The sequence below is a fragment of the Enoplosus armatus genome, chromosome 23 (genome assembly GCF_043641665.1).
Source record: "Enoplosus armatus isolate fEnoArm2 chromosome 23, fEnoArm2.hap1, whole genome shotgun sequence".
In the NCBI taxonomy this organism is placed as follows: domain Eukaryota; kingdom Metazoa; phylum Chordata; class Actinopteri; order Centrarchiformes; family Enoplosidae; genus Enoplosus; species Enoplosus armatus.
The window spans coordinates 15,484,475-15,620,456 of NC_092202.1; the positions used below are offsets into that span (position 1 = coordinate 15,484,475).

Below are 135,982 nucleotides of genomic sequence, written 5' to 3' on the forward strand. Positions count from 1 at the left end.
GTTAGAACTGACAAGATGGTTTGCTTTTGGTCAATAGTGTAAATTTGCGTGTTACCATACCATTGAAATGAATTCCTTTGGCCCTGAGATTTCAATTTTTCAAACGCTGGTATGTCCAGACCGTGGAAGGAAAGGAGTCACAGGACAGGAGACCCCATACAACTGTTTTCACGGGATGAGGAGTACTTCTCATGACGTGATTGAAGTGAAAATCTGAAGAGTGCCCCTTCTAAGAGGGAGTGAATCAGCTGGGGAGAGTGGTACCATACCATCCAGCACTGATACGTTGTTTAGGTTTGGATTAGGGAGTGCATGTTGTACTACCACAAGTCTTTAGACCTGTCAGTAGATAAAAAACCCTCCTGACATGTGAGGTTAAATCAAGGTGAGGTCGGTGGTCTTTGCCATCTGGCTGGGATCTAAATCCAGTAGCCAACATCACGGGAAATAGGACGGCTTCTCTGGATGCATCTTGTTGACTTTATTGTATAGCGACTGTAACGTGAAGCCCTGCCAAAACAGGAAAAGGATCAACTGCAAACAGGGACAGGACCCTCCGAGTGCTCCAGGCAGCTTAACATTAGGACCTTTCCCAGCACTCCCTCCTCCCATCTGCAGCCTCCCCACTGGGACTCACATCAGTCAGTGGGCCATCCAAATCTTTAACAGGACAGATTACTGAGGCCTTTGTTCCGTTACACTCAGAGTAAATATCAGTGACCTGCAGTCATTTAGTGTGACACAATGCTGGACGGGGTGTTATCTGCTAAAATGTGATCCACTCTCAGCTCTGGCATGCAGCTGGACTTTGGTTTGCTCCACATCTCATTGCTCACAAGGCTGCGTGATAAGTAGCCTGTAGGTGCTCGTGTAGACTAGTAGGGAAGCTGCTGCTCAACATTTTCATTCATCTGACTGATTCAGACCCAAGAGCATTTGTGAGGTCCAACAGGGATCAGGTCGGGCACACAGTCGGCGTCCCAGTTCATCCCAGAGGTGTCGGATGGGGGTTGCGGTCAGTTGAAACAGGCAAGGGGTCAAAAGTTATATACATAAAAGTTGTACGAATGCTGTCGTCTAAAATATCACATATCAGATGTCCCTTCACTGGAACTGAGACGAAACTATGAAAAACAAGCCCAGACCAAAAGTGCACTGCAGTGGCAATGTACAATATGACTGCTGTGTCCGCAAGTAAATACACATGATTACGTCACGGCGTTAGCTGGAGGCAAAACACGAATCACCCCGAAAATGTCATCTTGCGGTGTTGCTGGGTGCCAGAATCGAAGGACTCATGGCTCCAAATTGAAGTTTTATCCCGTACGAGCTATAAGACGAAAGGATTGGACCGAGGCGATCGTCAAATATGGTCGTGTTTGTAGCTCCCACTTCGTGTCACGTAAGGTTAAATGAAGTGTTGTCTGTTGTAGGCATGGATAACGTCATGTGTCTAAAGGTTTGCCACGCCCACCTCATCAGAAATTGAACTCTGAGGAAGAGGTGATTTCTCTCGTTACGCTAACACTTTTAGCACATTAGCTAACTTAGTTGTGCGGCCAGAGACAAATCTCATCTGTTAAATCTTTGCATTTCAAGTCTTGTAGGCCTACATGCCCATTCAGGACGTAGTTACAGGCATCTAAAGAGTTTCTTTTTACTACACATGCTTGGTTTCTCTATCAGGTAGGTGTAACACCAAAATGTCAAAACTTGCTAGCTAGCATTAGCTAACGTGTTAAGGGAATTATTCTGCCTCCACCTAAGCTCCAGCCACACAAAAAACATCATAATGTTTACTAGACAGAAGAAAAGGGGTCTATACTTCCCACCAGTATAGTTTACCTTCCTTTCAATTGATCAATTCGGATCACAGTTTAAACTGTGACATGAAGTAATCCTGATCACAAGGTTACAGCACAGAGAATAGTAATAGAACAGAATAGCAATAACTAGGTGTAACGTGAAAGAGGTCACTCATAGACTAGCCGATGAACATAGTGGAGCCTTAAAGAGCTAGCTTTCTCAGGAGTTGGTGGAGGCCAAAACGGAGCTAAAAGGAGAGTGAATATTATTGGACTTACATTCGTCATCCATATGTCAGATGACTTGTTGCACTGCCCCCAAGTGGCCAAAGAAATCCACTGGCATTTGTAATCATCCATTGCTGTGTCCTGACCATACAGCACAAATCATACTTTGGCTGACATTGTACCTACCAGTGGTCGCAAGAGGTCATTCGAAGCACAAGGTATTGCTGTCAGGTGAAACCACATCCTCTGAAATGTCACCTTTTCAGGAAAAAAAAACAGACCATGTGATCAGCTGGACCACCACTGATTTTACAACTTTTTGTTAATGAAATATGTAATCCTGCAATTTAAGTTTTTAAAGTTTTAGTTAAAAACCAGTACATGCCACCACTCCCGATGAGGTCTGAGATGAAGGGGGGTTGTGACCATTTGGAATCCTGTTTTTTTTTTGTTTTTTTTGCACTCGGCTCCTCGAACATGATCTTTCCGGCACCCTAAACACAAGTATTGTTCATGGGGACAAGCTACGACATGTTCCCCAACGCAGAGGCTGATTATAAGGTGCCTTTTTCTGTCCAAGGTGCTTTCTGTGTGAGGTCTGGGGTAGGTGTCCCAGACAAGTGTTGAAGGAATGTGGCGGGATGGCATCCGAAGCCTGTTTTCAAATGCAAAAACACACATCCTCAGTGGGGTCTAGGGGTGAGGTGAGATGAAACTTTATTGATCCCTGAGGAGAAAGGAGAAATCGGGTATAAGGAGCCAAGAGCAAAACAGAATGAGAACAGGCTGTTCATTGCAAAAGAAGGGGAGCAATTGAAGGCACCCTTAGGTTCTATTAAAGAACGTTTTAAAGATGGTTTTACAGGATGTTTGTCCCCCCTGCTGCTTTTAATAATTATGGTAACTCCAGCGGAGTGGTGGAAAGACCCGTGTTGGGGGGTGACTATATATATATATATATATATATATATATATATATATAAATAAAGGTCAAAGCTCACTGAGAAACATCATGCCATTACAAGAGAAAGCCTGTTTAGCCTCAGGGAAAGGCCAACATTTGTTCGTAATGAACATATTTCCTGTCGGGCCGAAAACACAGAGCAAGTCACAGAGTTTGCAAACAGAGATCTGGAACACGCCTGAAGCTGGTTTGAAACTCTCATTATTGCTGCTCCCTGTCACATAATTACACAAACCGTGTGAACCGCAACGGTACGCTGCGATTGTTGTCATAAATCAGCGTTGCCTGCATGTGAGGGTGTTCTTTTATTGGTGCTCACTCATGCTCCCGCCTGTACACTGAGCAGTTTTGCCTAATTGTCTTGTTACTTGTAATGTGTCAATGTTGCGTTCACAGCTTGAGCTTGCCCCCGAGTGGCCAAAAAAAAATCAATTTGTGCCGCTTTAACGAAATGATGGCTCACCCATAGACCTGGTCTCTCACTATCACTGTCCACTTCCACACTTCATGCAGTCGCCACGTGTTCACTTGTCGCTACAGAAACTACATTTGGTTCTTTCAAAGCTCAGCTGCTGTTTTTTTTTTTCGCTAACACGTTAGCGTGGCCGATAAAACGACGAATGCAGCTTTAATTGCTTCGAAATACAATCTTTCTCATTCCCTGAAATGTTGGTGGTGTTTTTGGTTTGGTTTTGTTGCTTTGTGAAATGTGTTTTGCACCCCTGGGCCACCTAACAGGTTATATGCCTTACAGACTGAAACTTGTTTAATATCTTTGCAGCTCCTGACTGATCATGTCAAGAGGGAGACGGGACCCTTGGTTTACTGAAGACTCCCACTGAAGCGTGTTTCGGAAAGCGATGCTGCTTTTGTTTGGAGTCAGTCCTTGAAGACCCTCCAGGATCGCCGGCTTAAGGACTGACAGCGATGGGGTCACAGGGTCAAACGTTGGTCTGGACCCTGCTTCCGGTGCTTCTGCTGGGAATGACCTGTCCGTCACACGGTTCCCTTGTCAAAGTCAATAAGGATTTAAAGGTGAAACGGGGTCAGTCGGCCTACCTCCAGGACGGCGACCTGCAGTTCCATATTCCCCGTCGGAAGGATGCATGCAAGGTGGAGGTGGTGTTAAATGAGCCCATAACTCAACGTGTGGGAACACTCATGCCTCAGGTAATGGAAAAATGAAACCCCCCACCCCGTGTGTTCCAGGCAATTTCCCATGTGTAGTAAAACCAAGAAGGCATGCATTACGCTCCCGTAGCACTTTGACAGTTCACATGTAGGAGACCATGTAATATGTTATTAGTGTACTTTCTATTATGTTACTACCAAATGCAAGTGGCCCTCAAGATCTGATCATGTTTTACTTCCAAGATGTGGGGAAATATATATATATACAATATATATACTTTTTTTTGCATTGCAGTGAATGGTTTGCAGATAGTTTCAACATAACTTTTCTTCTGTATAAAATATTTTGTGGTACTTCAACTAAGCTGTGCATGACTGTATTTTGCACGAGACAGGGTTGAAATGGAGGTCCGAGGTTTCTGTAAATCCTTGATCTGCGGTTTACTGCAAACTCTGGGATGATACGTTCAAATACGACATGGTAGTAATTCCACACACCAGGGTTTAGGTTAGGTCAAGGCAAAGTGTGAAAAGCCTTGTTAAGGACCTTTATGGTCTGCCCTACATCCTACACACACCTGGCCTGGAGACATATTTCCAACCCAGTCCTCAGTCGAGAGAAGAGAGGTAATTTTTGGGGGAAGAGAAGGTGGAGGGACCGCTCTATACTTCTTCCTTTGTTTTCCAGGCAGACAGGCCGTCTCCCCTCTAATGATGCTGTGCTGACAGATACAGTCATCTGTTCAATGTCCAAAATGAGTCACTTTTTATGCATAAAAGTAGAAAAGTACTGATTTGGATTCAACTTTGCCAGTAGTAGCCCCCACAGGGTGAGTTGGTGTATCAATACAACAGTTTCTCTGCAATTACTACCAAATTACATAGCTCTACAAATGTATTTAAAATGATTAGGATTACTTTAGTTCCCTGTTTGGTATGTATTAGCTCCTTGGCAGATAACCATGTGGGTGTAGTTTAAATCTGATTTTAAATCTTAAATCTGGTTTTCAACCTGTTAGCATGTGGTTTCTTCACGCCAATGTGGATTAACCAAAAAACCTCAATGTGGCTTCCAGTCTGAACATAGTGGAAACGGCTATCACAAACACACTGCATGCTAAAGCGCTCAAGCAAGACTATATAACTTTTGAAAGAAGAGATAACAGATAATTAATTATGAATTAATTCATAATTAATTATAATGAAAGTACCCTTGCACATCCTTCCTTGGTCTGGTATGACAAGTAGCTAATAGTGGCTAAAGTTAGCTACACCTGGTACTAGACAAGTATTAATACTTGTGCTAATGTTACGGTCACCAGTATTGTGTAATGTTCAGCAAAAGCTACAGTCTTGTTTAAGTTAGCTAAGCAATACCCATGTAGTTCCAAACACTGTAGTCCTGACTGATTAAATTTGCTAATTAACATTTCTACCTTTATTTGTTCAGGTATTTGATTGCCACTATCTGGCTGATGAGGTAAAGTACGTCCATAACGGCTGTCCGTTGTTAAAGGAGGACACCGTCAAGCTTCGACTGTACAGGTACAACACCTGGATACCCTTTAAAACGGGAAACACGACTATTCTCTTTCTTTCCTGTTCTTGCTGGCATGGCAGCACGGTCACCTTATGTTGTTTCGACCAGGTTCACAGAGACAGAGACGCACATGGAGGTGTTTTCTCTCCACGTGGACATCATGGAACCTGAATGCAGCATCATAAAGCTGGGTCCCAAATCCCTGGAGGTTCCTGAATTTTACGGCCTCTCTGATGCTGTGGATGGCAATGTGGTGTCCTTCCACTATGAGAGGAGGTCCAGCCTGGAGTGTACCATCCATTTGAGTAGCCATGACACCCACCTGCCAGCCCACGGCCAGCTGGTCACCGGAGAGCCAGAGAAAGCGACGAAGAGAGGCGACGAGCCAGAGAGCTTCATTCACCTACGCCAGCAGCTAGGTAACCTAACGTAACACACTGTGGTAGACTGGGTTGAAGTCTTTAAGTGTCTCAGTCATCAAGTGCAGACAAGTTTACTGTTCTATAGTTTTAGAAAAGACAAACAGTCTTCTTTCTTTCTATACAGAAAAAATACAGTTAGATTTTCATTTTTCTGGTTCGGGTCATGTTGAATATTCATCTTGAATGACAGCCTGCTGTCAAGCCAGATTCCTACGTGTTTGCATGATTTTAACAGGACACACAAGGACACAGGTAGTTGTAGAGAAGACTATGCATGTGGTCGTACCTGCATTTAAAACAAGTCTCTCAGTAAGAAGTGCATAACTGGAAAGCATCAAAAGCAGATGTAAGATGAGTAAGAGCTTTTTCTCTGAGTGGAATCAGTGGCATACAAAATTGTGTCATCAGCAAAAAAAAAGAAGAAAAATACTGATTAGGCAGACTCATGTTAATTATGTATAATGTGAGTGGTAATGGGCCAAGAATAGACCCCTGTGGCACCCCATTACTGATGAAAAAAAGAAGTTTCCTCCCTGTAAGGTGAGCGTGGAACCCGTTGAGTGAGACATTATCTAGATGTCACGCTCAATAGGTAAAAACCTAAACACAGAAAGTGATGTTAGATTTGTGTAATCTCTCTATGGTTGTGTAATTATTCAGATAATAAGGCCAGAGCGATGTGTAAATCTGAGGACTGCCTGAAGGGTCTGAAGCTAGTGAAGTTCACCAAAATTCCCTGCGATGACTTCCTGGTGATGGGGCTGAGGTACCAGCACATAGACCCTCCATCCCCAGACGTAGACTACATCGCAATCAGACTGGACCTCAAGGACACCAGGAGTGGCAGCATATATCAGGTATCAGAATCAGAATCAGAAATATTTTATTGAAATTATACAAATTATACAAATTTGGTTGTTACAATTTTGTATTACTTTTGTTCCTTACTACTTGTACCAGCACCATCATTTTACAAGAGTGTATGTCAGCCATGGTACTAATTAGGATTATAGCAATATATTGGCCTGTTGTTGAGTATTTTGCTCACAGTCCCCTAATTTGCTAAAGAAATTATGCAAAATTGACAAAAAATTGGACATTCTGTTTGAGGTATTGGTTGCTGTGCTTTCTTTGTACAGTCTGAACAGGCCTGGATTCCAGTGCAGATAACTGGTGCAATGCCCAACCAGCCTCCCAAACCGTCCTTCATGTCCATGTTTATCCTGGAAGTGGACCAGTTTATCCTCACGCCGCTCTCAACTGCCACACTAGACGCTGAAGATGAGGAAACTCCCAAACAGCTTTTGGTGTTCAACATCACCAAACCCCCCATGGATGGCTTCATCACCCATCTGTCTGATCACACTCGCCCGATCTCCTCCTTTACATGGCTCGATCTCAATGACATGCTCATTGGGTATCAACCTCCGAACTCCTCGCATACCCAACGCAGGAATTACGAGGTACTTCCCTTTTGTTATACTTCGTGTAGTATATAAAACAAAAAGTTTGGTGTTGTCAGTGGTTTCTGAAAATCTTTGTAATCTTTCCACACAGGTGGAATTTGAGGTTCATGATTTTTTCTTTGAGAAGAGCCCATCAATGACTGTTCATATGTCCGTAAGGAATGCAGACACGAATGCACCCAGAGTGTCCTGGAACATGGGTATGCTCGCATGGTCAAATTGCAAAGCTTTTTCAAAGGCATGGGAGCAATTCATTAATTATAGCTAATTGTTTTGGTTTTAAGACAGTTTCAGTGTTACCACTCTTCAGCAAGAAAGCTTTGAGACCGAAACAGTATACTGAGCTACGCAGTTTTTCTATAAACAATTTGTCTTCTAGGTCTCAGTCTGTTAGAGGGTCAGTCCCGTCCAATAATTTGGGAGCAGCTCCAGATTGTGGACAACGACAACCTGAATGCTGTTCGTATCATCACTGTGGACGGCCTGCAGCATGGACGGCTCACCGTCAGAGGTACAGACCTGGGCAGACAAAATTACATCTTGTACATCTTCTACCCGGTTACCTCTGTAGAACAAACCATTTTCAAGTCATGGTAAAAAATCTGTCTATCCTGCAGACACGTTACCATTACCAAACCATACCATTATGAGCTGGTGCATCATCAGGCAGGGTACCTTTGGCTGTTCCAAAATCAAACCCTAAGACAGCAGTGACTACGGCTGAACAATTTTTCACTCTAATGGTCCGGTCGCACCAACGTTTAAAACAGCAACATTTCAGAGCAAAAGCAGCCCAAAGCAGCACATTGAGTTGAACTAACCAGTGGGTCCCAACCTTATTAGCTTGTGCGATGTCTACTCACAACCCTTTGTTGCATGATATGTCAATGAGTTGTGAGTAGTTCAACCAAAGAGTGATGTTCCCTTTGCAGATTGCGTCATTTGAATAGTGTAGAAGTAAAACTATCCAGTATTTTACATTGAAAAAGCAAAGATTAGAGAAAAGTCTAAAAAAAAAAAAGAAAAAAAAGAATTTATATTGCATATGTATTTTTGGCTGCCTTCTGATTTATCTGTTATGGTAAATGAAATGGTAAATGATCTCACTTATATAGCGCCTTTCAACCTTCACGGTTCCCAAAGCGCTTTACAGCTAAGTCTCATTCACCCATTCACTCACACATTCACACACCAATGGCGACCGAGCTGCCATGCCATGCCATGCCATGCCGCCTTAGGCCATGGTGGCCTAAGGAGCCCCGTTGGCTCCTTTGGGGTTTGGGAACCTGTTCTTAACAAACAAGTCTGGATCCACTGAGAGGATTGGTGTAGGCTCTGGCTCAGCCTCTACAATGTTTCATATTGGATACCAGTGGGCCAGATCTGGCGGAAAATTTCCTAAAATGCAAAACAGGAAGAAGCCGCCCTAAGGCTTATGGGAAAGGCTTATGTGGTCTTAATTTTGAGAATGTAACTATACCACTGGTATGAGGTACAGGCTACCAATCATCCTCACCAAAGGTATCACATTTACTTGAATTTGTCAGTAATATAATATTGATGTAAAATCCAGGTGGAAAGGGCTTCATGTTCACTGTCAGTGACATCAAAGCGGGCGTGGTTCACTATCACCACGATGACAGCGACTCCACTAAAGACTTCATCATCTTCCGCATCACTGACGGCCACCACCAGACCCGACACAAGTTCCCCATCAAGGTCCTGCCAAAGGACGACAGCCCCCCATTCCTCATCACCAACATGCTGCTGGAGGTGTCTGAGGGCCAGATGGCCTTACTGAGAGGCTCCACGCTCCAAGCTTCAGACATGGACTCCAGCGACGACTACATCCTCTTTAACATCACCCGCCCCCCGCAGGCAGGAGAGGTCGTGAAAATCCCAGGGACGGGGCTCACAGGTCAGATGAATGGACATATATTTATTTTATCCTGCCGGAACTTTTGTTGTCTTTGTTTTTAACCAAATCATGTCATGTTTCTGTTGGCTTTAATCCAGGTTATCCTGTCAGCCACTTTCTGCAGAAAGACCTGTCTCAGTCCATGGTTTACTATCGACACCTTGGAAACGAGGTGTTTGATGACTCCTTTGAGGTGGTGCTGTCGGATTTCCATGACCCCCCCAACCTGTCAGAGCCTCAAGTGGGTAACAGTAACACATATTTAAAATAACATTCAGTGAGTCGATTAGGAATGAGGGAACAACATTTCAATTGTCTAAAGCATACGTTTACAGTAATTGGCTGTTCAACACAGGTTACATCAACTCCAAATAGAAGCTATTCTCGGCTTAATGCTGAAAAATATAAAGCCACACGGTTTGCATTTGGGGTGTGCTAAGATTTGCTAATTGACACTAAACAGGAGGTATGGCTGAGGCTGACAGGAATGTCATCAGCCAGTCAAGTATATTTCCCTAAAACAAAACTGTGAACTTCAAAGGATCACAAAAGTCATTTAGATTCATCTTCTGGGGACTTTGAATGTCAGTAACACATTTCACGGCAATCCATCCAATAGTTATTGCTGAGATATTAAATTATCAACCAAAGTGATGGAAGGCCGGTCGAGTGACCAACTGACATCGCCACCCCTTGAGCCACGAAATTGATGAAATTCCATCACAGAATTGTACTTGATATCTGACTCAGTGATCTACAATGGTGTCCTTGTGGCGCAGGTGGTGATGGTGCACATAGAGCCTGTTCCAGACCAACCGCCCAAAGAGTTTCCTGGTTCCAGCCGGTGTCTTGTGATCAAGGAAACAGAAGTTGTCCATATAACACGGCAGCAGCTTCACTTTGTGGACCAGGAGTCCCCGGACAGTGAGCTTACATATACGGTTACCACTCCGCCTTTCTACAATGGTCCTCACAGGTTAGTATGTCCTCACTTCAGAAAACACACTGGACACCAAACAGAGGAAAAACATTCTGTCTGACTCGTGTGCTGTTGTCCTCATGAGCAGCAGTCCAGATGCAGGGAGGCTGTTCCTAGTCGACAGCATACCCAAATTCACCAAAGACTCCAATGCACCAGTGCTGAGGCTCTTCACACAGGTAATTATTTTAGGAATACATTAAAGGGTACATGCAGTGATACTATCGTATCCAAAATGCATCAATTCTTTCTTGTTTGTTTGTTTCCAGCATGCAGTGAATTTCATGAAAGTAGCCTACATGCCTCCAGTCATGGACATCGGCCCTTACCCCCAGTACATCCAGTTCGTTCTCTCTGTAACCAACCACCTGGGCAAAACAGTCACTGGGATCTGCTTTAACATCACTGTGGTGCCAGTGAACAACCAGCCACCACAGGTGGAAAAGAAAATTCTATCATTTTCGTCTCATTTCTTGCGTGTGGACAATATGTGGATGTATAGAAAAAAAAAAGGTGTGGGTATGCTCTGTTTCAGGTGATTACCTTCCCTCTGACTGTAGATGAGGGAGGGGAGTGCTGGCTCGGCCCTGAACACTTGCTGCTGTCAGACGTGGACTCCATGGAAGAGGCCCTGCAGGTGGAGCTTCAGAGGGAACCACGGCATGGCGCTCTGCAACTAGGAGGCCTTCCGCTGAAACCAGGCCGCGCTTTCACTGTTCAAGACCTGAAAGGCCTTAAAGTTAGGTCAGACATCCTGCTTCATTCGTTTCTTCATTTCATGGGATTCACGCCTAAATCATACTTGATACTAAATATGGACGGGGGGAAATAATGGAGTTATGAACATTAACATTACATACATGGAAATACCTTTATAATGCAATTCAATGCAGCACCACATTGCTACAGCCTAAACAAAAAGCATAGAATTGAATATTCTCCCCTCTGACACAGTCAACAAGACGCTAAGCTTTACAAAGGGCTGATGGGTCACATTAGACAGTTGTATCTAATCAACTGGTAACTCAGCATAAAGTACATCTGGGGACAGATGTGGTGGATTTGGCTCAAAGCTGCACTGAGTGATTTTTAACCACTAGAGGGCAGAAACAACCTTGATATTCCATCAAGTTATCAAGTTATTATGGCTAATGTGTTAACAATCAGCTGTCCACTTAGACATCCAGCGGATTCGGAGCAACATGAGCATCTGGGGTCCTTTTTCCAGGACCAGACTCATGTTTATGTCCAGTATCAGTAGCTTTTTTTGCTTTTTAGCCTCTTTTAGCTCATCGCGTTGGTTGCAGGGCTTGCGACTTTTCTGTTTGGTTCGCTCTCACCGCTCTCATCAACCTTGTTTCCAGCAGCAACAGCAGGCAGCTGTTGACAACGAACAAGCTCTGATAAACTTGCTGCCCAGCCCAATAAACCAGGTGGAAAAGCCCAGTATCAGTTTATCACTGTGTGTTCCTACAAACACTGAGCACATAGATAAGCATGATTCTTACCGATAGAACAGATTCTTTTATGTTACTTCTCTGACTTATTTGAATGTTAAAAGTTTTGTTTCGTCAAATCTTAATTTTGTCTGTCATTTTTCAATCAGGTACAGTCACGACAACTCAGAAACTGTCGAGGACCACATTGAATTCAGCGCAACAGATGGCACCAACTCTGTCAGCTTTGTCCTGCAAGTGAAGGTAACAATGGGGGCTCCTATAGAAATGGGCAACCTTACCGGCTTCACGCTCTTGGTCCTTCTTTGCAGTCAGAAAAATGGAACTAAAAACTGAACCTTTAATGGTTTTAAAGAAGTCACTTGTACGTCATCTCCAGGTGATGCCCGTCAATGACGAGGTCCCAGTGCTGGCTGCTGGTTTGAAATCGGTACTCGGCTGTGCAGAGGGACGGGAAATAGTCATCACAGCTGAGTACATCTACGCTACTGACACAGACAGCGACAACAGCAGCCTGGCTTTCCTGATCGCCCGGCAGCCGTATCACGGTGTGGTGCTCCGGAACGGCGTCATCGTCGACCGCTTCGTCCAGGCGGACATCACCGCGGGGAGCGTCAGCTACAAACACACGGGTGGGTAGCAGGAGAGTGGGTTGTTTAAAAGCCCTAACTCAAACCCTAACTCCTTTCTCTTTATATCAGAGCTTTGTTGCTCCATTCTTTGCACTACCATTGTATGATTGAGCTCATTCATTCATACTCATTATATATTATATTATATGTATTCTCATCAGAGATACAGCACGGTACAGCTGGGACTGTCTTCTAAAAGTGCTTCATGTGATTGTGGTTTCAGGACTGGAGATTGGACTCACTCCTCGCCACGACACCATCACCTTTGTTATTTCCGACGGGGAGACAGAAAACTCTGCAGCTCCATGCTGCGGCGAGGGAAACCCCGCCAGGACCAGAGGCGATGCCCAGCTGCGGGACAGTCTTCCTGTGTACGATCTCCAGATCGCAGTGTTTCCAGTCGACAACCAACCACCGTCACTGACAACAGGTGAGCCATTTTCTAACTCAGTCACACGGTTGGAGCCCAAATACCCTTGACCCTCCCGGTACCCGTCAGACCTCTTCCACCCCTATACCCCGTATACCAATGAACCTACCCCCTCACATCCGCCAGCGGACTTTTGGAGACAGAGCATTCAGTTTTTTCAATTACTGTGAAAGTTGTTATATGTTCAATCACTTTATTACTAAAGGAAGTCCAGTGTTTTCACATGATCTGTCCTTTTTTTTTGGTTTGTTTGTAGGAGACATGTTTGTGGTGGATGAAGGTGGGACCGCTCCCATAACTGCGTCTCATTTGAAGGCCTCTGACGAGGACACCGCCCAGGACAAACTGGTGGTCAATCTGATTTCTCCGCCCCAGTTTGGCTACATTGAAAATGTCCTGCCCAGTCCTGGCTTTGAGAAGAGCAACACGGGCATAAGCATAGGTACTGGAAGCGTTATGATATACAGTATATTGTCATCAGATGGGGGAAAACACAGATTTTCATTTGCTCTTTTTGTCCTAACCTTCCCCCAGCTTCCTTTTCATACAAAGACATCATGGACGGTCACGTGAACTACGTACAGTCCAGACACCAGAGGATGGAGCCCACGGCAGACCAGTTCATGGTCTGCGTATCAGACGGGAAACACAGCTCTGCCCACGTCCCCTTCTACGTCATCATCAACCCGACAAACGATGAGATCCCAGAGTTTGTGGCTCGCAACATCACAGTAAGTTTATAATGGTCAAGACGTTCCCATCGTACTTTGCTCACAAGATACGGTCCAATATTCACCGGTGGCCCTTCTGTGTACGAGGTGCAAGAGGGAGAGACGAAGCGGCTGGACTCGTCGGTTTTACATGCGACGGACCTGGACGTCCCCGAGGACGTCCTGCTCTTCAGTGTGGTCAAGGCCCCGCAGCACGGCAGCATCCTCGACCACGGCAGTGAAAAGCCAGTCCACAAGAGACGGGAGGCCAGTCCCCAATCCCCGGTGGTCGCCTTTACAACGACAGATCTTACAAATGGTACTTTTTACACGTCAGCGTCACTTTTTTTTTTTGTTGTCATTTCACTCATAGGACGGACATGGATGACCAAGGAGTATCAGTTTTAATGCTGCCTTCAGGTCCTATGGGAAAGATGGCATTTTAGTCTCACCTCAGCCCTCAGACATGAATGGAAAATTACATATTTATACAGCCTGGGTTGTATTTGTTCAATCTCGTTGGAATGACCGTTATAAATCTCCAAACTCAAACTAGCAAAATGATCAGTTGCAATACAGTTTTACTTGACATCACCTCCAGTCCAAACCCCCCCCCCCCCCCCCGTTAGACCCCGCTGCTGTGTGCAAAAACAACTTCCACAGCGAGGACACCATGTCTCTCTCTCTCTCTCCTCCGACGCCAAAAAAATGTCAATATTCAGATGCTGTATTCAAAATGAAGCACTAACAGCACGTACTAGTGTCCCCAGCATTGTTTCAGCTGCTCCCTGACAGCCACATATCGGCCATTTAAGAAAAAAAGAAAAAATCTATATCATATTCACTAGAATCGCTTTCCCACAATGATCCATATCATGCGTATCCAAAATGATTTACTGTGTGTGAACACTTTAAATATCTCCAACCAAAACCTCACCGTCCACAACAGTCTTGACACCACATATTATATGAACTCATGGACATGAACTTTTCCTGTGCATACAGAATTTTACAGTGAGTGATCAGTCATCAAAATGGGCTTAACGGCAAGGAAATCCACAACGTGAATCCTAACTGACTGGCAATGTCTGCTGGGGAAAAGACAATACAGAAAAGACGAGAGAATTTGTCCTTTAAGTCAAAGTTGATTGTGTGTTGAGTTGTGATGACTTGTGACAAATCCCAATTTTCCATAAGTCCCCTGATTCTGATGTCACCAACAAGGAAATACTGACACGTGCCTTCCATTTGAATCATCAATCAGCCTTTGTAGAATAATATAAATTCACTATTTACATCTTTCCATGGGTCAAATACACGTGCATCATCATCGGTGGTTTTCAGGTATGGATCTGTTGTACGTGCACGACGACTCCGAGAATATGGAGGATAGTTTTACCATCCAGGTGAGCGACGGCAGGCACCGGCTCCACAGGCAGGTGACGGTCAAAGTGCTGCCAGTCAACGACGAGGAGCCTCGCGTCACCAGGTGAGACCCCTCGCTGCGGTTCCCGTCCAAAAGTGAGTCGCCACGCCGCTGCCGGAAAGTCACTCTTGTCTTCCGTCCTTCAGGAACAACGGACTGCAGGTGGAGCCAGGAGAAGCCAGGCTTATATCCAGTGTTACGCTCTTTGCGCGGGACGGCGACACTCCGTCTTCAGAGGTCACGTACGCGTTCGAGAGTGTTCCTACCCAAGGACTACTTCAGCTCAAGGTTAGTGCAGTGCCGCAAGACTTTAAAGAGATACGCCACATATTTTTGATATTGTGTCCCCCGCCAGTTTGGCTGTGTTAAGTAATGAATCATCCATTTGTACCCAACAGACTGCATTTACACTATACGTTTATACAGTAAATGACAAAGGCTTTATACCTTTATACCAACGCTGCAAGTCCCACCGGCTCTTCAGCCTCTTTTAGTTCATTGTTTTGGTTCCCTGGCCCACAAACGTCACTGCCATCAGCGTGGCATTCTGATGTAGCGGCTGCTGCTATTTTCAAGACATGTGAGAGCTGAGTGGAGATGGCGTCCTCTGTGGGTCTGTTGGGTCTGCATGGAATCTGGTGAGGGTCCAGGCTGGCTGGAGGTGAGGGCCACAGGGCGGTACACGTTGACACTGCAGACCTTTTTGTGGTACCCTTTTTTGGACTCCAAATGAACGCTAATGTTGCTCTGTGCCTGCCGCATGTGATAATATGTCTATGTTTTGCTGCCCTCAAGTGGCCAAAACTATTAATGCGGCATTAAAACAAGGAAATAGGGAAATTTCACTATTTATTCAATTCAGTCCCAATTCCTATTCCCGCTGCTTTATAGTGAGTCGTCACTGTAAACATGGGGGCGATTCTTGGGGGTGTGGTGCTCCTAACTGTGACTGATCCTGTCTCAGGAAGGTCAGGACTGGGTGACACTGACAGCAGGGAGAAACTGCACCCAAGAGATGGTGGATATGAACCTTCTGCGCTACGTGCACACAGGCCTGCACGGTGCTAAAACACAGGACTTCTTTGTCTTCTACTTGTTGGACGGAAAGAATCAATCCCCCCTGCAGCACTTCCACATCTTGGTCAAAGATCTAGAAAAAGGTACTGGAATCCACTCTTAAATTCCTCATTAGACATACCCATGTGACTGCCGGGCCGCACCGTGTGTCCCTGCTCTCTGCACAGTGTCAATTCCAGTTTTTAATGTAACCTTCATACGCTTCCTCCTCCATGATTTTCAGGAAACATCGCCATCTTCGTGAAGCCAGTGAACGTCGGCCGCGGGGACCGCGTGGTTCTCACCACAGGCGCGCTGATGGCCACCGACGGCACAGACAAGCCCGAGGAGCTTCTGTATGTCATCACCAACCCTCCAGCTCACGGACACGTAGAGTACATCAAACATCCCGGACTGGCCATCTCCACCTTCAGCCAGATGGACATAGCGGCCAACCTTGTGGCTTACGTGCATGACAACCGAGCCAGCACACCCACAGAAACCTTTCAGTGAGTCTAGAAGCCATTGTACAACTTTTTCTTAAGGCTACGTTCACACTGCAGTTGAGACTTTATCACTCCCCATCATTTTTTCCTCACGCAAGACAGATTTGATGTTGTTTCGGGTGTAAGAATTCACATTTGTAGCTCAGAATTGGATCCTATGCTAACTACATGGAACGGGGTTTACATGAACATTATTACGTTATTATTACATTATGTAGGTTGTCATGACAAGTATACCTCCCTCCACCTGTCACCCTTAGCACAATGTTGACACAGTGCTAGCTTGGCTGAACTAGCAGTACCTTTTGGTAGCATGTGGTGCAGGACAACAACCTTGACCATGACAACCTGTAACTAACTAGCTAACCATAACCTGTTTTCGTATTTTGCGTAATTTAAAAAGGGCCACCAATTATTATGCAGTTTGGTAGGTGGGTGAAAGACGCGGTTGTGCGACAGACAATAGAATAGAGGCAATGCCGTTAATATTGTTATTGATTTTCTCAAGATACCCGTTTATTTGCCAGAATCTGGCACACTGCGGGGGACCGCACAAGCTGGTTGGTGGCACAAAATGGCGTCCAGTGTCTTGAACCACATCGTGGTTTTTCAGTTTGCACCACTGAGTGCATATAATCCTATATTTTTCTATAATCTGGCCTCATCTTTATAATTTCCCCTGCTGTTTGGCTGTGAGCTGTATCCCCATTTCTGCCAGACACTACGCTTGTGTTTGAAGTAGATGTCTTTGCTGTGGCTGTGGTGCAAACAACCCCTGAAAGTATGTGGAACGAGGATTTAGTACCACCTCCAGACCAGAGCCAAGAACTAAATACGTTTGTTCAGGCAGTCTAACACCCAGTCTGTTGTTTGTGCAGGTTTGTTGTGAGTAATGGCAAGACCAGCCGAAATGGAAGCTTTGAGATTGCAGTGGAAATGGTGGATCGCATCCTGCCGTCTCTGTCCTCCAACAAAGGCCTGTCAGTTCCACAGGGCTCCTCCATGATCCTGGGTCCTGACCGCCTGGCCATGTCTGACCCCGACACTCCACCCAGCACCCTGACCTTTGTCCTCCTCCAGCCTCCACAGTATGGCAGGCTGCTTTTAGGTGGTACCGCGCTAACTGCCAGCTCAAACTTCACCCAGAGAGACATACAGGAGTTGGAGGTAACATATAAGCATGACGGGGGACCATCACAGATTGACCGATTTGCTTTTACTGCCTCTGATAGCACCAATCGGGGCTTCCTGTTGGACGGGCGGTTACATACGGAACCTGTGTACTTCACTATTCAGGTAGGTAACTGAGGGGGCTTGTCAGCTTATCCTCCAATATGGCTGATAGAGGATGTGTTATATACCCTCAATGTTCCAAAGGGGTCTAACAATGTTTCTGCGTGCTGATTAAGATAAGCTTTCTGCTCAGCCAAGTAATATCTTGCATGAAATGATGTGAACAATAGTGACAATTCCATGACTGTTTGACAGGGGCTACCATCTCAAGCCAAGCTAGCCCCCCCCCCATATAATGGCAGGGGAAACACTATATGAGCCAATGGGAAGAGAGTAGGATCCCTTCCTCTAAGCTACAAAAACTGATCAGCTATGTGTGCGGCAGTCACAATATGCATCATTGGCATCTGGAAAACAGATCTAGATAGTAAAAATGTATGTTTATTATATGTCACATCACTTCATAAGTCCAAACGACTTCCTTTTCTATGATATTGATGGTAACCGATCTCTATTTTATTAACAAATAATGTGTCATTTCAGATCAAGCCGTTGGATAAGTCGTCTCCTGAGGTGGTGAAGCTGCTTCCTCTTTGGAAAGCAGAGCTTTTAGGCGATGGGCGACACGGGATCTTCCTGTCATCCCGTGAGCTGAAGGCTCAAGACAGCGATAGCCGAGAGGAAGAGCTGATATTCTGCATCGTTCGCCAGCCCTACTTTGGTTACCTGGAAAACATTACCACAGGTCTGGAAATACATTTTGTTTCCATCCAGATTACAGCATAGTTTCAAATTTTAAAAGCAAGTCTTTCTCTTTGCCCTTGCAGGTGGTTTTGTGCCGCAGCGCTTCTCTCAGAAGGAGCTGAACAAGAGAGCTATTGCCTACATCATTGCCCCAGACAGGGGGTCCCTTTCAGACAGCCTGGAGTTCAGAGTGTCTGATCCTTTAGGGAACACTGGGCCCTCTCATATGTAAGAGGAACATCCTAACACTGATTTTTAATGCCATCTTGAATTAACAGTTGAGTCTTCACTGTGCTTGACCTCGCCTTTGCAGACTTGAATTCAGCTGGTCCACCGTGGAGCTGTCTCAGCCCGAGTACTCTGTGTGTGAGGAGCAGCGGACTCTCTCACTGGACATCATCCGAAAAGGCAACCTGGCAGAGTCTTCATATATCACTGTCAAGGTCCGCGAGTCGTTTGTTATTGGAACAGGAGGAACTGCTCTTAACTCCCTTTACAATCATATTTAACTCACCAGTCACCTGATGCTTGGTCTTTTTCTTAAGGATTCTAAGACCTGTTTCTGTGTCATGTGTCTTTATCGTAGGTAAAGGAGGTGACTGCCACAGCTGGCAAAGATTTTCTCATAAGCCCTTCTTCTCTCATTCAGTTTGATCCAGGTATGTGCTCCTTACTATAGGAAGCTTGCACTGTGCTTTTTGAATCAAAGGGGGGCACGCAAAAGATTGGTTTACCCTGATGATGTCATCAGGGTTATCCTTGGTTTACAAAATGTGTACAAGAATCTACAATCGGGGGGTATGGAGCTTGAAAGGTGTGGGCATATCTCTGGCAGGATCTTATCAAAAGACACAATTGAGCTGCATCATGGGAAGTGTAGGATCCAGTGATTTTTACCTTTTTTTGGAGTGATCATTCTGTCATCAGTGGGCGGAGTTTGCTCAGTTGCCATGGAGATAGTTTTACCACTTGACTGACGTTTGGAATTTTTGTCATGTGATAAAATATGGTTGCATATGTGGGGAGATGATATGATTCATATATGATAACATGTACAGATCAACATGTGGAACCGCACATGACACATCACATTCATGGAGAGGAAGGGAGGGAAGGGAAGGGTCACAAGGTCACACACCAATCAGCTCCTGAAGATCTCTGCTGAGAGGGAGACATTGTGACATCACATGTGACAGCTATGGAGAACACTATGAACAGTGAAACCAGACCACATCAGCAGCCTGTGAGCACCAGACCGAAAACCATTCTCAGCGTCCACTGGGAAGAGGCCAAAGGTCATTGATCAGGAGTCAGTGGACGACCACAGAAAGGTCAAGGAGGACATTCCCATCCACCACCGGAGTCACTCAACTTAATGGAAATACAATAGAAGTTTCCCCTTAAGAAAAGTGTTGCAACTATTGTGGGTGCCACTACAACTACAAAACAACCATAATTATTTTCTGTAATTTAAAGTGTGCTGCAAAATAAGAGGTACAAGAGGTGTTTCTGTCCATGCAGGAGTGTCAAAGAGGAGCTGGCAATCTGAGATCATTCAGGATCACCTTGAGGAGGCCGAGGAGATGTTTGAAGTGCTGTTGGTGTCCCCTGAAGCCACAGTGATCGGCACCATCAACAAGGCTCAAGTCACCATCAGGGGCTCAGGAGGAGGTAAAAAATAGATCCCAGCTGTGTGTTTTTAAGCTCTTATAGAGTACTTTGCAAGTTATTTGCATGTTATTCCAGAGAAAAACATTTAACGTCAAATATAGATTTGGAATTATTTGACTGTATGTAATGTCACCACCACAGTACATATTTGTAACAGCAATGTATATTCTGATTAAAACCTCAACATGACTGTTGAAACTTAAACACGACAGGACAGTGCAGGCCGAACCAGGATCGGGAGGTTCCTGTTCTTGGAGGAAAAGAGATTCGGTCCGACACTTACCCCCAGCACGGATCCATTCAACTAGAGAAATTGCCGCTCGGCACAGACTCGGTAATCTGGACCCGTGGAGACAGCATCTCCAGGCCTGGAGCAGATGTCCCCAAAAAGAAACTCAGAGTTATGGGCAATCCAAAGTCTGTAAGTGCCCGTTGATGAAGATCAGCGCTGGATTTGACTTTATTCAAGCTGACATTTGCCTTTTCCTCAAGGTCTTAAAGCTGTTACTCTGTCTCATGTTTCAGATTGCGCCTTCATCAGTCTTTCACAACGGGACAGACATCGTTTACACAGTAAGCAGCGGCAGTGGCTGACACGAAGCTGACCGAACCTTTTGAAATCAGAAAAGTCTTCATTTCTGTGGTCTCTTTCATTCCAGTATCATGGCCTCATGCAAATGCAAGTAGAGGACGACACCTCCCCATCGAGGAGGGGCAGAAAGGCAAACATCCGTGTGGTTAGCAGGGGAGCGCAGCAGCAGGGGTCAGCAGTGCATACTAAGTTGAAGTCATATCCTCAAGGAAAGATCCCGAAACCTCAAAAAACTGGATTGGCTAAAGGGCATGTGAGTTCAAATGTTACTGGTCCTTTTCTGTTTCTTGGAAAATGTGCTTAAATTTGAGACAGCCATGTCGATTAAGTGCCATTTTGTTTCACTTCAATTCCTTTAGCTTGATATTGTGTTCATGGTTGCCGCTGTCAGAAGGGGTGGGCTATTTTGTTTTGTTCTTGGTTCTTAAATTATATCAACATTTCAATCTTTACCATTGTGGAACGCTTTTTACTATCTAAGGGAAAGGCTTTCACTTTGCCTCTTGCTAGTTCCAGAGTTTCTATGCCCTATTTACAGTGTTGATTATTGTGGAAAAACATATTGCATTCCAGTTGAAACAAACACTAAATGATTTTTCCTATGAATATGTATGGCCAATAGGCTAAAGCTGATAACTCCATACCCAAGCCCTGTGTGCCAGAACTGATGGGACTCCTGCATTTCAACCAGACCACCAATCAGCTCTTTCACTGCAACGGTGTCTCCTGGAAACCCTGGGCACCAACCGATCAGGTATTCCAGCTTCACAACAGAGGGAACCTACTTATGATAAAAGCATGTACTAGCTTCTTTGCGTCATTCTACAAATGATACAGTGTAATTTACTTATATTGCTGTATATGCAGCTGAAAAGTTCGATTAGAGTCAATCATAATACCCACATTTCTTGCTTGAGGTGTAATTTGGTGAGATAGAGAAAGTTCCCTTCACTTCAGCGTTTGCCATTGTGGACCAATAATCTGTAATCAATAACCAAATGATCAATGTTTTGTCATGACTACACTTGAAACTGAAACTACACTTCTGACATCCATAAATTAATGTCAGAGATGCAGTTTTCAAGAGAGTAAAGGGGCTCCTATCATTAGGATCAACAGCTATGTAGAATTGGGTGTCATCTGCATAGCGATAAAACTCAATGCCGTCCTTAAGAATTAAGTGTTATATAAAGACTGAAAATTGGTGGATCTAGGATAGAACATTTTGGAGTGAATTATTCTCTTTCATTGACAAAACATTTCCTCCTGATATACAGATGGTGAGCGCTCAGACGTGTCCTCAGGGCTGGACCTTTTATGGTGGCCACTGTTACACCCTCAGCTCCGAACACAAGGCCACATGGAGCACCGCGAACAGGGCCTGCAGGGAGAGGTACACTTAAGCTCATGCACATTCTGTGACGGGTAAACGGACTCAGAGAGAAACTGAAAAAGAATGCATGCTTCTGATTAGTCGTCTGTCATGTATAAAAACTGATCATCTGAATTGTATGCAGTATGAATTATCCTTTAGAGCACACAGCATTCCCTCGTCTTTTTGGTTTCAGATATAAAGGCACTCTGGCAAGCGTTCTCTCTAAAGTCGACATGGACTGGCTGTGGGACTTCAGTGGAAGAAAACCGTTTTGGATAGGTGGGTTTCTTGGAATCACTTGTTGCAACATCATTTCTTTTAATGATCTTTTCATTGAGAAATAACATGTCCAGTATAGTCAGTCGCATTTCAAGGTTTGTTACTTAGATGGTAGAATGTCATTTCTCGTTTGCAGAGGTTAGGGTGTCCTCGTGGGGAGTGACGAGGTCAGAGCCTAGATGCTAAATATACATATTCTACATTCACATAGTAATCTATTCTATATGAGTCTTATTATCTACCATTAACAATATCTAACTAGGGAACTACCCGTGTTAAAAATGAAAATTTCCCTCTTAACCCTTTTAGATCACATCAACAATTAACCAATAATATCATGATAATATCATCCACCCATCAATCCATCTTTATCAACTTTTAGCGGTAAAGAGCTAAGATTCATTAGTTAGCTAGCTAGCAACAGCATGGTACGTCAGTTATGACACGCCCACTTTTCAACGTCCACATCACATCCCTAGCAACGTCACGTCCTGCCTGCCTCTCCCGTTTCACCTGGAAATACGTCATGATATGGACGTTAGATGCTCTCAAAATGGCGTTTCATTGCGACTTTAATGTTGAGTTTTGGTTTATTTGTGTACTACTCTACACTATTATTCACATTTGGCTTTTTGATAATGAAGATATGTAAGAAGGAATTCGATACATAATAAGTACATAATTTTGTTGTTTTTTTTAACATGCTTTTTGCCCACATGAGAGTTTATAATGTCCAACCCCGTGCCAAACCATGACAATACCTTCTTTACCCTGACTGATGTTTCTCCTGATGTTAAAGGCCTGAATGACAGGGAGGGCCGAGGACGCTGGGAGTGGGCGGGCGGCGAGCCCGTCAGCTACACCAACTGGAGGAAGACGCCCCCCCGGTCCAAAACGAAGGGAGGCAAGAGGTGCGTCTTGGTGTGGAGGAGGGCCAAGTGGCAGATCAGGAGCTGCAAGACGGGTAGAGGTCATCGCTTTGTGTGTTCGGCAAAGACTTGAATTCAACGGCACGTACATGTAACAGCATCGCAGAAGAGCTGCAGGAGGACGGACTGATCCTCAGGACACTTAGACTGCAATAACAGACAACTTTTCCGATAAGGATCAGTGGGAACTTTGCTGGATCTGTTCACATCGTTCACAACGAACCTTGTGACAATTATTGTGTCTAAAAAGTAAACGTCTACACTAAGTTACATCGTTTACACTGCATTTATTCTAATAAGCCACTGAAAGTATTGTTCTATATGTAAAGCTTTAGTGTCTTTTGCTCATTCCAGACAGAACCAAGGCTGGAATAAGCAACCCCCCCCCTCCCCCCAAAACCCCAGATTCACTAGTTGTAAGGCTTTTTGTTATTTTAATTTATATTGTGCTTACATTGTACATATTCCTGTACTCATTTGTTCAGATTACCGCAGCCTAACTGACACACAGTATTCCAGCAGAGCAGTGCTGTTTGCTTTCCTTGTTTTTGAGGGCAGTGGTGGTGTTGGGAGGTGGGTGGGGGCAACAGAAAATTTTTGCCCATCAGGGACCCGCAAAAGGCTAATCCAGCCATGGGCAGAACATCTATTTCCACTTTGCTGAATTGTTCATTTGCCTTTTTCTCTAATCTTTTGTTTCAACGTGTTTTTATGAAGATGTCTTCAAACCTGGTGTTTATGTGGCTCTGTAAAAAGAAATACAAAGTTCAAGGTGAAATCATAGTTTAAATGTGTAAATGAAGCTCTAATTGAATATTTTGTATAATCTTGTTCATTCATTTTTTTTCATTTTCATTTATAGAACTTGTAGAGTTCCATTTAAAAAGGTCTAATTTAATAATTTGTAGAAATGATCCTTTTCACGGATAATCAAGTCAGTATTTACGAGAATTCCTACGGTTTGACTTCAGACGGCAGACTCTGAACTGTGATGCAATCCCTGTGAAAATCCACTCCAAAATAAACTCACATTATAGACGTAATGTTATTTCTCAATCCAATAATATGCCATTGTCTATGACCATCAGTCCGACTGTGAGCGGGTGCGGGAAAACAAGATTTGATTTTTAGATTTCTTCATTGGTCATAAACCCCTGTTGCTGTTGCTCCCTTTTTTGAGAATTCAGCGACACGTCGTTGTTATGTTGTTTAGATCTGGGCCAGTGGGTCCTGCAAACCACAAGGTTAAGGCGGGCGGCAATGTGATTATCCTCATCATGTGATCTACAGCCGGGCTATGAAAGGCAGTCTTTTATATGAGCTTTGAGCACAGTGAGGTTTGCATGCACTGAGAAGACACACCAGATCGTCTTCAGCTCGGTAAGTCCAGCTAAAACTGACCAGATTTGTGTGTGTGTGTGTGTGTGTGTGCTGCATGCACATTTATATTTGAGTGTTTCTCACAATAGCAGGACGACCTGAAATGTGTGCAGTGTTAGATGAGGGCTAGCACGTCATGTGCTGTAAATGATGAACAATGTTACTTTCTTTGCCGAGCTCTTAATGCAAAGAGCAGCCCTTCTTTTCTTTTTTCTTTTTTTTATTTGAATAATCCTAACGTTAACGTTGGTGCCTACTTAAATCCACGATAAGATTTCGAATAAAAGGGGCCTTTGGGTGACATAACACACTCTGGGGCAGTTGAGCTTCATCCCTTTCTTTCTGAGAGCGAGACGAGAAGGTTGATCATTAATCCCCAGCACAGAGCTGGAGTCAGAGGTGTGGTTAGCCTAGCTTAGCATATAGACTGGCCAAAACTTGAAAGAATACACCCGCCAACATGTCTAAAACTCACTAATTAACACGTCGTGTCTCGTTGGGCTTGTCCTTGTGAGGTTTGGCCAGGTCTGGTGACTGCACAGAGAACAAAACATTATGTATAGCAACCCGCTCCGTAGCCAGAGGCGCTACACAGTGCTGGGTGAATGGATACCAGTGTTGATGCATTTCCGTCTATATACAAATTAAACAAATGAGTTCCAGTGTTTTAATTGGTGAGCTTTAGAGGCGTTGGTAGGTGTAATTTTGGCAGAGCCAGGCTAGCTGTTTCCCCCTTGCTTCCAGGGTTCATGCTAAGCTAGGCTAACCGCGTCCCAAATCCAGCTCTGTAGAGATTGATATCTATCTGCTAATCACACTGTCGGAAAGACAAGAAGTAATAATATATATATATATATATATATATATATATATATATATATATTCATTTACTTGCATCTACTCAGTGTTATGTTCTCCAGGCCGTAACATAATGTGGACATTGGTTGCACAAACCCAATCCTTTCATTAGTCTCTATGATGACACATACATTGTTTTAGGATTGCAAGAACATGTGTGGCATAGTTCTGGATCAATCTCTTAAATGTCCACATGCAGCTGATATTGTATGGGACTGCCGGTAGAATAAAATGTCCCGGTGTATAAGATTTTTAGACCCTGTAGGAGTCATTTAGCACGGGGGTTCATCATTTTTCTTAAACGAAGTAATAAATGCCATTGGGTTAGCCTCGTTTAATTTGTCGGTTATATTCGGCTTGTAATAATAGCGTTTGACTCATTCAGCCTCTCATTCATGTCTCCCAACCCTCCGCTGTTCCGTTGCTTCTTCAGGGTTTGATCATGACATAAACGTCCGGCTTCTCTCCGAATCTTCGTCAACACAAGAGGAGAGGAGCTGTGGAGGATACACTACTGAGGGTTTTTTTTTTTTTTTTTTGTCATGGATCACCATACCTCAGGCCAACAGGGTCAACCCAGCCACGCCTCAAGCTTTCAGTGGCTTTCTTTTGCTTACCGGGGCCTGACAGAAATCCCCTATGAAAGCATTCTCATGCAGACGGACACTCTGGAGGTGCTGGACCTCAGTTACAACCTGCTGGATGAGTATCCTTTTCTTGATTGCCAGAAGCTTAAAGTGTTCCTTTGCTTCTGACAAAAATGGTTTGTCTTTTTTGCTGCTTCCTTATTGCCTCACCCAACATAGGTACTGCATAGGTTAGATACAGGTATGCCAATCATTTGCAGAGAAGAATTTTACATTACTGAGTCTTTACAAGACTAAAGCCCAACACACAACCGTTGCGCACATCGCGCAAGAAGCAGGAGTCAAGGTACAGACAATGGGACGTGAATGTGATCACATTAGGAAATATGAAAGGGGCATCTCCCGGTGACACATCTGATTATGTCTTGTGTTGCCTTTAACAGTCTACAGCCTTGCTAGTGGCTCTATTGGTCTCTGCGAGGTTAGCTAAATGCTAACATCGGCATGCTTACATGCTCACAATGACAATGCTAACACGCAGATTTTTAGCGGGCAACGTCTACTGGTCACCGTCTTAGTGTGGCGCGTTAGCATGCTAACATTTGCTAAGTGGCACCAACACAAAGCACAGTTGAGGCTAATGGGAACACCATTAGATTTGCGGGTATAGATTGCTGCAGGAATGAGTCCTAAAACCCGGAAATCAGTTGACATTTTTACACTTCCAGTTCCAGAAGTCAATGTTTTTTTTTTTGGATGGGTTATTGGTTAGATGCCTGAAATAAGTTCTGTGGTTAACACAAGCTGAAGAGCTTTACAGGTTTTGTTCTACGACATAAAATACGTCAGTAGACACCCCACTCGTGTATTTTGAAGCTATTACATGTCTTAAAAAAGGCGGTCGCTAACAAGTGGCTCACACAGAAAGTCATCTACTCACTAGTCCGCCTTTACAGCTTCATTGTGTTTATACTCTATATCCATATGTCTATATATCTATATCGTGGTGTAGTTCGTTTGGAGCCTAACGTTAGCTTTTTACTTCTGGCGATTCTATTTACGCTTCAAAAATCATAAAGGTGGTGTTGATTAGTGAAGATTATCTTGCTGAACAAAACGTGTAAGTGTCATAAGTATTGGCTTTTTGTTCAGGGAACTAGGGTGATGCTAACTCCCGGGTTAGCCTATGAAAAATACGCCGCCCCGGTAGCACTCTATTTGGTCATAAACCAAAAGTATGGGACACATTAAAATGTTAACCTGACGGTGGTGCGAGACGAAAAGGCAGGACGACCGAAGTTATTACAATTCTTCGTGAGTGGAACATGGAGTTCTGTGCAAAATGTCATGGCAATCATCACGGTTATTTTGAAGATATTTCAGTCTGGACTAAAGTGGCGGACCAACTGACAGAGCGACGTCGCCATGCCTGAAGTCACACCGCTAGCATGGCTAAAGACACACGTTTACCTTCATGCGGGAAGATGGGGCCAATGGATAAACCAGGGAACTGATGGATGGGTATTAGGAAAAAATATTAGTAATCCATTGAGGGTGTTGCTGGTTGTGTGCCTTAAGGTGAACACTTACTTAAAGTCATAGTTTATACAATTCTTTTTATCTTCTATATATCTTTTGCAACAACATATTATAGGATACAACACCCTCATGTAGTTAAATATTTAGTCACACACATAAACATTCGTGATGACGTTATAGTGATGTTATATTTCCTCAGTGACTGACAGTCCTGAGCAGTTTGCGTTGCGATGTGTTCTCCTTCATGAAGTCCTTATTGGAACCCGGCTCTGCTGGGTCAGCTGGAGAAGCTCAGCACTCTGATCCTGGACTGCAACAACTACACGTCCCACATCAAGTTCCCCTACATGGCGAGCGTCACCACCGTGTGCATCAACAAGAACAAGATCAACAACCTGCCCGTGTTCGTGGAGGAAATCAGACGGAAGTTCCCGAACATAAAGTGCGAGCCTGGGATTGGTTGTTTTGTTCCGTTTCGTTTTGAGTTCTTGTACATAGCCTTGATGTTCATTCTTGCTGCTTTACGCTTCTGTATCTCATTTCAAATGCAGGATCCTCAGCATGATGAACAACGAGGCGGCACCCAGCTATTTCAATGGGGGTAGTCTGACCCAGTACAAAGACTACAGGTGAGCATCGAGGTCCCTTCCTTTCACCACCTCCTTGTTTTTCATAGAACCACAATAATCCCTCTGTGTATTCTCTGTTTGTGAGGAATAATGTTACAGGCTGTCACTTGACTTTGGTAAAGTCTTTTTTTTACAGGCTGATTTGAGTATTTTTAAACTCCACATATTACATTTTGACTTATTTTACGGCAATAAAAGCGAAACAAAGAAAGAGATACATGCGTAAATAAAGGACTGAGTATTTCAGGCTGTGTGGAGAAGGCTTTTCAAAAGCTTTTGGACCTTCACGTTGGGAAATAATATTCATAGAAAATGGAATTCACTGACTAAAATACATTTAAAAATGAAGTGTTGTTTACTACTACTGCTACTATTGTCGACCTCATTGTTTCTAAAATCCCAGCTACGGCCCGGCTGACATGCAACCTGATCCTTACATTTGGATCATAAGACAATGTTCTATTATTTATTTTATTACCTTATGAAGTCCCAGGGTCAGTTTTGCCGTTTCATTAGCATCATCCACTTGGCTGACCGGGCTGGTTAGTTTGATCATCTGGCCTGTGATTTTAGAATAGAGTCCGTTCTTATGCCAAGTAAACAAACTAATGGACACAGTTTGGTGCGCGCATTAAGAATACATGAAAGGTTTTCAGATGCATCAGGGTACCTTCCAAAATCCTCTCCGACCTCTCAGAGCGCCGCGTTCCCCCCATTGTTTCCTCAGACAGTACGTCATCAGTCAGATCCCGGGTCTGGAGATCCTGGATGACACCGAGGTCCTGGAGAAAGAGAGAGCCCAGGCTAGGAAAACCTACAGGCTGCAGCAGAGCGGCCATGGCAGCAGAAAGAGGAAGGAGGACTCGTCAAAGAAACAGACTCACGCGCAGAAAAAGCCGAACACTGCTATAAGACAATAGGATTTGGTTTTCCCCTTAAATTCAGCCCTTTATGTTACGCTGTGAACGTTATGATAACACTGTGTGTTCTGTATCTGCTTGTTTCAACGTGTTAAATATTCAAATCCAAACACCATGTTTTATATAGCTGCACTATCAAATTAAAAATGGAAATATTCTACATGGCTGTTGCGTCACTTTCTTTGCTATTTGCCTACTGTTGTTTATTCTGATGGCACGAAAGTTTTTTGTTTGTTGACGAATTAGACAATCTTTAATGAAACAGTCAGTATCCCTGCGTGGGGCTGCGGCTGCAGGCTTTGCAAGTGTCGTCTGCGGTGCTACCACTAAGGGGAGGCAAAGACGCGTGCACCAGTAGGCACGATGACCACCCAGAGAAAGTTGGACTGAACAAAACTTCAGTGTAACGGATTTCCAGCTACTGTACGGGTCAGTTTTGAGTTTGTGAAATAATGTTCGGAAATACAGAAAACAGTCGGTTGGACACAACAAGACATTTGATGAACTCACCATGGGTTTTAGGTTAGGATATATGTGTTTCACAGTTTTCTGCACATTAAGCAGCCAATGAAGTCATCACCTCAAATTTGTTTTGGACATTCTCAACATGTTTTCAAATCTGTTCTACACACTCAAAACCTTGAATTAGTCATGCTGGGGGTTTTTTGTTTTTTTTTTCCCCTGACAGATTTACAAACTGTGATATACAACCACAGCCTTTGCAATTATTTCTCACAATTAACATCATATTTACCCTTATTTCACACCAATATGAATGTCCTACTTTCTAAATACTGAAAAGGAATCACTGTATTTCTGTGTATTGTTGCTGCTGGGTGTACTGGGCCTATGTCCTATTTAAAGACTCAACACTCAAAAACAAACAACTACTGGTACTTCTTGGAATTACTCACCACTTGAATCGAGTCAGTATGTCTAATTATTGGCTGACATCATTGGTTCGCGTTGTTTTAGTCTGTCAAAAAAAAACAAAAGACACAATACACATCGTAATACACACTGACCTCCAGCATTTGAGAGTGGTATTTTGACATTAAAACTAATCACTTGCACTCTTTTTCAATGATTTTCCTAAACATTGCAACCATCATTTGCAATCGTCTCTGTGAATCAGCTTCTCTTACACAAGTCTGTAAATGTAAAATAAGAAAGCCCATCGAAAATCTGGAAATATTATTGTAAATGGATCAATACGGAGTTTTATCAGAATCAGAAACACTTTATTGATTCCTGGGGGGGGGGGGGATTGTGCAGTACCGGTGCTCCCATTCAAGAGTTGAAAGGAGCATAAATTGAAAAATAAAAAGTAAAAAATATATACAATAGCAATGTATATACTGTATATGTATGTATTAATTAAGAAATATAGTGTGTATATATATATGTGTGTGTGTGTAGTGTGTATATAGTTTGTGTTCAGTAGATATGTTGAGTGTGATGAGAAGACTGATATCTGTGAGAGCAGTAAAGAACTGCACTAAGGATGTGGTTAGGCTAACGTTAGCTCAGCATATGAAGACTGGGAACATGGGGAAATAACTGGCCTGTCCGTCTGTTCAAAGTTTAAAAATATGCCTGCTCGCTAACTTTGGTTAGAGCAAGGCTAACCCATTTCTCCCTGCTTCCAGTCTTTAAGCTAGGCTAAGCTAGGCTAACTTGGTCCTGATTCTAGGTCTGTACTGAACACGCAGACACGAGGAACGATTCGTTTAAACTCAATGGGTTAGCTGAAGTTTAAACTTCAAACGGTGAGCAAACTGAAGCTAAGCTAGTCCTATTGAAAAGTGTTACTTATTGATAGTTTGGCTCATTATCTTTTTTTGTTTATTCAGAGACCTACGACTCAAACACATATACAAGCATAGAAAAACGTGGCATAACATCTTGATCGTAAACTTCAACCTTGTTCAAAGTAGAGTTTTTTTTGGCAAGTTATTCCAAATACAGCCGAAGCTAGAAGGTAATAGGTCAGCAGTGTTTCTTCAAATGAAATAAATAATCCCCCCTTGAGTTTTGATGTTCTGTGTAGTACGGACCTTGCTGTAGGGGAGGGCTCAGGAGCCCATATCTGGCCATGCAGCCCCCCCCCCCCCCCGGACCTCTGCAGCACATATACCACTCTGTTTACATTAAAAACAAGTAAGGGAGGTGGCAGGGGGGGGACAACCGCTCGCTGTCTGAAAGCACCTTTACTTACCTGACCTTTCGTCCAGAGTATTGGTCAAACTTCAAAAATGCTGGATCACACTTTTCCCACAATGCAACTCTATTACACCCACAGCCCCCCCCCCCCCCCCCCCCCAGTTTGTAACGCAGGTTTTCTGTTATAAATGTTTTGTCTCCAAACCCCAGCTGATCTCAAACTTTAGAAAGCTGCTTCAGAACCATGTAAGGTCTTATACTTATAGCAAGTACATTGAATAAATACTACGTTGACGCTAACGCTATCGCTAAAGTGATCTTTTTGACAAGACATCTGTGCACAAATGTAGATCAGCACTTTCAGTTCTCCAATGTTGTGGTTTCATGTCACCAGCGTTGCGTTTGCTATAACTTCTACCATTTCAGAGGCTATAGCTCATGTGAACAGATGGCTAGGGTATCTTCCACTAACAGGGACTGCAGGTCAAGTGTATTCCCTTCATTTTCCCTGCAGAAAGCAGTTACGGAGCCACTCTAATGTGGCTGCTAGGCTGCATGTGCAAACGCGGTCAGCACTGCCTAAAGCCTCGGGTGGCTGTGGTACAGAACCGTTTCTTGAAACCTCTTGCAGGCCTCTCCGAACTGTTGGCAGCTGTCCCTGCAGCAGTAGCCAAATGGCATTTGTGTGTCACCTGGCAACCTGGCACTCTGGCAGGCCCAATGAAAGTGTTAACTGGCCGAATGTTTGAAAATCCGAAGGACTTCACCGCCCACAAATCCTGTATGTTAATGTCGGCAAAAAAAACCCACGTCTTCTTGGTCTGGGTGACGATGATGGACAAACATCTAGAAAATACTTCTGACTTATTGGAGTTTAGCAAATGCTTTTAGATTTCAATCTGTAGTTTAGACTTTCCACTTCCTGGGTTAAGATTAATGTAATATTACAATAGTTGACGTGATGCTTAATATAACCCATGACTGATTCACATTAGAAGTAGTTTCGGGGACTTGAAGAGTAGTCCTGAGCAGAGAGTCCTTAACCTTAAAGTGTTTGGAGGTTGTTCAGTTTGTCTCAAATGGCTTGTTTCAGACAGAGGGGGGGGGGGGACTGAGGGGCTGCAGAAAGGGCCAGGAGAAGATACATAAGGACTTTTTTGAACTGTGAATCAAGCAAAGCTGCTGAGTCCCAGAATAAAGATATAGAGATGAAATGAGTATCATACGGGACCTTTAAGGGCGGCATGGTGGCGCAGTGGTTAGCACTGTCGCATGGGAGGTAAAGCTGGTTAGAGCGGGTTGGGGGTTCGATCCCCAGCTGCCCCCGTCATGTCGAAGTGTCCTTGAGCAAGACACTGAACCCTAAGTTGCTCCCGATGGAGACCAGCACCTTGCATGGCAGCTCGGTCACCATTGGTGTGTGAATGTGTGAGTGAATGGGTGAATGAGACTTAGCTGTAAAGCGCTTTGGGAACCGTGAAGGTTGAAAGGCGCTATATAAGTGAGACCATTTACCATTTACTTTAAGAAACTTGATGATGAAAACTTTGCTGAACTACATGTACCACAGCGGTGAGGTAAAGCTGGCCCAAAGTCTGTCTTTCTTGTGTAATGCTGGCTGAATTTCCACACATTGTTTCCCTCCCGTTGACAACGGCCAACTTCTCGCCACGCGCTTTGTTCCGTTCGAAGAGCCCTTTTCTACTTTCTGTGCTTTGCAATGCCACAGTGTTTTCATATCAGCCCTCCTCTCTCTACTCTTTGTTATCTTATCTCAGTTCCTTCCTCTGCTGGGGCTCGGGGCCCCCCTGCTTTGGAACTGGATGTTCTTTCTGTGCCCCCCCCAACACACACATACACACACACACACACACACACACACTCTCTCTCTCCCTCTTTAAATGCCTCTCTCTGGGTCTCTACACAGCTCCCAGTGTAAGGAAGTCTTTTACTGTGAAGACAAGTATTTGACAAGTGCAGGAGCACTGGTGTGCCAAACTGGCCAGTTATATGGAGCATGAGGCCCAGCTTAAGGACCTGCAGCAGGTCGAGGCAGGCAGACCTGTGCTATTCCCTTCCATCAGTGCAGCTACGTAGATATCTTGTGGTTTTTAAATCCTCTATTAGTGTATGCAATTTTTTATGGTGAGATCAATATCGTTCCTGATACAGTAAATTTTACAGAAAGTCAGCGGAGAAACTACAAATGCATAAAATAACGAGACAGGAATGTATGTTTTTGGCTAATCCAACACATTAAATAGGTACTTAAAGGTCCCATATTGTAGAAAGTGAGATCTCCATGTCTTGTTGGATTATAAAGCAGGTCTGGGTGCTGTATAAATACTGTGAAAGTATCAAAACGCTCAGTCCACAGAGAAATGAAACACAGCCCGTATTCAGACACTGCACCTTTAAAACGAGCCGTCAGGACTTCCTTAAGGTTCAGATTAATGATGCGTATCGGAGGGGATTTAAAAGTGGGTATACGCAACGCCGATGAAAGGAAAGTAGGTATACGCCGTATATACTTTCCATTATGCTAAGCTAGGCTAACTACATCCTGACTCCAGCTCAACACGCAGACCGATCCTCGATCCTCTCAGCTCACTCTCTGGAAGACGGCGGATTCATTCCTCTCAATGTCTTTCGGCGATTGTGGACAATGGATTTACACGTCCATCACGTCATACAGTCATGTGAGCAGTAGGACTTTCACTCGCGCACATGGCCAGCGGTTTCCAGTAAACTGGCCCGGGCTGTTTTCTGTCAGAATGGCAGCGTGATCATCACTGACTCCAGCCTGATGCCACGTCACAAAGCTGACAAGGGGAGCGTTGGAGTTCAGGTTTACCGCAGCGCCTACCGCAGGCTACCAAGAGCCTGAGCCTGACCTGGTCATCGGTGAGTGTCGTGCTTGTGCTGACTTTCAAAGGACATAATGTATGCTAGATGCTTGATTTGTATGTGTGTGTGTGTGTGTGTGTGTGAAGTGTATTGTCTGCTGTTGAATGGTGGGAAGGAAGCCAGAGTTTCCTTTCCTCCAACAGACAGCCTTTGTCTGGGAACTAGTGTTTTATGGTCCCCAACGAGTGTGTGTGTGTGTGCACTTGTACAGCTATCCTTATGAGAACCAATTTTAGTTCTAAACCTTGCAAGTGAGGACGTTTTGGAAAGTGAGGACATTTTGGCCGGCCCTCACTTTCGGACTTAAAAGGGCAGTTTGAGGGTTCAGACATGGTTTTAAGGTGTGTGTGTATTCATTCACAGGTTTCAGGCATGCTTTTTCCTGCACAGTGACTTTTGGTTCAGTACTCTTCCCAAATTCCAGGTACTAAATACAAGAAACACACACCGCCAGTCATGTCGGGACCGCTGACACACCAAGACTGCTCGTACTCAAAGCACATGCAGTGCTCTTTATGAGCTGGAGTCTGTCTTCACTGTGTGTGTGTGTGTGTGTGTGTGTGTGTGTGTGTGTGTGTGTTTAGTAGCTCAACAAGTGGCAACACTTCTTCAGAGAAATGATCCAGGTCCCATCGGTTTCATGAGGATTTCTCAGTTAAACTTCAAACCAGTATTTCAAGCCATCAACCAAATAGCTGCACATCTGGACCTACTTCTGGGGTCCATCTGTTTCAGATTGCAGCCGCGGCGTGTTGAGCATTTGAACACCGTTTCTGCCTTCTCTGCAAACAGAAGCTGATAACCGATCTATCTTCTGGTGTTTCGTTGTTTTTTAACTTGAGCGAAATCTGGACCGAACTGTGTTCGACAAGCAATCCAAGAGGATTCAGATATGAGTGGATCCGATACTGGACCCGGAACCAACCAAACGCAGTTGTTTGTGTTGTAAAAGATGTCTATGGCTTTTTGAGAAACACTGAAGACCTGATATAAACTCAGTGACTCATCAGCTGAAGCACTTCCTGTTCACTTGGACGTGTTCGGGCCGTGCGGCGTGTTGCTGCAAACACTGCAGGTCTCAGTCCACAAATGCTCATGGCTGGAGGACATGAATGTGTGGAACTGCAGAACATGACGAGTCTGTCTTGTTTACACATGCAGCGGACTAAACTCCTGGATCCTGCACTTCAAAAGAAAAAGCCAGGCTTTTTTTTTTCTTTTTTTTACAATTGTGGTTGGCAGGGCGAAGTGCGGAAGACAGAAGCAACACTGAAAAGTCACGAGAGACACCTGGGAGTCTGAAAGGGGGACCCAAAGAGGCTCCTAAAGAGCTTTTCATGCTTCCTGAAAACAAATATGACGGGTCCTTGAAGGAATCAAACGGTGTAAAGAGTGTGGGAGTGATCCCAGTTGTACTAGAATGTAATCAAGACCTTAACAATGTTCAAACGAGTATAATCTTTCAGCTCAAATGTGTCCGGTGAGTCCGTCATGTAATTCTACCCAGCCATTCGTGTCCATTATGTCATAATAATAATCAACAAAAGACATGTTGTAGCTCTCTCTCCCGGTCTGCTTCGCGCAGAGGTGTGGCCCTGCTTTCTTATCCCTCAGGGGAATCTGGAAAGTGGCCGCTCCACCCATCCGGCCAAAATTACTGGTATAAAGACTCCCCTGACATCTGGCCGCAGCCGTCATGGCTGGAGGGTGAACAGCGAGCTGCTTCACCCGCGGTGTGTGGAGGAGAGGTACCGCAGGTCTTCCCCCCTGGCCGCCGTCAGGCTCTACAATCAGCACTGCTCCCAGTAGACCTGCTCCCAGTAGACCACACACACACACACACACACACACACACACACACAGGAATGGACAATCCACATATCTCCGAATGTAACAAATGGTGCAATACCCACACCTCTCAATGTGCAATACAGTATAATTCCTTTACCTTTATTTCTTTCGTTCTGTGAAATTGTAAATTACAGTTTGTTTGTTTTTTAGTTTTAGTATCTTTTTTATGACGGCCTTTATTGTTTTCATTTATTATATCTTGATTTCCTGCTTATGTCTCTGCTATGTATGCTGCTGTAACAAATGCAAATTTCCCCCGCTGAGGGATTAACAAAGGATTAGTTTATGTTGTGTAAACACATTAAAGGCATATATAAAGTGACATGATATGGAAAACCCATGCTTGCAACGGGGAAATGAAACGAGGAAGCTTCACGCCGATGCTTAAAGCGGTAATTCTCTGTATCATGTCGTTTCCGCTTACTTTGGTCTCTTCACCGGTTAGCTGCTGTTCATCAAACAGCCGACATAGATGTCGTGTCGTCTTTTTGTGAGCTCTTTTTTTTGTTGCCCCAGGACCCCCTAACCGGTCCTGTTTAGATATAGGCAGCGGCCGGGTGGAGCGCCGACTAGCTACAGTGACAGTTAGATAGCCGTTAGCTAGCTAGCTAGCTAGCTTGAACCATAATGTGACATTGCAGTTATGTAGCTGATGACAACGATAACAGAAAGCCATGCAATGGTGGAACAACGGTTCCTGGTGAAGACATATCGATATTACTAAGATATGGGACGTTGTAATACCAATAATACTACTCAATTTGAAGGCATATGTCAGTAAGTGCCTGTAAATATGTAAATTCCTGTGTAAACATGTGTCCTGTGTGCTAATGACAACAATGATGACAAAGGAAGAGAGGGGAAGGCACTTTGTTAAAGCCGGAGACATTCAGAGGAACAGAGGGGGGTGGGGGGGCACTCTAGCTGGATTACTCAACAGGACGGAGTGTGCATTTTAAGCAGACCCCGGGAACTCCGTTATCTTGACGCGGTTTTACTGCTGTCAGTCTTCAATCTTCATCTTTTTTTTTTTTCTTTCTTTTTTAAATATACTCAATGTGCGTGTGAAGACCGCAAAAACAGGGAAATAACAAAACAAAACAAAACAAAAAACGCCGACTAAGCAAAGCGTTGAAGTAGTCCGGCACTCTCCTTTGAAGTGCCCCGAGGCAAGTCCGGAAACGTGCTGAAACCGCCTTCAAAATAAAAGGCTCCGGTTTTCTTGCTTCACCAAAATTCAAATTCGCTTGAGCCGCAATTAAGGACAGTATTTCCCCCCCAAAAAAACATATTCTATTATATATATATTCTATATTAACATTCTGTTACATTTTAACAACTACAATACTTAAACATGCGGGCACACTATACGACTTGCAAATAAAGAGTTTGGCAATAAACCTTCTTTGGCAATTTTTTTAAAATTTTGTATTGCTTTGTATCCATTATTTCCATGAAAAACAAAAAAAAGTTGTCAAAAATGTTTATGTATGTAAATGTAAATGTTTTTTAAATATTATTATTATTATGTATTTATTTATTTTTCAGAATGCACATTAATGGGTAACAAACATTACCATTATATATGTATATATATATTACTGTAGAAATCTCCCCCAAAATGGACCAAAAGTGGGTTCTCACCATTACCATTACATTCAACCGTCAAACTGATCTTTTCACATTATGCCTCATCCGTATATTCAATTTTTTGTTCTGTATATCTAATTCGTTTCCATCATTTGGTTTTTCCTCTTGTTTTTATTTGTAGTTGTTATAGTGTTTTGTTTTTTTTTCTTACATTTCTTACATTTTTTTTTCTTACATTCTGATTCATTACATTTACATTGTTGTAGCCTAATACTGTAGGAAATGTTGTTGTCATTGTTGTCTGCAAAGCAAATGTGAATTCAGTGTAAGAGTCCGGTGAAAGTGACATCCACCACGTCCAATCGGCTAATAGGTAGCGTGACCGCGACATACTGTTACGTCACGACCTCTGAGTTTTATTTTGAAACTCACAACCGGAATCCCGGTATTACGGCGCGCGCAGCTTGACGCAGGTACCTGTCAAACGGTCTCCCGTCCTCCTCAGCGTTCTGCCGAAACGCCGGCTCCAGCCTCAACGGGCTGAAGACTCACGGCGGTGGACCGGCGTTCCCCAGCGGAATACACGTAGTAATTCCCGCTTGTAGAGCGCCATTGTTTTGCGTTGCGTTAAAGGACTGAACACCGGCACACACACTGTTTTTTTTTCTCTCCGGTCCCGGCGGAGGGGAGAGAGAGAGAGGGGGGGGGGGGGTTATTCCTCTCTGCGGCGCCCTGCATTGCAAAGGAATGGGAGCTGGATGAAGTGAAAGCCGGACGCGGATACAGGCGGACGGACCACGAAACAACAGGAGGGATAGATATAGTGCTGAACGCCGGCATGACCCACATACCGCAGAGCTTAACGGCCGGTCTTCAGGACACAGTAGACAGTAACTAACGTCCGGCTCAACCTTGTGACAGGAATAAGTGACCTTCATTTTTATTTGCTGCTGCAGGATTATGCATAACAAGACACCTGAATGTGCATTTGACTGAACAAGGAGAGCCGTCCACGCAGACCACGTCCTATGCAACAACAAAAAAAAAAAGGAGGGGGGAGGGGGGGGGGACAAGATAAACAGCCAGAAAAGTAGTGCGCGCTGGATGTTTTGCGGACCTTTTCGTATGCTCTGGGGTCAAGAGGAAATCAAAAGGGCAAATTAACCAAGCAGGTGACCTGTGGGGGCTTCTGAATACCACACGCACCCCCCCCCCTGCCATTTTCTCTCCGTACACTGTCGGACTGTCATACCAGCTCTGCTTCTTTGGATTAGCGGCACAGCTCACGAGGCCCGCAGTGGAGCCGGGATCAAAGGTCCCCGGGAGGAGCTGGGGCTGAAAGGTATTTTCAAGCCGGAGCAGCCCGCAGATGCCTTATCTGCTCGCAAGCAGGACGTCGCGTGGCGGTGATCACCGATTATGCCGTGGCCGGCAATAAAGTCAACAGCCAGGCAATAAGAACTGAAGTTCTTTGCAGGACAAAGTTAGATCCAAACATATAAAACTGTAAACTGTCGCCACAATGCTTCTGAACTGCGGTCAGCACCTACCTCTTCTGAGGCATACGGATGTGCCGCCCCGGGTCATAGAAAACTTCATCCTGACGGGCTACCGCTTCCCAAACTACAGCCTGCGGGATTGCTTGCTATCAGCATTTAGGCCCACCAATGAAACCGGCAACTTCTGGACCCACTTCCTTCCGGTTTTCATTTTTTCATACTATTTTGTGGAGGTGTTCGGATGGGAAGGCGCTCCACATGGTGACGCCCCGTTCTTCTATCCGTTGTGGAACTACTTTATCGGGGTGTTCTGTCTGCTGATGGCTAGCAGCATGGCCCACCTGCTCAACTCAATGTCTCTGGTGGTTAGAGAAGTCTGCTTCTTTGTGGACTACGGGACTATCAGCTCTTACACGGTGGGCTCATCGTTGGCGTACTACTACTACATCCACCCTCGGGCGGGGATAGTGGAGACAGGAGGCCACAATGGCTCCCATGTGGGTTTGAAACATGAACGTGCAGGGGCTCTTACATCATCCTATGCAATCCCAGAGTTCAGTGTGTTCTTTGAGACCTTCTATATCCCGAGCGCATGTGTCGTTGCAATCATTTGCGTCTTATCTTGCTGCAACACTCGCCAGAGGTGGAGGCGGCATCGATACGTCATCCGAACCTTTGTTTTCCTCCTCCCGTTCCTCATCTCCTCCACGCCGGTCTTCTACCGCCTCCTCACCAGATCGCCTTATTCCACCACCTCCTCCTCCTTTGTTGCTTCCACCTCCACCTCCAGCTTCTTCTATCGCCACTGCCTCTGGCTGCTGGTGTCAGCCATCTTTAACATCAGCAAGTTCCCCGAGCGGCTTGCCCCGGGCCGCTTCGACATCTGGGGGCACAGCCACCAGTGGTTCCACTGTTGCACGTTTTTGTCCATCCTCGACGAACTCCACATGATCAAGGCTGAGGTGAGGGCAATCCTGCTCAGCCCGACTCTGCTGCTGCCCCCTGCCACCCTCTCCCCCCTACCTGGACCGACCATAGCTTCCACCTACGGGGTGATGCTCCTCCTCCAGACCACCATCGTCTCCATCATCGTGTGGTTTTCCTGGCATGCCAACTGCATCTACGGACCCCAGAGAGACCAGCTAGCAAAGGAACACCCCAAGAAACACCTAAAATGTCACTGATCACAAAGACATCTTTTTTTTTTTATATATCATCCCGATTGTAAGGGAAGATTTGCACATGCATACAGAGCCATGCCACAAAGAGAAGCGCACAAGTAAAACAATATTTCCCTTCCGATTTCAAGTCCCTCATATGTTCCAACCCCCTTGAGAGCATTTTTTCAAGCTTTCATAAGGGGAAATTGGGGACAACGGGAGATGAAAGGATTATATTCTGAGCTCACCACGGGGTGGCTGTCTGGTTGAGTGGATATTGAAAGACCTTGCCAGTTCTTTCCCCTGAGCTGCTCCAGCATGTTCCAACAGGATGTCTAAGCAGTGGTGATAACATTTCGGATAATAACTACCTCTAGGGACTGTACACTTGAGGACAGAGGAAAGGTGCTGGCACCCAGGAGAACACATGTTCCATATAACATTTGGGTAATGCGGCTTAAATGTCAGCGTGACCCTTTACAGACGCTCCTGATGTGCTGTCCGTTGTCAAGTAGTTCCTTCTGTTGCACTTCCTCTTAAACGGTATTTCTCTCTGCTATGGTTGCAGTTGGACCCATTGTCTCACATGGAATTAATTCCTTTTTTTTTTTTTTCTCGGACCTTTCTTAACCATACTTTCTCTTCCTCTGACTTGCGTGGATGCTCACACGCAGTCTCACTTCCTTTTAACTTTCCTAGTGACCCTCGCAGGAAGTGCGTTGGCCTTGACGACGCGACAGAAATAGCCGAGCGCTCACGTCAGTAAAGCACTTTCAGGGGGTCGGTCGAACTGGCCCTGTCATTAAGAAGCCATGCTCGCGTTTTTTAACCTCAAAGGACGCCTAACATTTCGGAAGCATATAATGATGTCCCGCTGACATGTTCTGTCGGGTTATTTAAATGTGAAATGTATTCATAGGGAAGTGAATACATCTGCTGTATGTATGGTTTCCATTACACTGATGACTAGATCCCCATAGATTATGTTCACACTGCTTAAAGTGCTCTAGTTCCGATTAAATGTGATGTTAAATCTGATGTTTTCTAATCAGTTATGAAAAGCTTACTGGATTTTTCTGGAGAGCACATGGAAGCGGCACGCGCTGCATCTGCCGGCAGCTCGCGTTTCGTAACGTCTTTAATTCAAAAAGTTTAAAGGCCTGCATCGTGAGCGTAGATTAAAGGAGGGCGGTGAAACCAGAGGCCGCTTCTCACGGAGGCTTTTCGCGCCATGTGACGCACCGCAACCTCATCAGAGCAAAAGCCATGGCTTGGAAAAGTTCGACACGATGGCGATATTATAGTCGTACTACCCCGCCAGGAACTTCCTGGATAGATTTGCACTTGACAGATCGGGTCAGTAGTTCACCTAGCAGTTTGTACCTCTCATGTATTATCATTGCAGTCAAGTCGGAAGAGCTAATACATACCCGAGCAATCTTTGAAAAACCCATAGGGTCATTTAAACAGCCCTTACTGCTGAAGGTATTTCCATAATGACTCTTTCCTCAATGACACATAGCAGAAAGACTTGATGATAGTCAGAAAAGTCCTCACTGAAACATAAACCAAAATACTAAAGACTTGAATATAATGATAGCACATGAGACAAACTGGGGCTAGAATTTACCATGTAGATTAAATGCTAACAGCACCGGAGAAACTGCCATCTCTTTATTCAACTTTGGACTGCATGCAGCAATGTTTAACCGTATCGCTAGCAATTGTTTGCCTTCACAAATGTTAGCTGTCACCCTTTGTCGAAATACCCATGCAGACATCTGCTTTTTTTTGGTCTTTCTTTGCTACCCAGCCCAAACTCGACAGGCCCCCAGTTTTTGTTGCGTAAAGGTTTGGACTCGGGGGCTCGGGTTCGGTTGTTTTGGATCCAGTTTAATTAAGAAATTCTGTTTTTTTTTCTATGACTGTGCCAATTATCTGCGTCCACGCTTGTCACGTGTTTGAAGTTGACCCGCAATGTCCAGAGGGAAAGGGGAAAGAGAGGCAACAGTGGCGCTAATGTGTCGCGTTAGCCTGGTAAGCTAACAGTCAGTAACAGGTCAAATAAAGCCTCTTAGGCCCGTGCAGAACTCTATTGTTGTGCTAATATCCCAACCCGAAAAGAGAATATATTGTCCGACCCATACTTATGTGAATGATTGGCATCATGTCGTTCGCAGCAGCACTCATTTAGTTTGGCAAAACAGCTGTTTTCACTTCACAAGTTTTTACGATTACCACTGTATAAATTCTACTCATATCTGCGCATTTACTTGTGTTTCCGACGTGTTCACTCGCACAAGAGGAAATGTTTCCGAGGCGGGTGCTGAGTTGGTAATTACGCGTGACATTGGAGTGTATATATGAGGACCATATCGAGGGGTTGTGATAATCACGCTGTCAACGGGCACTTTAAAGCTCCTCAAAATGTCCTCTTTAGCGTTGACCCTGCAGTACTGTATTCCGTCGGCACATTTCAGGTTTGGGTCGCGCTATCTGATGAATAGTCCGAGTCGCCAGAGAACGACGTGTTCCAATGTTGAAGCGATGTTTCTACCTCAATAGAGCATTTCTGTCGCGCTGTCTCTGAGAAGAACCATCGTTTGGAACAAATCGCCACCACCCGCCACCCCCCCACATCCTTCTAGACTGTGGATGCCGGACTTGACTCAATGTTAAAGCAGTGTTCAGTATGTGAATGTTAGACTTAAGAGACTGTACTGTATCTCACGAAGTGAAGTACTCAGGGGTGACTGAAAACCAACACTGATACATTATTTACACGTGCATTTAAATGATTAATTGCTAGAGGTGGAGGGTAATCATAGAGTCTGTGTCTGTTAATGCTGAAAAATTGAAAACCCGCCTCCATTATGTTAATCGATGTATCAAATAGCACTAATATGGATGATCTGACTTTTACTGAATAAATTATGAAGAGGACTGGTGTCGTTGTGGCAATTTATTTCTTTATTTGACCGTGTGGAGGCGTATGGCGTGACGTGGCTTTTATGCCATCGCTGTTATTTCCGGCACACTAGCAGCACTGATTGCTGTCCAATCGAGTGAATATCCTGGCAACTGGATGCCGACATTCATGATCCCCAGAGGACCCATCTTGTTTTTGAATTTTCTTCTAGCGCCACCAGCAGGTCGAGCAGTATACCTCTGAGAGCAGTGGCAGACAACAATAGCAATAGTAATTCTTCATATATGTCTACATATCTGTCTCTAATTCCGTCATCCTGATTGTCCATACTGTAATTTTACTATGCGAGCCTCTTCTGTTCACAGGACATTTATTTCCTGTCCGTCCGTCCTTGAGAGGGATTCTTGACCTGAGCTTTCTTCCATTTTTTTTTCCCCGAATCGAGGGTCTAAGGACAGAGGGTATCGTGTAATACATGCACAGAACAGACATTTAAAAAAGAACTCTTGCGCTTGTAGAGAAAGCCAAGCACTGAAACGTGGTGGAACATCACAGTGAGGTTTTGGCAGACCGTATCTGGCCACTACGTCTGGAGACTTTCCGTTTGGGTCAAGAAGTAGCTCCAGCTCTCAACTCGACTGAGCCTGATAATATTGATCGGGAGTCGTGTGGTGGGCGGCAGCCTCTCCGGGCCTACTTCAACTTGCTGGGCTTGGACTTTGAATAATTCAAATGTTTTCAAATGAGCTCATTTGCAAGCACAGCGCTCCCCTCCGCTTTTTTTTTTGGAGCGCTTGTATTTCTGTGAGAGAGTATACGTGCACATGCTGAAGGTGTGTTGGACCTTGGCGGGGGTTCATGTGCAACACGTGCAGCTGGCTTTTTATGTCAACCCCCCCCCCCCCCCCCCCCCCCCCCCCCCCCCCCCCCCCCCCCCCCCCCCCCCCCACACACACACACACACACACACACACACACACACACACACACCCCCCATCCCTCTGTCTCTCTTTACTGTGACATCCTGAGCCACAAACAAAACTGGTGAAACATGAGCCAGAGAGCCGCTCGGCTTGCTGCTGAATCAAGAGTCAAAGATGCACGGCGAAGGCGCCGCCAGGCTGTGTTTTTTATTTAGGAAAGCGTATAAGATGACGCACAAGACATCTACAGTGTTTCCATTCGGTGTTTCCAGCAGTGCGGCCGTGACAGCAGGACACGGAGGTCATTGTGCTCTGGATTTCTTTCTGGGATAGCCCCCCACAGTGGTTGGCTGCAGTACAGGTAATAAGTCCTGCCCCCTCCATGTTAGGCCATGTTAGGGGGTGGGCCAAACTAAAAAAAAACACAAAAAAAGATGGCTTCTGTCATTTTTAGGTAGCTCTTACCATGCTGGTGTTTGTTCAAGTTTGGTTTTAATTAGTAATTTGATGCTATAAAAAAAAAGGGGGTGAAACGTCATGATTAACAGCCGAGAGTGACTGTAGTTTGCTAGCGATTGGGTCGGGCGGGTGTATGGGTGGGACCTCGATACCGTGGCTCCGCCCCCCCGCCAACCATGCACCCGTCCCCGTCTCCTCATACAGCGTCTTAGCCTCACATCTCTCCCTCACAGTCGTCCACCACCGGACTGCACTCAAGTTTTATTTGATTTTAAATGTGACATATAACATAGTGCATATCTCGGTCTATCCTTACCAAGGTTTTTAAACTCTCAAATGTAAGTATCTAAGCTTAAAAAAAATTTAAAAAATCAGTGGTATTTAGACTTTAACGGCGCGAGATAAAACTAACAGGAAATATAATTGAAGTTAATTGAACAGTATATGAATAAATGAAAAATCCATAGACTTAAAAAGCAGTCTGGTGGGGCAACGCTGCATAAAAGACGTGGCGTCTTGGATTTGAATATTTCACTGCAGCTTCAGTAATGTGTTGGATCCACTATATACATATATATTTATATATATATATATATATATATATATATATATATATATATATATATATATATATATATACATATTTATATATATACACACACACACACTGTCATAGCAGAGACTCATTTCATTTAGAACAATTTTGGGAGAAGTTTGAAGGGGAAAACAGGATTCAGTTCACCTCCTGAGGGCTTTCAAACTTTTGGCACCTAATGTTCAGGGTGTAGGCGTTAACTCCGCATATTATCAGCATTTCAGTACAAATCTGCCAGCACTATGTGTGCTCCAGCTGGTAAAGCGAGGACTATAGATAGGAAAACATTCCCACCGACAGTCTGATGGTACATCAGAGATGACGCAGCCATTGTACTGCACATAGAACACTCACTTTCTTCCCCAAAACCTCTGACAAGTCTTTGAAAGTGATCCAGGATCAGCGACAGCAGCGTTCAAACAGCCTGCAAACAGCCTATTTATGGACTTTTAAGAGCTCCTGGGAACTATTTTGAGGCTCTTATTCTCCAGAGTATGAAATTTAAAAAAAGCATTCCGACATGATCTCTAGTCCAGAGCCCTGCAGACTGCAATACACAGCACTGTTGGTCCCTTTCTACAAATGAAATTAAATGCAATTAGCACAGAACCTCAAATTTAAGGATGCCAGAGCAAATGAATGACAGGAAAGCTATTCAAAAAGGAAAGGAATCCCATTTTATTTCTACTTTGATGAACATGGAAAATGTTTTTTTGTCAGTTTTGAGAATCAGAAATAGATAGTAATAATAGAAAGAAGACACAAATACCTTTTTTTTTTTAATTAAGACAATCACAGTTAAGTTAAGGCGGTCAATGGGATGAACTCGACGCGCTGACAAAGGCCGATTTACAATGACGTTTTGGGATTTTTCGGTAGGATAAACAGCTCTTTCTTCGCGGTTAACCTCGACGTGGAAGAATTCCGGTTTGTTACGACATATCTTCTTCTTCTCCTTCCACGTTACTGCCACCCGTTGGAGTCGGTGGAATAGTGTAACTTGTCAAAATGTCACCGCACGTGTTGCACCCGTCATGGCCGTGTGCTGTGCTGATCTCACGCTCTTTGTTTCCTCAGTGCTGATTAAAAGAAGCAGTCTCTGTTCACGAACGGGTTTTTGGGGGGCACGTCTGGATATTAACAATTAAATGCTATCATAGCTGATGAACATAATGCAAAATTATAAGACCCCAATTGTAGTAAACGGGAATAATCCATTGCCTCGTTCAGCTCTGTACTGCCGTCTCTGAAAGACCCCCGCAGAGATCGGGGAGGAATCAAAGGAAAAATAAATACCGGAGGACATCTGGTGAAGCAGACTCTACCTTTAAATCGAGCATCATCTTAACTATATATATATATTTTCACCCCAGGTCTGCTAAGAAATTAAAAGAAGTAGCAGCATTCTCAAAAATGAGAATATTGTGATATCTGTAGGGTTTTCTGGCTGTAAATCTCTCTGTTAAGTGGCTCTTTTGCACCAAACATGGACAACGACAATGAAATTATTTTTGGACGGTATTCTTCAGTCGACCGTTACATGAAGTCACTACGGCGGTGGCCATGTTGGACGTGAGCTGAGAATTAGAAAGAGAGAAAGAGAGAGAGAGGGAGAGAAAAAAAAAAAAAAAGACTTGTGTTGCTCTCTTCCTAAAAGAAAACGTTCAGTTTTCGGACATCTTGCGGATCATGTAGTTGAGGATGCCTCCGTGGTGGAAGTACGCCAGCTCCACGTCGGTGTCGAACCGCATCCGCACTTGGAACGTTTTCCCCGTGTCGAGCTGCGAGGGCAGAAAGAGAGAGAGAGAGAGAGAGGACATCAAGCACCGCGTTAGCTCAGCGATGATCCACGAGACACACGACCGTCCTTAACCGACCTTTACGTCCACCATCATCCTGGGTGCGAGCTGCTCGGGGATGATGACGCTGTAGCGCTCCCGGCCGGTCAGTCCCAGGCTGTCAGCAGTGTCGCCTGGAAGATACTCCAGGGGGATCACTCCCATCCCGACCAGGTTACTGCGGTGGATCCGCTCGTAGCTCTCCGCGATCACCGCCTTAATACCCTGAGCACGGAAACGAAACAAGTTCATGCTTCACCCTCTTAAAAAAAACCTTGTTTTCCACTGTCTCAACTCATCACGTGACCAAAGCTCCACACTGAAGTCACGCCATGACAACTCAGCTATCGCCGTGACAACTATGGAGGATAAGACTTTAATATCACATGGAAGCTGTACCTGTTTCATGATCATCCCGGCCAAAGTATCAAAAGTATGATGAGAAACCAGAATTATTCATCATAATATCACATATTTTCACTTCCCAGCAGTACATAACAATAATTCATGATGATATGATTGATTACGTAAACAATAACATTTTGAAATGTATTGACTTCAGTTGAAGTTTTGGCCAAACTGACACTTCCTACTTCCTGTAGCTGCAGTAGTGACAGTGCTCGCCGCAGACTCAAAGTCCACGTAAGAAAATTTGCACAGCTTCCAGCGGCACAATCCACTTTGAATGTGTGTCTCCCGACAGCCCACACACACACACTCAAAAGCATTTTACAACCAACAGCAGGAAAAAGGCAAGACTGGTATAAATGAAACCTAAACTAAACCTCCTGAGGCTTTTATCGAGGAAACGAAATTCAACAACAGCAACTTTAGCAGAAAGTCTGAGCCACTATTTTGGTCACAGTGTTCGCTAACTTCCGGGTTTTGCCTCCAAAAATACGTCCTCCCTGCAACGCTCTGTATCATTCGCACTATATGAATATGGATTTTCTTTTCCTGGTTACCAAGAAGTGATCCTCACCAGTAGAAAGGGGCCCTTTGCTGCCCAGTCCCTGGAGCTGCCCGAGCCGTACTCCTTCCCCGCTAGAACCAGCAGAGGGACACCGGACTGCTGGTATCTCTCTGCAGCGTCAAACACATCCAGCTGGACGAACAGGGTGAGATATGCAAAGAGTTAGTGTCGTGGTCCGCCCAGCCTTGAGTCAACCAGCACAGCATCTGCTACGCAGTTACAGAGAGGCGCTCGCATGCTGACCGTTTCTCCCGTTGGCAGGTGGATGGTTTGCGGCGCCTGCTTGTTGAGGAACTTGTTAAAGAGGCGGATGTTGGCGAACGTCCCTCTGGCCATGACGGCGTCGTTACCTCGGCGCGAGCCGTACGAGTTGTAGTCACGGGGGGTCAAACTGTCAAAACACAACAACTGTGAAACACAGCTTCTTCTTTTTTTCTCAGTCAGATACATATATGATAAAGGCTGATTCCAGTCACATTCACCTACTATGGGTCTAGTAAAGGGCTAATTACTCCTGGACAGGAAGTAACCTTTTCACTTGTACCGCTGATGTATGTTCTCCTCGGCCAATAAATGCTTCTGGATAATACATCCAGGTCTCCTGAACTAGACGTCAACACTTCCTGCCCAGTGGACTACAAATATCCATTATTACCCAACTTACTGAAGTTAGTGTTTTAATCTAAAATCGGTGTGTGCTGATCTCATGACAGTCTGACAGTAATGGACTGTCACTGCAGTCTCTTAGGTTGCGTTTATATCCGTGTCATAGTTTGAAGACCGACTGCTTGTCGTCTTTTAGTTCCACTCGATGTAGAGAGACTGCTACTGACACTGCTTTTACAGTAAAAGCGGTGAGCTCCCTCACCCTCTGATGCTCAGGTAGCGCGCTGCAGCGCTGTTCCTGGCGATGTTCCCTGCAGGAGAGATGTGGTCTGTGGTGACCGAGTCTCCCAAGTTCAGCAGCACTTGGGCGTCAGTTATGGACTTGGGTGGCTGCAGCTTCATGGTCTGAATTAGAGGCGACATGAGAAGAGTTACAGTCACATCATGGCTAAAAAAAACAATAATATCAGTGTCTCGCCAAAACATGGGTACAACATTGTCTGAAGAATCTTCCAGGTACCAGGAGTAGCAGAAATATTAGAAATAAAGTTTAGTAGTCCTCACTGTGCAAGTTCATTTTAATAAGAAATTTACCTAAAAAAAAACAAAAACGTAAGCATGGATTTTTCTTAATGTATTATTTCCATGAAAATGCAGGACATTGAATATGTCATTTTTAATTGAAAAAAATATATATAATTCCACGTCATTTCTTTTGTTTCTTTTTATTTACAGGGAACCTACTAAAATATGAATTACAAAATGTCTACACTTCCTGGTTCCCTGCAGAAAGGGGTTAATTTGAGAATGAAAATGAGAAATCCCATTTTGTCAGCAGTTTCCACATTTCCAAACATCAAAACTGAGTGACTCTTATTCCATTAGATGATTTCATTTTAATAACGGCAGTCTTGGACTTCCATACATTAGCAGCGGTTGTAATTGTAGTGGCTACGTGAATTCGGGAAGATTGACTCGTATATTTACCAAACCCTCGAAGAACGGTGGTGACTTGATGTAGGTGGATTTGGGGTCCCAGGTGTACAGCTTATCAGAGGGAGCGACCAGAGAGTTCCAGCGTTCATTCACTTTCTGCGACAAGGCGACACAGATCCCAAAAGATTCAGAGGTCAATCGCAAATCTACATGACGCTGCTGGAATGCTTGCCAACAGACTAAAAAACAGTTACACTACCTCAATCTTCTCATAGACTTCTTTGAACATTGATGGGATGACAAACGTTTTCTCCACAGCCTGGATCTCCTCCCGTGTGGGCCAGATATCCCTCAGGAAAATCTCTTTGCCTTCAGAGTTAATGGCTACAAAGGAGATAAGAGGACAAAAAATGTGAAAACTACCTTTGCTTTATGCCTCTGTTTTGGCTGTGACGCTGACACATTATTATTTTTGCATAACGAAAGGATACATCTTGATGTATGGACCCATGTGAAGATCAAGCCAAGCAAGAAGAGGAGCATTTCTATAGTCAAAGGAGGGCTGGTAGACCGGACGTTTGGTGTAGATGGCAGACTAATTCCTATTGTATTGAGAGCCAGCAAAGAGCTTGGGGGGCTGTTGCAATGCAAATCTCAGTGGCACACCAAGTCAAGCAGCTGAGAGAAGAAACCATCGAGGGCCTTAAAGACCATCGACGAAACCTTGCAGCCGGGAAAAAAACTCAAACGCTGGTGTCTACAGTCCGGAATTGCCCTCTCGGTTGTTGTGACCGTATGTGAGCTCCCATCACTCAAGTTGAAAAACTGGAGAGGTCAGTTCCTTCATTAAAAAAAAAGTGGCTGGGACTGCCAAGACCTCTAAGCAGCATCTACTTGCATAACAAAGGGAGCCCTGGAACTGCTTCTCCGAGGGCTGACTGAAGAATTCTGGTGCGCCAAGGCGAGATTTGAGATGAGTCTTTCGGAATCCCAGGACGACGTCATCCAGGCGACTGCACCAACTACTGCAGCAGCAGCAGCAGGCAGGCAGGAAGCGGTGTCCAGCTGAGTCAGCTCAGCAGGCAAAAGCCGCAGTCAAGCATGCTCACATTGCTGGGAAGGCGCAGTATGGACAAGGGGGGCCTCGACACAAGGGTCAAACAGGCCCCTTAACCCTAACCCACATGATGACCCCCCATGAAGCTTCTGCCATCCACCAAAACCCAACCGATCATTTCCCTAAGAACAAAAAAAGACACGCTCTCTGAAAGGACCGAAACGTCTCGGTCCTCGTCTTTGAACTGACGTTCAGACTGCACTGAGTCAGCCTTGTGTTCACAGGCTAACCCTGCAAGCTATCTTTCTGAATGTCACGTTTGTCAAATCACATTATAACAGTGTTGTTTGTGCAAATGCCATTTTTAAAATCCCAAGACACACTGTAGGCCAATCCAACAGCATCCCCTTTGTGAAAACAAAGGAACCTTTAGAGTCCACATTTAGATACTCCAGCGCTCATTTACAGTGATGTCAGCGAACAGGCCCCAGAAATTTTCAATTATGACTTTTGCTTCCAACAATTATGAAAACAAGATAAATCGAGATAGAACGACGACTGTGCCGCATTCCGTTTGGCAACGATGCTCTCCTCCTGTCTTTGGTATGTTTAGTTCAGTTCGAGCCACGATGAGGGAAAGAGAGCAACAGGAAAGGTAAAACCAATTCAGCTGCAACCCGACCGTTGATTGTGAGGTGTGAGATTGGGGTTGTGCTATGCTAGTAGCGGCTAATGTAGCCTGGAGCCTCTAGCCTGCAGCAGAGATGAGCAGCAGGGGGGCTACAGAGGTCTGGGTCGGCTCACTTCTTTCTAACTTCCACACCGGCAGATGGTTTTCATTTTCAAACTCGTAGTCTTCAACTGACGCCGACTCACGTCGACATCACCTGAGGACACCATTATCAGACTTCACGTGGTCCCCTCTAGAGACACTAAAGGCTTTATACAACTTCCCGTTTAAAGCTGTAGACTATCATTTACAGCCATTCTTAAAATGAATGTCGTCTCGCTTTATTCACCGGGTAGAGCCTTGAGCCAGATTTTAAAAACTTCAACCAGCACATTATTAAATGCATAACCGTCGACATAATTGTTGTATTCAATGTGTGACGAGTAATAAAATGGCTACTCACCAATGGGCTCTTTCTCAAAGTCTATCCTCACAGTGCCGGCTATTGCATAGGCGATGACGAGAGGTGGAGAAGCCAGGTAGTTTGCTCTGGTGTTGGGGTGGACTCTCCCTTCAAAGTTTCGGTTTCCTGACAGGACGCCTGCGGCCACCAGATCACCCTGGGGACACAAGTCAATGTCAAATCAAATGATGGAGAGGATGGTAGAAAAACATGGTTTATATTTTGAGATGTATTACTGTTTATCTAGCATGTGAAATGAGGGAGGAGGAAAGTACAAGCAAACACAAATAAAGAGAGAAAAAGTAGGTTCAGTCAGTGCCAACAATATTTCCGCACGAAATGTGAGTGAAAAAGTGGAGAGAAAAAAAGATAAATGAGGAAGAATAAGAGCTAATGAATGCTTGAAGGCGTGAAATGATACAGCAGGGACGTGGAAACAGCCTCTTAGGTACCTGGTTTATGGCCTCCACCACCGGCTCTGGGAGCGGCCCACTGTTGCCTATACAGGTCATGCAACCATAGCCAACAACCTCAAAGCTAACAGGAAAGACAAAATGATTGTTTACAATGTTGCAACATTATCAATATCAATGACCAGAGAACTTACATTACTAACTTCAGTTGACTGTGCCGCGTGGGGGCAGAGAGAAATGGCACAAGCAAAGTAAAAGCGACCACTTCTTAGTGTGCTAGACCTCCTGCTAGAGAAGACATGACCATCATGAGGCCTGGTTATGTCACGCCAGTGTTTAAAAGCAGAGCTGCAAACTCTGTGGTCGGTTCTGTAATGGCGGCCTTGACTGATCAAATTATGAACAATTGACGGCCGTGTCAGCGGTGAGGCCGCTTCAAACTCTCGACTCTCATCGATTCAAGGGTTGCATAATGCCATGCCAAGGGCAAGCCAGCAGGTGTCAGCATTTTCACTGCAAGATAATGAAGCATTTTGCAGCACTACTTCTTCATAGCGATTCAGTGGCTTCAGCTATCTCTTTAATATCTCAGTGTGTATTACGGCAACATTATGTGATGAAGCGCCTTCATTTGTCAGGTATTTAATTCACCGGATTGGACAAAAACAGACAATCCCATCCAGCCGTTTTATAAATAAACAGTGTCTCAACTGAATCTCCTGATAATATATTGCTATTGTGACATAAATGTACTTAAACCAGAGGTTGAAGACTTTGGGCGGGCAAAGTCTTACTGTGCCACGTTACGTAAATTATGCTGTTTGATTGAGGCAATGCGTGATTTGCGAGGCTGACGCTTTAAATTTGGACAATCAATGCATGCTGTAAACCGAGTGGAACATTTTACTGCTGGAAAAATGTACCAGTCGTCATGTCTTTGGTATTTCTGGATGGTTTCTTATTGGCCGACATGTTTGGCAACACCCATGTATGGACCTTTTGTCACATGATAACAGGTGATTGTATATACAAGTATGTATGTGTTACAAACCGTGACAACAGCGCAAACGCCATCTGCTGAGAGGAAGACTTAAGATGAGGAAAAAAAAAAGCTAGTAAGTGGACCTTGACTCAAGTTTTTGTGTGTGTCAATGACGATCCATACATAAAGGACGACTGACCGACTGACTGAATGAGGAATCCGAGTATCTCACCCCAGCTGAGAGAGGTAGTCCATAACACCACTCTCCTTTAGGTAGTAGGTGACCACTCCACTGCCAGGGGACAGGCTGGTCTTTATGTATGGCTTCACGCTCAAGCCACTCTGGATTGCCTTTTTTGCAAGGAGTCCTGGAGGAGGAGCATTTCATCTTTTAATAACTGTGACATTAGTAACATGTCCCCTCAGTCTCCACCCGGACTAGGACAGAAAAAGTCCATTAAGAGAAGTGCTGTGCGCCCACCTGCTCCAAGCATGACAGATGGGTTGCTGGTGTTGGTGCAGCTGGTGATGGCGGCGATGACCACCGAGCCGTGGTTTAACGTATACTCGTTTCCATTAAACTGGAAGGGGACCACGGCGCTGTGACTCTCAGGAGTCACTTGGAAACCCTTGAAACCTTGCTACAAATGTAAAAAAAAAAAAAAAGTCAAACAAGTGAAAGTAACAGCAACTAAGTCATATGCACATGTTAAAGCAAAAGGGCTGGGTATTGTTTGAATTGTTTCGATACTTAAATTAATACAATACTTACTTACCTTGAGAAATATAAACATGACAAAACACTTATTTTACTCCCCCATTTCATTTCAAAAGCAACAAAGAACGAGAGAAGTTTGAAATGTTCAAAGTCAAATATTAAAGCACCCACATAAGTAAAAATGTCTACAATTGGCAATATTTTCATTTAAGTCAGGAAGTAAGCAACGAAGCTGCTGTCTCCACTTCCTCCCACTGTACAAAAACAAAGCTAAAATATCCTCGGATATGGCAGCTGCCATCTTGCGCTGGAGCCAGAGTCTGCGCAGTGGAGCCGCAGCATCGAGGTCCCGCCCATACCCCCGCCCGACCCAATTGCGAGCACACCGCAGTCAATCTCAGCTGTCAATCATGACCTTTCACCCCGTTGTTATAGCATCAAATAACTAATTAAAACCAAACTTATCAGAAAAGGGAACACTTGAACAAACATCAGCGTGATGAGAAATTTTGACATGTGCTTGTTTTTTTAGTTTGGCCCATGTCCCATCCGCTAAAATGGAGGGGGCGGGACTTACGACCTACACTGCGGTGACAAATACAACTTTGGATCCTTGTTTCTTAACAATGTAATGAATGAACATGACGGTGTACCGGTACCTACCTTTGCTCCCAGGCAGGCTTCAAAGTCTTTTTTCATGTCGGACACAGGAACTCTGTCCTGAGGTCTTTTGGGACCGCTGCAGCATGGGACCACTGTAGTCAGATCCAGCTCTACAACCTGAGAGAGAGAGACCAGGATGTACTACTATTACTGGTTCATAGTCATAATTTGGTAATTCATGCTTTTCTGCTTATACATTTATAGTTGAAACTGTCTAATGTTTTAAATAACTCATTTTTATTTTATTTTATTTTTTGTGTTTGGCATCATGTTACAGATTGCTGCTAAAAACAGAAAGAAAGTCTTGACACACCGGTATCCTATTTCACTATCATTATCAGGATGTGTGTCTTGAAACACAGACGCCATTTTACACCGCCTTTTACAAAGCAAGTGTAAAATCAACCGTTCCGAGTGGTTTCTTTTATGTGCTGAACAATCTTAAAAACTGCTAAAAACTGACCTGAGTGAAATCTGGATCCTGAGAGACATCGTTGTAGTCTCTGAACATGGCCACGGCCTTCAGGTACTTCGTGATGTAGGCCAGCTTTTCTGCTTCTCGCCCTGAATACAAAAAAAAAGACAGACAAACATGAATATCATTTCGATCACTTCTCTGATAAATAAGAGAGATGTCTTAGCCCTCTAGACCCCATAGCACCCGCTCTAAATTTCATTATGGCGCCCGGGAGCACCCGTCACTTGAAAACTATTTCCAGAGCGTCAAACCAGGGAAAATATAGTCCTGAGCTTTATATTATAGATACTTCAAGTCGTCATCAATAACCAGAACCGGAAATACACATTGTAACGCTGAGATCAGACTTTTTTTCCCAGCAGATTTCCACCCGGTTTCGACTTGCAAATGTAAAAAACCTAAGCATACCCGTCTTTATAAACTAATGTACGCTGTAAGATTGTGTTGTGAGAGAGATCTGGCCCACCGTGCGTCATGGAAAGCGCCAAAGACCATTGCAAATTCAAGCGTTTTGCTCAAAACCACCTTCGGGACAGCAGGACCTTCCAGGCTCTCACTGCCGGAGACGGACGCTGTTTGTGTTTGTTCTAATAGCATTGCTGTGTGGGCCCAAGTGTGGGACATTTCTCTTTTATTTTGAAAAGCCTAGCGTTATCCAGTGGAGGGTCTGTTTTGTTGAATGTCGACTCAGGACGCAAACGGAGAGAAATGTTGCGGATCACAGGTTTTGTGTGTATGACATATGATAAATTACATAAGTTATAGGAAATAGCTATTTACAAGACTTTCAGTGGTATGTGTTGTTTTACCTGCTGTTTTTTTAAATGTGTTGAATCAAACTCGATCTAAAAAGCTACCCATGCCACATATTTGGCATCAAATTAAGGGGGAAGTTGTGTTTTTTTAATATGAAAACAACTTGTGATTGTCAATTTCATAATGTTTTTGAGATAATGTTGTTGTTGTTGTTGTTGGGATTAAGTAGGAAAATGCTCATTCAAGTCAGTTATTAAACAATGCAAATGAACTCTGTTACTCTTTTCTGCATTTGTGAAATGTTGGTACACTGATAAGGTAGTGCAAGCTGGTTTAAAAAAAAAAAAAAAAAAAAAATGTGGAAAATCAAATCTTGCTCATCGATGGTGTTGGGAGGAAACGCGGGGAGGTGAATCAGTAGCTCGGGGTGTGACAGCCGGAGCCCACCGCCCTCTCTACAGCCTGGCACTCACCGGTCTGCTCAAGGTACTGAATGCTGACTTCGTCCACGGGGAAGAAAGCTGCCGTGGCGCCGTACTCCGGACACATGTTGGCGATGGTGGCTCGGTCGGCGATGGACAGCTGAGCGACGCCCGGGCCAAAGAACTCCACGAACTTCCCCACGACACCCTCCTGCCGGAGGTGCTGAAAGAATAGCGGGAGAGGGACGATGTCAGGAAGTGGACCGTCTCATAAAACGCTGCCAGACGTTTGCTTTGAATGTTAAATCGGTTTAAGTGCGTAGAACTGATCCTAATTACCTTGGTAACAGTGAGGACGATGTCAGTGGAGGTGATGAACTTGTCTGGGGTCCCGCACAGCTTATATCCCACCACCTCAGGCAGCACCATGCTTATTGGCTGACCCAGCATGACAGCCTCCGCTTCAATCCCACCGACTCCTGAAGGGTTTTATGACAAATCTTATTTAGAACTTCCTGATTAATGATCGCGATCAATCAAATCAAAGTTTTTTCATCGGCTAACAATCACTGTATACGTCATGCTACAGTTATATCTATAGATATTGTTTTATAGCCTGTTTTTCTGGAAAGTCAAATGAGAAAGTGTTTATGCGTAAAATAAGCAGACAGGAACGTCTGTTTTCAACTAATCCAGTATATCCTTTTTCCTCCCCCTGCGTTAAAGGGAGTTTTCCCTCTTCTGAATCGAGGGTCTAAGGATAGAGGGTTTGGGAGATAATTAGCTTTCTTTCTGAATGCGAGATGAGACTGTTAACGAGCTGGCCGCCTCGTTAACTCCCATTTTTGGGGCCTTTTTTCTGTTTGTGTTCGGCTTAAACAAACAAGAAACATGTTAATCAGTGAACTTTAAAACAGTGTTGGCAGGTGTATTTCTGGACTTTGGACATTTGCCCCCCCCCCCCCCCCCCGCTTCCACTCTTTATGCTAAGCTAGGCTAACCACACCTGTACTGCAGCTCTGTACTTGTACGGACAGGCGTGAGACTGATATCAATCTTCTCGTCTCACTCTCGAAAGGAAAGCAAATGCGCAAAATTTCCCAAAAATGACCTATTCCTTTAAGGATTTTTAGAAATGTCCTCACAGGAGTGGTATTGTTTTAGTTTTTTTTAAATATGGCCTTCTATTGAAATCAGTGGCTTACATATTCTTTATATAATATATAAAAGGAGACATGATCTTACCCCAGCCCAGGACTCCCAGTCCATCGATCATGGTGGTGTGGGAGTCTGTGCCCACCAGGCTATCAGGGTAGAAGTACCCATCATAGTTAAACACCACTCTAGCCAAGTATTCTAGGTTGACCTGGTGGACGATCCCTGAACCAGGAGGAATGATTCGCATGTTCCTGAAGGCTTTAGAGCCCCACTGGGAAGGACAGACGACATATTTAAGGGTTAAACTAGTTTTACCTATATACATCCAACATAAAGACCTCACACTGGGCTTGTTAAAATGCTGTACCTTTAAGAACTGAAATCTCTCTCTGTTGCGGTCAAACTCCAAGTCCTGGTTTTTCTGAAGGCTGTCAGACCTGACGGAGAAAGAGCCAGTGTGTTTAGAGTGTAGAGGAAGAGATCGGTTGTATTACACAGGGGTTAAAGCCGGGAGACTCAACTTGCTTTGAGCATCGCTTTTTGCAAGATGACACGAGGCCGGAGGCCCGTTAATACACAATCAGGGCTTTCTGCCAGAAAGCCTTTCTAAACACAGGATTAACATTGTGAAATGGTCGCAGTTTGGTTACGTTTAGGCACCAAAACTTGGCTAGGTTTAGGAAAAGATCATGGTGAAATGAAACTTGAACTTTTTGAAACCAAGTGTCACCGCTGATCGCTGCGAGGCTGATATGCAACTTCCCCAATAACAGCCGAGGGAAATTATTGAACATTTACTAACTGGTAGAAACAAAAAAAAAATCCCAGTATGAATCAATTTATTTTCATTGTGAATTAGAAAATGGTCGGCGGCCTGGCAAGTTGAGTATCACTGGTCATGTTGTATCTATATGGAGAATAATACAGCATCAATGAACTGGTGGTGCCATGTTGGAAAGGGTTTGATGAACCTGGTCTTACTTCCTGTTAAAGTCCACTTGGATGGAATGATCTATGACGAGGTCGGCGGGGCAAACGGGATTAATCTTCTCTGGGTCGCCGCCAAGTTTCATCACCGCGTCGCGCATGGCGGCAAAGTCCACCACGGCAGGGACACCGCTGCAAGGAGAGTTTAGAGATGTTATGACTGAGTCCACTCACCATCATCATCATCATCATCATTTCCCATCGACCTCATCAGAGTCAATCAACTGTCACATTTATCTTGATAACAATAAATGAAGCAATGTCGTATTAAATACACCTGAGTCTCATTAATTCTTTGCACTGAACAATAAACAGAAAGATGGATTATGACTATGACTTACATATATAGGAGTTAACCCTTTGAAAACTTGGCTTTAAATTGATCTAAAATCAAAGTCAGTTTTGCATTAGACACTCTCTGCCTGACTCTCTGAGCGTCTACATACGTGAAGTCCTGCAGGATGACACGGGCTGGTCTGAATGGCACCTCCACAGTTTGAGTCTGGGTCTGCTTCCAGTTGAGGATGCTTTCCACGTCGGAGCGCTTCACCAGGAACTCGTCGCAGTTCCTGACAGCAGACTCCAGGAGGACCCGGATGGAGAAAGGCAGACGGTCTGAGGAACAGATGGACAGTGAACCTCTCTGGGATATATACTACGTAAAACTATTCAATGACAAGAGGTTTCAGTAAAGAACTGCGGTTACCATATCTGGGATCTCCAAGCTTGGAAAGATTATAAAACTGCTGCTTTGGGTCCTTGGGGTCCAGAGGCTCAACTATATGTTGAAAAGGATTATTCGCTGTCGCAGACATCGTCCTCTATGTGTCAGTACAAATCTAAAAGGGACAGAAAGTCTGTTTTTTTAAACACCTTACAACAAATATAGAGAAACAGGGATAAAATTAAACAAATATTCTCTTTTGTCTTACTGTAGGCGTTTTTCTTCTACCTTTAAAACATGCTAAATGTACATGTAGACCAAATTAACCTTTCTTTACAGAGTGTAAAGAGGGTTCATTCCAAGGCCTGGTCTACAATCGCAGGTCTTTTCCATATTCAGTGCGTAAACGGATTAGCCTTTAAGGTTGCAGCGCACGTGGGTTGGTGGGGCTGAGGGTTAGTGAACTCCTGGCCCATGTTTTACAAACCTTACGTAATGAAATCTCCTCAGGCAATCTGCTAAAACTTTAAAACAGGGAAACGTTCTGATGAGCCGTGCTCATTGAAAATGAACACAAACCGCATAGCGATTCGGAAAATCGTGATCTGCTGTGACTAATTTCCTTAAGAGGTGTTGTCTGTGTGAGAGGTGAACTGATAAAGAAAGAGCCCCCTGACAGGACCTTCACATCCTGAATGTCTACATACTTGGCTTGTTAGTTCAGGTCCAGGCTACAGCTCTGCTGCAAAGTGCAAAGTCACTTTATGATACTGGTGTTGCCGTGTGATGTAACCCGCCTGCAGCAGCCTCTGAAGGCATGTGTCTAATGTGGAGAGCTAAAATCGTGAAATTGAATGCAGACGGACCCAAATGTGTCCACATAGCACCCCATGTCAAAACTGTCAAGTACCAAAGCTGGAATCTGACGCCTGGTCAGATTTGTGGTCTTGTTTACATACTCTTTGAGCAGATAGTTCCTGATTATACAAAATCAGACTTTTGCCAGTTTAAGACCTACTTAATATTGCTATGTTGAGACAACTTTTAACATATGAGAGTTTTGCGTTATTTGTTTAAAAAACTGTTTTATAGACAAACGTGTACATCCCTCAAGTTGAGGCATCAAATGAGTATCACTATTATAGATACCATTTAAACAAACCAGCGTATACATTTCCATTAAAATTTGTACCTTTTTAGAAACTCTGTGTATGTTTTTATTCTAAATCAGAGCTACTTTTATTTACGGTGTTTTCCCTTCCGTAGAGGAACTGCTCATATTCATATTTCTAACGCTCCATGTCCAACTTAACTTGGCCTTCTGACGTAAGTTAGCATTAGCTAACGTCACTTGGTCAAACTTCGGCATTTTCAAATGCAAGCGCTTTGCATGGAAACACAAAGGGGAAAGGGACAGTTTTGGAAACATCACCAGGACGCTATTTTCCACAATAATATTAGCATGACTTGTAGCAATGGCACACAGCTTTTGAACGCGACAGCCAAAAAGTCAGCTAGCTTACGGCTCAACTATTCCGCACGAGAGCACGAAGCTCCGTTAGCTACGTCCCGCTACTGATGGACAGTTAATTAAAGACGGTTAATTAATGCCCGCCGGGTTTTAAGAACTTACTTCAGAGTGCGGCAGAGGAGACGACGCAGAGCACGGCCGTGTGTCACCCGCACACTGTCAGCAGCGACTCACGCACGGAAAGCCGCCGAGTTCCACCGCCAGGAGCAGCAGCAGCAACAACAACAACTCTCACACTTCCGGTCACGGTTTTATTCAGAATAAAAGCATCCCGTCGAAATGGAAACGCACCAGCAACTCAAAACAACGTTTAAAAAGCGACAGTGAACCCAAAATTACACAACGAAAATAGTTATAGCTCACTGGGAACTATATCCCATAGGAATGAGCTATTTAAAAAATATATTTGTTTCTAGATAAATGTAGCAGGTGTAGCGGTGCTACCCTCTGACTGCTTAAAGTTATAATAACTATGGCTTTCAAAATAAAAGTGTCCCATAGCGAGGGCCCTTGGCAGATATTTCATAACCCTCCTTTTCCTCACCCAACGCCAACTTTAGATTGTATTTATGACATGCATGTGTGCATATATAAATATTTATGATATAATACAATACAATATCATGCATCATGTATCCCGTCTATCCAGGGACCAGTGGCAGATCAAGGTGATCACAAGATCAAGACGACTTAGTGTAACAGATCACTTTTTTTCCCCTTTCTTGTCATTTTAATCTCCTGATGACCTCTTAGATTTATAACGGGACCCCCCCCCCCTCCCAGAGCATCCCCCGTTATTATTATTGATATGGCTATATGGCTATTACTGGTGCTATGTCTCTCTCTCTCTCTCTCTCTCTCTCTCTCTCTCTCTCTCTCTAACCCAACCAGTCAAAGCAGATGACTCCCCCCCACACCTAGAGTCTATTTATTAAGTGTCATGAGACGACTTTTGTTGTGATTTGGCGCTATATAAATAAAACTGAATTGAATTGAAAATTGAGTCACCAGATCCCAAATTGCACACACACAAATCCACCAAATGTCAGTGTTAAAAAAAAAATCGGAACAATCCAGGGCCCCTCGAATACGCGGGGGACCCTGGGCTGCAGCCAAGGTCGGCCTGTGCATGAATCTGTGCCGTCCGAGGACCATCAGAAGTGAGAGGACCTCTGTGTGCTGCAGTTCATTAGAACTCCCAGTAGGCGGTGCCATTGCATTACAGCTGCCGTCAGCTCCACCGCCATGACAGTTGCTCAAGAGCTGCAGACCTTTGACCTTTTGACCTCCGACGGTGCTGCCAAGGCTCAAAGGTGAGTGCACGCGTAAGGCATATTTTCTGTTCAAATCTGATTTCAGGTGCAGTTCAGCAGTGATCAGGTCTTTTCTTTTTCAGCCAAATGATATATACACAACTGTTCCAGGTTTCCCACTAAAAGCATCATCAGAGGCATGTTTTCGGAGGCCATCCCAGACCTTCACCTTCCACGGGCGACGCTTGACTCCCGCTCCTTGACTCCCACGTCAAACTGTCCAAAATCGACCAAACGGCACGGCCGCAGATGCCGTTAGCAAACAAAACAGCACATTTTCTGAGTCCAACGCAAAAGTCAAACACTGTACCGACGCCCCATTCCGCACACTATTGCATGCTGCATACTTCTACCACCAGGTGATCATCATTGTCTAATAACTGATTCAAAATATTTACAAAAAAAGGAAACAATTACACCAAATTGTGAGAATATATTGCAACTAAGGTGAAAATGTCTCTAACCGGTGCCGGAGGAAGGACTCAGATCTTTTACTTAAGTAAAAGTAAGCAACACGACACTGCAGAAATACTTTGTTACAAGTAAAAGTCATGCATTTAAAATTGTACTCGGTATGCAGAGTAACCCATTTCAGAATAATATGCATTATATTATTGGATTATGATTATTGATGCGTTAATGTGTTCATCACTTTAATGTTGCAGCTAGTAAATGTGTGGCTAATTTGAATGTATATATATACATCTATATATATATGGTCCATCTGTCTGTACATAAAGGGAATTTGTTGCAGCATTTGTTGGAAAATTAATACAAATATTTATATCATAATAATCACTGCATGTACTTATGTGTATGTATATACTGTATGTGTATGTGGTGGGGTATGCTTCACACCAATTGTCCTTTGTGTCAATATCAGAGCCACTCCAGGCAGGAAGGTGAGGGAGTGATTGACAGCTAAATCTGTTCCTGCGACGGAGGGACATTTTTCCATTCAGCCAGGCAGCCTCCACTGCCAATGCACGGTGCGGCCTCAGCAGTTACAGCAGACACACACACACACACACACACACACACACACACACACACATGCGTGCGGCAGCCATGACTTCACAAGGGGCTGGGTTCTTTCAGCAGGTTGTGATTGGCCGACAGAAGATTGTGGGCGTGGTTTAAGGAACATGAATGGATTCTGACTGGCCTGTGATGATGTACCACGTGACATCAGGGGATCGTCGGAGCGACTGCCACAATATGTCCGGATCAATCAAACGAACTAATTCCCAACTCTGGCTCACACGGGCTTGTGGAGGCTCGAACGCATTCATGATTCCTTCTGACACCGGTAATGGAAGATTTACTGAAAACTCAGATTCGGAAACCATCAAATCACAGCAGTACATGAGCAGATCAGAGGGAGATAGCCGAGCAGGCTGGGATATCTCAGCCCCTCAGTCTCTCACACACTCTGACTCAGATAGGGGGATGACGTCACGCCAGCTCCGCAGTTATTCACTCTCCCCGCAGACATGCACAGAAGAGTCACGTGAAGCCTGAGCCTGTACCGACATGTTGTCCGAGGTTACAGGTGACTGTTCAGCGGTGGGCACTGCGCCACAGGGGACACTGTGTTTGACCATGCAGAGGTAAACTTGTCTTCCCCTGCCAGTTTGACCCCCGGGGCACTGCTGGAGGCTCCAAACACTTCTGCCTTCATTTATCCGGTCACATGGGGGGGGGCACATATATGCATGTATAACCCATCCCATACAGTACAGTCTATAATTCAAAATACCAGTAATTCCAATGGTAATTTCCAAATTTCATCAATTCTCAACCACTGTAATGGACACGAGAACCCCCTCGTTTGTACAGAGTGTCCGTGATTGGCTAGTTATGTGCTTGCTAACCCTGATTGGTTGTCTGATTCCGACCGGTCCAGTTTTATTAAAAAAAAAAAAAAAGAAATACAAAGGGGGGGGGGGGGGGGGGGGGGCTGCTCACAGATACACATTTTCTCTAGGGAACCCTTCGATTAAATATCATTAGTGACACGCAGCGAAATTAGTTATTTCAACCATAATTAGGCTAAAATAATATTACCTACCGTGGCTTTAATGTGTTTAGTGAGCACTCTGCAGGACATTCAATCAACTCACGGGTTCAAGTAAAAAGACAAGTCAGTTCAACTGGTGTGTATAAGTTCTGAGATTGAAAGCAACGGAAAAGTTGAATTCACCTAATGGAATCAATTCACATGAAGTTGACGCTAAAATATTAGTTGATTCAAAAGAATCCCCGTATGACTTTGGATCCACACCAATGTAGCGGCCTATTCATAAAACATTAATACACATAAACACAGCGGTGAACTCTTGTGTCTCCCTCGGGGGCCGCTGTGGTCCCTGTTCACTAATGCTGAGGGGGTTTGTTTTGTTTTGTTTATTTTTCGCCCAGCTGTGATGTTCTTTGACAGGTGAACTGAGTCATTCCCGCTCAGTGCTAGAATAACCTCTCTGCCTCGCGCATACACACACACACGCACACACACACACACACACACACACATAACAGCCACGCACAGCTCTCAGAGGCATAGAAATCCTGGGATGAACTCAACCTACAAACTCTGTAACTGTAAGCCGTCCAGGAGAAGTCTTGGTCCATCCACCTCTGATTAACAAGGTTTGCAACCTTTAAGTGCCAGACCCCCCCCCCCCCCCCAACCCCCCCATAAATATTACATCATCTATCTCTCTTCCGATTACCGCAGACAGCTCTCTTTTGCTTGCTGTAGCCCAGTGAGTCACTAATTGAATCAGAAACCCCACCCACCGCTGATGTGTGTGTGTGTGTGTGTGTGTGTGTGTGTGTGTGTGTGTTGAAGTGCAAGAGGCAAGGGGGGGGGCTATTAACCCTAACCCTAACCCTAACCTTTACTGTAGAGCAGCTAATGTAGCTACGATCGTGGAATAGCACGTAAATGGTAAATAATGCTACATAGCAATATCTACCTTAAAGCTGCACTGATCAATATAGTTATATTATTGAAAATCCAGGGACCATCGGCCGGACTGCACCCTTCACTTTTAACAATGCGTTTTAGCCTCTTTCTGCTCATTGTTTTGGTTTTATTGCTCACAACTTAATTTTTTGAGGGGGTTTAGTCTCACGGCTCTCGTCAACCTGGTTTCCTTTTTCTGTGAGAAAGGTCTGATAAACCCACCAATTCATAAGTGCAAGCTGGTGATTTCCAAGGGGCACAGACCAAAGCGCCTCCGGACGCTACGCCCAATCAGAGCGACGGAGCGCGTGGCGTTAGCGGCAGGCTGCTAGGTGAGCTAGCTAGTTCCAACATCCAGTTCATACGGTTCAGACGTTTGGCCTGACGTGATTTGGAAGCCAACACTTAACCATTTGCGCGGAACGTGAACTACCGTCTAGCTTGTTTGATACTGACGCTCAGAGCGCTCCACGTCAGCGGCAGCCATCGTGGTTGTTAAATGAAAATGCCTCAACGGTGCTTAAACCCGTGCCATATTAGATAAAGACAATGAAAAAGGATTTTACTTTGGAAAGTCATCACTAGTCGCTATTATGTGTTCTTTTGTTGCGACGGTCGTGCGGTAAACAGTAAAATCCCTAACCCTTTCACATTTTAGTAATCTACCAGGAATGTGTGTTTGCATTTTATTATCCAACGCAGTGCCTTGCCAGATGATGTTAAGCATATTGAAGAAAAAAACAACTCTGCATTGGCACCGCTTTTGGGCCAACAAAGTGTTTTTTATTGTTGCTGACAAATGAGAAGGCTGTGTTCTGTCTGAACGTGGCCTCGTGACGCAGGAATGGGTCAGTGTTTTGCTGGAAGGTGTTTAAAGGGGGCCTATTGTGCTCACTTCCAGCTCTGTATTTTCATTTTGTGATTCCACTACAGCAGCTTTGCATGATTCACAGTTCAAAAAAAGTCCTGATTTATCTTCTACTGGCCCTTCATGCAGCCCCCTCAGTTCACCCTCTGTCTGAAACAAGCCGTTTTTAGCTCCTGTCTCTTTAAGGAACCCCCCCCCCCCAAAAGCCCACTTTCTTCTGATTGGCTGGCCAAGTTGCGAAAGAATTTCCAAAGGCAAACTATAAACCTAACGTTATTAAGCAACGTTGACATAAACATAAACATCCGGTCTGTGCCTGGAGCAGAGATACCATATAAGGACATCCGTGCCTCTCTGACATCAGAGAGACACGGCGGTTGAAAAAACTGAAACGGAGCATTCAGAGCAGTCTGAAGCCTGAGCTATTGGCTGACAGGGATTACTTTTACATACATTTACCTCATTATTTGGCTACATTTAGTATGAATATCCAACATTGGAACATTATATATATGACAGAAAATAAGGAAAAGCATAATAGGTCCTCTTTAACACTGGTAGGTAGACAGGGGGCTAGCTGGCAAAAAGTCAATGTCTAACAAGCTGTACCTTTCAGAAAAAAACACCAAACTACTGACGATTTTTTTTTGTAACTGTAAAACACCTCAATGTTGGAAACAAAGGCAAAGCCAAAATAGTTTGAATCCAGTTTCAGCTTTAATTGGCTTTGAGAACTTAATTTCAAGCTAACTGACTGCTCATTCATCCCCTGCTTATAATCCTGCAGGTTTTAAAATTGGCCGCAGAGCAATTAGTTTCAACTGGAGCCGGTTAGCGTCACCATTAGCTATCACTTTTCCCATTCACCCAGCATCCCCTGTGACAAATGGGACGGCTGGGGGTCTCTCCTCCCTCCTGGTGCCGCAACCCCCATAAGATAGGCCACCATCCCCCATAACCTGCTGCATGGTGATAATAGGCAGGTGTATGTGATATGATGATGATGATGCTGCTGCGGTGAATTTCATTGCATTTTTTTTTTTCTACTAGAAATCTAACATCTGTCTGCGAGATCTGACATTGTGAGGACAGAAAATGTGTGTGGGAGGCAGGAATTTTGCTGCTGTCACCTGACACAGTATACAAATATGTATTTAGGCCACCCTCCCCCTCCTGTTCATCCTAAAAGCGCAAAATTAACTTGCAATGAACTTGACTGGTGCAACTTTTGGCCATGCATGGTTCTCTGTAGTTGACGTATTGCACTGACAACATGGGATCCATCCCTGTCTTGTCAATGAAACGTTGCACTGAGCTAAAATAAGAGAGACCGGCTACTGGAGTGTGTGCTGGAGGAAGTGCAGCAACCCAGATTCTCACACACACACACACACTGATACAGTGGAAGGGAGAAGAGAGAGATGTCATGCAAAATAAGAATCTTCCCTTGCTGCTTAGGCTATGTTCCAGAGCACAGTGAACTGGGATTGAGAGTGTGACACAGAAGGCGAGAGTGTGTGTGTGCGTGTGTGTGAACGAAAAAGTGAGTGAGAGACCCGGGGAGAACGTCATCTGCTTGGACTGGACTACCGGACTACGAGCATACGAGCACCGGCCGGAGGAGGGACAGTGGCTCGACTGTGTAGCCGGACAGAGAGTCACTGTGCTCGGACAGGAAGCCGTCGCCGTTGCCGGCCCCCTCGCGGCAGAAGCGGCCAGCGGGGGCTGAATGCTGGAGGACACCCGGAGCAGTTGTTCGGGAGTGATTGACAGGAGGGGGAACATGGCTTCTTCTCCGGTCACCCCAGCATCGCTCGAAGGAGGGACACCTTCACCCATCGGGAATGAGGAGCCCGCCACAACCCGACAGGTACACACGTATGTGCACCCCTTCCATGCCCGATAACGTTCCCTTCACACTGAGGTGTCAAAAAAAAAACACAAGTTACCGAACTTCATTTGAAATATAGCAATTTAACACATCCTTAGGCATCTCCACACGCAAGTACGTGCAAGCGCAAAGATTTCTGATATAGTATGAGTCAACAGAAACGACTCTTTAATTCGGCATGCGTGTAATACCTTAACCAACGCTTAATTTGAAATTACATGCAATCTTTTATTCGTTTCTCCCCACCAGTAACGTCCCGCAAACTAAACAGTGATGGGTTTGATGGGTTGATCATTTTGTATGACCCATTGTAAAAGTTCAGATTTTATTGAAATTAGCGCCACTCGGTCAATCCAGTCCACGCCGAATTTAACACGACACATAAAGACACGCGCGAGCGTCCACGTCAGTCGATGTCATGCATGTCACATTTGCTGGCGTCCGAGGGCACTAAACCCCGACATATTTTGAATTGAGTTTGGCGTGGCGTATCGTCGCCACTGACACTGACACTGAAGTGCTGGAGGGCAGTTTGTCCCATAAAAAAAAAAAAAAAAAAACAGGGGGACAGCGGGCTCAAGCTGGAAAGGCGTTTCCCTGAAAGTGACACTTGCGCGGCCGTCCAAATCACCGCGCTGGAAAGTCATGAAGTTGTCCTGCCTGCTAATCCTGTTACTGCCGCTGATCCAGAGCCAGTGATGGATGGTGTGTATATGAAGATGGCACTGTTGATAATATCTAGCAAGTGTTTACAGTATATTGCCCCCCACCCCCAGTGCTTGCAAATTCACATTTGGCTTGGATTTGTTTTTAATCACAGTGATGAGCGTATTGAAATATAAATGAAATCCATTTCTTTTTCATCTGCCTGCCAAACTGCCAGGTTACGGTGTGCCCGCGAATGAGTCATACAGAGGAGAGCCATCGTGTGGCCCTCTCGGATGGCATGGAAACACAGCGTTCAGCCGCTATGCAGCATGTTGTCCTCGTAAAAAGGCGAATTTGTTTACAGCCCGCTCCAAATTGGAGGGCTTCACAACAGGTGTACGGTGGTATCAGTGTCACCGGCTCCGGTGTCCTATTGGTGTACACACTGCTGGAGTGACAGGAATGCAAAGTGACTGCCAGATGCCACAGCCTGCAGGACTGCTTGTTCTCAAACCTGGGCGCAGGGGACTTCAGAGAGTCTGGATTTCAATACCCAGAAATCCTGCGCAGCGATGACAGTAAACTGCACACATGCATGTTAAAGAGGACCTGTTATGCTTTTTCTTATTTTCTGTCATGTACATATAATGTTACTATGTTGGATATTCATACTAAACGTCGCCAAAGTTGCCAAATAATGAGGTTAAACATATGTAAAAGTGATCCCTGTGAGCCAAAAGCTCAGGCTTCAGACTGCTCTGAACGCTCCGTTTCAGTTTTTTCAACCGCCGTGTCTCTCTGATGTCAGACAGGCCCGGATGTCCTAATATGGCATCTCCGCTCCAGGCAAAAACCAGATGTTTATGTTTATGTCAATGTGCTTAGTAATGTTGGGTTTACAGTTTGCCTTTGGAAATTCTTCCAAAGACTTCTGGAACTTGGCCGGCCAATCAGACGGAAGTGGGCTTTTAGGGAGGGGAGGGGGCCTTAAAGAGACACAAGCTCAATTGGATTGTTTCAGACAGAGGGTGAACTGAGGGGGCCAGTAGAAGATAAATCAGGACTTTTCTGAACTGTGAATCATGCAAAGCTGCTCTAGTGGAATCACAAGATGAAAATATAGAGCTGGAAATGAGCATGTGTTTGGGAAATATAGAATTAGGGCTGGACACGTATAATGATAAGAAGCCTGTTATCTGTTCTGGCAGGAAATACTATAATCCACAGTTTGGCCAAAGAAGAAATGACAATACATTGAGGCCACAGGCTAGGCATCAAAACAATATAAAATATGCATAGCAATAAGATTCTTAAATAGCAAAATCAGCAGTAGAGTTTTTGTGGGTGGCTGTTAGCTTTATGAGAAATAATCTGCATTCCATCGTCAATTAATCAACCGTTGTCAAGTCCGAGCCCAAGTCACAAATCCAGTGAGCAAAATGCCTTTTGGGGTCTTTGAGTGCCTGACCACTGGAATGGCGTGGCATGAAAACGTTTCCTTTCCAGTCTGTGTTATTAGAACTCGTACATAACCAAGACCAAATCCTTTTAGTGCATAGGCCTTAATAATCAAATATTTAAGGTGTGTGGCCGCGCAGGGGCCGGCCTGATGCTGTTGTTACTTTTTGTATTGTTCTTGACATCTGATCACGTTTTTTGTTTTACTTTTTAAAAGTCTCAAATCGAGTTGTCAGGCAGTCTCAAGTAACTGCATTCTCAGAGCACTCACGTGAAAGTCAAGTCCTCTTAACTTTAGTGACTTTAAAAAGGTGCTGTGTGACGTTTTTGGCTACTGTTTTTTGCTGCAGGGCAACGCTGTGATGAGCGGGTCCCAGTTTTGTGTCTTTGTCTGAAGATTTTTTTTTTCCTGACCAATGGGCGACCCTCGTTAACCAATCATTAACTGTTAACAGACAAAATTAAAATGTGCTATTAAGACTGGACAAATGTTTGAGACCCGTTAAAAAAAAGAAAAAAAGAACAATAGGCCTGTTACAAATGTTTCTTTTGTTTTTTATAATGTAGCCCCTGGTGTAAAAGTGAGTTAGTTCCTAATAATCAAGTTGGATGAAAATAATTAAGTAAGGAAACGAAACTGAAGGTAATTTAGTTTAATAAAGGAATGAATGTTTGACAGACAAAGATAATTTAGTCATAAATATGGTAGGAAGTAAACAGTTTAATAAGTAGTTAAAATTAACAGTTATAAACAGTGTTGAAGGCAAACAATAGGTTAAACTGAATTAAAAAAAATATAGAGCTATTCCGTGTGATTGGTTGCTGTAGGTATCAATTAGTGCCGCCTGTGGTAATTGGTTGCAGGTAAGGAAGAGGACGGTCGAGGGCGGGAACAGAACGGAGAGCGGGAGGAGAACGAAGCAGAGAGGGACGAAGAAAAAAAAGAGGGAGAAGCGCGGGGCAAGAGAAGTACAGAGAAACTGCGGTAGATAGCGGGTGAATGTTTAAATAAGCTGAACAAACAGTCGCGGTAGCATACAACGCACATTAATTGCTCAGTCTCAGTTGACTAGGGGCATGTTTTTTTTTTTGTGCTAGTGTGTATGTGCTAAGCTAAATGTCCAGTCGCTAGCCCAGAGGACGCCATTGCTGCTACGCTAAACGTCCGAAGTCGAGAGGACGCGTTTGCTGACCGGAAACGACCGTTGGTGTACTTTGTGTAGAGGATTCGTCCCCGCTGCTGTGTGGTTTCATCATCTGGACCAAGTTGCTCCCGGACTGACGCCGAACTGTGAGTTAGACTTTCTTTGCGTTAGCTCGGCTGAGGATGAGGATTCTGACGGCTGCACCCGCCGCGTGTGAGTCCGTGTGTCGGCCCACTGTTGCGTATATAGTCTGGCTAAGTACGTTTGAGTCTACTAATTAATGGGAAAGAGTGGAAAAAGGTGTGAGAGATACTTTGCTAATTTTTGACAAGTGTAATATTATTGCAAGGTTTACTCTTTGTTGCTTCAAAGGGGTCTAATTTTGTGTTCCGTTAGGGTAGATATTATTTGTACATTTCAGACAAAAACTGACAGTAAACCGTTGTTCCCTTTCATGCCCAAGAGTTGTCTGAGGTCAGTAATTTGAAATGCAGCATAGTCAATGTGAACAATATTACCACTAAGGACAGCTCGTCTACTGGTTTTTTTATTCGGATATAGCGACGTGTCGACATGCTGTGGGGTTAGTCTGGTGCGCAGTCTGAGACCCCGCGGCGGAGAATAAGTACCCGCTCAGGTGGCACCGATGTCCGGTGAACGCAGGGATAGCGCCTCGCTAGAGTTGCCAGCCTCGGGAAGCGTGTCTGAATACTTATCCACTCATAAAGAAGGTCCAGTTGGGAGGGGGGCCAGTGTCTCTCATAGGTGTCCACCTCTGTCTCTAGGTCATTAGCTTGATGAGGGGTGCTGTAGTGGTCTCCCAGGAGCAACATCGTGGCTATCAATAATATATGTTTAGTTGACAGTATTAAATTGGTCACAATTCTTATTGTCGTTAACGACTAAAGGGTTAATTATTAACATCCCTAGTGCGTGCACATGTACGTGCACTATTGGGCAAGTGACTGGCCATGGGGAGCACTGGGAAAAATGATGATGCTTGAAACTGAAGATGCAGGTTTTGTGTGTAGTCATAAGACTAAAAGATATGTTACTGGCATCAACATAAACAGAATATCTGGACTTTTATATTTGTTATAATTATACATGGTCTGTTGTGAATGTGTTGAGATTGGCCTGGGCTGACGTTCCATACCTGTCCTGAATCGTTATCCTAGACAGGCACTCCAAGCGACATGATGCTCGCCCTCCTGCTGACGATTTTATGCTATTCAACTAATTAACAGTAGGTGGCAGTAATGTACAAAGCAGTGTAGCTTTGCACCAGCAGAAGTCAGGGCAATAAACAGCTGCTAGCTAGCAAACGTGGTTGCAAACGGCACAGTTTCAGCATTTGCAAATGTTTCACGAGAAAGAAAACGCATTTGACACGTTTGTCGAAACGTTTTGGTTGAAAGCTATGAATATAGATGCAACCACAGGGTACCTTTTTTAAATGTCAAAACTCAAAGTTTTAAGTCACAAGTCTACAGCTCTGCAATTCATTGCCCCTTGTGTACTTGATTTTATTGGCTTTTTTTCTGTGCCAACCGATCTTCACAGATTCATACGCTGGATGCTGCTTTACATCTTATTTTTTCAAGGGAATAATGACATATCTAACATGAGTGGAGACTTCATTGGTCCGCCAGGCAGATTGTTTTGTAGCTGTATAATTTTACTTGATACAGATACAAACATGATTGAAGCCACTGTCAATTTTACGAATTACTAACTTTGGCAGCTCGTAGTGGTGGTCTAAGAAAAGACCCAGGTTGGTCTCTACCTTTCTGAGATGAATAGACTGAAAGCAAAACGAGGACTGCACCACCTTGCGCCTATGCCATCTATTGTGGCTTCTAAACAAAATGAAAATAGCTGCCCACAGACGCCGTAACGTTAGACATGATAAATGCGCTGTCTGTGGTTATTTGTTTGCTCATGGTTTTTCTTGATGATCCACGATGGTTCGGGTGATCCAAGGGTTGTTTTAATGGTGTGGTGTGAGTTGTTAAGTAAGGCTAAAAGACGCTTTAACTCACTGTGTCAAACCAAAACAAAATCAAAACAACCCCAAACAAACATTCATCAAAATAAGCAGAGAAACCAAAGGGTGGGGTAAATTTTAGCTAGCAAGCTATGATTAAACCAAATAGAATAGCCAAAACAAACAGCATTGAAAAGCTGTAGCTCATGGCGTACTGCACAGTTTCATTTAGGCACACCTGCCTTCATTAAAAATGTTCCCAAAATGAGGTCAGGTGATGCTATGCTCATGGTATAGCACCAAAGTACCACTATGTGCTGCCGAACTGATTACAATGAAATAATTGAAAACAAATGGGAAATTATATCATTATATATATAATATATATATAATATATATATATATATTATAACAGACATGGCTCTTAACGCCAGCGCTTTGAGAAATACTATCATCACGTACGATTCCTACAGATAGTGGCTTCTTATAAACCTTCATACACATTTGCATTATGAACTCACGAGCCACCCCAGGGAGCATATGACTTCCTCTAGGCTACGCTGCCATGAAGAGCAAATGAGTTTCTTCCCTTCGTTTCACCTCAGAGTTGCTGTTTTGTAGCCATCATGGCCTTCAGCATATTCATCTCTGCGTGTGTGAAAGTGCTGGTGCGGCATGTGAGGCTGTGATGAAGGACCGGGGGGGGGGGTGAAGGTGTAGTTTGCCACCAGTTCTGCTCCTGTAGAGGAGGACATCTGCCACTCGGTTTTAATTGTCTTAGCCAAGGTCAGATTGTGACGCTGGCAGCACGATTCTGAAAGAGAGATGTTGGATGTTAACGGAAAGAGGGACATAGGAGAGAAGAGAAATGTAGTGTTTTGGTCGTGATCAGTTAAATGATCGATGGGGAGGGGGAGAGCAAGTTAGGGTTTGAATTTGAGACGTTTTGCCTGTTCAAATCCCAGAACAAGTTAGGTTTAACTCTGAAGGAGAAAGTGATGGAAAGGATCATTCTGGTTCATTATAACCGTCCTATAAATCTGAGAATGGGTTGAAATGTTTGGGGCTCAGGAGCAGCAGTGGGTGTCACAGTTGTGTTAAAAAGCACTAGAAAGGGTACATAGCCCCCCCCCCCCCCCCCACTGCAGTCCCAACGCCCAGCATCCTTCTCTGTCTCTGCCTCCACCTTGCAGGACATGACGAAGCATTTTTCCGAGCAGAGTAGACACTTAAGAAAACGTGAGGTGCAGTACACTGGAGAATGGCCAGTGGTGTTTGTCAAAATCCGGACTACATTTCCCACAAATCCTTTTGTTGTTTATTTGCAAAGAAAAGAACAAACATTAACCAAAGCCTCTTCCCATTCCCTCCCCTCAGGGATGTTTAGACCGTTTTTTTTTTAAACAATATTCATTTGTCAACCTAAATCTTGTATCTGTATCTCACAATAAAAGCTCTAATCCAATGCATGCCACATACTCATAGTGCATCACAAACATAGAATAAAGAATATAATTCTTCTTTTGCAGATTTACTTTTTTCCTCTCACGTGTTGTTATTCAGTGTTTTGCTTTTGTCCTTGAAGCTTTAAATACCCTCCCTCCCCCACTTCAGTTCAACATAAATCACAGTTGATCATCTGTGAAAAATCACGTCAAACTGATTATTCAATGGATTAACATTTTGCTGTTATTGAAAGGAAGAAAATAACATCTTCTGATGTGTAGGAATTTGCTCATTTTAAAAGTTTAAAAATCGGGTTGAGACTTTAAATCCTTTATATAAGGGGCAAAGTAGAGGAAGTAACGAGGGGTTACCAGAGGTTTTACATTAGAGAAGAGAAGTGATATACTGAGGCAGGACACCTTTTTATAAATAAAAATGACAGGCTGTAGCTCTGTTCTTGTATCTAGTGAGGACCAGCCAAGACAGAAACATGCCTTTATTCTGGTATAAGAAACCTATTCTATCTTTAGTTTCCTTCCATTAAAATTGAGATGAAATGAAAAATACCTTTTTAGATCACATCCCAGGCCATATTGTACGATGATATGCAGTGCACACAAATGACAGTCAAACACAGCAGTAAAACAGGCCACAGTTTCAACTATGACATACTGAATGTGAATAAGCATCCGGATTAGGTCAACAAAATGTTAAGAAGTGGGCCTTTTTAATCATAATTTTTTGGCACATCCACCTATGAACGTTGGCTGACAGAAAATCAGCAGATGTCTGTAAAATCTCATTCATCATCCTGCCCACCAGCGCCCAACAAACCCAGCTATTCAGCCCTATTCTCCCTCCGCTCACCTCCGTCAATATCCCACACATGCACTGCAACAGAGTGGAGAGGGTTAGGAATGGGGGGCCCGACAATCACAGCCTTGTTTTCTTCAGGCATGGCTGCACTGATGAGGAGCAGAGGTGTTTAGGGAGCCTGAAAATCAAATCAAATGTCAAAACTGTCGAGTTTGAACCATTACGGTGGAAATCCCTGACTATTACAGCATTTTGACGTGAACAAAGGACGGTAAATGTTCACTATTTAAAAGAGTGACAATGTAAGAGGGGCTAAGCCAGTATTATCCAATAGCATAGCCACAGTAGCAGTAGTTCAGTCCAACCTGCTCCAACTAGAGACAAGAAGATTAACAACAGCAGCAGGTCAGAACTGCTTGAAATCATGCTCATGTTAATAGTTCTGGAGAGGAGACTGGATGATGTCCCACTGAAATGCGCTGATTTAAGGGTTGGTATTTCTATCAAGTTGACAAAAACTGCTGCGTCTATCTCTTTCAGGCGCCATTTTTGTCACTATTTTTCATGGACGTACATACCCCAAGGTTTTATTTCAGACATGGGGGCAATTTCTATCTGACCTCTGGTGACCTTCAGCATTGCATTTCTTCCAGTTTTTGCCCCATCATTCTGCAATATAATCATGTATATCTTTACCAAAATTGCATTTTTGTTCTAATAAAGATGCTTATTTGCTGCCAGCTGCCTCAGCCCCTTTTAATATAAGTCCGCTTAGAGCACCAATTTGGCCAGGGTTGGGGCTCCTGACCCTACCAAGTATATGTGGTTTATTTCCAAGGTAGCTATAGGCGTATAGACAACATTCTACTGTATGTTATATGGAATTACATGGCTGTCATGTGTTGGACCGCATTTAAGAAATCAAGTAAGTGCTTCTATTCCTCCACGCCAGCGATATGTTTTCTGGTTGTCCATGTCTGGTCGCCCCATTCCAGTGAACGTGATATCTCAGGAACGCCTTGAGGGAATTTCACATAGTAATCAAGTACATGTGTGCCATGTGTTTAGCCAATACATTTATGATAATCCTTCATTGATCAGTTCAACAATGTATATTCACTGGAATCATACATATGTATCATCAATATGGTGATAACTTCCATGTATTCCAAAAATACACTTTTCCCTTTTTATTCAGTTCCTTCATAGTATTCACTACATATAATATGAGTCTGGACAGACATGGATGGAAACTTGACTGGTTGGTGGAGGCAAACAACCGCAGGCGGTGATTCTAGTTTAACCATATCTGCAAAGCATTGACATTTGAGGTGAGTTGAAACTTCCATTGCTTATGGACCTAGTTGAGGTGAGTTGAAACTTCCATTGCTTATGGACTTAGGCGATGGACAAAATGTGACCTCAAACATTATTTATAGCAGTCTTTCCTCTGGTAAAAACATAACCTTGTACAGCAACGTGAAAAGCAGAAGGTATTCTTAAATACAACCAATTCTTTCGTTGCCTGTGTGAAAACTAAGATCCTTGCTCTTTCAGTAGTGAAAGAATAATAGGAGAAAGGTCCTGGTCTGGTGCACTTGGCATGCCATATTTCTCATATTTCTGGGAGTTGGTGTCCATCTTGTTTACCCCCTTGTGTTTTACTTGGTTTGACTGAGCCACAATGTTCCCATGTGGGTCATTGTGGCAGGCCTCATTTAGTTGTTTTTATATTGAGTGCAATTATGTTGCGTTGACCTCTTTTTATAGGCCTAATTATCAACACCTTATAATGTTTTTGCATTTTTTTGGTCTAAATAAAAACCCAAGGTTTTCAACTCCTGTTTCCTTGTTGCCTCACCGCTTGGTCCCTGACACTAAAATATCTCCACACCTGAATGAAGTGAATGGTTGACCGTTTTGCTTGTGAGTTAAATGTCTCGAGAAGGACTGTATGGATCGCTATTTTGGTGCAAACATTTATGTTCCCCTCAGGATGAATTATAGCAACTTTGGCGACCCCTCTGACTTTTGTTGGTTTATACCCTACAAAATGAATAACATTTCCACCAGCCTCAGCTGTACTGCTAATTAGCAAGTGCCTGCTAAGACGCTAAAGTCAAATGGCGACTAAGGTAAACATCACTTACTAAGCATCAGCATGTCCTCTCAGAGCTGTAGATTCTTGCAAGAACTAGCAAGTTTCACCTGTTTGCACTTGTGTCATTGAATGGTGCAACAGCAACATTGCCTACAGTTTCTCAAGACAATAAGTTGCATTTTGCCTTGACTTTACACTTTGGAAAATGATTATCATTTGCATTTGAGCTTTAATTCTAGACTGTTTGGTTTTTGGCCTTAACTGTAATTACTCAGTGATCAGCGGACAGGCTGTCTTTTTCTGCTGTGTATGGCTGCGGAGTATGGGTGGGGGATTGGATTACTGGCTGTCTGGCAGGTATCATACTACGCAGATGTGCCGCTCAGCTGGCAGCACACAGATGTACCAAGCTCAGTTTGCTGTGTCATTCTGGTGTTTAGTAAATCTGAAGCTGACGATCTGTCGGATGTGACTCATTCTCCTCTGTTATCTCATTATATCTTTGAATTATAGTTGATACCCCCCCCCACCCCCAGGTTCGCACATTCTCTTTGTTGTTTGTTCAGCTTGATCTCTCACTCTCTCTGTTGCTGTAGTTCATCAGGTGCCGTCGTTAGCCATCGTTAGCTTTGTCTCTTTCTCCTCTTCCCGTCTCTTTATCTCCACAAATCCCATTACATGCTTGTCCTGCGGACACGTAAGCTGATGACAAACCAACCACGAGCTGTGATGGAGCACCGAGGACGACTGAATTAAGCAGGGAGAAACCATCACACAGTCAAACACCGTCTCAATCGTATTTTCTTCCCCTGTGTTCTCCCTTTCTTCTTTTCAAAATGGAGATGAATCTGATTTCTGGAACATTTCAGCGACTGCTATTTTTTTTCCCCATTAGTGGCAACACTTTGGTCCAGAGCAAGATGATCTACAGCTTCTGTCTAGATTACCATGAGATTTTTGTTTCCCCAGAGAACAAATCCTCCCTTTCTTGACCGTTGTTTTTGTGCCACTATCAGGTCAAACCTTTTTCAGTGACTACCTTTCTTATACTCAAACTAAGGGCTGCAAATTTGCTGTGGATATTTGTGGTCCCTAGAGGATGAATCCTCATGTGTTAGGTTGACCCCACTGATCTTTTTAGTAGCACCACCAAAGCACCTCCATATGTACACAAGAAATATGAACATCCATCCATTTTTTTCAGTCACTCTACTGCCAACTGCACTGTCTGTTATTATTGTATGTTCGTATATTATTTCTCTTATCTTATTCTTCTACCTGTAAATACTCAACTTTTTCAATTTCAAAAATGTACCTTTATATTTTTACATGTTTGTTGTCTGTCAGATTATATGTTAAGCTCCATCAGACCACGGCAAATTCCTTGTAATGTATGTTACTTGGCAATAAACAGTTTCTGATTCTGATTCTCTTTCGCTTACCTGGGGCCGGGTTGCGGCGGCAGCAGCAGCAGGCAAAGCGAGGCAGTCCAGACGTCCCTCTCCCCAGCAATGTTTTCCAGATTGTTGTGGAATATTTGGACAGACATGCGTGGTCCTTAGAGCTAGAATAGTTACTTTGGTGATCCTCTGACTTTTTTCCCTAGAGCTACTATGAGGTTAGGTAGGGACTGTGCATTTACATTGCAGTCCATAATCCTTTCTATTATAGCTGTTCCATTATCTGCTAGAGGTTGCTTGTCAGGAAATCGCCATTTTAGGTAAATGTATGACTCATGAATGCTGTCGTTCTGGTGAGGGCAGTCTCAAATGACAGCAAATTCTACATCAGGAAAATATGACAAAGACTGCTCCTGTTCTGAACTGTTAACACTAAATTGTGACATATGACATCCATATAGACATGTGTTTTGGAACTACAGAGAATCTGAAGAAAAGGGAATGTTACTCAGTAGGTTTAAATTGGACTTGAACTCACAATGTGCAACCTATGTCCTTTTGGAGTTGCGCATTGCCCCCACAGTTCGGTAGAGTATAATCGATCTTGGTTAACAGCATGGGCATTCCATGCATCTCATCTAACCTCGCCTAAATTTCCCAACAGTGGTACATTTTGGCGTTGTTGCTGAAGACCTGGATCAGTCCTTTTCCTTTGAGCCTCATTTCACCGACTTGCTCTCTGATCTGAATCTGAAGGCGCTGACAGCATATTTGCACTGGTGTGGGCTCATAGTCTATTTAGACAGCCCTCCAGGCGCTGGGCCGTGGGCATGTGTCACATTGGTGGCATGCCTACACTGGGCCTCCTGGGGTGGTATATAGAGTCACTGTGTGTGTGTGTGTGTGTGTGTGTGTGTGTGTGTGTGTGTGTGTGTGTGTGTCTGTCTGTTGTGTGCATGAGGACAAGCAGGACGTGAAGTGCAAGAGCGGTACACCGCATTGAAAGAGTCAGGTGTGAACTGGAGGCTCTTCTTGTTTTGTATGAGTGTGTGTGTGGAAGCAGTCTGAATAGCAGTCTGTGTGTCCAGGGACAGTCAGCAGCCTCCAGGGGACAAAGCCAGCACTTGTGTTTGTCACAGAAGAAGGCGGATTTTAGGGAGCTGTTCGTTTCCCAAAAAAACCCCAAAACAATTGGCCATTTGATCGGACAGCTCTTTTCCACTTTTTTCAGGGTCTTTTGTGTCTCTGGCTTTGGGATAAAAAAAAATCCATCAGGGAGGGCTGACAACATGCTTAGGCCAGTTCTGAGGGCCTGAGAATGTGTCTGCAACAGGTTTAAGACAAAACCCAACCTAGTGTGGAGGATAATGAAGGCACTGATGATGATTTTGTTCGCTGTCTTAGATCATTCTTACGGTATCCTTAGGGTACGTCTTTCAGCAGCTTTCAATATTTAATTTTTTGATCATTCCAAATATCTCTGGTTCTGCTGCAGATCCCTTGATCCCTTTTTTTTTTTTTCTTTTTTCAAAACTGCCCACTGTGAGTGAATGTAAAAATATTTGTAATGCGTTGGACTGCAACAAACAGGGTTGGGTATCATTTCAATCTTATCGGTAACATAAATTTGCCTACCTTTATTCTTGGCACATTTAGGCTATAATCAGTCAACTGTCACAGGAAAATAGCAGGTCATATACAAGGCTAAAGTCCATGGATATTACTGTGAATAGAGTGTTGCAGGGATGACGTATTCTTGTAGGCAAACCTGGAAGTTAGCATCACCCCCGGTTCCCACGATAAAAAGCCAGTGGGGTTTTTCCATGGGATTTTTGATTGCAGAAAATAAACTCTGTGGCAAAACAAAAGTTTATGATACTTACAAGTTTTGTTCAGCAGGATGATCTTCACTAATGAGCCCCTTTTAGGATTTTTGAAGTGCGAACGGAATCGCCAGAAGTAAAAAAAACAACAACTAATGTTAGGCTATAAACGAACTACACCGTGGCCGCATGACTTCTGATGTATTTTATGTTGTAGAACAAAACTTATGCTAACCACAGACCTTATTTCAGGTATCTAACCAAAAACCCATTCTAAAATCCCACTGACTTCGATGAGGGAACCGGAAGCGAAAAATGCTAACTATTTTCCAGGGTTTTAGGACTCATTCCCGCAGCACTCTATAGAGAATGTGAAGTTGACGTGTTGAATTTTGGGTACAACACATCATTTTGTTTACGCCCCGCTGCCTTATGAATTAGAGATGATGAGTAACAGCGGGGACCCTGCATACAGACCATACAGAAGGATCTTCTTTGTTTCTCCATCCTCCATCATTATCTGTTTTTAGTGAAGCTAAGACAAACTTGATACCCAGCCTAGTGTGGAGGATAATGAAGGCACTGATGGTGATTTTGTTCGCTATCTTAGATCATTCTTATAGTATCCTTTAGGCTAGTTTTTCCTAACCCTAACCCAAATACAGGGGAAAACAATCACACCACTTGTTTCAAGGAAATGTCACCCAAAAATAACTTTTTAAAAGCTATATAACAAATGACTTTACAGGATGTTCTGTGGCGTTCAGAGTGAAGACGTGAGTGCAGTCTCTCTCTTTCTTACAGATCTCCTTTAGCCCCTTTCTTCAAAAGCTCAACCCATGATGCTCTTACATGAGCTCAAAGCTTAATCTGAATGTGTAAGCCTCTTTAGTTTTCATTTGTCTGTAGGATTTCTCTTTATTTCTTGCAGTAAACAGATATCAGGGCTGCACATTATAGCTGCGGCACAGGCTTCCTCAGATGAGAGCTGCAAGCTCTTCGCGGTAACAGTGAATAAACAGCACCTTTCAAAAGCAGGTTTTTTTTTAAACATCTGTTTGTTCAGTCTAGATTAATGGCTCTGCTTTGTGGTCTATTTAAAAAAAAGAAAAAGCATCTAAATTAAGGCTGTTTTATCATCTGACCTGCAGCAATCTGAGAGGTCAGGGGGAAACGGCCATCCATCTCTGCTTTGTTTATCAAACGCATGAGCTCAGGAAATGGATATAGCAAATGTGATATATGTACAGCAGTAGCTATATTGGATACACATATTTAGTTTGTGTGTTCTGTATCGACTAGAATAACGTTAAAAAATCTAAAAGGAGTTGTTGAATTGCAGATCCCAATCCAATCCCAAACAGCCAATTTACCAACTGTACATGTTTGTTGTAAGCTAGCTATTAGTCGAGTTCAGACTGATACCAGTGCCCCCTTTTTCCCCAATTGAAATTGTTATACCTCACTTCATGGAACTCATTGGGATCCTTTTTTTTCATGTAAGGTAACATGAGGCCAAAAACTGATTTGGTGGCCTGCCTTGGCTGAATGAATGGAACTGACAGCGGAAACACAGAATCTTTATAATGAGGTCTACGAAGAGACCGCGGGTCGGTCACGTCATGGCCGACTCCCGATCTGCTCAATAAGGTCAGTATACTGATGAGGTGTATCGGATCAGTGCGTTCCTTGATGGAAAGGTAAAAACAGCAGGAAAGATGTGACTTTCTTAAGCACTAGTGCTAGACCAGCAACGGTTACAATGGATCATACAATGGATGGTTAAGTCAGTGTGAAGAATTTAATTTTTGTCTAGATGAACGATCGTAGTCACTTCATATGAAGAGCCTCCCATAAACATATGTGCGTGCAGTAGGGCCGGATTAACCCACCCGGGGGCAGCTTCATATATATATTTTGTGTCATAAAAGGAATCCTGCAGATTTCCTGGCCACATTTCCCCTCTCTCATTGTCTTGTTTCTTAAATGTAATTTGAGTCTTGTCTCCATTTTAGCTGCAACGATTAGTAATTAATTGATTAGTCGAATTGCCAGCCATTTTGATAATCGATTTAAGCGTTTGAGACATTTCCAGCTTCTTAAATGTAAGGATTTGCTGCTTTTCTTCGTCATTTATGATGGTAAACGACATTTTGTAGACTAAATGATTAATCGTGAAAATAATTGGCAGATTGATGATAAATAATAGTTTTTTATTTGCTGCCCTATTGAAATGAATGTGGTTGTGATTTACTACTGCCCTGATGCTACACATAGCATAACATAACTCATATAAACCTGATATTGTATCTATATTGCATTTCTGCAACTCAGTTAGCTGGCCTTTGGCGAATTGGTACCATTTAGTGCTGCTAGCAACCCGCTGTCCCCTCTCATTTGTCCCTGTCCCATCCATCAGAGTTATTCCCTCCCCTCCCACTCTGTGCTGTTAGTGATGGGGGAGGATTGACGTGCAGCAGACCTTGAGGTGAAGGTTGTTATGGCCCAGCAGCCAGTGGGTTTGAACCCTCATTACAGCACGAGGATGCTCAGTATTCCATCCACCCCACAGTGGATCAATAACACTGATGGGGGGGGGCTGTCTGCAGGATGCTGCATAAGCACAGTGGTGACACGCCGTCAATATCATCAGGTTCTCCTCTCCAGTCTTATGGACTGGTCACACTCTTCATCACACACATGCATGCTGGTTTTGGTCTTGTACTTGCACGTGGACTTCAGCCAGTGGAACCGGGTGTGTAATGACTTGTGTGTGTGAGTGTGCAGACACGATCACTTGGCAGGAAATGTTGGAACATTTCTGCAGAGTGAATGCATAAAAGAATTTCTTTGAGGATTTCATGCTTCTCTCCTCAATATTGTTTCACTTAGAAAAGGTATTTGAGGAATGTTGTGACTCAACAGCTAAATATAGCAAATCATTCTGGAAACGTAAGGGACTGGATGAAAACGATGTGGGGGGTGGGGGGTGTATTGTAATGTGTCGGACTGTTTGGGGAGAGCAGGGGAGGACTCACTCTTACTAGCCGCTTTGGTTCGGTAGGTCGACTAGCCAATATTAGCATGGCGAGTCATGGCTACTGTAAAGCTAGACAGACAAGGGGCCAGGTTCACTGATCCTACGGTGTACTGCTGTGTCTCTGTCTGACTGGTAGAAAGTCTCTCCCTCGTGGCTGAACTGCTACTAAAAGAAGAGCTGCGCTGTGTTCACGGTGCCCTCTGAAAACAGAGTTAATCACAGTATTGACAGTATAGTTACCATGAGAATATTTCATTTACCGTTTTGGATTTGAGAGGGTTTGTGATGAACTCTGCGCTTTCAGTCCAGTCCACAAAATGCCTTATTCTCTTCTGGATCTGACATCATTTAAAAGTAAGAGCTCACTTGGAACAATTGCAGCATTTTTTTATTTTTTTTAGAACAGTGTAGTGTAATGCATGTCCGTGATGTCAGCATAGGTATAAAATGTGACCCCAGAGACAGTGGCTGTATCTGGGTGAGGCCTTCATTCTTCCGTTAGACTGCATTACATGTTATGTGTGAAATTGTGCTTGCAATGTGAAATCAATTATCCTTGGTTGCCCCCCCCGCAAAAAAACCCCAAAAACCATCCAAGAGTGGGGGACTACGCTTGCCATTGCAGCTTCTTCTGAGAAAATGGCTCAGGCTTAGCACTCCCCCAACGCCGCTGGGTGCTCTAATCCCACGATGGAATATTGGGAGTAGAAATTAAATTAGCATTTTAGCAGCGCTAATCCAGGCTGGGTTTTAGCTCGAGGCTTAGCAGCGCCAGATGTATGTATGTATACTTCTGGTGCAGATGACTCACACACTCCCTCATTAACACTCGGGTAAGGGCCAAATGCTTAAAATGCTGACAAGATGAGCCAGATGAGTTTTTTGGGAAAATGTATCAAGCCCGTGCTGGCTGGTTTCTTTGCCCATGGTTTTTAATGTGTCCGCCCTAAAGTGTGTGCACCGTGCTACATTCTGTTCCGTCATTTGGGTCCTTAAAGCATGGGAGTGGTGTAACTGTGCTTTCATACCAATGCTTTGATTTCATATCCATCGAGGCTGTAAAAATTGGCTGTCTTATTGCAAATGCTTATTGTGTTTTTGTTTAAGGATCTTGACTTGCATACACAGGGCTGGGTATCTGCAATGGGCCCTCGGTCGGCGAGCTAACCCAGAGAGGCCAGCGTGATGGAGAGAGACAGAAAAGGTAGCACTCTGGCTTAAATTTTTCAAACGATGCATAACATCTTATCTTGTCTTGATTTAGACAAATCATACATTTCTGCTGTACATAGCTGATTCACGCAGGATTCAAAACACATGTCCCCAGGTCATGTTAGTCCCAATCGATCAGCGCTGTGTTCCTCTGTGGTTACATGCTGACTCTCCTCGCATCTTACCATCAGGATGCATGTTTGTTTTCAACCTGTAACATTTCCTTCCAAGCTAACGATTTCTTTAAAAAGGCTGAGTCCCTCTCTTTCACCCATTCGTCTCTGAGTCACATGACTCACATGCTGATTTGAAGCTGTCGGTGTTCCCGGAGGCCTTGTGCGTTTTGCTCTCCTCTTCGTATCCTGTTAAATCAGCTCAGGCGCCCTTCCTCGTGTTTGCGCAGCTCTGGTCCTCATGCTGCTGCAGTGTCTCTGTGGTTCCGGGGCTGCAGCTGTTGTGTGAGTTTGGTCAAACTGATGTAATGGTTTGGACGTTGCTCCAATAGCTAATTAGCTCTCAATACACTTGACTACAAATTGCTGTGTGTGTGTGTGGGAGAGGTTGCTACTTTCCTTTAACCCTGTTATACAAAATGTATTTCTTAGCCTGTAAAAACCTATGCGTGCATGTAAACACGTATGTTTTTTTAATTGATTTCATTTTATGCGTGTTTGTTTTTTCCCCGTACTTTTTCATATTAGTAATTATTAAATGAGGTGTTTTCAAATTGTATTTTTTGCTCAAACAGTCAGCATACACACCAACCGTGCGTGTGTGGAGCATAGACTGTATATAAAGATGGATGACGTGTCTCCACTTCCTCCCACTGTGCAAAAATAAAGCCAAAATATCCTGAGATACGGCCGCTGCCATCTTGCGCTGCTGATGTCAGTTGGAGCCAGAGTCTGTGCAGTGGTGATCGGGGCGGGGTGGATCCGCGGTATCGAGATCCCGCCCATACACCAGCTTGACCCAGCTCTCAATCATGAACCCTCTTTTTTTCTTTTGGCCCATGTCCCATTTGCTAACATGGAGGGGGCGGGGCTTATGGCCTATACTGCAGCCAGCCACCAGGGGGAGATCGAGAAGTTTTGGCTTCACTTTTGGGGAGCTGTCATGTTGTCCATCTTTATGTTTATATGTCTATAGTGTGGAGTGTGTGTGCGCGCATTTATGTGACAACTAAGTCTCTGACTGATCCCAGAACCTCCTTTCTCTCCTTGTTCCTCTTGTTGCCATACATTTTAGGTACTAAGAATTTTTTTAAACATTGTTTTTGACAGCAGTTTGCACCACCAGAGCAATGTCGCACATATTTGCGCCCACGCTAGTGTCTTTTCATTGAGTATGTCTGCAATCACGTCATGCTATTAATCTTATTTATTCATTTAATTTTGACAGTCATACCTCCACAGACTGGCAGGTGGAAAAGTGTAGGTGTGCTAGCTGCCTCAACACTTGTATAGCAGGGGGCTCTAATCCATTCATCTCTCTCACTTAGCACAGATTGTATGTGTGTGTGTTTCACGTGTCCATGTGTACATGAGTGTATGCATGCGTGTGCAAAACGCCATGCTTCCCTTACCTGTGTGACTCCTGGCTGCTTTCTCCGTCTCATGCTTTGCAAGTGTGGGTGTGTGTGTGTGTGTGTGTGCGTGCAGCACTGCCTCCACCCTGCTGGTTATTCCACCCTGCTGTCGCACTGTGTAAGATGTCATTAGTGTATATGTGGACTCTTTAGGGTTGTGTGGGGAGAAGGATGTGTCATTATGACTGACCTCACATTTGTGCTGACAGCTTTTCAAATAAGGCACAACTCTGGACCTGATCTGTGGACTTGGTCTTCAGTTTTGGATCGTTTCCCAGAGAGACAGATTGTTGGATGAAAATGGCCAAATGTTGGTCATTGCTGTCCCTCGCTGTCAGCCTTCTTTCTCTGCTTCCTCTCCTCTTGGTCCTTATCTTTGGTATGTTCATACTGGGGTGGAGTCTTCATTTGTTTGAACGTGATGACATTACAAATAAATACATTTAGTAGAGAAAATATGTCTATTCCGTATCAGGTTTTCACTTCTCAGAAAGTCATAAATTAGAACCATATGCCTGTCTTTCGTACTTTCCTTCATTCCCTCGTGCCTGACATTTCTTTGGTCTTTCTATATGTTGCCGTTCTCTGTGAGACTGTTTGAACGGATAGAGCCTCGGTATGCCAATGACACTTTTTCCTCTTTCAGAGACGCTGCGTCTCAGCTGAGACAGTGCTCCTGTCTGAGAGAGTGAGATAAAACAGTGCACTGGGTAGGACTGTAGACAATGATACTTTAGATGCTTTTGATAGCTACGAGGATGCAGCGGTGACAGTTGGGTCAGTAGCTGAGGTTTCAATTTGTCCAAATAATCCTCAAACGTAACAACGAATGAGTGTTTTCCTTCAAGGATAATTCTGGTCACATGACTTGGATTCGAGTCACAATCTGATTTAAGCATGACTCAAAAAAAAAGGCTTGCAACTTGACTTTGATTTAAACACCAGTGACTTGAGGTCTGGGGTTTCCTTGGGGGGGGCAACTGCGCCTGTCAAAGTACGTCCACTAAAATTGCTTATTTTTGCCACTGACAGGCTCAGATTGTTATTCCAAGTGTCTGACAACATTATGGAAAGGATCCTTGCAGAGATAGACCTTTTTGTTCCGATGTTCGTTTCCACCGTGGTCCTCCTGCAGCAAGATTTCAGAGCGAGACTGCGATGCCATCCGAGACTGTTTCTGGTTCAAACAAAAAGGATCTTAACTCTTTAACAAAAGTTAGCTATAACTTCAATCTAGCTAAAAGCATTTTACTGACACAAAAACATGTCTCTGCCCGGGTGGGAAAGTGCAGATTTACACATGTTTTTCTCAGCTGACCCCAGGGGGACACTTCTGTACTGTCCATCTTGTATTTTACATGTTATTTGTGTTCTGAAGAAATCGTTCTAACCCGAGTCATGATTGCCTGCCAGGATTAGAGCACTTGTGTTGCTTTTTTGTTTCCAAATGAATCTGATGCATAGGCCTTTTTTATTTATTTATTTTTTTGCCGCAGACATGCAATGAAAAACGTCCATTCTAGTTTAGATTCACTGCACACACCACATTTTGAATGAATCCTGCGTGATATCACTTCAACATGGCCATTGGTAGTTTGTTCCGCAGATCTCAGTATTAGCCTTGAAAAGACAATATCAGACAACTTATAACTTACAACCGTATATGGGGGTCAAGGGGATGTTGGAGTACAAACCCCCAGCTCTCTGATCTCTGGACCCGTATTAACCTCCACCCCGCAATGTCTCAACACCTCTGCTTAGCCCTGACAGCAACATTAATTCACCGTTTCGGTATGGTCGACACGTCTGAGGTCTGGACAAAAATCAATTAAAGTCTGACTTTACCTCTGCTGGAGGGAGAAATCAAACGTGTGCTTGTGTGGATTTGTCCTTTTTAAAGTCCCAACTGAAAAATGAAATAAGAAATAATAAAATGAGAAATGGTAAGAATGCCGTACTCTGACACATCAAGTCAATCAAATCATTTTAAACTGTATTTGCATAAAGCAGTATGTCATTATATTAGCTTACATTAGCTTTTTAACTAATGTCTCTTTGTCCTACAAGCACGAGCATGCGTCTTACGTTGCTCCTTGCTTTACTGAATGAGCGGCAAACAAACACCTTCCGCGGAAAAGTGCACTGCTAACGGCTAATTAGCTAGTTAGCTGTAGCATGTTGAAAAGCTCAAAGGCTTACCTGCAAGGATGGGAAAACAAATGTTGGACCTCAACTTTTATCCACTTCATTTTTCCCCCACATTGAGCATTACAACCTCACTGAGCTGCCAGTGTGCTTTTAGACTTGAGTCCGTGTAGAGTAGCCAATGAAAGACTAAGGGCCTCTGTCCACCAAAGCCCACCCCCCCCACACACACACTTTAAAAAATACGCTGGAAAAAAACACTTTGGTGGACGCAGGCCCTGAGAGAGGATGTCGAGGTAGAGAAGCAGAAAGAGATGTGATCCTCTCTCAGAGCATTGCCCTGCATTAGCCTGCTGTAGTAACACCTTTATACCTTCATCCTTTAGGACTTTAAATGAATACAGCTGCAGTAATTCTGAAGCATATAAAACAGCAGAGCCTCGTCTGCCAGGAATGTGCCTCTGCTCTGGCCTGACATGGGCGGAAGCCTGTCACATACCACGGCAAGGGAGATTTAGGAAACTGGATGTGGATCCAGACTGGACTCAGTTCTGTTGGTATTTGCATGCAGCGACAAAGGTCTTGGAAATAGTAAAAACAATACAAAAAAATGTGCGTTATTTGTCTCTTTGCCTCACAAAACCTGCTTGCCATTGAGCAACAAAAGCAACAATGACATCAACATTTCTGCCAGCAATTCGGTCACAACCGCCTTTTAGCAGAAGGTGCACTGAAAACTGTACCAAGACCTGTTTCAAATAATCCATGTCAAGTTAGGGCCCCGATATCTCCGTCAGGAATGTGGTGTGTGGGCGTACACTTTAGTCAACCCTTTTTAACATGCGTCTCACACCACAATTGTTGGTGTGAGTGTGGCCCTCAGAGGACTGAGGGCTGGAACGATTGGGGGGGGGGGTCACATATTCTCCACCGTTTTAGTTTTGGCAATGATGGTATGGTGGAGTTGAGAAACTCCTGAAAAGGTACATCTCAAGGGGCTTATCCTGATGCATAATAAACTGAAACATGTCAGCAAACAGTTGCCTATTTACACATCCAGCAGACATGGAGCAACATTAGCATTCCTTTGGAGTGAGGCTCTATTATCTTATCGGACAGCCAAGTCTCCGTAAAACACAGTAGGCTGCTTTGTCGGCATAGGCGATCATACCTCAAGTAAGTTGTCAACCTTATTAACCAAGGAGCAAACGTTCCCCATTATAACAGAGGATAGCACTGTTTTGTACCCCTGCCGACTGTTCCTGACCTGGACCCCTCCTCTGCGGTCTCTCTCTCTGGTCTTGAGCTTGATTTCCGACACCAAGATCCAATCCACCTGATGCGGGAGGCCACGGCTGAAGAAACTTGTGCGGACAGTAGGTGGTGAAAGGCGGACCTGGTCCATGGAAGGGTCGTAGAGGTGCTTGAAATTACGTACCGGTTCGGCCAGTCTAGTTTCACAGGCGTCCGTGTTGAAACGACGCGTCCCCTAGTTACAAAAATTCAGAGGCGCACGACCACGCGTCACGACAGCTCGTAGAACCCTCGGCATGGCGCAATGACGTCATTTTGGCCTCGCGCCAGAGATGCTACGGCGGCCATAAATCCAGCTTTGATAGCCTGGGTGCACTTACTCCTCAGTGCAGGTGCAGCTGTTTTTTTGTGTGTGAGAATATATTGATTAATATTCAGTGTGTGTGGATGTAAGAACACAGTGTTTTTTTTCTTCTTTCACCCTTGACGGTGTTCAGACCGCAGGTGTGTTTCTGTCTGACCTTTTTTGTGACCTTGGTGAGTTCAGGATAAACTGTCTCCGTCGCAGCTCTGTTTGGGTGTGTTGTTGAATGAGGAGACAGAGCTTTAGGTGTTGCCCTCATCAAGCCGGTTCGCTCTAATCCAGACACACACACCACCGCCATGCCCAAAGTTGCGCTGCTGGCTGGGTCATAGTGTGTGTTTTTGTCCTCTTTGGATCTACTCTAAAATAATAATACTCTAAAAGGGAGAAAATTAGCTTTGCATGCTACACATGACTACCACCCATTCATTTATTTGTTACAGTATATTCTTAAAGCCTAGAAAGGTCATGTCAAATGCAACAACTATGAATAACGTGACTATAATTCCTATTTTTTACAGCCTGCTTTTGGCCATCATTATTATCGAGAATGTCTTCCCAAGAAAAATGACAACATGAGTACCTTTTTTAAATGCCTAAATATGACTTTACTGCCAAACACCTTTAGTGCCCATGTAAATTATAACTGTCAGGAGCAAAGGTGGAAGTCGCGTGGCATTGATATAGACCCATAAAACTTCTCGGGGTGGTCTGTCCTGATGGAAGGTCAACAAAGACAGCGACTTCGACAAGGCAAAGCCGCTGTTCTTTTCAGGTTTCCCACCAATAGTCAATAAGTTTCTTTTGACCTTGACAACGAAGGTGCCCAAACCGAAATGATGTAGTCGTTTTTATTATCTAATTAGCAGTTTTTGTGTCTAAACCTAGGCGACATTCAGACCAAATCCAGCGTTGCGCGAGAAAACGCCAATCCTCCCATTCATTTTGAATGAAGGTGGTCAGTTTTTGAACGGCCTTGGAAGTCACTGTTCCTTCCTTCCTGGAAACAAGGTTAATGAGAGCTTGAGAGACTGAATCCAAAAAGTAAAGTTATGGGCCGCAAAACCAAAACAATGACATTAAAGAAGCTAAAAAGCTCTGGAAGTTTGTGATAATTCTCTGTGGGTCCACCACTATTAGTGACAGCTTCCACATTACACACAGTCCTTTCATCCATTGTTACAGACATTATTTAGTGCAGCTTTAAGGACATAACAGATTCAAGTCCATGTTATTGGTATTGACCAGACTCTCTCTCTCCAAAATTAGACTGTAATAAATGAATGAATGAATGATTGGGAGTCATAGTTAGCATGCAGAGCTAATGTCCTTCCATATAGAGTTGCTCTGTTTTTGGCGTTCCCCATGTGGAAGAGTTTTACAGGGCTGTGAAGATGGAAATAATGATGGTGGAGCTGCTGGAGAAGTGTTGCCACCGTGGTACAGTTCGAGGGAAGTCATTAAAGCGCCAGAGCTGGCAGACAGGGCAACGAGTCAAGGAATGTCCAAGGGCAGGGGAATGTTACCACACTTACCATGGCCTGGTTGAGAACATGTAGACAGACGGATAGAGAAAAAGGTCAGTCAATGGAAAACACTTCCCGCTTTCTTTTTTCCTCAAGATATGGGAACCTTTCATATACTGGAGAACTGCAGTAGCAATAATAATGTGGGTGTGGAGGAGGTATATGTTTTAAAGGTACATGTCGTGTACAAGTCATCCAGCAGCAGGCTCATAAAACAAGGAGCGCTCAGGGGCGCATATCCCATCATGCCACTCTTGCTAATGTTTTAAATGGCACCCTTGAAAATCCCCCTTGAAACAAGTAAGAGGCCCAGATATACAGGCTGATGTGGTATTTTCCCAGAATGTCTGTTGCGATTTCAAAGCCCCACTACAATGACACAGCTATTTCTTCTCCTCTCCTCTCTTATTTAACAAAAACATCACCTTCACCCTTGAATTTACTTAATCCGAACATGTCTGCAACAAGGACCTTGAACTAGAGGAGGGTCCTTTTGACAAGTGTAAAAACACTTCCACACATGATCTTAGGCAGCAGTGTCCGCATTTTTATACTTCCGGTTCCCTCGCTTTTATGTGTCCTAAAAAAGGCGGTTGCTAACAAGTGGCTAACTGACACTACAGAGGTTGTCACGGACATTAATGTGTCGAACGTGGAAAGTCATCTACTCACTAGTCCGCCTTTACAGCCTTGTTGTGTTTATACTCTATATCTATCTGTCTATATATCTATATCTATATTTATCTACATTCTCTAAGCTTAGTGGTGGTGCCGTTGAAGTAATGCGACCGCGGTGTAGTTCCTTTATAGCCTAACATTAGCTTTTTACTTCTGGTGTTTCTGGTTACACTTCAAACATCCATAAAATTGGTGTTAATTAGTGAAGACTATCTTGCCGAACAAAACATGTAAGTATAAGTTTTGTTTGCCATAGAGTTTATTTTCTGCAATAATCCAAAATCCCATGGAAAAATCCCATTGGCCCTTTGTCGAGGGAACCAGTGCGATGCTAACTTCCGGGTTTGCCTACAAAAACACGTCATCCCTGCAGCACTCTATATGTTCCTTGAGTTCCTTCCCTGTTGAGGCCTAAATCTGTGGAGTGTTTTATGTTGTAAGCTGGTCATGTTATTTATTTACTGAAGCATCTTTCTTTCATTTACTCTGATCCTCTCCGGTCAAAGAAATTGTGCATTCTGTTTGCTCCTCCACAGCTTTATTTTTAGTCTTGCAACGCTCCCATCGCTTCCGCGATGACTAAAGGAATGATAATGCGCTCGTCTGCCTGCAGTATTTGTGCAAACTTCCTCACATCAGATGTGGGCCGACAGATAGGCCGCTATCTTGCCCTTTTTCCCTCTCCCCTGTTCTCTTCACTGTTTTGATGCACAGTGATAACAGCATGATTTTTACATATACAATTTAGTAGAAGAGAAAAGGAAAACAGAAATAAAATGTGAGAAAAAGGAAAGTAAGGTGGTTCAGCTGATAAGAGTAGAACCCTTGCAATAGCCAATCATTTGCCATCACAATGTCCAGTGGGGAGAGGGAAAGAGATAAGTGTTGCCAATGTCTGGCATTAGCCTCGCGACCTCACACATTTAATGAAATAAATAAAAAATATAGTTTTGGGTCAAATTTGGCAGCACAGGCAGATTTAGTTGGGTCGGGTCTTAAAGAGGCAGAGTACAGGCCGGGTTTGGGTCTAGTTTTTGGCTCTTTACGTGGGATGAGTTAAAGGTCCCATATTGTAGAAAGTGAGATGTCCATGTCTTGTTTGATTATAAAGCAGCTCAGTCCACAGAGAAATGAAACACAGCCCGCATTCAGACACTGCGCCTTTAGACGAATTGTGTTAACATCAATGGATGTGAGGCAAAGATACTGCGTGAGGTGAAAGGGACAGGTGCATGCTGTTGTGGAAGTTAGTTATTGTAGTTTGGCCCTCTGATTTGGCTGCTCATCAACATGGTTAGCGGTTGTAGCAGTGTAGCACACTGCTTCTTCCATGTCCAAAAACACTGGTAACAGGGAACCAAGATGTGAAACACTCAGCAACATAACATTCAACGAACTGGCACTGGAGAGAGGGAAGCACACAGACTAAATACAGAAGCAAGGTGGAGGGTAATGAGGGGCAGGTGAAACTAATCAGTGCAGGTCCAGACAATCAGACAGGTGGGAAAACACACAAAGGCAGCAAGTGGAGTCGACTGAAACGAGGCAAACAACAAAATAAAACAGGAAACGTGAAACACAAATGACCGAATGAGCTAAACACACAACCCAGGAGGCAAACTCAGGAGGTAAATTAGACAACTGTGACACAGTCAGATCTGAAAATACATATTTAAAGATTCAGTGTGACTTAATGTCCATAAATCCACTTAGAAATGATGAAAATTGAAAAATGACGCTCTTTATAACTTCAGAACTTGCCCGAGAACCATCAAATTCTAAAGTTCCCCTCAGTATCACAGTAATCCAGTGATAGTTGTCGGTACACTGAAAACAGGAACTGCTGATAGCTAATTCGGCCACTTTTAATGGCGCCAATGTGCCAAAATGTATAGAAATATGTAGCCAAGTTGTAGCCAACAGCATAACTCACCGAATGTATGGCAACATTACACTTCCTGTTTGCATCCCCCTGGGAACTGTAACTGTTAGAGATGATGATCCCTCATAGAAGTACAAAGTAAAAGTACAAACATGCCATCCATGATATCTGGCCTTGTCATCATTGAGGGGGAAAAAAAGAAGAGAAACATGAATTTACAGAGTGAAATCATCTTCTTTGTGGCCAAGAAGCATTTTATGGAAACTATGTGGCTGATTGCAGCTCTTGACCTCATGTATCCACCTCTAAGTCAGTAGTTTGTGTGAATATTTTATTTCTTTGTGTATTTTCAGTATCCAGCAGCCTCACTACTCGTCTCACTGTGGAGCTTTTACAGCCCATATGGCTCCCATATTGTGGTTTACGGGTGCCACTACACATAGATCGATTCGAAGGATCATTTTTGATGTGACCCTAATGCCTTCTTAACGCACCCTCATCCATCAGTGTCCTCTTTTGCTTTCCCAGTCATTACAGGTCAATATAAATGAAGCTGATTGGTCGGCACAGCGCCAGAACAGACTCAACAGCAGCGCAGTTTCACGCTTAATTGCTGTAACATTTAATAGACGATCAAGACGAGAAGCTGAGCATGTCATTCTTAATTCTGTCTCTGTTGGAAGATCACAGATAATTTTCCTCTTGCTGTATCAATTTCCACATTTCTAGCATAGAATACGATTTCCAGAAGCCTTTTGGTGTTTTTATATCAGCAGGATACGTCTTCTCCCCAGAGGAAGGTGTCCTTGTTTTTGTCTTGTCAAACACAAAAAAAACCCCTTAACTCTAAAAATACATACTGTGTGACAGTAGGGTTCTTGTTTCTCCTCGCTATGTGGTTTCAAGTAGTTGAGATGTGGCTCTGCATCTCTTCTTTGCTTTTTTTTTTTTTTTTGCAATAAAGAAATCCCATAACATGTAGGGGATCATGAAACTTCTCAGGGCCAAGAGTGCTGCAGCTCATCACTGGCCAAACGTCAAACAACCCTGAAAGTGGCCTCGGTCGGCAGTCTACCTTGTAATCAGTGGCGTCTATCTGGATTCCAAGTCCAACTAACTTGCCCCACCATACATGACCACTTGTTATCATCTTGTAGTAACACCTGAGTATATATATTTTTATCTCACATGTGTTCCCAAGTTCAAGAATGATACTTTGTGCTACAGTTCAGTCCAGTCGACATAGATGGGGACCCAAATACCTTGTTGTTTTTAACCTGAATTTGATGAACTTACTGAAAAAACAATAACGTTGGATGCCGCCAGAGCGGAGTGTTTCTGGGGGCCGAGCCTCACTTACTACTATACAAAAACACAAACTTTATAACTTTATTCACTGATTTTGATGAAACTTAATTGTGTTTTTGTGTTGAGTTTCCTGATGGACAGGAAGCTTTACTTGTTGCTAAGGTAACTGCTCACTGTAGCTGCCATTAGCTAATTAGCTCAGTTAGTGTTGTAGCTAAGCGGTCCAAAGCTCCTGTGCTAGTGGTGTAAACACCAACACTCTCCCCCGGTGCTCCGAGCTCACAGTCCAGAGAAGCGCTAGCTGCACGGCTAACTACCTAACAGCAGCTAACAATTAGCAGTTGTTTTAACAACAAGTAAAGCTATGTGTCGATCAGGAAACTCCCGTAAATCACAGAGAGTTGAGGCAGAGCAGCAGGACGTGAGACGGTGTGTTTCTTGTGTACTCCATCCACGAGAATCTGTTTTGCTTGTTGTTGTGGCGTCTTCTTGTTGTTGTTTCACATTTTGAGTGAGTGCATGCGTCCGCTTACACAGAGGACGTCAGTTGAGTAGGCGGTCCTACAATGTAGCCCAAGACGCGTTCGCGTACACACTGCTAAAAGAATGTGGCCGTAGGCTCAGACCACCTCTGAATGTGGTCTGAGCAATGCGTCCTCAATGCGCCTTAGGTGCATTCACCTGAGCTGTCCACTCGTGATTGGATCACCCAGGACGGATGTTAATACCAGGTCTGAACAGGGCCAAAGTGGTGATATTCAGGTTTACTCTTCACACTTAATCTCTTTCTTTCTTTTTCTCACACACACACACACACACACACACACACACACATGCTCCGTCACACATAGCTGTAGCCGTGGAAGTCCTTCTGACAAACTGTCTTTGGTGTGTTTGTCTGCTCTCAGCATGTGGCAGCCATGACAGTAACTACTTGTTTTGTTTTAGCTGTCCTCCTTTTCTTTTTACCCTGAGCTGTCTCTCCTTTTCAGGGTCATCCACATCCTTTTTTATCCTCCTTCTCCAGCCCTCCCTCCTTCTCACTTCTTGACTCTCACTCTTTTCTTTCACACTATTTTGTCTTCACATTTCAGTCATCGCTGTTTTCTGGTTTATGAAAGGCTCAGTTTTCCATTATTCTGTGTGGTTATAAGAAATGTATCAATTGGCGTAAAATAATATTTAAACATGCATGTTTCTTAAATCAACAAAGCATGACCAAACCCTCAAGAAAGAAATTAGAAAGTCAGTGTAAGTTCATCTCAGATATTATACTATAGAAATATTACTATCTAGAAAAGATATTATTTTGGTGTGAAAAAACAAGCATTTTTGATTGTAACATTTTAACATCCTGTATACAGTACACGTCTGGCATCTGTAAGAAACCAAACTGCTGGGAAATTGGTTGAAAGTTCAGCGAGTTTAACTGTGGATGGACCGTCCTGCCTTCATAGACTTGCATGCATCCCTGAGCCAATATGGCGGCGGCGTTGACACATCGCTGCAATCAACAGCAGTGGCCAATGTGGTATCTACGCATATATTTATATCTATGCGGTACGACAGCAACAGTTTAGCTAGCATGAGCTAACAACTATCCGTAAACACAAACGCGCGAATGAGAGCGGCAAACAGTCTTCATCACCTTCACAGGCTCTAACTGACGTCTTATTTTGGTCATTTTGGATTTATGGATACTGCAACATTTAAAAAAAAAAAAAAAAAGTTAGTTCTGACAACATAGGACAAAGAAACACAAGCGATAAGACAGGTTGTAAACAAGTCACCACCAGCCTTGGACTTCAAAAGCCTGGCATTTAAAAATCCTTTCCTCTTCCAACAGAGGAGGAAAGTGTAGTAAATGTAAATTCTACAGCACAAGAAAGGATGTGAGGGAACCAAGAAAGGACGGCTCCATCTATTGATGTTTTCTGTTTCTTTCAGTGAAAACTTTTCAAAGGAACTATAGTCTATCTCCTTCTCAGCTTGACTAAATAACTTCTTGTTTTCTACCCCCTTTTTCACAAACAGTCTCTCTCAATAGTGTGTGTGAGCTTCTCTGTGAGCAGGGTGTCCATCTATCACGTCAGGGTGAGTCAAAAGAAGTCAGCAAAGACACCCTGTGACCTCTGACCCCTGTGTGTTGATAGCGCTGTCCTCTCTCGCTGCGGCTGTGTGTGTGTGTGTGTGTGTGTGTGTGTGTGTGTGTGTGTGTGTGTGTGTGTGTGTGTGTGTGTGTGTGTGTGTGTGTGTGAAGGGGCACAGAGAGGGAAAGAGCTCGCTCGGTAGCCATAGATACACAGTATATTTCTTTGTCCCCCTATGAACAGAATCCAAATGAGCTGTTTTACCGGAATGTCCAGTCAAGTGATTTGTAATTAATGTGCAACAAAGCTTTGATGTAAAACAACAGAGGTTTAAATAAAAGTTGCATTTTTTTTTTGGTTATATTTATGTTATGGCTAACGTGTCCACTAAAGTAGAACTAGGACAGCACCCCAATTACCCGCAACCAGCACAACAAGCATAACCATAACCTTACAGACCCCAAGTCTCATGATGTAAGATACTAAAACATGGAAAAACAAATAACAACAAACCAAAAAAAAAAAGACCCAAGCAAAAGAAATCTCCTTGTTCATCAGGGTATCAAGGAGGTGTACGAGGGGTGTTGCTTGATTAATAATCTAAAACAAACAAATCTAAATCCTGCTTTTTGTCTTTTATCCATGGGCGTTGAAGTGATACCCAGTGCCCAACGCCAGAAGGCAATTCTGGGAAGTGATTTAGGAAAGGGACGCTGTAGCAATGCAAGCAGGCCCCCCCCCCTCGTGATCCAGACTGATAGGATGTGATGTAGCTTGGCACTGACGGCTAGTGACCGAGTCACCGCATGGTTGACAGACAGCTGATATTCAGCGACATTTCCATCTGGCCTCTACAGCAGCGGTGGAGAACTGACGTTTTTGCAGATCAGCTGTCGAGTCGAACTGCAGTAATGATCTGAGGAAGTCTTATTTTTTCCCCTCCGCGAAACAAAAGAGCCTCTTTTAAAAAAAAAATAAAAATCTGATATGTAATTGTCCAGTTGGATGAGGTCATTCCAATCACATGCAGTTCAGTTTCCTGCGATGAAACATTTCCTGGTACGCCAAGACCCTATAATCAAGTTATTACACGACTTGATGAGATGCATTTTCTTGTGCTGTGCAGTTCTCATGTTTCAGCCAGCGCTCCCGCTCAGCACTAGTCTCAACTCACACTCTCCGGTCTATGCTAGTACACTTCTCTGAAAGCAGATTATTGCATTCACAAATGCTATTAAAGCCTCTCTCCGTGGACAGCAACACGCCCTTCACCAGTCATACGCAGTACTTCTGGCCCTATCACCCCTGGATCTCTGACCAAGCCGCCAGTGGTAGAATTGCATTGTGGGTAACGTAGGCACCAGTTTTTGACAAGGAAGAAGATATCTCCATTTCGGCTGCATCAGTTTTGACTTTTTGAAACTGTCCGTCATGAGTCCAATAATGTTAACATATGCTAAATGCTAAATCAGTGGAGCACTCTTGACTTTGCATACAACATTCAAATGTATAATATATATAACAACAATCCCATGGGACCCCCATGTTGGGAACCGCTGTTTTTCACAATAAAGCAATTACGGGATGAGAGCCTTTATATTTTATAATATTGCGACTACAGAGACAGAATATCTAGCTATATGTTATTATGATGTGAAACTTGAGCCCTTCAATTATTTAAAGAAATTCTAGCACTTTCATTTCAGCTAACTGTCACACACACAGTGAGCCATGAAGCTGTGAAAATATTTTCTGACTGTCAAACAGCTTAAGAAGGAACTCAGAATGTTTGACGGCTTTTATCCAGACATTGGAAATTCACGGAGTAAACTTACAGTCCCTTCTTGGCCGACGGTAGCATGACTCGGCAGTTAGAGCAGAATGACAGCACAAAAGATGACTCGGCAGATACACTGACTTACATTCATTTCCTGGAGACTTACCCTAACCCCAACCATAACCACTACTCATCTACCCCTAACCATAACCTTAACCACTGACCCAAAAATCAGCCCTTTTCCCAATTGCGGACACAGCTTTTGTCCCCAGTTAACTGGTCTTTGGTCTGAAATGTGTCCCCGAAGGTAGCCCACGTCAAAAGCACACACACTTTTGCGCATATGTTTGTTGAATTCTAAAACCGTAAGACCCTCTGCCACTTTGTCCTTTGCTTCTTTCTGCTCTCTCTCTCCTCCACTTGAAACATGAAGGACACGCTGGTGTATGTGTGCTTGTAGATGGATAATATCTAGTAGCTGGGTAGGCAGTTAAAGACATGCTGCACTGCGGACTCAGTGACATTGTCTGTGGCTGCAGTGACCTTCTTTGGATGTACATCCCAGAGACACCTTCCAGACTAGCTTGTTGCTAACTTATTAAAGCTGCATTGATTGTTTTTATTTTTTGTCCAGCTGAAAACACAACATCTGACATATTATCACCACATCACCTTTTAGGGGCTGTTGTTTGTCGTTTGCTTAGCTGCAGTTTAAAGAGATCCTATGTCATTATTGCTGAACAGCAGCCACTGTGGCCACAGGTGACAATTACAGGGCAACGGTGCTACTAAAAGGTGGACAATAGCCATTAATATTACATGAGTACTCAGCAGTCATTACTACATTATTACATGAGTACTCCGCAGTCATTACTGCTTTATTACATGAGTACTCAGCAGTCATTACTACATTATTACATGAGTACTCAGCAGTCATTACTACATTATTATGTACTCGGCAGTCTATGTTCACCAGCTAGTCTCTAACTGTCTGTCTGCTGGTGGTGTACAGAGGGTTCATCAGAGCTGTCAGAGCTGCCTGCTGCTGGAAATGAGGTTGATGAGAACAGAGATTGCGAGACAGAAAACCAGAATAATGAGCTAAAAGAGGAAACTAAACTCAAAGTTGGTGCTAATCCCTTTGGGTTCATCCCTGCTAGTGATACCTTTACACACAGTTGCACACAGTCATTTGATCCATTGTGAGAATAAGGAATATAATATACATATTAGTGTGACTCTAATGTATTCTTTAACTGAAGAGGTGTAGCTCTAGAGATGTCAGTATCAGTCAGTTGACTGGTCTTTATATATCTGTGTATATATATTTATATAGAAATATCTGTGTATCTTCCATTTAGTACTAATTTGTATATGTCATGCCATCACCGTCAAACTAAGATGGTGAAAATATACAATGGGACATTAGCATTTAGCTTACAGGATGGCTGTGCAGCCTCACAGAGCCGCTAGCATAGCTGTGGACTCTTTGGTCTCTGGTCTCAGGCGTGTCTGTATTTATGTCAAATAACCAAAAAAAATAAAAAAATAAAAATACAATTCAAAAAACAAAACTCAGCATTAAGCTAATTATTTCATCTTTTCTCTTCCAGGTAAGTTGACATGGATCTTGTACAGACCAGATCCAGGCCTCTCTGTAAGTGACTCCACCCTACTGTCTCTGCTTCTCACGTGGCTTCGGCCCCCGTCTTTTTGTTTCTCTTTTTGTTGGATGCAGTGGATGATAGAGGAATTAAGGTGTATCAGTCAGTAGGATCGATTCATTGTTGGTTTGGGTCTTTCTTATTGACCGGTGAGTGTGGCGCTCTGGGGTGTGGAGACAGAAGACCGAAGCAAACCAGCATCCTGTCTGATCTGATTATTTGAAACCATCGATATAAATACAGTGTATCAGAGAGGGGGCTTCTTTATTGTTTTGGTTCATACTGTACTGGCTTAGTCATATCTTAATACTATATGACTGCTCGCACACTTACAAATCTTCCTTTCATTCTCTTAGATATCTTTTAGATGACATATTAGTACCTGCTATAAAGATTTTTTTTTTTATGGTCGGAAACAGAGTTTGTGTGTCTGGAGAGGCTCCAGTGGCAGCAGACTGGCCCGCCAAGATGCAGAATGTTACTCTGTTGGGAAAACAGACACTGATACTGAACATGCTGGACTATACTTAACTCATAAGCATAGAGCTGCAAGGAGTAGTAAAAGATAGATGGGTAGTTGAATGGTGAGTGCGATGTGCGTGGTGGCTCCATCGTTGAGGTCTGAGAGGTCAGGTATAGGAAGGCTTGTAATGCTTTCAGTTGGAAAGGGTCAGATTGCTTGCACCGTATTATGGATATGAGTGGTTCGTTGGTCAAACATGTCAATAATTACATTCCACCACTGAATAGAAGTGAGATTCAGAAGTAAGAAATAAGAGCAGCAACTGAGTAAAATACAACTGAGTGAAGACTCAACTCACCTCAGTGACCAGGAAACTAGAAGCACCAGTGTGCTGCATTACATTACTGCATCCCTATAATACATGATAATCAGTTTAAATTATAATGCACGCAAGTAGCGGCTGATATTCACCAAACGTTTTGTCAAAATGCTGTACCTTAGAGGTCCACATGTGTCGCTAGCTTTATTTAAGATGCATTTTCAACTCTTTTTTTTTTTTGACAAAAACGGAGACTTACACCAGTTCGTCATGTAGCTTGAGACCTGCTCGTAGTTTCCATGTTGTCATTGCTTGAGGTGATGCTTTGGTCAAATGCTAACGCCTAGCGTGTGCTGCAGTGTGGCCATTGTGACAGGCAGTAGCGTAGAAATATTGTAAATGGTAAATGCAGCATGCTGCTTTACAATTTGCCTCTCATTCACCCATTAACACACACTGATGACAGCATGAAGTGCTGGCCTGACCATCAAGAGCAATGTGGGCTTCAGTGTCATGCCCAACAACACTTGGACATGTGAGCTGGGCATCAAAACCTGCCAACCCCTGTGATCAGTGGACCATCTTGAGCCACAGACCGCCCAACATATAATGGATGGGCGAGGATAACTTGAATCTTTAGGTCTGAAATAAACCTGGAACAGGCAAGCCCTCAATTCTGTCCCATTACGTCATATATAAAATAACCCTTTTAAGATTTTAACGTATGCAAATGCTTCATATGACACCGTGTAGCAGGTAGTTCTAAACAAAGCGCTTCGTAAACAGAAACAACAGAGCAGCACTGGCCAAAAATGTCAAGCAGCTACGTGAACTCATGTGCTGTCGCCAGCCAACGGCCTGACCCTCTGCACAGTCAGTTACCTTGTCAATCACTGTGTGCTCATGAACCACTGAGGGGGTGGTCACCAGGATATCTCATCGCCTGGACCTGATCCTGCCTCAGAGGCGTGTTTTGGTTCGGGAAGCAGGAGAGGCATCTTCTGCTCTCAGTTTTTTAGGGTTTGGGTCCGCCTCTCAGACCTGGCCTGGCTTCCTCGTTATCTCTGTGGCGTGACTCTGTGAGACCCGCTGGCTCAGTGTGCCCTCTGCTGGCGCCCTGTGAGCTCAGACTGTCTTTGATTGCAGACATTTCATTCATTTGTCTCATCTTTCAAATGGGAGGCTCCAGTCTGGGTCCTGTCCGTAAATCTGCGGTCCTGGGGATCCGTGAAAGATGTCAAGCCTCTGTAGAACCAGCCAACATACACCCAGCTGAGTGAATGACAGAATGTGCATTGTGTATGCCATGCTCCCTTTTGAGTAAAGCTGTTAAGCAGAATGCATTAATTATGAATGAAGATGCCCTCAGAGAGCTGTCATATGTTTGCATGTGCTTGTCTTGACTATGCATAATTAATATAATAATAAATACCCTGCCGAGGTTAATAACAACAAGGGCAATACTGTGCAGACACGCAGACAGTGTTAACACTGATATAATTGTGATGATTTTCAACTGAACACAGTAGCCTGTGTATGAACACGAAGAACTGAACCTGACATTTCAAGCCAGTCGAGCGGCCCTTTACTAGCAGCCGCGGCTCTTGTGTCTCTGCTTTGGCTTCCCTGTACAGCTAAGTGAAAGGTGATTTCACAGTGACTCTTATTTCGACACATGCTGATGATGCCAGTCACTGTGCAAACACAGATCAGATGTCTGCTGCACACTTTCATTTATGGCAAACTGTCAGCTGTGTTATTTTTGACAGGGACAGTAAATGTCTCGTGCTCTCTGTCCCTCTTGTGAGTGTATGTGTGTGGAAGTGTCTTTGACACGTTAGTGTGTCATGTGAGCTGCTGCCAGGAATAACACCGTACAGTCACAACAGGCGTGAGCGCTGTGGAAGAAGGTCAGGAGAGGAAGAGGACGCAACACAGAGTTCAGACTTGGAGTTACTGCTCACAGATCAGCTGTTTTTGTTTTATTTGTTGCAAGCTTAATTTCCAACAATCATAAATTCTACTTAATATCTTAAAGCTCTTTCCATCGCTTTAGTCACATGCAAAGCAATTGTGATTTGTGGTTTTTGTAATGTTAGTGAACATCCTCAAGAGGGCGCCATTCACCAACTGAAACTCGGTTAGAGCTTGAAGAGACTTGGACCAGTAAAATGTGGTGGTGAATGAGAAATGCACAAATTTGGGAGCTAATTTTCTAATGTTAGGTTATATTCGTAAGATAAATGATAAACAAAAGCCCCAACACAGATTCTTCATCTCATCAGAATCTCATCATTTCACCTCCTGCTGGAGGTTGGCGGTTTTTCGTCTGTTGGTTGGCAAGACTGAGAAAATCAAAGCAGGAAAAAAAAGAGAGTGACAACACCTAAAATATACAGAATTATTAGCAGGAACAAACAGCAAAAATAACAAACCAAACGAGATGACGTTTTATATGTGCTTGCATATCTGTCAGTGTTCCTGTTGCTGACTGTTTGTCTCCACTGTCCTGTATCTCCAAAGGGCTTGATGGCTCTTAAAATTGGTCACACACAACATGCAACACTAACGTTTTATCTTTCATGAAGTTATCTGTTCTGTCTGGTGGGGGGGGGTAAAAATCAATACAACTCTTACTGCAGGTCAAAGTGAGTCCAACAAATGTAATCTGGCCCAATTTTAGGCCAAGATATTCAGCCTACATTATGAGTCCTGACAAACATGATTTACTTTTGTCCATCCAGACATCCATCATGGACTCCTGCTCATCCTTTTTCAGGCTTAGTATACATTTTTGTATGCAATAACGTAACGGTAAACGAGGACCCGAGATAAACAAGCGCAGTACAAGTAATCCGTTGAAATAGTAATTAAGAGGGCAGGCTGCCATTTTTATAAGAACTGAGTCTCCAGTATGTACATTTTTAACCACAGTGAAATCATGAACATCTGCTGCCCCGCCTTGCCTTTGTCATCTCCTCATCTGCCCCCCCCCCCCATCGGTATTTTCCTCTCCAGCGCCCCTGTTGCCCTGACAACAGACAGACACCTAGGCAAGGGGGTTTCCTTGGAGACGGGACCGATGAGGGTTCCCCCCGCCCCTCTCGTCTTGACAGCGCGGTCGCAGCACCACCTGTGAATATAAAATCTGATTTCGATGACAAATACAAATCTGAAGCCCCCCCCCCCCCCCACCCCGACAAACTTCTTTTGAGTCTCTTTGCATTGTCCAGGCTGAGACTGCAGCTGTGGCTCAAGGTCCACATGGAATTTTTGAGCTTTCTGTGTATGGATCATGTCCACGAGCACGTTAACGCACGGCTCTATGGCAGATTGTGGATTTGGATTTGAGGACATGGAGGGTGGAGGGGCAGCAAAGGATTAAGAAAATCATCTGCTGTATTCGTTCACTCACAATCTTAAAGTGCATCACACAAGGGGCCATAAGCAGCGAGTCGCATCTGTCGGAAACCAAACCAAACAGAAACGTTTTACTTTTCAAAATTGACCATCTGAAATTTGGCACGATTACCAATCTGACGAGGAAATATTTAAACATAAACCAGAAGAATGCCACAGACCAAACATGGCCGCACACTCCGCTGTACAGCTCCTCAATGCCGAGCAAGAACTGTAATTAACCAAAAAACGAACACACAATGTAATGAAAAGCTCCTTGTGTACAGTGGAAACTGCGGAAAACTGCAAGAGCCGCTAAGCCAAGCTGGAGAAAGTTGTCATCTGAGATCTGCGAAATTGGTCAGCAAAATATAGAGAAAAAGATTCTGCAAATACTAACTTAATGTTTGTGTCCACCTGATGAATGTAAAGTTCCTTTTGGCTCTGTTTCCCGTCTGCACCAACTCCTGTCTTTGCCTGCCTGCTGTTTGGTGCACAGCAGGTATCCTGTGCAGTGGATTTGTCAGAGCTTTTTGTTTTCCCTCTGAAGTCATGGCGAAACCAAAACTGTACAGTTGTGGGCTAAAATGTAACTTAGACTCAACTCAACTTACTAGGTTTTTCCAAAGTTCAGGAGCTCCTGAGCAACCTCCATTGGCATCAGAAGACTGTGAGATGGGTTGAAAGCTTCAGAAAGGAAGTGGCCCTTGACTTAAGATTTCTTTTTCCAAGCTTAACAAAATGGTAACTTTTTGTTACCATCTTTAACTGTGACATCTTCCACATTACACATGGTGATTTGAACCATTGTTTATATAAGAATAGTGGAGCTTCTTTAAAGATAAAATGGCGCCAAAACTGATGAAAAATTCCTCATAGATTACCACTTTAAACTCTAGTAATCCCTGTCTCAGCAGCCGTAAGCTACCAAAGCAGCAGAGGAAGACATCCGTGAGGATTATTTGGTAAAAAGCAGTGATCATGTTGACCTGTACTGGCCTGCCAAAGGCACCGCTCTAGCTCTCACACAGGTACTTCAAAGAGAATGATCTCGTTTTGGAAGCCATTGGCTCTAATTAGGCTCTGTATTAAGTTGAACACAGCAGGGTGAAACAGCTACTTATCACCAGAAAGCAGGTGCTGCTCTACTTCCACCGTATACCCCCGACAGGTAATTATTAGACACAAGGTATTCTGTAAGGGTGGCAGTGCCTTTAGGGAATACCTTCTTCACTTTCTTCTCCTCTTCCTCTCTTTGTCCCTCCTGTTCTCCCTCTCCGTTCCCTGCTTTCTCCTCATCCTTCCTCTAACAACATCAGGCCTGTTTGATCTCCAGCACTGAAAACCAGCAGCCAACCGCTGTGCCATCAAAAAAAAAAAGCATCTCTACGGTTGCTATGGTTCTTCACTTGGATACAATTACTATAGCAACGCTGTTTGCGAGGGCCTAGGAGGAAGTGGCTCAGTGGGAGACCAGGTAGAGACACACTAAAAGGCATACACTACATAGATGCACGCGGCACATGCTTCATGTTGGTGACTTTCCAGTGGGCTGTCTCTGGAATTCATCAAAGAATATATTGTTTTCCAGAACATTCATAAGCTGTACACATACTACTGGAATGGGAGTTTGGAGAAAGTCCTCTAGCCTTGAGGATTAGATTGATCTGAATTAGCGTGTGGACCAGTGAGGTTTTTGGCTTTGGTCTCTGGGCAGGCAAGATGGTACCAAACCTGGCAACCCTCACTGTGATGACAAAACTCCAGGGGTCTCATTTATAACCATTTATACCCTTTTCTATTGCCCTCAAAGACCAAAGAGGTCCCCCCCCATTTGGTTTCAGCTATTTGTGACAAATGTAAATCGGGCGAGGGGACCATGACTCATCTTTTCTGGGCTTGACCTGAATTGATCCAGACTGTGGGCTTGCTTTTTTTGTTTGTTTTTTTGTTTGGGTTGTCCTGAACGCTCCCTAAAACTGCCATATGAGATGTTTTTATGGTTAAAGGGTTAATAGGGTTATTTAAAGGTCCCATATTGTAGAAAGTGAGAGTTCCACGTCTTGTTTGATTATAAAGGGGGCCAGTAGAAGATAAATAAGGACTTTTTTTTTAACTGTGATCGTGCGAAGCTGCTCTAGTGGAGCCCCAGAATAAAAATATAGAGCTGAAATGAGCATCATATGGGACCTTTTTAACAAGGGGCTCATTGACATGGCGTCTTGTCTTGTCTTTGGAGGAGATTAGGTACTCCTCATCTGACTCATACTGTGGATGTCTTAAGATTTGGGGGTCCCTTTATGGATTATATCAGAAAGCAAATGGACTTGGCTGATTTTATGTGGCTGAATTTGATGAACGATGACCACAGTGGCAAAGAAAACTGGCTTACATTGGGTCAAAAAGTCGGGATATTGAACTGAGTTTGCAGTCAATATAGTGTCCTTATTGATATTAATCAAGAACCTTTTAAATAGGAATTACTGCTGCGTATCGTTATCATCACTGTGTCCTTTTGTGTTTATCTGAGATGGATGGATGGCTGATCTGACCACCGCATCATCAGTTGCAAGTGCGAGCTGGTCCGGCACAGTCCAAGGCTGGATCAGACGTGAACATTGTCACGCTATGGATCGGCCTGTTCGCACAATCAATCCCTCATCATTGCTTTTTTTAGCCACCGTCCTGTCCAGGTCATCAGCGGCTGCCAATAGCCTCATTAGACCCTGCAGCTGATGGTGCTGTGAGTGGGTGTGTTAGCGACATACAGTGTACTGTATATACTGTACAATGACAATGTTTATTCTATATGTTAAAATGACTTCCTTGATGAGTTGCGGTTCTATGCAGAACCGTCCCGAAGAATGTAAAATGTGTGCAAATAGAAGTAAAAATGTATTTAATTGTGTGAATCACATTTAGTTTGTTCTCTTTTGTTAAACTATAAAAAAAGGTCTATAGAATGAAATTAAAGCTGCACTAATATTAATATTTAATTGATAGATTTATTGACAATGGATCAAAAGACTGTGTAATGAGAAATGGGTCACTCATAATGAGGAACACCGACAGAGAATTACCACCAGCTCAAGCAGTTCCCCTTAAAGGTCCCATAGTATGCCGTTGTGACATCACAACCTTACAGAAGTCCTGACGGCTCATCTAAAGGCGCAGTGTCTGAATGCAGGCTGTGTTTCAGAATCAGAATCAGAAATACTTTATTGATCCCCGGATTGCTCTCAATTGGCTCCGTTCAGTCCTAAGGAGGAGCGAGTCTCACTGGGCTCCATAATAACCTGTGGAGGATTAGACTGGTCTCATAATCCAGGATGTGGTGGTCGGGGGGGTTTACTCATTTTTGTACAAACAGAAATCCTGAATGCTGAAGTATAATTTGAATCTTAGTGGTGTTACAGTATGTTGTCTGAAGGTCTCTTATGATTTATGATGGTCAGACTCAAGCTTATGGGTGCTACTGTACTGTCTCACAACCCCCACCCCTCCCTCCCTCTGTTTAACCCCCCCCCCCCCCATTCTCCCCTCCTTTGATACCCCCCCCCACCTCTCCACCCTTCATAAAATATTCAGAGAGCCTGGCGCTTGGCCAGATGCCCCCCCCTTCACTGCCAGGCAGGCAGCCAGCTGACAGGGCACGTGGCTCAATGAGGGGCACAAAAGGCGGGGGTGGGGGGGGGGGGGGTACAAAGAGCCGGTTGGGCTTTAAAGTGCAGAACAGGGGGAGATTTTCATGATGTTTGCACACGCTTATAATGAACCCAGTTATTTTGTAGTCACAGACCTAGACCCTACACACCATCTGTAAACCTGATGGTTGTGGATCATAAAATTGACAAAACTGCCATAAACCCTTTCTCAAGTGCCACTTTGTAACTGTGTTTTGACAGGTTAAGTGTATTATTATTTTTTTATTATCATAAAAGGGTTCTTTTCCCTGAATCCTTCATTACATGCAGAATCAGGGCTGAACTGACCTTTTTAAGAGCCCCCTGGGGTGTTCCTGTCATTTTGTCCACCCCATTTATCAATTCATCATCAACGGTAGGCTCCTGTTAAAAGGAGTGAATATATAGCAAAGATATATTTTATATTTTACATTTGTAATTCCTGTAGATGGCTTTGTTGTTTTCATGTTGATCCGTGTCAAAAAGCCACATGAAACCTACTTTGATTGAATGCTGTAAAACGATAAAACATGAAAACTTCCAATAGACACTGTACACACACATATATACACATACAAACACAAACATAGCGCAACCTTACAGGAATTCTACCCTGAAAATCCCTTTTCCCCGCACTACATAAACACCACGCCTCCTCCTGTATCGGCACCAGACTTGTTTTCAGTCAGGAGAGACTTAAATGAGTGATGGAGTCTAGACACTGGTGGTGGTGGTGGTGGTGGTGGAAGAACGTCTGAAGATCTGGATGTGATGAGGAGTGTGGTCTTTTGATGAGCTCCACCCGGACACTGAATGATGTGATGACTGGAGGTGTGACAGGGGAGGAGCGATGTCCACACCGAAGTGACAGCTGACAAGCGTACGTTTTGGCAGCAGCGATACGATTGGCTGACGGAGAACGTGGGCAAAATCTGGTTGGATAAGTGAGAGGGTGAGTGCCCATGATCAGCTGATTAGAGAAATCCCCGCAGAATTGTCCAGTATGGGTGAAACTCTCCCAGTGAGGCTGTGTGAAACAGCAGATTATCAGGGCCCTTTATGCTTTGAGGACCCTGGGACGTGCCCCTCTTGCCCTTTGAGTAATCTGCACTTGCATAATCACAGCCTTTCTTGAGGGCTTAAACCCCCCCCCCCAGTTCTTGAAGAATACTCCAAGTATTACTGAAGGAGGACAGAAGACACAGTGAGGAGGTTTGCTCTCACCTAAAACCTAGCACCCCTGAAACTGAATCCCCCAAATTTTCCCCCTTCATTTCGTCTTTTTTTTGTGTTTGATGTGACTTTAAACTTACATTTGTCTGCGTCTCTGTCTCTCGCCCCTGCATGTCAGCGCAGATTCGCCTCTTAACTCTCCACAAAAAGCTTCCCTCAAAGCCACTTCTTAGCACTCTGAGGCGTTCGCTGCTAAATCACTCTGATTGCACTGGGAAGCCTTTATGTGTGTGTGTGTGTGTGTGTGGGGTGGGAGGCGTTCAGTGGCTCTCTGGAATGTGGGAGTTCTTTTTGTCTTGGCGTGTATGTGTAACATCACTTAATGGAAGTAATGTCAGGCCAGGTCAATGTCACTGTGTGTGTGTGTGTGTGTGTGTGTGTGTGTGTGTGTGTGTGTTCAGAGTTGGCCTGGGAAACGGTTTGAAAAGACTTTTTCTTCTTCGGGTCATAAAGTGAAGAATCTCGGTTTCTTCTTTGTGTTTTCATTTAATAGGAGTTAAACAGAGAATTCCCTTGTTTTGGCTTTAGTACACAGTTCTATTACACGCGCGCGCGCGCACGCACACACACACACACACACACACACACACACACACACACACACTTAAACACCCTCCAAGCTGACAGTGCACTCACTTGTTTAAGCTGGATCTCAGCATCCACATAGCCAGATCATTAGCTCAATCAGTGGCCGTGTATGTAATGCCATAGTGATTATTATTGCTAGCAGAACAACACTCAGTCGCTCGCTGTGTTGTTTACACAGCGTCTCCATACACACTGTGACATCAAAACCAGCAAAGTTCACTTCATTCTTGCCTTATGGCATTATATTTGTGTCTCAATTCGGACTGTGTAATGTGACATTTTGAGCGAGATAAAATATTTTTGCATGCACTATTACATGCAGTATTATTATAGCTTGTTGCTATTATCCAAGCCTGCAACAATCATTTTTACTCACTCTCTCAAGTTCCCTGCGTGACGCTGAACCATGCTTACATTTGAATCGTACAGTGAGAGCGTGAAAGTGGCAGGTCAGGCCAGACGAATACATGTATGAGTATACACACAGTTTGTACAAGATTAATAAACACACAGCTTCAAAGATTCTTGCGACGCTACAAAGGCCTCAGCATGCTTCAATTAAAGCACACACCCACTTCTTCAGGTGTGAGGGTGTGAAAGAAGGCACAGGGTTGAACTTACAATTTCTTTTGTCACCTTTTTAATGGAGTGCAACACCACGAATACCTTTGAGAACAGAACTGTCTGACACTGTGCACCATTATCCCCATTTGTACAGTTTTTCACATCGAGACCACATAGACGCGGAAAACACAATTCCTGTGAAAGATCAGGGGTGTGTGTGTGTGTGTGTGTGTGTGTGTGGCCATTCAGAGCAGGTATAAACACTTCTGGCTTTTAGACGTGGTCGGGATGATACGTCGTAGGAACTGGTTTGTGTGAAGCATACTGAGGCCTTGACAACATCCCCTTGCTTCCAACCTTTGCTTTGCACGACCGCAAGAGACATCAGCGCTGCTCCCAGTAGACCACACACACTGTAATGGACAATCCACTCTCATGCAATGTTTCTGAATGTATAACAAATGGTGCAATATCTACATCTCTCTATGTGCAGCACAGTAAAATTCCTTTACCCGTTCTGTGAATTTGTACATTATAGTTGTTTTTCATAATTGTTCTTATAGTTTTTATAGTCTTTATTGTTTTTATTTATTATATTTTGATTTTTCCTACTTATGTCTCTTGCTATTGCACTATCCTGTATGCTGCTATAACAATGCGAATTTCCCCGCTTAGGGATTAATAAAGGATTATCTTATTTTATCTCTAAGAGGTCGCTTGTCAGGAAAACATTTATGGCAACTACCAGTCTCGAGTGAGGACATTCCCAAATATTTGATCCTTCCGTATTACAGCTTAAGTCTGCAGGAGAATTGAAATGTATTCTATTAAACGTTGTGTTTTCGAGCTTCTTTTGGGACTGACTACCTGCAGTGAATGGAGAGTCATTTACCCACAGTGAAGGACAAAAAAATAAAAAATCAGCCAACTGCGATAGACAGTTTCTTACTGTCCTGTCAAAATGAAAGGATGGATGTCATTTATGGATGTAATGACAGGAACAAGGGAAAGTACTACAACAACCTGAAAGGCTTTAAGGAAATGGAGATTTGATGACTGCAAAGTGTTGAGCCTGATAATGTTTTTTTTTTTGATAGAAAATGTAATGTGACTGTGTGTGTGTGTGTTTGCTACTTGGAATGTCTTGTTCTGTTGAGCCAAAATCTGCTGGAGGGGAGTATAATTGCTGACAGTGTCTCATTAGAAAATAATTGTGTTGCTTGCGCACACACATATTGCTGCCGTTAAATTTTAATGACCGTTCCTAAGCCGTGCTTGCAATAAAAACCGACTCAGTCTTTCTGCTGTGTTCAAGGAATTGCACATAAATGTCCAAGTTGGTGAGTACATAACGTGTCATGTCATGAATTTTTGTAGGCAAGTAAAAAAAAAGTAAAAAAAAAAAAGTTGCAATCTGAAGGAGCTCTTCATCCACAGTGGACACATGCATGCTGGACTGCTTTGCCAATTTGCAAGTGGCAACATGTTCCTAGTTACCATCACCACCATGAAGTGCTCTCATAGATGAAGAGTACATTGTTGATGTGACAAAATGTGTGATATCCATTGAATAAAATCAGACAGCGCTTGTTACATAGACCTATTAAATGTCCGTCCGGGTCGCGGTGGCAGCAGGCTAAGCAAGGCAGTCCAGCCGTCCCTCTCCCCAGCAACGTTTCCTAGCTCCTCCTTGGGGATCTCAAGGTGATCCCAGGCCAGATGAGATATGTAATCCCTCCAGCGTGTTCTGGGTCTACCCCGAGGGTCTCCTACCAGTTGGGTGTGCCTGAAAAACCTCCAAAGGAAGGCGCCCAGGAGGCATCCTGATCAGATGCCCAAACCACCTCAAGTGGCTCCTTTCCACGTGAAGGAGCAGCGGTTCTACTCCGAGCTCCTCACCCTATCTCTAAGGCTGAGCCCAGCCACCCTGTGGAGGAAGCTCGTTTCGGCTGCTTGTTTCCACGATCCATTTCTTTTGGTCACTACCCAAAGCTCATGACCACAGGTGAGGGTTGAAACGTAGATCGAGTGGTAAACCGAAAGCTTTGCTTTGGCTCAGCTCCCTCTTCACCACAGCGGTCCGAAACAATGCCCGCATTACTGCTGACGCCGCACCGATGTGCCGGGTCGACCTCACGCTCCATTTTACCCCGAGATACTTGAACTCCTCCGCTTGAGGCGGTAACCCCCTCTCAACCCGTGACCCCAGTTCACCTTTTTTCTGGCAGAGAACCATGGCCTCAGACTTGGAGGTGCTGACTCCTGACCACTTCGCACATGCTGCAAACCAGCCCCAGTGCGTGCTGTAGGGCACAGTCGGATGAAGCCAACAGAACCACATCACCCAGCCCTTCCTGGAGAATCCTGGGTTACTCCAGGGCCCCGTGATTTGCCGTGATTTAGAAACATTTGTGGTGACTTCCTCTGTTGAACTGTTTGTGCAGCGCAAGTCCACTACTGAGGTTGCACTACTTTCCAGGAAGTAGCAGTGTTCCAGAAAGTTCAAGTGCCCATGTCATGAGGTCCTTTTTAGAGTTGCTTTTTTCATTAATTAGTGACTTGGAAAAAAAGCGGACTTGATGTGCTTGCAGTGTATAGCTCTGTAAGACCCCAGGAAGATGTAGATGTGAAGTCTGCAGCACAGAAATGCAACAGATGGTGTTGGGCTAATAAGGTGTACGATTAACATACCTGCCTGTGTTTGATGATAATGACAGTATTCCTGGCTTGTTAGGTCCGGTCCGGTTTGGTCTGAACAGCAGAGTTGATTTGATGCAAGTCGACACACGAACACGGGAAGACACCCCCTCCCCCACACACACACACTGGCATGCACACATCACATTTTCTTTCCTCTTCTTTTTCCTCCTCCTCCTTCTCCTCTTCCTCTCCTCCATCTGCTCCTGTCTCCATCCCTCCCTCCTCACTGTGGGGAGGTGCCAACACACAGATGTGCCCTCTGGCAGTGGCAAGACTGATGCCAGTAGTAACAGGTTGCAACACACACACACAGTAGTGGTTCATTTGCAACTGAAAGGGTGCGGGTTTGAAAAGTTGGTGGTAGGGCTTTTTTTGTGGTCGCCGAGAGTTGAAAAAAATGCTCACCTTTGGGTGAAATGCTGCGCTCGTCACTGTCACTTTTTACCCAGCCGTCCAATCTCAGTGGAGGAGGGGCGGGACAAATACCACAAAGACCAACTGAGGTGTGTCCTCGACCATAAAATCTTTAATAATCCCGCTAACTGTGCGTTACCGTTTTCAAAGTCCGTTGTTTTTAACGGGTCCAGTGAGCTCCAGAACTAAAGTATAGGTAGGCTTCACCTCTAGGACACCGATCATCAAGTTATGTTCGTCAGTAAAAGTTGTAAAATCACACGGTCTACACATGTCGTTTAGTATTTTATGTGGAGTTTTCTTTAGCAGGGATTTAACCATTTTAATGCCAGGGCTTGCCTCCCTATGTGGAAATGTTCCACCAAAACAAGTCCCCCCCCCCCGACACTATTTTGCAAGGGCACCGTCGCTGCATCCTGGGCTCAGTGCTGCCCACGACGATTGTTGCGACGTGAAGGAGCAGCGGTTCTACTCCGAGCTCCTCAACCTATCTCTAAGGCTGAGCCCAGCCACCCTGTGGAGGAAGCTCATTTCGACTGCTTGTATCCGTGATCCATTTCTTTCGGTCACTACCCAAAGCTCATGACCATAGGTGAGGGTTCGAACGTAGATCGAGTGGTAAACCGAAAGCGAAGGGCACCATCGCTGCATCCTGGGCTCAGTGCTGCCCATGACGATTGTGATTAATTTAAAGAAAGACAAACACGCTAGAGTGTTTTTTTCTCACCCCTGTCCTAGAACGACGATCGGTTGAGATGCGAGACTATTGATCGCCTAATTGGCTAATTGTTTAATGGTTTCCGCACTAGTTTGTGCTATAAAGGGTTGACCCTCTGGGGATCATAAACATCCACTTGATTAATGTTCAATACCTAGTGTACAGTGGTGACACTTTGACTAGAGGGTGCCTCTAGAGTGTCCTAAATGACAAGGGTTCATCTTCTGGGGAGCATGAATAAACTCAGTAGATTTCATGACAATCTGCACATTAGATTAGAATCTGGAGCTAGAAGAAAGGTCCGTGAATATCCACAGAAATATTATAGTTGATCCTCTGGGGACCTTGAATATCTACAACAAATACCTTTATATTATAACCATTATAATCCAATCTCAACCCAATTTCATTCGTCTCAAGAAATCTTATACTCAATCAAAGGTCCGGTTAAAAGAAAGTCATCATTCTCTGGTCCTTAGATTTGGTTGTTATAGACTTAATATTTGATCTAGTCAAACATTTTGGCATGGGTGCATGGCTGGGTGTGCATTGGGGGAACTCATGACCCGAGTACCTCCCTAAAGTCCCAACTACAGCCAGCTGCTCCGTACAGAGCCGGTCTCCACTATAGACTGGCTGTCATCCAACAGGAGAGAGCGTCTGTCCCTTATAGTCACCTTAACTCACCTCACCACACTCAGGAGCTGTCGGAGCAGCTGACAGGAGCAGGTGTTAGTGTGTGTGTGTGTGTGTGACAGACAGAGATGGAATGTGGAGGTTTGTGTGTGCCAAAACGAGGGGGCATGAAACATGTGGACAAAAGGAGAAGGTTCCACAAACGGGGGACAACACCGTATTGCCCGTAACGTTCACGCGCCCTGTCTCATCTTTAAGCGCCTCTCACTTAAGCGTAGATGTGAGGACGAAGTGCTGAACAGCAAATGGCTCAATTTGTCATCACCATCGAAGGGATGCAGCTTCAATCTGCTGTGAGTGGGAGCCCAGAGCCAGGGGCCATCATTAGGATACTGGCAATCAATGCTTTTTTTTTTTCAATTTTTTTTTTCAAAGGAACTCATAAAGCTGTGTGTGAGGGAGGGGTGTGTGTATGTATGTATGTGTGTGTGGGTACACATGGATTTAAGACCTGGCTGCCTTCAGACAACAAAGACTGACAAGGCGGTGTGGATTTGCTGCGTGTGTCTGGGTGTGTAATCCTCCACTGGGTGGAAGTTGATCGACTGAATCTGTAGAGGGGAGGGGGATCCAAACACACTGGCTCCTGTTTTACATTTGAGCGGGGACACGTGGAACATGAGACTCTTTTGCTTCTGAAGCTTTTGTCGCCTCCCATCTCTTTTTAAATCCAGTCAGGGTTAGCATTTCATTTCCACACTTAGTTTCCGCTACAGGCCAATTTGTGTCTTTTGCATAAAGCAAATATAACGTGACGATTTTCTTCTTCTCTCTCTTTTTTTATGTCGCTGTAAACTGAATATCTTTTGCGTTTTGGAGTGTTGGTTGGACAAAACAATATTCATTCAACTTGTAACGCACAATGCAACTTTATTAGACTCTGCAAAGCATTAACACGAAATACACCATAAATACGAGCAGGTTGGTTGTTCATAGTTTGGCTCAGTTGACTGGGAAATGACTTGTGCATGCAGCACGCTGTCTGTTGGCGTTGTTCCACCAGTACATTTTACCGTAGTATATACTGAAAACCTGTAAATGGGCACATCTCTAAAAATGTGCCTATCAGTTAATTTGTTGTTTAGCCCGTGAAGGGGGGAAAAAAAGCACGGTGGCTGACGGAGCTCAACACACATATTCATTACGGTGTTGTGTTCAATTCTTAATGACACAAAGATGGAAAAAAAAAAGAGGAGCTCTCTGGTTAGCGTCACCATACGCTGGATATGTTTGGACGCAGTAACATCCTCACATTAGAGAAGCTGAAAAACAGCAAATGCTAGGCTTGTTTTTGCTGATTAATTGGCTAACCGATTAGTCAAATAGCTTGTATGCCATCTATATCTATATAGACGCAGTTGTGTTTTTTGGGGTCTTGGTTTCATTAACCGCCTCATAACAGTGAGGTTAAAAATTTGATTCATGGATCAGTGTCATATTGAGCTGTCGGTATTCAGAATCAGAATCAGAATCAGAAATACTTTATTGATCCCTGGGGGGAAATTGTACAGTACCAGTGCTCCCATTCAAGAGTAAAGTAGCATAATTTAGAACTGATAGTATGTACAGAATATAAAAATAAGAAATAGAAAATAAAAAATATACACATTTACAGTATTTAAGTGAACTATTCTATGGCTCAAATCAGTGTGTGTGTTTTAATGGTTGTTAAAGGAAGGACAATTGGAAAATGTGGCACACATGTGACTGACTGAGTGTGTGTGTGTGCGTGTGTGTGTGTGTTCATGCGCGTGCAGCAACTATTTTGGTTCGCCAGCGAGGTTACCAGATAAACACTGGTGGCAGCTGCTGCCATAGCAACAACCATTGTGCTCCCTCCCTCCCCTCCCTCACTCTTCTCTCCTCCCCCTCCCCGACCACTCCCCCCCTCCGCCCCTCTGCCTGGCTCGCCGCTCCACACACACAGCCAGAGAGTGAGGACCAGAGAGGAGAGAGGTCGGCTTTGCTTCGTTTCACCGAGGAGGGGGGGGGTAAAAGAGAGACGAGACCGAGTGGATAGAGAGAAGACACACACACACACACACAAAAAGAAAACACAAGAGGAATAAACTGGAGCGCAAAAGTGGCAGTTCTGAGGGGGAGAGAATGAGTGAGGACAACCACTCCCACTACAGGCTGGACCCCAGCGATCGCCTCAACGGGCTGGGACAGAGGAGAAAGAGACCCAAGAAGGTAAATGAATAGATGGAGAGAGCCACATGGTATAGAGGGAGTGTGAGGGATCTGGAGAAGGGTGGGAGGGTGTGGGGGGGCGCGGGCTGATTCCACCCAGCTGGAGCTGGGGTTAGTGGAGGTGGAGCAGGTGGAGAATAGTGGGAGTGGGTGCTTGTGATTTTTTTTTTTTTTGTTGTGTCAGGGAGTGGTGTTCAGGTTGCATTAAAAAGCTAATTTCTGCTAATACTGATTTTTTCCCCCTCTCCACCTCCACCTCCACCCCTGGAGTAAAGCCATTTCCCCCAGTGGGAGCTCTCCATCTCTGCTGATTCCACATTTTTTTTCTCTCTCTGTCTCTTTGATGGATTACTCCTCCACTGCTCCCCTCAAGTCCATATTCTGCCCCCTGTATTTTTCTTCTCTGCCTCTCAGTGTGTTGTTGTTGTTGTTGTTGTTGTTGTTGTTGTGAACACCTCTAGGTAGTGAGTAGTAGGAGGAGGCTCTCCTCTCACATGCTGGCCAGGGTGGGTCCCCTGCTCCGGCTCGGCTCTTTGTTGTTGTGGACGCCGTTACACACAGACATCAGCTCTCGCCGGGAGACTTTTTGTTTTGTTTTGTTATCCTGTCAGCCTCATTATAGGAGGTCTTTTTTTTTTTTTAACATCCATGACTTGTGATTTGTGCTGCTTATTGTTTTCTGGTTATTTCTGCGAACCACTATCACGAGCATGCACACGCCCATCATCACCCCGTGTGTCAGCTCATGATGAAGGCACAGATTTATCCGCTCCTAGAGACATGGAAATGAGCTGTCAGGTTTTACGCAAGATTAAAATGATTCGCAATCATTCTTTACTTAATGATGCTGTTACTACGATGCTTTGATTTATCTTCTCAATATCCTGAAACCCAAAGTGACTTCATCTTCAAATTGTTTTGTCCAACAAACTGTGAAAAACCCAGAGATACTCAATGTAGGATCACGTAAGACGGAGAAAAGCAGCAGATGCACATGAAAAGAAAAAAAAAATCAATGATCAAGATAAATTGTCTTTTTTTTTTTACCAATCATTTCAGCTCTAATAGTTTTTATTATACAGTCCAATAAATCATCTATATGTCTGCCTATATTAGCTTATATACAGAGAGATTGTATTTTGTTCGCCAGAAAGCACTGAGAAGTTGAGAAGTAAAATGTCTCAGCACATATCTTGATCACAATTCCTTTAAAAATACAAATTTAAGAGATCCTTATTATAACTGCTTGTTTATATTATGCGTTTAGATAAAAAACCCAACGTCATTGGTCAATATAACGTTACCAGATTTTTTGAAACTCTTAAAAAAATCAAAATAGATACCTGAAGTCCAATCACATATTAGTTCATAGTTTGGTCAATACTTGTAATAGTTTGATTTATTCATAGCACTCTTCTAAACGGCAAAGGCGCGTTACAAAGTATTGGATAATTAGAAATAGAAGCAGGATTAAATAGATTTTCTTGTCTTTTTTGTGATTTTTTGAGATGTAATTTAGACGTAGTTATGTGGCAAGTTTTCAGTTCAACAATGTCTACACAAAAACGAAATGCTTGAAATTTTCTTCATGTTTCTATGACAGCCAACAAGTCCTCCAAGCTAAACAATAAAACAAGTTGTTCCTCGTTGCGTCCCTCCAAAAACAAGGTTAAAGGCTGGGTTTAGATTAGGGAGCTAAAGCTAGCTTGGTAAAGGTTCAGGAGAGACTGTTTGCGAGAAACCAACGTTGACTGTTTGGTCCGAAACTGAAAGTCACACTTCTCGTGTGCCCGACCGTCCACCTTTTGCCTAAAGGCCAATCCCTGTTTGATAGAAGGAAGAAAGAGACGGAAAGGTCGGCTTCTTGACATTGTTACTACACCCAAGTACTTGAGCATGTCAGTGGCCATCCTACGCCTTCCTCTCTGTCCTTCTTTCTTATATATGACCAGCCTTTTCCCCCCAGGCCAGAAGGACAGAGCATTTCGACTGACTGTCGGATCCAGTGCTGTCACGCTCATTTGGCTATGTCAGCCTCGAAGCCGTGCTGCTCTGAATGTTCCCTTAACGTTGGTTGGAGAATCTGCAAGCGACAACAAGAGGTGTTTCGTGACATGGCATTAACTGTGATTAACTCTGCGGACAAGCACAGGAGGAGTAATGACCACTTACCCCCCCCCCCCCCTCCCCAAAAGACTAAAGACAAAATAATAGAAAACAAAACACCACAGCAATTAGCATGTAGCCACGCCCCCATTCATAGACCAGAGTGCCTGTTGCCTTAGGGCGTGTCTGCTTCTTTAATGGGCTGAGGAAGTGTTGGGAGGTGCCGGAAAGAAGCACCCTTGTGTAGCGTCACTAACACTGGGTAATATTTAAAAACAATACAAACATACTGTGAGGGACCCAAGGTTGCTGATGTAGGGGCTAATGTTAGACCATCGGGTAGCCATGGAAATCTCCTGGGTAAACCCCCCAAACAAACAATGAGTAACAATTAAAGGCCCCATATACTGCTCATTTCCAGCTCTATATTTTCATTCTGGGACTCCACTAGAGAGCAGCTTTGCATGATTGCACAGTTGAAAAAAGTCCTTCTCCTGGTCCTTTCTGCAGCCCCTCAGTCCCCCTTGTGTCTGAAACAAGCCGTTTTAGACAAACTGAACAACCTCCAACAACTTGAAGAGTAGTCCTGAGCAGAGCGCTCCAATAACTCAGACAGCCTGAGCGGGTGGAGTAGCGTCCCTGTACTTTGTGGACGTACTGTGTGGCTGAGTGCGGCGACTGTACAGTTGTGACATCACAACCTTACGGAAGTCCTGACAGCTTGTTTAAAGAGTTTCTGAATACGGTTTTGATACTGTCACGGTATTTATACAGCACGAGACCTGCTTTATGATCAAAACAAACATGGACATCTCACTTTAAGTCTCAAAAGTTTCATTGAAAAAGTAAAGTAAACACAAACACTGTATGTGCTGATGTAGCTGCTCCACCAACCTCTCAACTGTATGCCATCAGTTAGATTTATACCCCTGTCTACTCTACTGTGATTGGTCAGTCCAAAACAAATGTTACGAAATAGTGAACACCATTTTGCTCTGATTTTTTATTTTTATTTTTTTTTACCAAAATAAAGGCGCCGGAGTGGACCGGTGCTTTCCACACCTTTTATAGCCGAATGGGACAGTAAAGGGAACGACAGAAAGGCTCGGAAGGAGGCAGGTGTGCGAGTCTTTAGTGCTGAATCTCCACAGTAAAGTGTTGGTGTAAGCAGAGGCAAAGCATTTGGCAGCAGGGGGGGTGGCATTCAGGATCAATGGATGAATTATTGATATGCTCCCTCCCCTCCCCATGCTTAGATAGGCACACAGGAACACACAAACACACACACACACATACAAATGCACACTCCTCTGGAGACCTGATCTTTGCTGTGTGCAGGGCAGGCTCCGACTTCGGTTCTAATACAGCGTGTTCTTGGCTCTTTCATAAAAGCCACTAAGCACTTTAATCTTCCACTGCCTCAATTAAAACTCTCCCCCTCACACTGATCCAAATGGGGGGTGGGGGGGTTGAAACACAGCCCTACTGTACCCATACAGCCTCTGCTCATTCGTTGCAGAGTTTCTTTTCAAGGTGAGAAAGACGCAGGCTTCGTTTTTCTGATGAGCGCAGGGGAGGTTTCGGGTTCGTGGCTTTCTGTCCTGCGGGTTAGGACAAGGACAGTTTGAGGAAAGTCAGACTGGCGTTTCGTTTCACTGGAGATGTCCGGGCGCTGTTTGTTCCCGTGACTCAGCGGTTTCTCATTTGGGGGAAAAAGACAGCGAATCATCAGGATTTGTTGCCCCACTCATCTCTTTTATTGGCTTTTCAGCTGAGCCGCAGTTCCCTAGGAACGAAAAGTCTACACAAGATTTGCCTCATGCTTATGTTTGCCTTTTATTGATGATGTCATCAATATCATAAAGCATGTATGTAGCACATATGGTGCTGTATATGATATGTACTGTAAACCTACCCGCGTCCAGTCACAGAGCTGCAATTACAGCTTTAATGATAACTACTATGACTAATAATAATAATTGTAGCGATGAGAGTCAAGCAGGCCCCATGGCGGCAATAGTCAGGCGTACCAGGACCACGATCCACAGGGACCTGCGAGACGAGAAAGCACAGTATCATCCAGTCTTAAGTGTTCATCTTCACCCCGATGTCTTAAATATGAGGGCAAAAACAGTTTCTTCTGTACTCCGAACCACTTCAGACTGGACCCACTCTCAGATGCAGGGCTATAAATGGCTCATGACTCATAGCCGATCAGTTAGCCGGCTGATTAAGGCCAGTTTCCTCTGCTGTCTACACAGTGGCCCATCCACCCACCAGGATGGGCAAAACTCCCAACCCTTTCACAACACACAGTACAAACTGCGAGCCACCTCAGGAAATAAAAACTGTTATCACACATCACATGTTTTTTTTGTTTTTTTTTACACTTGCCAACCACCTGGTTTCCTTTCTAATTTTGAACAATCCAGGAGCAGAAATAGCACCACTTCCTGTGAGTCAATGGATCGTTCACAGGAAAGACTTACTGGTTTCGTGCAACATCACTTTGATATTGGTGGAATGCAACATTCAAGTGGCGAAACATTTTGTTTTTTTAATTTTTTATTTTACATGAAAACATTGTGGATGGTTTCCCTGCAAGCGGTGGATTGTGATGTCGTACGAAAAAAAAGAGCCTGATATATTGATAACTGGTGGCCAAATTGTCAGTGCCGACCAAAACAACCAACACACAATAAATAAACAATTCAGCGTTTTCATTTTCTCATCTGCCACCGTGATTATTAAAGTTTGGTTGAATAGGGTTGGGGGTTCCAAGGAAGATCGCGGTCATGGTTAAAAGAAGGCGGTTGGTAGGAGGCCACGCTACTCACAGTAATTATTCAAATGGCCACAAGAGGAAGTAGGTCGTTTTAAGCATTTGAACGATTGATGAATGCTATCAATTTTCTCAGAAGTTTAGTGGGCAGTTTGACATGACATTTTTCTGAGCGTGTTCATGCTCCCCACAGGATGAACCCTTTTGATTTCCATGACTCTCATGCCTTTGGTCTAGCACCAGCTTTAAGAAGTATTATCGGGGCTGGTTTAGACTTGTAAGCCTTGCCTTACTTTTAAAGACAGATGTTTACAAATGGGGGGTGGCGGAGACAGAGAAAGTCAATTCTAATTCGAGGACCGCTATCGACAGGCGCGACACAATTACTGGGTTACTTCTCTGATGTCTGCTCTGATTTGTCTGGAAATGACTCAGCACGGATAAAGAGGAAGTAGCCAGTGTGTCCAGCTGATCCAGTGACTGTTCACGCTGTGACTCAGCTCGGCGGGGACCAAAAGAATCGGTCTTAAAATCTCCACGTTTACTGTTCGTTCTATGTGTTCTTCATCTTCACCCAGATCTTCAGTCTTGGCAATTTTAATGCTGAGGCAAGGGTTACAGAGAGGATTAGGATTAGGTTTAGGTTATAGTTAGGATTGAGATTAAGCATGCGGGGGGGTGTGTGTGTGTGTGTGTGTGTGTGCGTGTGCGTGTGCGTGGTGCGTGCTGAGATGCTGAGATGCTGTAGGCCATCCTTTTGACTGGAGGCTGATTCTTAAATCATCAGCTGTTTTTCTGTGGGTAAGGAAGGAGCTGTTGGAAATGTGTGTGTGTGTTTGCATGTTGTATCTGTGTGTCAGCAAGCATTCATGTATCCATGTTATTATGAATATCAATGACCCAATATATGTGTTCTTTCTATTTTCTTTTGTTTTTATAACGTGTATTTTTTTAAGTGTGTTCCCAGGCCGGCTTTGATAAGTGTGTGTGTGTGTGTGTGTGTGTGTGTGTGTGTTTGACCCTTTCATGAATTTTTTTTTTTTTTTTTGGACAGCAAACAACAACACAGATGGTCTCTGAGGATGACACTCAGACGTCGCCATAGCGACCAAGAGCCTTGCCGCCAAAAAAGAAAAACCTTTTAGCTGAAAACATCTGAGCTGACATCTCTGGCTCTGGCAGCATATTCTCAGATGTCCAACTCAAAAAATTCACTTCATTTTGCCTAACAAGGAGCCGTACTATGATACGAGGACTATACGTCCTCCTGTGATTTTATTTTTTAATATATCTGCGTGTATAAGTGTATTGTCTGCAAATAATCAATCCCTGATCCTTCAACACTCCCTTGATATAAGGTCAGGTTCTGGCTATTCTCTGGACAGCCATTATTCAAAGAAAAAAAAACAACCCAATACCATAATGGGGAAATGAAGAGATAGAAATGAGGATGAAGATGCTAAGTGAATAGGTGGGGGCCAATGACAGAAAAATAGGTTTAATGAGCGTTTAATCTCAACATGGCGTGGTGTGGCTGCTAATGATAATGAGACAACTTCCATCAGTCTCCTTCTGCTCAGACTCCTGCTGCCACAACACATGATGGCTGAACACAGTGGACGGGGGCCACCTCTTTAAGTGCTTCACTTGTCCCACTTTTCCCAAATGACGCGAGAAAGTAGGCTACACAATCACCAGAGCTGTAAAAGTCGAGATCTTTAGATCTTTCCAGGAAACTGTAAATTAACTGGCCTCATAAAGTTGATATGGGCAGTAGGGCTGCAACTAAGGTCGTAATTTTCATTATCGATTCATCTGCCTGTTATTGTCACGATGAATCTTTTAGTCTTTAAAATGTGAAAAATGCTCGTCACAATTTCCCACGCCTTCAAATTGCATCTTTTGTCCGACCAACAGTCCGAAACCCTGAAGACTCTGCTTTTACCGCCATAGACGACAAGGAAAAGCAGCAGATCCTCACATTTAAGCTGGAACCAGCAACTGGCAACTGGCGTAATCGTCGCATCTCTAATGCCTATTTACACTGTTGGTGATAGTTCTCTGTGTTCGTCACTACGAGGGACATTTATATATCCTTGAATTCTTAAATTTTGTCCATACACATTGGCACTGGGTTTGTTTTTGTTTTTTTGCACTAACAAAAGCAACGACGTGTTTCTTTGTCATCAGGCACAAGGCTGCAAAAAGAGGATAGTTACATCATGGATTGTTGCTATGCCTGTCAGTCGTTCCATCCTAGCACGTATGTAGCATGTAGTCTACAACGATACAACTTTAAACCACAACCATCAATTTTGCCCGCAGAAATGGCAGCTGTTCATGAACTTGAAATCTTGCGTTGCCTCCACCTCTGGGCGACTACAGTTTTAAAATAAGAACCCTGGAAAGGTTTCCTTAATGTGCACTTGTTGAATACATACAGCACATATAACATGCTAATATTGATCCTACTACAACCTTTTTGCCATGTCAACAAACCCAGAGCTTGACCAATCTGCCCATGCTACCGTTTCTTAGCTACATTTGGACAGCCGCCGCTTGATGGGAGGGGGTTTGGAGAATGTTTGATTGCCAATGTGCGAGACTCGTGCGTTTTATTAGATGGTCAGTGTCGAAATTGAAGTAGACAAAGTATCGCGAAACGATCCTTTACGTATAAAGCTGATTTTCTCCGAAGGGCTCTGTCTTTTTTTTTTTATAGGAAGTGGGATGTTAAGCATAAGCGTGATAAGCATATTGTTTCTTTCGCCCAGTCTTCATATTCTCAAAGTTGGACCTTTTCTAGTGATTTCAGCACTGGACCAGCTATCAAGATGATTCTAATGAAGCTCAAAACACCGATGGGTTCAACCACAGTGATCGTTTCCCTGATGAACTGCCAAACCCAGTCATTTGCTGAGCGCCAGGCCTGCATTAGCGCTATACTGACGCGTAGTGACAGGTTTGAAAGCCAGCTCTGTGCTGAAGTGGGAGCGCGCTCAGTCTGACACTAAGCAGGCGTCTCTCCCATCTGATTTATTGATGGCAAGATCCATCCATTAGTAATGCCTGGGGGACCCTGGGGTGGCGCGTGGATCAATGGAGCTTCTCTGGTTCAGACGACGCAAAGGTGTCTGGGCAAGTCAGAGGGGTTTTTGGCTCGGCGAGAGGTCACAGAGCTGAACACCAAGAGGACACCGAGGCAGTCGGATGTGGTTTCACTTTCTAAAACAGAGAAGCCCACCTTTGATCCCATGCAAATTGTGAACTTGGTCGTCTAGTTGGGTGCCACTCTGAGACATTCAAAGTTCCAGCCAGTGGCCGAATGGTTGTACTCTAAATGCTTTTTTTAAAACGTAAGACAAAAAGCTTCCACAAAAAAAATCTATATAAGGACAACACAATCATAAATCGTAAATGTAGTACACGTATGCGCGCTTGCTACTCGTTCACCTTTGCTCGTTATACATTTATGCCCCCGGCAGTTTGAGTCTCTTTTATATTACTTCTCGCCTCCCTCAGCTTGTTTCACTTTCTGTTCCCTCTGGCTTGTTTCCATGGCACCTGTGACCTGTATCCCGTCTTCAGAAACACACAGACACACTTTCTTGAATGCATCAAAAGAGAGGGAAATGCTACAGGCACCACTTCAGCACCTGCCAGTAGGATAGACTACGACATTGTGATGTGGAGCCAATTGTAGTCCTGATTTTGGTGTTCTGACTGATGGCACCATGTTGGACAGAATCCATCGGGGTCAGTGGAGATAAAAATAATGCCGCATGTCATGTTGACAGATGGATTCAGGGACCATTGATTTACATAGTATCAGGGGAAAAAGGGAAAACCTTTCTTTTTGTGTTCTTGCTGGATTTTTGGGGGTTGCCTCTCGACACAACTAATCATAGTCTACCTGTCCTCCATTGTCTTGTCCCCTATAATTATCTGTATGCCAGTTGTTTGATAAATATATATGCTCCTTTTTATAGGGCTTGAACATGCTTTTCCGGGCCGCATGTTAAGACACTTGCACAATTGTTGTTCGCAGAGGTTTGCATGGCTCCATCGCAGCCCACTGGCCGAAACCCGAAATTTAATGGAAAGCTCCACCTTAGCCGCGGCGGTGGGGGCGACATATATTCGGCCCACCCAGCAATCAGAAGAAAACAAACGTGTACTGGACCGTGACGTGCTGTTCCCTCGTGCTTCGTTCTCCTCCGTCTCCCTTTTAAAATTGAACCTGGTGAGGTTGGAGACAATGATTAGCTGTGATCACACAGCACAGGAGCCGACACTGTAACACCACACGCAGGTCTGTTCAAGATTCAAGATTAGAGCAGCTCTGGGCTCCTGTGAAGTTGGGGGTTGGTCTAACAGCGTGTGGGTGTAATGCCAGCTTGATGGGATAAATGCATTACAGTTTTTTTGATTCTGAAAGCACCCAAACAGTGAAGGAGAGAGAGGGGGGCAGGGCAAGCAGAAACAGAATGAGAATGGAGTATATGTCTCTATTCTACGTGTTAAAGATCATGACACTCTTTGTTAAACGTCAATCAAGTGACAAATAGAACATTTCTTGATACATCACTTACGCGCATTTAATTAGCCCAGACAGGGATGGTATTCTCTTTCGATTGACGAAACGTTCCCTCGACAGAGCGGGCGAGTTCATGGGCGAGTGATTTCTTCAGACACGCAGGACAGGGAGGGCCGAGCGGCGTGGACGTTTTCCGACAGCAGAAATTACATCTTAAAAGTTTGGAAAAATTAGATCAGAAAAGAGCGTTGGTAGATGTCACGGAAATGGAGGAGGCCGAGTCACAAGGATGAAAGTAAATGGTAAATGGGCTTCACTGTTATGCCGCTCTTCAACCCGCGACATCTACTGGAAAGAGACCAAGAGAGGTTGTATCTGCAAAACCTCTTGAGTGCACTGAACTAAGCACTTTATTGCATATGAGTTCGACTTTTCATTTCTAAGAGGAAGATTGTGTTGTTCCTTGGAAACTTACATAATCTATCCTTTTTGAAGAAGTTGTAGCTTTTAATCTTGAGGGAACATGTGAAATTGATGTGAAAAGTGGGAGCTCATCGTGTGGGCGTCTAATTGCCCTACTTTTCGATTTTCTGACTGTACATATTGTTTATGGGCAGGGTTTATGCTGAATGTGGTGTTTTAATGCAGAGCTTCCAGTCCAGCCTCTGGTATGAGATGGAACTGGGGAGCGATTGAACAAAGGCACAATCTCTGTTATTGGTTTCCTGTTATTTCTGCCATCCGTCAGCCTCAGTAGAAACCCTACGCAGAATTGAATAGAAAAAGACATTCATATAATAATATGTATATAAAATCTGCATTTTGTTTACTATTGATAACTTATTCTCTAGGCCTCATCACCTGAGGGGCCAAACTGGCCCCTGTGGGTAACACTGTGGGGAGGGAGACATTCAAAGTAATTAGAGAGAAAGGTTACCAGGTTACAACAGAGTGTATGTTTGTGTTTGAGTCGGGCTGGATCTGAACCCACAGGAAAGATTTCAAAGAGCACCGTGCCACAAATGGCCTTGATCCAGCTTGATTAAAAAGCATATTATGTAACCTTTGCCCTTCAAAGTGAGAGACAGGTGTGTGTGTCTTTGTGTGTGTGTGTGTGTGTGTGTGTGTGTGTTCATTAATCTCCCAGGCCTGTGTCATCCTAATATACACCTCATACTGTCGAAATCTTATTAGATTCACAGTACGAACTCATCTCCATCCAATGACACCTCAAGGCCATGGCTTCACGTGAGACCAGGGAAAAGAATACGAGTTGGATTTCTCCATCTGTCTTTGTAAATGCTCTCATCCAACCAATTCATTCTGATGTCGCAGTTGGTGAGAAACGAAACAAAACATCTCTCTCAGAGGTCAGAGGAATCTAAACGGTCAACACAAGATGGCTTGATCCACACATCCCCCCCCGGGTGGATTTGGTGCAGTTGAGCACAGATTTTTTTTTTTTGGACACTTAATACTGAGTGACATCCTCCATTGATATGGAAGTCTACGATATGAGTGTCATAGAGTCTACGATATGAGTGTCCCAAAGACGATCAGGAACGGACTCATCAGGTCTGATCAAGACCTTTTTAATGGATAAGAATTATGGCAAAGCCTGGGGGGTTAAGTGTAAGCAACCCAAAGCACGTTGTTAGGGTTAAGTCGCTCCCTTTACCTTGTAGTCTTGGTTAAAAATGGGGGAAAAAGCCAATGCTGACTTTAAGCAAGACGGGTCACGTAGACTTTTTCAAAATTTAACCAAAACCACCATCGCTAGTGTTTTCGTAGCCTGAACCTGCTGGCGGGTCGCAGGATACGGACCATTTCATTCTCTAATATCAAAGTTCAAAGCTTTGTACACCCAATAATTCACCCCAACCTCCTCCATGTGACTTCTGTTCGGTATAAGTACATAATGTTTCTTGGATTAGCAAAAACATTGCCATTTAAAATAGCCAACAGCCCTGAGATGAGCCAACGGCTCTGAGACTTGACTTGGAAGTTGAATGACTGACCTGTGAAAGACACAGAAGTGACATTTGTTTTTTCGTCCTCTGCACACCCTGTTTAAGATGAGATGGATTACTGACCAGATCACTGGAGCCAGTGCCCTCTGACCATGGGGGGGGGGCTCATGAGGACGAGGCTCCCGCTGATCTTGGGCCCCTGGTTAATCTAAAATGATCACGTGTGCGTTGGAATATGACCAAGTGCTTTCCATTGACCAACACTTCATCAGTTCTTTAGTAACTGCTTTTGAATGAAGCCTGAGCCTCAGTTTGGCTACAGCTAGGCCGAGCTACTCTACGTATCTAAGTGTCAGACCAGGGGCCCTTTTTTCACGAATAGTCCAGATTGAAGGAGGCTGTCTAGCGTTGTTTCTACAGTCATTTTTATTTTTCTGACATCTCGCCACTGTGGTCAAAGAGTGCCTCAGTTTACCTTGACACATAGATGATCTTGATGATAGTGACTGTCAACACCGTGCCAAGTAACACATCTGACACTGCGATCCTCAGTGCTGCGGCGAGAACTCGCCAGTCATTTCAGTGAGCACACCAGACCACGTGCAGCAAGCGTTCAGTACTGTTTTAACCCAGTGGGCTTCAAAGGGGCTGCTTTTTTTTATTTTTAAAATTTGTTTTTTTAAAGGCCTGTCAGATTCAATGCAGCCAATCAGAAGCGTTTCCCAGAATGCCTCAGTCTATACATATGACAGGCTGCTAACCCACCATCTGTCCCCTGTTTACAGAGGGGGGGAAATGCTCATGTCTCACAATTCTCAAATGACTTAAGTGAGGTTTGACAAATTTCTGAAGGACGTCGCGTCGAGTCTCATTATTCCTGTCGTCACTAAACGTTGATTCTGCATGTCTTGGAAAGTCTGAAGGTGTACACATATTAGGGGGACGAGGTGATCACAGGCATCATGGTTTTAAATTAGGGCGGCACTTTTTTTAATTTTTTAATTTTTTTAGCAAATTTAACAATTAGCAAAGATTGAAAACATGCAAAAACACTGGTGAGGTTCTTTAAGTCCGGTGTGTGGAGGTTCTTAGACTTGGGCTCTTGGTCTCCAGTAATACACATCCTTGAATCCTTGAATAAAGCCACTCAGGAGCTGAATAAAAGGGAGTAAAGAGGTCATTACCCAGCAGCCCTCTGTGCTGCGGAGCTACGTGATGTAACCGCTCGTGCAAAATCAGCCTCCGACCGTGTTTGTGGGTGTTGGTGTTCGACCTCAGTCTCACTACAGACTACAGACTCGGAGGACAGGACCCCCCTCCCCTTTCCAGCAACAAAAGACTTTGTGGCTCTGACCTCTGCAGCAGCAGCCCCCCCCCCCGACTTCCTGATTGAAGATTGACCTTTCTGTGGAGGCTGAGGGGGTTCACTGGGGATTTGTTGAGCTTTGCTGTGGTGTGAGAATCTGTGTGTTCTTTTTTTATTTTTTTATTAGAACTGGGTGGATGTGGTTTGAGGCCTTTAAAGGGTCATTCTGTTTTGTTCCGTTTTGATAGTACCCTGGTCCCAGTTGTATAGCTTTTCCTTTACGGCTGTTATTTGCAGAGTTTTGTACTGAATCACAAACCTCAGGCTTCTGTCTGCAGCTCTCCTACCGTAGTTGCTTTCTTAGCTGTGTGTGTGGTGGCAGGGGTGTACTCGTGCGCCTGTGTGAGTGTGTGTGTGTGTGTGTGTGTCTACCCACCAAAGCCTAGGCCGCTGCGTTCAAAGGCCTCGTCTTGGCGGCCCCGGGGGCTGAGAGCTCAGGTGCAGAGATAAACAACCCGAGATGGGTACTGTGTGTGTGTGTGTGTGTGTGTGTGTGTGTGTGTGTGTGTGTGTTTTCCCTCTTGAGTTTTGATAAAAATAGATGGTACGCTTCCTGACATGTCTTGACTTTTGACTGTATCAGGATATTGAAGCCGTCCTTAGAGTCCTGTTCACCTGTATTTTATCCCGGGGAAAATAGTGGATTCATTTTTCACGTTTGTCACGTTTCACGCAAATTCAGAATCAGATTTTGGTGGAACTCATCGTGTGGGCGTCTGGAAAATTAGGAGACAGTCGGAGAAAATTTTTTTTTGGAACAGGTATGGTTTGTCACCTCTCTGAATCGCTGCCCTCCTGCTGGTGGGCTCCTTGTGCTGCATCCTGACACACTTTATCGGGACTATTTCACCTCACTGTGATTTTTACCCTGTAACAGATACGACCTACAATATTGCAATACTATAATATTGGCGTACTTTTTGCAGAAGTGGTTGCAGTTGTGACTGCACCCCCCCACACACACACTTTCGCCTGCCTCCTCCTCTCGCCGTCCATCCGTGTCATTTGGAGGCATGAAGCCACAAAGCCTCAATGACGGCTGAGCCCACAGTAGTTGGGCTAATCCAGTTAGCTCGGCTCCACAGTGCCACCAACATCACCTTTGTTTCTGCTAATCCCGTTGGCACAGCCTCGCCACACACACACACACACACACACACACACACACACACACACACACGCGTGTCTATACAGATGCGCCGCAATATTATTCTCATCCTTCACATACAGATGAAGAGTCACACACGGAGAGAGACCCCCCCCCCCCCCCCCGTGGATTAAGAATGCATGAGTGACACCTCTTTTTATGTAACATGATAAAGCAGTAGTGTGACGGGGGATGAGTTCCATTAAAAAAAAACAACAACAAGCTTTTGTTCGATTTTCTTATCATTTTTAAACACTCCCCGTCGGTCAGCCATCGGTGGATGTCGGCGATGCCGCAGATTTACTCTCAACGCCGGTGATGAACCGAGGCTCCCCCATGGTCAGGACTGAAAATTGGGACCAAATAGATCCAAAATGGAATTTACCATTTGGGACAAATTTCCTCGCCATTTATTAAGCTTGTCATTAGTGCTTGCTGCCAGGCCACGTATCTTGTTTGTCTTTCTATAAAGAGTTTCAGAATAAAGGTCCATCTTACCTAATTGAGACGCTATAGATGTAATGTAATGCAAACCTTGTCTCTGATCGAGCAGCAAGCACGATTTATTGACAGTGGAATGAACATTCTTTCACTGCGGATGATACAATAAATATAAAAAGTCAGAGGGATGCCCACTTTACCGAAGCCATGTGATATGTGGTGCCTTTGACCCCGGTGACCTTTTTGATATGTCACGTCAGGGTCTTATCGAGGCCAAAGAATGGCAAAAATCAAAGTCAAAACATATTGTAATGGCTCTCTGGCTCTAAACATGCAGCTTTATCTCCGGTTCACTCAGTCGCTCAGCCGGATCTCTAAGTACTCCACAATCTCGGGAGCAGTAGTGTGTCACGTTGTCAGGCGTTTGGTTCACATTCCAGAGTCTGTGTGTGTCACAGGGTCCAAAGCCCATTCTCAAACAACAAGGCCCGTCATACATGTGAGAGCAGCGCTGGAGACGTGACAGCTCGCTGAGCAGCGACGACGGAAAAAAGGGCCAGCCCATTCATTTGGCACAGAAAGATGGCCTTGTTACGCAAGACCCTCCACCGCACCTCGCGTCCCTCCAGCCCCTCTTGCTTCTCCGAAGTGACACAGAGGAGCGAAGCACAAGGCAACCGCTGTCATCTGTATCTCGGAGATGTTCTGTTGATGTTTTGGTCAGTGTCGGCGCTCAAATGGAAGGAATCCAGGATGAGAATTGAATGGAACACATTAGAGGGGGTCAGAGGACCAGAGCTCTGGCTACAGTCCGTCTTAATTGGTCGGACAGACACAGTCAATTGGAGGCACGGCTTATTTTCCACATTAACTACCTGATTTATATTCCAAGCTAGCCCCTTCAATTCTGTTTCATTAGTGTGTATTACTCCAGCCCATTTGACTTTTTAAATTTGGACTATTTACTGAGGCGAATGGCACAGTCGCCACATAGAGCCTCCTTGTAAGTAGGCACAGCGTATGGAGTTATATTTGCAAGCACATGAATTATATTCTGAAGAGCAATTATAATTTGATTTTAGCAAACAATAATCTATTCTGTGCTCGGTGACGTTTTGCCAGCTGTCTCTACTAGAAACAGGACGGGAGAGAAAACGGCTAAACAGAGATGGCCTCACGCAGTTCTTTGATTGGCTGAAGCTGTGGTGCGCTGTAACACTGCTGTTGCCTTATTGCACTCATATATGTGACAAGGCACCCTCCTCAGAAACTGGCCAATCAGGTGAAGGCCGTAGAATGAACCTAAAGAGGTGAACAAAAACACATATATTACTACTACTACTAATACTAATGCTAAATATTTTTTACATTCTCTGTCTAAGATCTCCCATCGCTCCACTCCACACATTTTATTCATGAGGGAGTGCTAAAGCAGAGATTGCGTGTTTCTTGTTTACAGCCGATTACTACATACATCAACCTTAATCTGAATAAAACGCTGCGTAGAAACCGTCGCAGCGTGACCTTTTTAATCAAGGTGCTCCTTTCTGCACTGGTGTAATAATTCACAAATGCTTGGCAGGTAATAGCCAATGGGAGTTGGACGCGGAAGCAGTCTCATTGGCTGTGACGCCTTGGTTCTCCTTCTACCCGCTGAATCCCTATCAAGTCACCTTCGACCCCCCCCCCCCCCCTCGTCCGAGCAAATGCATCCTATTTACCTTGATCTGACACACAACACAATACAGCGTACGTAAATGTGTCCTCATGATGTTCCTCTGCTCTGCAGCCCCCCACCCCCACCTCTAGTGTCCTCAGGCTGTGGTGAATAATCACACCCTGCCCACCCCACCCCCCGTCTAGCCTCCATCCATTATTCAACACCGCCACGGAGGGCACGTTGTGTACGTGTGCACATAAATGTACCTGAGCATCACGTCCGTATGTTTTACGTGTTGGACATGCATGCTCTTGCACTTGCATGTGAGGAAAATGTGTGTTGGTGTGTGTTTCTGAGCATTAATACAGGCTGTAGGGGATCGATGGGGGCACAAGTGTCAGCCTTCCTCTGTGGACAGTATGGGTTTGGCTCGCTTAAATTTCTGTCATTACAAGAAAGACTCATTTGTTTTTACAGTGAAAGCTTTTGGACATGTATTCTGTGATTTTGTGATTTGACATCCCCCCCGAAAGTCCTCCAGCACGGCAACATGAGGCCTGTAAATATTTCTAGTAATGCTGCTTCAGCTGTGGCGCCACCTGCTGACAGAGGCTCCTTATTACATGAATCCCATATAGCACTAGACACTGGGGGGATGGTATAGGAGGGAGTCTCTTTACCTGCAATGTTTTCACCTATTTTATCTTAAAATCTGCAAGTATGTCAACAAAATGTAGGATTTCAAAATGACAAGGCGCTTGAAGACATTCCTTGGTAATTGCTTGCCATTTCACTCAAATCGAATGAGAAGATCAATATTTATTTTCATCTCTGTGTGTCCAGTCCAGCAGAGATACAGAGGATGATCCGTTGACTCCTGGAACAGGTTACAATGCCGCGAGGTTAGCGAGTCCGTTTATAGTGAGTGTGCTGAGAGCCAGTCAGCCCTGAAAGAGTTTAGTTAGCCCAGGTCAACATTACTTTGCTGCCGCAGAGGAAATACATTCACGGCAAGTGGAAACAGAAACAGACCAGGGACCGAATCGGCTGTCAAACAGGCAAACGTTGCCTCAGGTCGTGAGATGAGCTAAAACATCCATTTTCAGTCTGTTAAGTGTTGTCAGTCAAGTCACTTCCTGTTCCCTCGTCTGGAAGTCGATGGGTTTTTTCGGATGGGTTTTTTGGTGAGATGCCAGAAATAAGGTCTGTGGTTACACACAAGCTTAAGAGTTTTCAACGTTTTGCTGTACGACATGAAAGACGCCAGTAGATACCCCCCACTTATGAATTTTGAAGCTTTTACGTGTCTTAAAAAAGGCGGTTGCTAACAAGTGGCTAAATGAGGCTACAGTGGAAGGTCATCTACTCACTAGTCTGCCTTTACAGCCTCGTTGTGTTTATGCTCTATATCTATCTGTCTGTATATAGCTATCTATCTATATTCTCCTTAAAGTGAAGCTCAGTGGTGGTGACGTTGAAGTCATGTGACCGTGCTGTAGTTCCTTTATAGCCTAACGTTAGCTTTTTACTTCTAGTGATTCCGTCTATGCTTCAAACATCATTAAAGGGGTGTTTATCAGTGAAGATTATCTCGCTGAACAAAAACGTGTAAGTATCTTAAAACTTTTGTTTTGCCACTGAGCTCTTTTTCTGCAATAATCCAAAATCCCATGGAAAAAAATCCCATTGGCTTTTTGTGGAGGGGACCTGGGGTGATGCTAACTTCCGGGTTTTCCTGCAAACATACGTCAACGCTCTATAGACCCTGCTTTTTGAAACTTTCTAATGAAACCTTTTTATTTTTTTTTTACCAG

At 44.1% G+C, this 135,982-nt stretch overlaps 4 protein-coding genes across 6 annotated transcripts; 3 read left to right on the forward strand and 1 right to left on the reverse strand.

The window, feature by feature from the left end:
- Window positions 1-3,924: 3,924 nt before the first annotated feature.
- On the forward strand, window positions 3,925-23,882 carry frem1a (Fras1 related extracellular matrix 1a). Of its 3 annotated transcripts, none has more exons than XM_070929712.1 (36): window positions 3,925-4,167; window positions 5,579-5,673; window positions 5,777-6,087; window positions 6,751-6,947; window positions 7,230-7,553; window positions 7,648-7,756; window positions 7,936-8,067; window positions 9,130-9,474; window positions 9,573-9,715; window positions 10,254-10,450; window positions 10,542-10,632; window positions 10,723-10,890; window positions 10,989-11,197; window positions 12,060-12,153; window positions 12,290-12,542; window positions 12,766-12,972; window positions 13,229-13,414; window positions 13,507-13,703; window positions 13,791-14,001; window positions 15,027-15,171; window positions 15,255-15,396; window positions 16,073-16,268; window positions 16,409-16,673; window positions 17,549-17,966; window positions 18,447-18,648; window positions 18,731-18,875; window positions 18,961-19,090; window positions 19,234-19,306; window positions 20,169-20,318; window positions 20,531-20,739; window positions 20,844-20,891; window positions 20,978-21,163; window positions 21,533-21,664; window positions 22,188-22,303; window positions 22,479-22,564; window positions 23,364-23,882. In XM_070929712.1, the coding sequence occupies exons 1-36, from the start codon at window positions 3,925-3,927 to the stop codon at window positions 23,564-23,566; spliced, it is 6,558 nt and encodes a 2,185-aa protein (XP_070785813.1). In that variant the 3' UTR covers window positions 23,567-23,882. The 3 variants fall into 3 exon arrangements, with proteins under 3 accessions (XP_070785813.1, XP_070785814.1, XP_070785815.1); XM_070929714.1 differs by having other exon boundaries at window positions 3,964-4,167; window positions 20,978-21,151; XM_070929713.1 differs by lacking the exon at window positions 21,533-21,664 and having other exon boundaries at window positions 22,203-22,303.
- A 2,391-nt stretch (window positions 23,883-26,273) lies between these two features.
- Window positions 26,274-29,406, forward strand: LOC139306327 (leucine-rich melanocyte differentiation-associated protein). Its single transcript, XM_070930262.1, has 4 exons — window positions 26,274-26,437; window positions 28,108-28,299; window positions 28,409-28,486; window positions 29,214-29,406. Exons 1-4 carry the CDS (start codon window positions 26,274-26,276, stop codon window positions 29,404-29,406), a joined length of 627 nt encoding a protein of 208 aa, XP_070786363.1.
- A 9,952-nt stretch (window positions 29,407-39,358) lies between these two features.
- paqr9 (progestin and adipoQ receptor family member 9) lies at window positions 39,359-40,600 on the forward strand. The gene has a single exon (XM_070930149.1). It carries the CDS (start codon window positions 39,440-39,442, stop codon window positions 40,598-40,600), a length of 1,161 nt encoding a protein of 386 aa, XP_070786250.1. The 5' UTR covers window positions 39,359-39,439.
- Window positions 40,601-46,163: 5,563 nt separating this feature from the next.
- On the reverse strand, window positions 46,164-60,985 carry aco1 (aconitase 1, soluble). The gene is made up of 21 exons (XM_070929594.1): window positions 60,900-60,985; window positions 59,309-59,441; window positions 59,049-59,217; window positions 58,597-58,734; window positions 57,983-58,052; window positions 57,703-57,886; window positions 56,797-56,936; window positions 56,509-56,680; window positions 55,265-55,365; window positions 54,802-54,918; window positions 53,902-54,061; window positions 53,653-53,788; window positions 52,478-52,562; window positions 52,026-52,182; window positions 50,095-50,219; window positions 49,887-49,991; window positions 49,162-49,304; window positions 48,537-48,684; window positions 48,303-48,425; window positions 47,360-47,545; window positions 46,164-47,263 (listed from the first exon to the last, which is right to left on the reverse strand). The coding sequence occupies exons 2-21, from the start codon at window positions 59,415-59,417 to the stop codon at window positions 47,147-47,149; spliced, it is 2,685 nt and encodes an 894-aa protein (XP_070785695.1). The 5' UTR covers window positions 59,418-59,441; window positions 60,900-60,985; the 3' UTR covers window positions 46,164-47,146.
- Window positions 60,986-135,982: the final 74,997 nt, after the last annotated feature.

Bases quoted from the DNA above. Each gene is read 5' to 3' on its own strand.
- paqr9 (XM_070930149.1), top strand. From the start codon at position 39,440: ATGCTTCTGAACTGCGGTCAGCACCTACCTCTTCTGAGGCATACGGAT.
- aco1 (XM_070929594.1), bottom strand. From the start codon at position 59,417: ATGTCTGCGACAGCGAATAATCCTTTTCAACATATAGTTGAGCCTCTG. The intron at 49,305-49,886 runs GTAAATATACGA...CCTCTAATTCAG, and splicing joins CACCGTTCTTCGAGGGTTTG to ACCATGAAGCTGCAGCCACC. The intron at 47,264-47,359 runs GTCGGTTAAGGA...CTGCCCTCGCAG, and splicing joins GGATGATGGTGGACGTAAAG to CTCGACACGGGGAAAACGTT.
- LOC139306327 (XM_070930262.1), top strand. From the start codon at position 26,274: ATGGATCACCATACCTCAGGCCAACAGGGTCAACCCAGCCACGCCTCA. The intron at 28,300-28,408 runs GTGCGAGCCTGG...TTTCAAATGCAG, and splicing joins CGGAAGTTCCCGAACATAAA to GATCCTCAGCATGATGAACA. The intron at 28,487-29,213 runs GTGAGCATCGAG...TTGTTTCCTCAG, and splicing joins ACCCAGTACAAAGACTACAG to ACAGTACGTCATCAGTCAGA.
- frem1a (XM_070929712.1), top strand. From the start codon at position 3,925: ATGGGGTCACAGGGTCAAACGTTGGTCTGGACCCTGCTTCCGGTGCTT. The intron at 17,967-18,446 runs GTAGGTAACTGA...GTGTCATTTCAG, and splicing joins CTGTGTACTTCACTATTCAG to ATCAAGCCGTTGGATAAGTC. The intron at 20,740-20,843 runs GTAAGTGCCCGT...CTCATGTTTCAG, and splicing joins TTATGGGCAATCCAAAGTCT to ATTGCGCCTTCATCAGTCTT.